The following is a 144,179-nucleotide window of genomic DNA, read 5'->3' on the forward strand; positions in this document are numbered from 1 at the left end:
ATGGGTCTAGTCCAAAAACCCAGTGTCAGGCAATACTGGAGTGGGGACGTCCTGTACCAGACCCCACTGTACAGTATGGTCATGACACGCTCCCGGTTTGAGGCCATCCGGAAATGTCTGCATTATTCCGATAATGCAGCATGTCCACCCCGAGGTGATCCTGCCTATGACCGGCTGTATAAGATACGGCCTGTCATCGATCACTTTGGGGCCACATTTCAGCAGGCCTACGTACCTGGAAGGGAGGTCGCGGTTGATGAGTCGCTCATTGCGTTCAAGGGGAGACTCAGTTTCCGCCAATATATTCCCACAAAGCGAGCGAGGTATGGCGTGAAGCTATACAAAATTTGTGAGAGTACCTCAGGGTACACTTACAAATTTCGTGTGTACGAGGGGCGAGATTCCCGTATTCAACCCCCAGAATGTCCCCCCACTCTGGGTGTTAGCGGGAAACTCGTGTGGGACCTTATGTACCCACTGCTGGATAATGGTTACCACTTGTACGTGGATAACTTTTATACCAGCATTCCCTTGTTCAGGTCCCTTGCCGCCAGATCTACGTTCGCTTGTGGGACCGTGCGGAAAAATCAGCGCGGCCTCCCTGCCTACCCCCTCCAGGTACCTATCCCCAGGGGTGAGACCCGTGCACTTACCAGTGGAAACCTGTTGCTGGTCAGGTATAAGGACAAGAGGGATGTCCTTATGCTGTCCACAATCCACGGTAACGGCACCACCCCAGTCCCTGTGCGAGGTACCGCGGCAACGGTCCTCAAGCCCGATTGTATCGTCGACTACAATCGGTATATGGGAGGAGTTGATCTCTCGGATCAAGTCCTCACGCCATATAACGCCATGCGCAAAACCCGGGCATGGTACAAAAAAGTTGCGGTCTACTTGGTGCAGGTTGCCATGTACAACTCTTTTGTACTATCCCGAAGCGCTGGCAGCACAGGGACATTCCTCCAATTCTATGAGGCAGTCCTCAAGGACCTGATCTTTTCGGACCGGGAAAGAGCAGGCCGGAGTACCTCGGGAACTGGAGGCGCCCGGATCGTCCCTGGCCAACACTTTCCAGGTGTGGTCCCCCATACTGGAAAGAAGGGACGAACCCAAAAAAAGTGCAGAGTGTGTCGCAGGAGGGGGATACGGAAGGACACCACCACTCAGTGCGACACGTGCCCCGATCATCCGGGCCTCTGCGTTATCGATTGCTTCAGGGAGTATCACACTTCCATGGAGTACTAAATTTTTATAATCCCCAACAGTTCACTAGAGAACATAAAACACTATGGCTCTCAGACTTTGGAGACACGAAAACTATTTTTCTTTCCCCCAAAAATATTAGTTTTAGTGCAGGCATCCTCAAACTGCGGCCCTCCAGATGTTGTAAAACTATAACTCCCAGCATGCCCAGACAACCTACAGCCATCAGCAGGGCATGGTGGGAATTGTAGTTTTACAACATCTGGAGGGCCGCAGTTTTAGGATGCCTGCTTAGTGTCTCCAAAGTCTGAGAGCCATACATATTGGGCATCGTCGCGTGCGTAAAAGTCGTCGCTATAAAAATAACTTTTGACCAAACGCCTCGGATGAACGGTGTTAAAAATATAAAATAAAAACGGTGCCAAAACACCTATTTTTGGGCAAAATTTCAATTTAAATCCATTTTGCCGGTAATAAAGCAAGGGTTAACAGCCAAACAAAACTAAATATTTATTGCCCCGATTCTGTCGTTTGCAGAAACACCCCATATGTGGTCGTAAATGGCTATATAGCCGCACGGCAGGGCATAGAACGAAGGGAACGCCATACGGTTTCTGGAAGGCAGATTTTGATGGACAGTTTTTTTTTTGACACCATGTCCCATTAGAAGCCCCCCCTGATGTAGCCCAGACTAGAAACTCCAAAAAAGTGACCCCATCTAAGAAACTACACCCCTCAAGGTATTCAAAAGTTACTTTACAAACTATGTTAACCCTTTAGGTGTTCCACAAAACTAAATAGCGAATGTAGAAACAATTTTAGATTTTAATTTTTTTGTTACATTGCCTCAAAAAAGAGTAATATAGAGCAACCAAATATCAAATTTACCCCAAAAATAGTCCCAAAACAACAACCACCTTATCCCGTAGTTTCCTAGATGGGGTCACTTTTATGGAGTTTCTACTCTAGGGGTGCATCAGGGGGCTTGAAAGGGTACATGGTGTAAATAAACCAGTCCAGCAAAATCTGCCTTCCAAAAACCATATGGCGTTCCCCTTCTTCTATGTCCTGCCGTTTAGCCAAATAGTAGTTTACCACCACATATGGGGTGTTTCTGCAAACTACAGAATCAGGGCAACCCATTTTGAGTGTTGTTTGGCAGTTAACCCTTGTTTTACTCCTAGAAAAAATTGATTATATTGGAAAAGTTTCCAAAAAATTGAAATTTCATAATTGTTTCTCCATCTGCCATTAACTCTTGTGGAACACCTAAAGGGTTAACAAAGTTTGTAAACCCAGTTTTGAATACCTTGAGGGGTGTACTTTCTTAGATGGAGTCACTTTTTTGAAATTTCTATTCTAGGGGTGCAACAGGGGGCTTCAAATGGGACATGGTATAAACAAAACCAGTCCTGCAAAATCTGCCTTCCAAAACCCATATGGTGTTCCCCTCCTTCTATGTGCTACCGTTCGGCCAAACAGTAGTTTACGACCACATATGGGGTGTTTTTGCAAACTACAGAATCAGGGCAACCCATTTTGAGTGTTGTTTGGCAGTTAACCCTTGTTTTACTCCTAGAAAAAATTGATTATATTGGAAAAGTTTCCAAAAAATTGAAATTTCATAATTGTTTCTCCATCTGCCATTAACTCTTGTGGAACACCTAAAGGGTTAACAAAGTTTGTAAACCCAGTTTTGAATACCTTGAGGGGTGTACTTTCTTAGATGGAGTCACTTTTTTGAAATTTCTATTCTAGGGGTGCAACAGGGGGCTTCAAATGGGACATGGTATAAACAAAACCAGTCCTGCAAAATCTGCCTTCCAAAACCCATATGGTGTTCCCCTCCTTCTATGTGCTACCGTTCGGCCAAACAGTAGTTTACGACCACATATGGGGTGTTTTTGCAAACTACAGAATCAGGGCAACCCATTTTGAGTGTTGTTTGGCAGTTAACCCTTGTTTTACTCCTAGAAAAAATTGATTATATTGGAAAATTTTCCAAAAAATTGAAATTTCATAATTGTTTCTCCATCTGCCATTAACTCTTGTGGAACACCTAAAGGGTTAACAAAGTTTGTAAACCCAGTTTTGAATACCTTGAGGGGTGTACTTTCTTAGATGGAGTCACTTTTTTGAAATTTCTATTCTAGGGGTGCAACAGGGGGCTTCAAATGGGACATGGTATAAACAAAACCAGTCCTGCAAAATCTGCCTTCCAAAACCCATATGGTGTTCCCCTCCTTCTATGTGCTACCGTTCGGCCAAACAGTAGTTTACGACCACATATGGGGTGTTTTTGCAAACTACAGAATCAGGGCAACCCATTTTGAGTGTTGTTTGGCAGTTAACCCTTGTTTTACTCCTAGAAAAAATTGATTATATTGGAAAAGTTTCCAAAAAATTGAAATTTCATAATTGTTTCTCCATCTGCCATTAACTCTTGTGGAACACCTAAAGGGTTAACAAAGTTTGTAAACCCAGTTTTGAATACCTTGAGGGGTGTACTTTCTTAGATGGAGTCACTTTTTTGAAATTTCTATTCTAGGGGTGCAACAGGGGGCTTCAAATGGGACATGGTATAAACAAAACCAGTCCTGCAAAATCTGCCTTCCAAAACCCATATGGTGTTCCCCTCCTTCTATGTGCTACCGTTCGGCCAAACAGTAGTTTACGACCACATATGGGGTGTTTTTGCAAACTACAGAATCAGGGCAACCCATTTTGAGTGTTGTTTGGCAGTTAACCCTTGTTTTACTCCTAGAAAAAATTGATTATATTGGAAAATTTTCCAAAAAATTGAAATTTCATAATTGTTTCTCCATCTGCCATTAACTCTTGTGGAACACCTAAAGGGTTAACAAAGTTTGTAAACCCAATTTTGAATACCTTGAGGGGTGTACTTTCTTAGATGGAGTCACTTTTTTGAAATTTCTATTCTAGGGGTGCAACAGGGGGCTTCAAATGGGACATGGTATAAACAAAACCAGTCCTGCAAAATCTGCCTTCCAAAACCCATATGGTGTTCCCCTCCTTCTATGTGCTACCGTTCGGCCAAACAGTAGTTTACGACCACATATGGGGTGTTTTTGCAAACTACAGAATCAGGGCAACCCATTTTGAGTGTTGTTTGGCAGTTAACCCTTATTTTACTCCTGGAAAAAATTTATTATATTGGAAAATTTTCCAAAAAATAGAAATTTCAAAATTGTTTCTCCATCTGCCATTAACTCTTGTGGAACACCTAAAGGGTTAATAAAGTTTGAAAAAACAGTTTTGAATACCTTGAGGGGTGTAGTTTCTAGAATGGGGTCATTTTTGGGAGGTTTCTATTATCTAAGCCTCACAATATGACTTCAAACCTGAACTGGTCCATAAAAAGTGGGATTTTGAAGATTTCTCAAAAATTTCAAAATTTGCTTCTAAACTTCTAAGCCTTGTAACATCCCCAAAAAATAAAATATCATTCCCAAAATGCTACAAACATGAAGTAGACATATGGGGAATGTAAAGTCATCACAATTTTTGGGGGTATTACTATGTATTACAGAAGTAGAGAAACTGAAACTTTGAAATTTGCTAATTTTTCAAAATTTTTGGTAAAAAATGTATTTTTTTATGCAAAAAAAATAACTTTTTTGACCCAATTTTAGCAGTGTCATGAAGTACAATATGTGACGAAAAAACAATCTCAGAACGGCCTGGGTAAGTCAAAGCGTTTGAAAGTTATGAGCACTTAAAGTGACACTGGTCAGATTTGCAAAAAATGGCCCGGTCCTTAAGGTGAAAATGAGCCCGGTCCTTAAGGGGTTAAGGTGCCCAAGGGGAGGTCCGTTAATACGGGGTGCCCGTCCACACCCCTCGCCATCCAGTGCCCAGCGCCGCCTTCCGTCTTCATCGCCGCCTTCCCTGTCTTCAGCGCCGCCTCTGCAATCCTCCCGTCCCTTTGCCAGATCCCGCGCCTGCGCACTAGGCTCGGCCTGATGCGCCGGTGCGGACTCCTGGCAGCGGCTTCATTGAGCGAAGTGCGCATGCGCCGGCGTGATGCGCACTTCGCTCAACCCTAATATGACCTGCAGATTGGCTGAGCTTAGTGCGCAGGCGCGGGATCTGACAGAGGGACTGGGAGGATTGTGGAGGCGGTGCTGAGCTGTAGAAGGCGGCGCTGAAGACAGGGAAGGTGGCGATGAAGACGGAAGGCGGCGCTGGGCACCGGACGGCGAGGGGTGCGGACGGGCACCCTGTATTAACGGACCTCCCCTTGGCACCTTAAGTAAGTGATTGGCAGGTTATAAAAACCTGTTTTTTGGACAAATAGAGCCTCAGTGACTTTTCATAAGGCCAGCTTAGGATTCTTCTTCTTAGTCCGGACATGAGGATATCTTTAGGTTATAGGGGTAAAATCTGATGACAGAATCCCTTTAAATATTTTATGCCTAGTGGCCAGTATGAAAAAGGTAGGATTTTTAGCATATTTGAAAAAATTACATGGATAATAAAAAAATAAAAAACAATCACCAAAAATAGGTTTAACATAAAAACTTGATTTAAACAATAGGTCATTTTCTGATAACACATTCCCTTTAAATACCTGATAGGTCTGGGCCTGACTTCTGGGACCCTCACCTAGAACAGTCAATGGTCAGACTATATAAAACAACCAGGACTTGCACAAGTGTGGATTTTCTATTTAAAACAGGAAACATCTTTATACATAACATAAAGTTGCTAAAGGTATGAGTGTAGCAGGTAATTCATTATTTTTTGGAATAATTTGTCATAGACTGTGAAACAAATATACTATTTAGCATATGGATGTCTACTTGTCAGGATATATTATTAGCATTTTCAGGCTCCTAATCTCCATACGTAATTTGCATGAAAATACCAGCATCTTCAGCACAAATAAGAATCAGGACCAAGAGATTCGCAGCTGCAAGCCAAGGATTTGTGAAGTATTCGTCACAAAGGACCCATTTAAAATGGCGAGATGCAGTTTGTAACCTCGAGCTTCCTTGCATTACCAGAATGAATAAGCACTGGTGTAAGTGTTAGCGAGCGCGGCAGGTTGTTGTATTAGGAAATAGGAATCTCCAGTTACTGAAGCGCCAGGCTCCTGCTAGCATTTCCTACTTTGGTGCATGAACATTTCAACATGGCAAACATTTACTTCCAAGTCGATATGATACCAATTTAGCTCCATGAAATTGCTGATATAGTTGGATTTATCAATTCCATGAGATGAACACATGTATTCTTTTATTTGCTGTCTTGTTATTAAGTAAATGAAAGCATTGTTGACTTCCAGAAATAAGTCACACTGCCTGATATGCTAACATCGTTGAAAGATTTCAGGACATTTTTGTCAAGCTAGCTGACAACTCGTTTGGCTTTCAGACTGAACAATATAATGTGAGCTACATTTGTCAAAGGCTGCCATCTACATCTACCCGCAAAATACAATTATAGAGTGCCTAAACAATAGTGCCATACAGTGCTAGAATAATTCTACCAGTTAGCAAATAATACCCTTTTTTTACTGTGGATTCTGGGATACAGGAATAAATAGGCTTAAACAATGGCTAAGTAAATAAATGAGTTACAGAAAAGCATACAAAGTAAAGAAACAATCATTTAGCTCAGGTCACATCTTGGTAGGCTTTCAATGTCTGCCAATGCCCAAGATGGTGGATAACAAAGAGATAAAGAAGCATTGTTCAAAATACATCTTATTTAGAGCTTACCCCCTGTGACATGTTCGGAGTATTTATATCCTTAGTGCCAACACTGGGATGGGCAAAGAATATTCCAGAAAACTGCTTGTGTGTGCAGTCCGCATGTTCGAAACTAATCAGATAAGAATGTGGTATAGTTTGGGCTCATGCACAGTGCATTGTGTATTGTGGCAACATCTGTACGGATTCCACAGACGGTTTCAGACCCATTCAACTTGAATAGAAAAAGGGGGTCAGTCAGCACATCCCAAAGCGCAGGGGCACGTTGCTATGGCTGAGAACAAGACTGTTAAACAAAACATGCAATGCAACAGCTCTCTGCAAACCAAATAAAGTACAAAATTGCATAATTGCAAATGCTATACTAGTAAGTTAGAGATGCTTGGCAAATCGTTTTGTACAAAATTATTTGAGCCCGTCTGCCACACGTCAAGGCGATCTCTAGTTAGACGGGTTCCTAACACTAAATTTTACCTGTTATGTGCCATGACGGCTACCATATAATTCAGAAAGTGCAGGTTCCACATGCATGCTGGATCCGCCTGAATTTCTGTCATTTTTGGTGCCAAAATGGCCTCCATTATATCCACGGAAAGCAGTTACCAGCATGCATGCCGGGCCCACTCCACACCACCCCTGGCGCCAAAAGGTCACCAGGGACTGCAATGAGAGTCCACACACTATGTCTCTCCTGGTGCCATATGGCTTCAGTGAGTGAGGGGGAGCAGGCCAAGCTATATACTAACACTAATTAAAATCAGCCAATGGGGCAGACGAGCTGGTCAGGAGTGCATGACTGAGGAGGCAGCCACACCTCCAGCACAAGCTGCAAAGAAAAAGGGGGTCAGTCAGCACATCCCAAAGCGCAGGGGTACGTTGCTATGGCTGAGAACAAGACTGTTAAACAAAACATGCAATGCAACAGCTCACTGCAAACCAAATAAAGTACAAAATTGCATCATAATTGCAAATGCTATACTAATAAGTTAGAGATGCTTGGCAAATCGTTTTGTACAAAATTATTTGAGCCCGTCTGCCACACGTCAAGGCAATCTCTAGTTAGACGGGTTCTTAACACTAAATTTTACCTGTTATGTGCCATGACTGCTACCATATAATTCAGAAAGTGCAGGTTCCATTCATTTTTGGTGCCAAGATGGCCTCCATTAGACCAGCTCGTCTGCCCCATCGGCTGATTTTAATTAGTGTTAGTATATAGCTTGGCCCGCTCCCCCTCACTCACTGAAGCCATCTGGCACCAGGAGAGAGATAGTGTGTGGACTCTCATTGCAGTCCCTGGTGACCTTTTGGCGCCAGGGGTGGTGTGGAGTGGGCCCGGCATGCATGCTGGTAACTGCTTTCCATGGATATAATGGAGGCCATCTTGGCACCAAAAATGACAGAAATTCAGGCGGATCCAGCATGCATGTGGAACCTGCACTTTCTGAATTGTATGGTAGCCGTCATGGCACATAACAGGTAAAATTTAGTGTTAGGAACCCGTCTAACTAGAGATCGCCTTGACGTGTGGCAGACGGGATCAAATAATTTTGTACAAAACGATTTGCCAAGCATCTCTAACTTATTAGTATAGCATTTGCAATTATGATGCAATTTTGTACTTTATTTGGTTTGCAGTGAGCTGTTGCATTGCATGTTTTGTTTAACATTCAACTTGAATAGGTCCGTGATCCGTCCGAAACCGCAAAAAAATAGAACATGTTTTTTTTTTTTTGCGGTGCAGAGGCACAGAGAGGAACCCCACTGAAGCACTCAGTAGTGCTTTTGTGGGGTTACATGCCTCCGTTCCGCACCGGACCTTCCACATTGTGGACCCATTCAAGTGATGCGGGGTGCACACAGCCAATGCCCGCTTATTACGGACCCGCTGTTTGCAGGCTGCAATACGGGCACACCTAGGCAATGACTGTGTGCACGAGCCCTTTAAATCATTGCTATGTACCATTTATAGTAACTGTTAACCGCTGTGCATAGTCTTAAAGTGAAAAAACCATTCCATTAATCCTTCCATACAAATACCTCCACACAGTGAATGAATGATGAAACCATATAGTGATCAAATGTTATTGCCACATGGTGGCCAAATAATATTTTCATTCAATGAATGTTACAGCAATGGTCTGTGGCCACTGTTGCTCTGCTTACCATTCCTGGAGACCTGGACCCACCTCCCTCTCTCTTCTACCTCATGACAGGTCCAGCCACGGGACTTGCTTGCTTGCCAGCAAGACCCTCCTCTGCCAGTGTGTGCGCACCCTAATCTTAACTAGACAATGGCTGGCAACCCTGGGTTATTTTAGGAAACGTCTGCTATGGGTAATTGCTTGAGCAATAGGTTTTCTATAGTGCTAGTATCCTGCAAAGATGTTTTTTCTGTTGTCTGCCTGTGTACCGAGTTTATACCCTTTTACTGCTTTGTGACCCTCCGTTTCCCGACATGAGCCTGACCTTAGTAATGACCTTTTTCTGCCTGTCTTAACCTCAGACCATTTACAGTATAGCTGTCACGGCCTTTGGTTTGCGCTGTGACACTGTTGCCACACTTGCGGTTGCTGTGAGAGCATGCGGTTGCAGTGTCTTGGCCTTCTGGGTGATTGCCATGACATGGTTGCCACGCATGCTGTTGCCGGTGGTAACGTGTGGTTTGGTATGCTTGTGTGTGCACTTCCCCTTTAAGTGGCTTCCTTTGTCTGTCTGGTGTTGGAAGGGTTAACACCCTTCCTAGTGTTTTGCGATCACTGGATTTATGTGGGTGTGGCTGCTTGGGCTATTTAGCCTCTGCTGGATGCCTGCTCAGGGTTCCTCCAGCCTTGGTGTATGCTGGTGGTTCACTGTTCCTGGCTTTTACCATCTGTCCAGTGAGGGCCACCCTTGTGGTCATTGATGTTATTATGGTGTCTCTTTCCCTTCTTATCTTTTGGTTTGCACGGGTTATGTTCAGGGTGTTGTAGGTCTTGTGTTGTGTTACATATGGCTGGTGATGTTTGGTGTCCAGCATGTTTGCTAGACATTTCCCTGTCTCATGTTTATTGCAGCTATGGGTGTCCTGGGTTCCTGTGTGATTGTAGTTTGTGCTGTGTGCTTAAATGTTGGTGTGGACAGCAGCACTTGTGCACGGGTTCCAGTCAGTCTGTCTGTGGCAGGTAAGTGTGTTATGGGTTTCGCTTACCTGCCAACTCCATATGCTGTATGTGTTCCCCCCTCCTTGCAGCCTGGCCTCAGATAGAGACTCCTGTTCCTCCATGACTGGGAGGAACAGGTAGTCTCTTCCCTGCTCCTTGGTGAGGGGTTACCAGGGCGACTCAGGGTCTCTAGGAATCCAGTGTATGAGCCGTCCTACCATCGGGGTCCACTCATATGGTGAGGAGTCAGGGAGAAGATTAGGGATGCTGTAGGAGGTGACCTGCTCCCTTATTACTCCTTTTGGCCAGGCTGATACTCTTTTACCCTTTGACACCGCACGGTGGGGGGTTTCCCCCACTCCCCACCGTGACAACACCAGTTAACCCTTCCAACACCAGACAGAGGAAGGAAGCCACTTAAAGGGGAAGTGCACACACAAGCATACCAACCCACACGTTACTATCGGCAACAGCATGCATGGCAACCATGTCATGGCAATCACCCAGAAGGCCGGGACACTGCCACCGCATGCTCTCACAGCAACACGTTGCCGCGGGCAACCGCAAGTGTGGCAACAGTGTCACAGCGCAAACCAAAGGCCGTGACAATAGCAAATGACCTGCCATGACCTCGGCCTGTCCCTGACTGCTATTTTGCCTAACAACCTTGGTATTCTGCACCGTTGTCTCTGACCCCTATACAGAGACTACTCCAGGAGGTAGTAGCCTGGTAGTTCTCCTGCAGCGAAGTCTATATCCTTGTTATAGGGGTTAAAGGGTGAAAAACAAGGGGCTGCTAGGATAATGCCACAGTGGTTCCACATTCACTGCCATAACAATGGTCAAATAATATTGTTGAACAGCAAATTACATAATTAGTGGCTGCAGCGCTTATCTGAGGACTTCAGCCACTTCAAACAACTGAAGAAAAGTCATCATTATTGGAAAAGTTTTTTTATTCACTTTGAGCAATCCGTACTTTGTAGTAATGCCCAGTCAAACCATTAGTATGTTTGTGTAATGTAGAGCAGGGCAGATCTTTGTAATCCCCGCATCCTATATGCAAGAAATGGGTATCATGAACCCCCTTCCTCTATTAACAGGGAGTTTCCTAACTAATTAAATGAAAATGGGTTTTCTAAACTGGAACCCCTTTAATACCACCTTTTTCCATGCAGGTGTAGTAGGTGAAAATGTGTCTTTCTCTTTCATAATCCTTTGGTTAATCCTTTGGTTGAAGCTAAAGGATGAACATCAGAATTTACAGCTCAAACAATGTCTATCCCACTTCTGATTATAAAAATAACTGACGAACAAATCAATTTTCAGCTAGAGCAGAGAACAGTTGAGCAATTACCTTTACTATAAAACAGCCATAAATCGTGCAGCATCCCCTTGGTAATACAAAGAGAGATGCAACATAATTTGTATCAGACAGGAATAATCCAAACACTTTGATTATATTTTCATCCTGAGGACAGAAGCTCCAGGTTGTCTGACAGTATCTATAAATATGAAATTGCATAGGATGCCTCTGCGGAATGTCAAAACATGCAACAAAAACCTAACGTCAGTAAACTTTAAAGGACTTTGTTTTCCTGGGACTTACATATTGATGATCTATCCTCAGGGTACGACCACACAGTGCAGTTGTGATGTGGCTGTGATACAGTTAGGAAACATATGCAGTCATTTAGCGCATGCATGATCTTATGTTTAGGGTACGTTATTTTGTCCGTGACTGTTGTTTGAACTAATACATCCTTGTCGCACTCTGCTGTAGTGCTGAAAGTAGGGTTCCCACCCCGTCATCAATGAATAAATGAACTTCAGCACAAAGATCTTGATGCAATTCACAGTGACTTTTATTTGTCAATGGCTGTAACAGTGACGTTTCGGCCTAACTGGCCTTCTTCAGACTACAGCAAATAAACAATAATAATGAAATTACATTTTAATTTTGCACAGTAGATATCATCTCTCCTGTGAAATGTACAATCTAGTAGTAAGACATAACACAAGATTTAAAGGGAGTTTGTCACCACATTCTAGCATGTTAGACCGTTAAAATAGGGTTATATGATCCACCCAGAACATAAAAACTGTACCTTTGTTGTAGAAAACGGACTTTTCTTTTTGCCGAAAATGAACTTATAAGATTATGTTCTGAGCCCTCTCAAGTGCCCAGGGCGGTCTCTCAATCCTCGGAGCCCCAGGCAGGCACCTCCTAAACGGCTCATAACCCCGCCCTCCGTGCGCCTCTGCCCGCCCGTTTACTCCCCTCCCCTGTCCTTTTCCACTGCTGCTGTGCGGTCCAAATCGTAGCGGGCGCATGCGCAGTAGGTATTGCAATGCCCTGCCAGGAGCGGGCATCGCATTGCGCATGCGCCCGCTACGATTTGGACCGCACAGCCGCAGTGGAAAAGGACAGGGGAGGGGAGTAAACGGGCTGGCAGAGGCGCACGGAGGGCGGGGTTATGAGCCGCTTAGGAGATGCCTGCCTGGGGCTCCGAGGATTGAGAGACCGCCCTGGGCACTTGAGAGGGCTCAGAACATAATCTTATAAGTTCATTTTCGGCAAAAAGAAAAGTCCGTTTTCTACCACAAAGGTACCGTTTTTGTGTTCTGGGTGGATCACATAACCCTATTTTAACGGTCTAACATGCTGAAATGTGGTGACAGACTCCCTTTAAACAATATAGGTAAATTAGATTATAATTAGAGCGCTCTGTACAGTATTAAAATGTATTGGCTCAGATAAGCCGAAGTTACCACTTGGAACCGAACTAGAGTTCGAGAAATGTTTTTTGTTTTTTTACAGTAGAAATGAATTTCTCACGAGACTTCGCAAAGTAATAACTTCGGCTCATCTGAGCCAATACATTCTAATACTGTACCGAGTGCTCGCTCCGTGCAGTATTCAAAGTATTATGCAAATCGACTTCGAATGTTTTATCCAAAGTTGATTCGCTCATCCCTAATTTTAATCAAAAAAGTATCAACGAAAGGCCATAATACAAAAATCTAATCATATAGGTAAATACAGGATAAATGTAGGATTTCTCTATATATCTTGTCAGGTACAGAAGGAGATATGTTGATAGAAATGTAGATCAATCCAATGCGAATAACAGAATTGAGAATGAGGCTGGCCGGTGGAACGCACAGTCATGAGGGCACATGCGCGCTCACACGGGAAGCAAGCACGGCCCGCATTTAAACCCTCGGACACCAGCTCACTTTAGCGCCTTCCTTATAGCGTGCAGCTACCCACGCTGTTATTCCACAGCGCTCGTTCTATACTCTACCTCCAAAGTGCTATTAGCTAAATTGTCTCTGATTATTTATGGGCCTGTTCCTGCTGACAATCCTGGTCATTACCTATTGATATACAGTCTATGCCTACATATATTAATACATTGAGTTTTCCTTAAAGAATAACTAAACCTTTGCTACAATTTTTAATATGATGTCCCTAATGCCCTAATAAAACTATTTGCAATATACTTTATTAATCAATTTCCATGACACTTTTACTTCCCTAAAGTGCACCATTCCCTGGTCTGTACACTGCTGACAGCTTAGTGGGGTACGGAGTACGGATCTTATAAATGGGGCCACAGCGCAGTAAGTACGGGCAGGAGTGCATATTGCTGCTCCTGCCGTGCTCCCCGGAGGATTACTAACTCCTGTCATAGCACATGGGTACCCTGCACCCATGTACTATGCCAGGATTAGCTGAGCAGAGCGGGCTCCTGCCTGTGCCTGCTCCGCTAAGCTAAGAGTGGACATGCAGTCCGCTCCCCTCTGTTAATCCTGGCATTGTACATGGGTACAGGGTACCCATGTGCTATGCCAGGAGTTAGTAATCCTCTCAGGGTCACAGCACTGTGGCCCCATTTATAAAATGTGTACTCCATACTCCGTACACCGCTGAGCTGTCAGCGTTGTACAGAAAACCGAGTTTTAAGCGCACAGTGAATGGTGCGCTTTAGGGAAGTAAAATTGTCATAAAAATAGAAAATTGATTAATAAAGTTTATTACAAATAATTTTATTAGGGACAACATATAAAAAATTGTATATCCATCAGACTGTTGAAGTATGGAAGACCAAGGGACCCCACTCCCCAAAGGGGATTTTGAGGCATATTTAGCCTCATTCTCAATTCTGTTATTCGCATTGGATTGATATACATTTCTATCAACATATCTCCTTATGTACCTGAAGAGATATATGAAAGATGCGTGGCACCAAAAATCATAATTTGCTGGAAAACAGCTGCCAGCAATAAGCAAAGTGAATGGGGGGGGGGGGTAATTGTCATAAGAATGATTGTTCGCCCACCTTTCACTTGTATTGGACTGTGTAAAAGGCTCCTTAAAGGAGTTTCATCAACTTGTTCAGTGCTTGTTATTGGCCTGGCACCGGCCCATGTAATAGTTTATTGCAAGGGGTGGCAAATTTGGCGGGTTCGGACTATCTGCTAATGTGTATGGTGGTCTCTTTATCTTGGAGGAGATAAGGATTGGGCGTGTTGGATTTTAACTGCCCGATCCTTTTGTTCTCAGGAGATAAGCCACTGCCAGAGGTGTCTGGAAGAGACTTCCTCTCCTCTCCCCATTCACTACATACACATTTTTGTCTGAGCATACATCTTTATGGGAAGATCAGGAGGGATAGCTCATCATTATGGCCACCACAGATATTGGGTTATTGTATTGTGAAAACATTTTAATTATAGGCTACAAAATGGAATTAAGATACAGGAAAACCTGGCAGCTTCAGGTTTACAATAATCTATCACTATTCGCCTTGGGATATAGGCTATCATTTTAGTGTATGTTGTATATTCTGAACCATGCAAGACAGCACCTGTTAGTACAGTAAATCGGCACAGCCCACCAAGCCACTCATGTCACTAGGATAATGCTCAGACATCTGTCACCGCTGACTCGTTTTACAAGTTGTTACACATGCTAGCATCCAATATAATTCTTTCCGAGTCATTACTTAAAAGTGAGCATGTTACTACAATACAGGCTCCTCTAATACTGGGGACCCCACCTCACAATGAATAGAACGATGTCTGTACCTGCCACTGTCCTGCTCATTTAGATGGGGAATAACAGAAAGAAGGTGTTACACTAGCTTGGAGATGAGGGGGGTTAGTAAATACCCTTTTTAGAAATACCGTAATTGTGAAAAAGACATGATATTGAACACGTTCCAACACAATTAGGCTAGGTTCACAACACTTTATATGCTAGATGTCCCCAAAGATGTCTATGGACCAGAGTATATCAAGAGTGTACTTTTGATATGTATATGGTTGGTATATATTGATATATATAGTATTGGAAAGAGCAGTTGTTATACTGGTGCATCTCTATAAACTAGAATATATCAAAAAGTAAATTTATTTCAGTAACTTGAAAAAGTGAAACTCATATCATATAGATACATTACACACAGAGTGATGTATTTTAAGTGTTTATTTCTTTAGATTTTGATGATTATGGTTTACAGCTAATGAAAACCCAAAAGTCAGTGTCTCCCAAAATTTGAATATTATACAGACCAATTAAAAAAATTATTTTTAATACATAAATGTTGGCCTACAGAAAGTATGCACAGTATATGCACTCAATACTTGGTCTGGGCTCCTTTCGCATGAATTACTGCATCGACACGGCGTGGCATGGGGGCGATCAGCCTGTGGCAATGCTGACGTGTTATGGAAGACCAGGTTACTTTGATAGCGGCCTTCAGCTCGTCTGCATTGTTGGGCCTGGTGCCTCTCATCTTTCTCTTGACAATACCCCATAGATTCTCTATGGGGTTGAGGTCAGGAGAGTTTTCTGGCCAATCAACACAGTGCAACCATGGTTATTAAACTAGGTATTGGTAATTTTGGCAGTGAGCGCCAAGTCCTGCTAGAAAATAAAATTAGCATCTCTGTGAAGCTTATCAGCAGAGGGAAGCATGAAGTGATCTAAAACGTCCTGGTAGATGGCTGTGCTGACTTTGGACTTGATATAACACAATGGACCAACACCAGCAGATGACGTGGCTCCCCAAGCCAGCACTGACTGTGGAAACTTCACACTAGAGCTCAAGCAACTTGGGGGTCATTTATTAAGACCAGCGTTTTAGGCTACTTTCACACTGCCGTTTCTGGGTCCGCCTGTGAGATCCATTTCAAGGCTCTCACAAGCGGCACAAAACGGATCAGTTCAGCCCCAATGCATTCTAAATGGATAAGGATCCATTCAGAATGCATCAGTTTGGCTCCGTTCAGCCTCCATTCCGCTCTGGAGGCGGACACCAAAACGCTGCTTGCAGCGTTTTGATGTCCGTCTGATGAAACTGAGCCAAACGGATCCGTCCTGACTTACAATGTAAGTCAATGGGGACGGATCCGTTTTTACTGACACACTATGGTGCAATTGAAAACGGATCCGCCTCCCATTGACTTTCAATATAAGTCAAAACGGATCCGTTTGCATTATCATGCAAACGAATGGTAATGCAAATGGATCCGTTTTGAACGGATACAAGCATTTGCATTATAGGTGCAGATCCGTCTGTGCAGATACCAGACGGATCCGCACCTAACGCAGGTGTGAAAGTAGCCTTAGACACCGTTCTTAATAAAGCCCCTGCTTTAGTGGTGGATTGACAAAGTTATGTAGATGTGTCGGCCCCTACATAACTTCGGCGCACCCAGCGCCGCTTCTAAATGTAAGCCAGTTTCCTAGCTGGCTTACATTTAGTAAAACTGAAAAACATGGCAGCACTGGGTAAAAATGACTGAAAATAGTAACAGAGGTGCAAGCCTAAAAGACTAGGACTATAGTCCAGTTAAACAAAACAAAAACAAAATCAGCAGCACTCTGATAAAATAAAAATAGCAAAAGATTTATTCACCCATGTGGACGCAACGTTTCGGCTCAAGCTTGGTTTGTGGGCCTCTCCACTCTTCCTCCAGACTCCGCAAAATGTACTTTCATTAGAAAATAGGATTTTGGACCACAGTCCAGTCCTTTTTACTAATTAGCCCAGGTAAGACGCCTCTGACATTGTGTCTGGGTCATGAGTGGCTTGACACAAGGAATACGACAGTTGTAGGCCATAACCTGGATACATATGTGTGTGGTGGCTTTTGAAGCACTCCAGCCGCAGTCCACTCCTTGTGAATCTCACCCAAATTCTTGAATGGCCTTTTCTTGACAATCCTTCTGAGGCTGTGGCTATCCCTGTTGCTTGTGCACCTTTTTCTACCACACTTTTTCCTTCCACTCAACTTTCCATTAACCTTTTCAGGACTGGTAAATTTTCAGTTTTTTCTTTTTCGTTTTTTTACTCCCAGTCTTCCTAAAGCCATAACTTTTGTATTTTTCCATTCACCTAGCCATATTAGAACTGTAGTGAGAAGCGGTAAAAAATTGCAAATGGGGTGAAACTTTTTACAGTGTTTCCTATGTAGTAAAACTTACCTGTTTCATTAATTCTCCAGGTCAGTATAATTACAACATTATTATCGAGCGCATACATTAGTCCCAGGTGCCTGCTGTTTAAAACAGCAGGCAGCCGGTGGCTATGGCGCCCACTGCACTTGCGATCGAGCGCCATCTTTAAACTCCCACCACCGACATAATTTTATGTTAGGGTGACGGAAAGGGGTTAATATGCTTTGGTACAGCACTCTGTGAACAGCCGGCTTGTGGAGGATGTCAATGGCTGTCTTCTGAACAACAGGGACCATTTAAAGGTTTAGGCTAGTTTCACACTAGTGCTATGTATCCAGCAGGCTGCATCGGCAAGGAACAGCCTGCTGGTTCTCTGCGTTCCTTTACTGCTGGAAGATTGAACGTCTCAATCCAGGCCCATTAACTATAAAGGGGACAGGCAGAGAATCAGCCGTAACATGCGCACAGCGTTTTTCTTCTGGCTGATTCTCGGCATATTTGCCGGGTTGTAGCTGTATCTCAGCCGGTCCTCATTATAGTTAATGGGGCCAGACAGCAGTTCAAGTTTGCAGAATAGCTTGCCGGATACATAGCACTAGAGTGACATTTTTCTGAGATACTAACAATTCAAATTCTCTGACATACTAACTTTTTGGGTTTCATTAGCTGTAAGCCATAATCATCAACATTAACAAAATAAATACTTGAAATAAAATCACTCTGCGTGCAATTACCATATATATAACTTTTTATATTATATCACTGAAATAAATTCACTTTTCAATGATATTCTAATTAGTTGAAATGCACTGGTATTGGCAAGTACTACACATACAACCCTGCACGTACTGTTTATCAGGGGTACTCTGCAAGAACTGTTTGTCGGGGCCACTCGGCAGGTACTGTTTGGCAGGAACACTCGGCAAGTACTGTTTATCAGGGGTACTCTGCAGATACTTTTTAACAGGAGACCCTTGCCAGCATTATTAGTTAAAGGTAATCTGTCATCAGAATTTGACCTATTGTTTAAATCAAGTTTTTATGTCAAACATTTTTTTAAAAAATTTTCCATGTCAATATCAATATTCAAAAATATCATAAAATCCTAGGGGGTCATTTATACAACTGGTGTAGAACTGGCTTAGTTGCCCATAACCACCAATCAGATCCCTCCTTTCATTTAAGACAGCTCCTCAGGAAAATGAAAGGAGGAATCTGATTGGTTGCTATAGGCAAATAAGTCAGTTCTACCTTACACCAGTTTGATAATTGACCCCCTAGTTTTTGCACTGGCTACCAGGCCTAAAAATAGGAGAGCAGTCACATGGGCCATAGACACAATAGACAGGAGAGAACCTCATTGACTTTTATGGGAGATTTTTCTAGACATGCTCTGTGACCTGCGTAGAAGTCAGGATGAACAAACTGTGGACATTTTTTTTTCTCCAAAAAATCATCAAAAATTCTAAAATGTTTAACATACAAAACATGATTTAAACAATAGGTCATTTTCTCATTACATATTTCCTTTAAGGTCATTCTGCAATGTACCTACAACTTATCTAATGATATGAAGTTCTTGATATTTCAGAGGAGCTCAGACAGGAGAAAAGGTGTTGGCACCAGGTCAGTCTGTAAATATAATTATTAATGTGATCGATATATGGGACTAGGGCTCCCAGCACTAGGCAAAATAATATTACTTTTCTCAATCAATGTATGGGGTGGGAGTGGGGGGACAGTGTATGGGGTGAGCCCCATTTCCACCCTTAGCGGATTTTCCCTTATGGTGTTGAGGAAGGGGTAAAAACAAAAAATCTCTAATGGCAATGCACTATACAGGGTGAGCTGCCATGGAAGATGACCACAGAATAATAATTATTGCAGAAGTAATGCTCCTAACATGGCTTTTTTTTAAGCCTTTTTTTTCTTCATTCTAATGAAATTCTAAGATACTGTTCTGTAATTGAACTACTGTAATAGTTGTATCAAGTTCCGACTATTGCAGACATTGTCCAAAACGACTGAAGCGTATTGTAATGATCAGATGCCCTACAAATAAAAGTGACCACACAGTGTACAGATACTACCATTTATTGACAAAAAAAGATGGTGTAACTCTCTGTAAAGTTGGTCTGGTTACCTGTAGCTTCACCACTTTGGTCAGAATAATCAAAAGCAATAAGGTCTACCCTGCCCTGTAGCATTGATTTCAGATGGTGATTATCCTCAGCGTGTAGAATGCAGTACAGACGGCACATTGACTTCAAGGTTGTCCAGCAGTCCTTATGGTATGGTGTCCCACTTTTCCATCATCCTGAGCTCAGGAGGAATCCTAGGAGATGAATTAAGACTGACATGGTGGGCAGCTGTCTCCAGGATGCATATTACAGGCCTCCAGCCATACAACCCTCCCTGGGAACAGACGTCACTGGGGCTGCTGCAAGGAGCCTCTCTGTGTTATCGGACAGGGACACATCATTTTGGTGACATTGTAACCAGGATCTTCACTGATGACGGTTGACTGTCTTTTCCAACCAGTTGGATCCTGTGGCACACATTAGAAATTACGTACAGACACTACTGGGATTGGTCAACCTTGGACTGCTACATAATTCTTTCCTTCATAAAGTTATTTAGTTGAGTTAGAAAAGAAGTGATTTAAAAAAAAAAAAGTGCTCAAACTGTAGATATGACACATGCAGATACAATCCATGTGTCTCATTGTGACAATGAAGATCCAGTGTAATCTGCAGGCAGCATCTTATAGGGCAGAAGGAGCTGAGCAGATCAATATATAGTATTTTGTGGGCAAAGATCCAGTAGAACTTGTAACTTATTGATGTTTCTGGGTAGAGTTGAGCGAACTTGCCTTTTGACATATTCCAGTTCAGGTTCGGGGTTTAAGTGAATCACATCATGGATTCTGTTCCTTTTGGCATGCCGGCATTGAATTACATTATGGATTCCGTGAGAACGGAATCCATTACGTAATTCAATCCTAGTCTAGCAGCTTTGTCCAGAATGTCAATTCGGGTTAGTAAACATACATCCAGCTCCAGCAATTCATATAACCCTTAAAATTAATAAACTTTAATTATATATCCTTAAAATAAATGGATTAATAGACACACAGAACAATAATCACTGAGGGTCAACTCAGATAATTCCACTATAAAGATATCCAGAAAGTGGGGAGAACTATCCCTATTAACTCACCCTGGTCTACTGCTCAGCCCAGGGATGACCCCTGATGGTGGGGACTCCCTGTTCTCGAACCTGGACTGATAAGATCCTACAACAGCCCTAACACAGTGGTAGGGGTTAAAAAGGTTCAATCCTCCCGCGGGATTAATAAGCGATTGACTTTCTATTGTTTTCTCTGAAATTAATAAAGGCAGTCGGTGCCCTGTCTCTGTCTGACATGGCCGGGCCCACTGTAAAATTTAGTATCCCCTAACTGGCCAGATGCGGGAAGCATCTTATAATAGAATTTTATTAAGATCAATGAATTTGACCATTTCATTGCTACGTGTGACACCCTCTATAATCTAAGGAAGGTGTCTGTGGACAGTATAAGACTATGGTTCTACTAATCACTGTACCTCATAACTTTATTTGAGGATCCCCCCCCATACACTATTTAGATTGGTCATTTCTGATCTAGATATCACCCTTATGTATATATTGCCCCTAGTGCTTTTCCTCCGCTTATAAAGGCGGTTATTTGTATTTTCAAATAAGGTTAGGTCAGGATATTCCATCTGGCCAAGTTTGTCAACTTGTACCTCTATTACCTAGACAAACTGTCCTTTCGATAAGATCATGTATCTGCGGTCCATTGCGTTCCACTTACTGGAAACACGTGACCGGAACTTTATAGTTGCCTGCTGTGGAATTATCTGAGTTGACCCTCAGTGATTATTGTTCTGTGTGTCTATTAATCCATTTATTTTAAGGATATATAATTAAAGTTTATTAATTTTAAGGGTTATATGAATTGCTGGAGCTGCCATTACGTAATTCACTTAAACCCTGAACCCGAACTCAAACCTGCCAAAAGGCAAGTTCGCTCAACTCTATGTCTGGACTTAAGAGTCCTACTCGGTTACTGACAACTTTCTCTGCATGCACACAGGGAAGGCTATCAACCACTGATAAGACTGCCCACTGGAATCTTAACTCCTTAGATACTGTTTTTTTCAATTTTGCGTTTTTGTTTTTCTTTCCCGGACTAACTTTTTTATTTTCCCATTTACATAACTCTATGAGGGCTTGTTTTTTGCAGTATAAATTGTCCTTTTTTTAATGCTACTATATAAATATAGTGGGTAACGGGAAAAAGAATTCCAAATGGGCTGAAATAAATAAAATAAACGCAATTATGCCACAGTTTTATGGGTTTTGTCTGTATTATACTCCAGAGCTGTTAGTGCTCCAGATAGATTCAGATAAATATTCAGAGGGGTCAGTGGTGTAATAATCTGCAGGATGTCACTATGTATCTGTCAGGAGGTAGGGAGGATGGAGCGATGTTCTGCAGATGTGTGTACAGGGCACAGCATTGCATTATGGACACTTCCAAATATTAAATGTTTTTAAAGATGTAGACATAAATACCAAATTCATTCAGTGAAGTCTCATGCGACTTAAAGGGGTTGTCTGGGTTCAGAGCTGAACCCGGACATACCCTTATTTTCACCCAGGCAGCACCCCTGATGTTGATCTGAGCATCACGTTGCCTTCCATGCAATCGGGTCCCCGTCACAGCAGCACGGGGACCCAAAGGCAGCTCCGATTCCCTCGAGGACATCGCATGTGCCGCGGTCAACGCTGACCGCAACACATCAAGGATTAATGCGCCGGCATCGGTGATTTCACCGATGCCAGCGCATGCAGCAGGGGTTAGGCTATCAGTGACTGCCAGACCTTAAGTCATGGACATCTGCGCCGTACATGTACGGCGCGAGTCCTCTACGGGTTAATGGAGTTGAGACTGACAAAATATAATCTGCTAGTGGTACTTAGTCAGTGATCACACAACCAATGCAACCTTTTATTTTGGGTCCTGCAGCAGGTTCTATGTTGAGACAGGGTCACATTATTAGGTGGCATCTCCCCTCGCAGTGATACAGGCTGCCATTTTGGCATGGTAATGGTCATACAGATACTGGAGATCATTCTGTGATATGTCATTCCAAGCTGTTCATATAAGGTGGCTGTTTGCTGCTGTGCATGGGAGATCCATCACCCTATCTAGTCCCAGACATTCTCAATAGGGTAGAGATCTGGCGATTGAGCTGGCCAGGGAATCTGCTGGATATTCTGAAGAGCACTTTGTGTAGTATGTGGGCAGGTGTTATCTTGTTGGAACACAGTGTCTCCTAATTGAGTCGAAGAACACAGTAGGACTGGTTCTATAATATCCTGGACATGCTGAACGCTGGTTAATGTTCCCTAGGATAGCAAATGGGAACAGGCATGGTAGCTAATGGCTCTCCACACCATGACATCTAGTGCTGGTTCTGTGTCTCCACGCTATGCATGATGGCTTGGTTGTTGGACTGGTTCCACAATGTCCTGGACATACTGAAGGCTGGTCAGTGTTCCCTCAAATATCAGACAGAAACAGGCATGGTAGCTAATGGAGCCTCACACCATGACATCTAGTGTTGGTCCTGTTTGTCTCTGATACTGCATGACAGCAGTCAGTGCTCTACAGCCCTCCTGTGAACTCTGATGTACTGTCATTAATTCAAGGCAGAATCTGATTTCAGCACTGAACACTACGGTCTCCATACAGTATTAGAATGTATGGGCTCCGGGCTGAAATAAGTTGTTCGCAAAATCGCACGTCACTGAATAACTTCGGTAGTTGTTTTTTTAACCCCTTAAGGACCTCTACTGTATATGTACATCATGGGAATCATCGTGTGCGAAATTGCCCATACAATTAAAATATTATAATATTAATGGCATATGGCAAATAGTGTAATGGTAAAAAAAAAATGAAAACAGCCAATTTACCATTTTTTGTCACTTCAACTACCCATAAATTTTAATTTATAAAAAAAGTTATCAAAAAGTCGCACACACTTTAAATTGGTGTCACTGAAAAGAACCGATCGTTCTGCAAAAAATTAGCCCTCACACAGACCCGCACACATAACTACAAAAAAGTTATAGGCTTTAGAATATAGTTAGAATTTTTTTTTTCTTCTCCCTCTCAAAAGATAAAAAAAAAATTCCCAGCATTAAAATGCAAGAACAATTATACAAGTGTGGTATCATTGTAACAGTACTGACCTGGACAATAAAGATAATAGGTCAATTTTACCACAGTGTGAAAAAATAAAAACCTTTATCAGAATTGCGTTTTTCCCAATTCTATCCCATTTGGAATTTTTTCTGTTTTCTATTACATGGTATGCATCCGTAAATGGTGCCATTAGAAAGTACAATTTGTCTCGCACAAAATAAGCCCTTATCAGGCTGTGTGAATGGAAAAATAAAAAAGTTAGAACTATGGAAAACCGGACAGGGAAAAAACAAAAACGCACTTTAAAACTTGAAACCGAACTCTGCTTCGGTTCCAACTAGTACCTCAGAACCAAAACCAAACTTTTAAAGGGGTATTCCACTTTAAAACATCAACTACCGAAGTTATTCAACAAAGTCACGTGCTGCTTCTTGAATAACTGGCTTGGGCTCATTGGAGCCCATACATTCTAATACTGTAAGGAGACGAATCTCCATACAGTATTATTCCGAAGGTCACTTTGCTCAACTCTACTGTTTGCCATTGATGGCCAAAAATGTGTGGGCAGAGAATTAGTAAATCAGAGAAACAATCCAAGGAGGAATACATCAGTAAATCAGAGAAGGCTCTCCTATGAGCCACTCTTCATAGCGCCTCTAAATGCTTGTGATCAGTACTGGATTCACTGTATGGTCTTTAGTGTAATATTTTAGTATAACCTTACTCTTACATATATTTGATTAAATAGATTGGGTGGAACCAAAAATATTTTAAATGCCCAAATTACAACACAAACTAAAGGCAAACAATCTGAACCTGAGGCAAATCATAACCAGGCGGTCGACAGAAGGGTGTCTGCACATTTCTGTAACCTATATTGAAAATGCTGATTATCTCGCTGTTCCAAATGCTGATAAGCACCAGTCTGTATAGACAGATACAGATGTGAGTACATCAGGGTTGTAAATACTGCCATCTAGTGACCATGTGTATTACCGACGTGTTACAGGAGATGAAGGGACTTTGTTGTCCATGACCACATTCCATGCAGTTTATAAAATGAAAAATAACCATCTGGCTCAGGGTATACGCACTGTTATATGCACCGTTAGCATGTACCCTTAGGCCCCTTTCACATGGGTGAGATTTCCACGCGGGTGCAATGCGTGAGGTGAACGCATTGCACCCACACTGAATGCAGACCCATTAATTTCTATGGGGCTGTGCACACGAGCGGTGATTTTCACGTATCGCAGCATGCTCCTCTTTGTGCGTATGTGGTGCGATTTTCACGCACGGTTGCTAGGTGACAATCAGGATGGGGACCCGATCATTATTATTTTCCCTTATAACATGGTTATAAGGGAAAATAATAGCATTCTGAATACATAATGCATGGTAAAAAATAGGGCTGGAGGGGTTAAGAAAAAAATAATATTTTAACTCACCTTAATCCACTTGTTTGCGCAGCCGGCATCTCTTCTGTCTTCATCTGTGAGGAAAAGGACCTTTGATGACGTCACTACACTCATCACATGATCCATCACCATGGTGATGGATCATGTGACGGACCATGTGATGAGCGTAGTGACATCTTCAAAAGGTCCTATTCCTCACAGAAAAAGACAGAAGAGATGCTGACTGCGCGAACAAGTGGATTAAGGCGAGTTAAATTTTTTTTTTTTTTTTTTTTTTTAACCCCTCCAGCCCTATTGTACTATGCATTCTGTAGTCAGAATGCTATTATTTTCCCTTATAACCATGTTATAAGGGAAAATAATACAATCTACACAACCTTGAACCCAAACTTCTGTGAAGAAGTTCGGGTCTGGGTACCACATTCAGTTTTTTATCACGCGCGTGCAAAACGCATTGCACCCGCGCGATAAAAACTGAACAGAACGCAATCGCAGTCAAAACTGACTGCAATTGTGTACCTACTCGCACGGGTTTGCCGCAATGCACCGGGACGCATCCGGACCTAATCCGTACATGCTCGTGTGAAAAAGGCCCTAAGGTTTAGAAGGGAAATGCTACATGACAATTACAAGAATTCAAACAAGTGTTCATTGAGAACAAAGAATTGCAGTGATTTTACCATGGCTCAAGGGTGATCAAATGTTACCAAGGAGCCCAAGCCTAATAACCGTCATGATCGTTATATGCAATGTTTTTCACCTCATGATTTAACCTTCATATATTATAGCACTACTGTCATCCGATACATGTATATACAATATAATGTATACCTAGGGTCAGGCAGGTCCAAGGCTGAATGCAGTCCAGCCTGGACACACTGGGGGTCATTTATCAAGGACCGCCACTTTACTTCGGTCTTTGACATCCCCTGCGCTGTCGGAGGATGCGCTCAATTTATATCCAGGTGCAGGCCTCATCATAAATTAAGCATCACTACTCCTGCCCCTGGGTGGAGTAGATTAATAATCAGTTACGCCTGGAAACTGGCACAAATGTTAGTGAATTTGCCAGGGCTTATGGCCACACCCCCTTCACTCCCCAGTGTTGAGGGCAGCCTAAATTTAGACGCATTTAAAAATTAGCAAAAAGGGAGTGTGCATCTTTTTTATGCCAAAAACGAGCATAGGGAGTCTCAATAAATGATCCCCACTGTGCCTAGATGTACCTTCTCTTAGTTTCACATAAGACAATGTGCTATGTATAGGTTTACCGGATTCAGAGATGTATACGAGAGCCATTCACCTTTGCAGAGTAGATGACTTGCTCCGAGCTTACCTTCATAAAACCCGGCTCATTTTTGACAATACTCTCTTCCCTTGCTCCCTCAGGGCCCCGTTGTTGGCCGATAGGCTTCTCCCGTCTCTTACAGCTATACCTAATCCTTTGATACGCTCTACACTAGGGGTGGTTCTTGGCCAACCAAGGGGTCCTGTCCCTCTTTTTAAAGAACATCATGGTCTTTGCTTCTATGGAGTTGAGAGATAGCAGCCCAGATCTCATTCCTTCCTCAACCAGTATATTGCACAAGAATGGATGTGGTATGTTCTGACCTTGATCTTCAGAGTAAAGCTTAATATATCTACTTCCAATACTCTGCTTCTACACTTTCTCAAAAAAGAAGCCCTCCATCTTACTAAGGCTCCTTTCACACTTGCGCTCGTCGGTCCGCTCGTGAGCTCCGTTTGAAGGAGCTCACGAGCGGACCCGAACGCCTCCGTCCAGCCCTGATGCAGTCTGAATGGAGCGGATCCGCTCAGACTGCATCAGTCTGGCGGCGTTCAGCCTCCGCTCCGCTCGCCTCCGCACGGACAGGCGGACAGCTGAACGCTGCTTGCAGCGTTCAGCTGTCCGCCTGGCCGTGCGGAGGCGAGCGGATCCGTTCAGACTTACAATGTAAGTCAATGGGAACGGATCCGCTTGAAGATGTCACCATATGGCTAAATCTTCAAGCGGATCCGTCCCCCATTGACTTTACATTGAAAGTCTGAACGGATCCGCTCAGGCTGCTTTCACACTTAGATTTTTTTCTAAGTTATTAATGCAGACGGATCCGTACTGAACGGAGCATCCGTCTGCATTAATATGATCGGATCCGTTCAGAACGGATCCGATCAAACGCTAGTGTGAAAGTAGCCTAAGGCTGCACACTATCAGACCACACTTTCTTGATTTGACAAAATGATAGTGTGCTCTCTATATCCGACCAAGGTCATATCTACAATCTCTAAGATACTTAGGACTTCCCCCTATGATGTCAAGCCAACTAGTGTAGGTCTGAGGGAGAAGGATTTGGAAAAGGAATTCTCCCCTTCCGATACCGACAAGTTTTCATCATTCCTCAAACTTTCTAGATGCATTCGCACCCAAGAAAGGAGATTTTTGTATAACTTACCAGTAAAAGCTCTTTTCGCTTTTCATTTGGGGACACCGGAACCGTGGGTATAGCCATGTCCTCTAGGAGGCGTTGACACTAGTAAAAGCGGTTAGCTTCTCCCCTGGCAGCTATACCCCCTCCAGCCTGGAGAGAGCTTCAGTTTGTGTACAAGCAGTAGGAGAAGCCAACCCAAAAAAAAAAAACAAAAAACAAAAAAAAAAAAACATGGGACAAAAAACCCATGACAAAAACCCAACGGGGTTCTAACCAGAACAGCCACAACTGTAGTTGAACAACAATACTAGGTGGGTGCTGTGTCCCCCAATGAAGAGCAAGAAAGAGATTTTACTGGTAAGTTATACAAAAATCTCCTTTTCTCGCCCATATTCATTGGGGGACACAGGAACCGTAGGACGTCCAAAAGCAGTCCACAGGGAGGGAAAAACCACAGCCCCATGGAAACAAGCGTCCCTGCAGGCATCTAGGAAACTGCCGCCTGCAAGACCATGCGGCCCAAAGCAACACTCCGCCGATGCATAAGTATGCACCTGGTAAAATTTTGTGAATGTATGTAAAGGAGGACCAAGTAGCGCTTTAGAATGGCGGTTTCAATGGCCACGCCGTCAAACGAAGAGACCTTAAATGCTGATGGAAGACCGGTCCCTGCGAAAGCAGGTCGTCTCTGAGCGGCATTGACCAAGGAACGTCTCCCAGAAGAACGAGGTCGGCATATCATGCACGACGGGGCCAATCTGGGGCTATCCACAGGATCGTCGGAAAGCCCTCCATCCTGATTTTCCGTAGAACCCTGGGCAGGAGGGGGAAGGGGGGAAAACACACAGAGGAGGGAGAACCCCTGCCAAGAGGAGATCAGGACGTCTACGCCGCAAGCTTCCGGATCTCTTGCATGGGAAAGTAAGATGGGAAGCTTCCGATCAAGGCCATCAAGTCCACGTCAGGGCAACCCCAACGGAGACAGATCGCCTCAAATACTTCCGGGTGAAGGGACCACTCACCCGGATCTATCGTGGTCCTGCTGAGGAAGTCAGCAGTCCAGTTCTCCACACCTGGGATGTAGATTGCTGAAATTGCCGGTACATGGGCCTCCACCCATTGTAAGATCTCGGCAGACTCCTGCATCACTGCGAGGCTGCATGTTCCCCCCTAGTGGTTGATGTACACCACAGCCGTGGCGGTGTCTGACTGGACTGTGACTGGGCAACCCTTCAGGAGGTGGATCCAGTGCCGGAGGGACAGAAGAATCGCCCTGAGTTCCAGGACATTGATCGGGAGCTAGGACTCCGACCGAGACCATGTGCCTTGGACTGTCTGGGAGGGAACACCCCTCCCCAACCCAGTAGACTGGCGTCGGTGGTAACAACCGTCCAGGAGACCAGAAGGAAGGACCTTCCTAGAACCGGAATAGTCAGCCACCAACAAAGGGATGACCGTACCTGAGGGGAGAGACAAATGAGATGGTCCAGGCTCTCTGAAGATTTGTCCCAGGAGGACAGGATCGCTCTCTGGAACGTGCGAGAGTGGAACTGGGCAAAGGGAATCGCCTCGAAACAGGGGACCATCTTCCCTAATGTCCTCATGCAGAGTCGAATGTATGGAAGTCTGCAGTCGAGAAGAATCCTCACGGAATGGTGCAAGGCCAGTCGCTTGTCCGGGGGAAGGCAAATCCGTGCCGCATCTGTGTCCAAAAGCATACCCAGGAAGACCAATTGTCTGGACGGCGTCAGATAACTTCTGCAGGTTGACCAACCACCCGAAACGAGCCAGGGCTTCCAGCATGATCTGAATGTTGTTTGATGCCGGAGCAAAGGAGGAGGCCTTGATGAGAATGTCGTCCAGGTAAGGCATAAGGAAGATGCCTCTGGAACGGAGCAGGGCGAAAAGAGGGGCCAGAATCTTTGTGAAGACCCGAGACGCAGTTGCCAGATCCAGGAGGAACTGAATGGCCTGGGAGAAGGCAGCTGCACGCTCGGGGTCCCGTGGAAGACGGGATTGAAAGAACCTGTCTGGGGGAAGAGACAGGAACTCGATCAGGTATCCCGAGGACACAATCTTGAGCGCCCAAGCGTCGGACACGTGGGCCCGCCAGATGTCCTGGAAGAGGAGGAGGCTACAGCTACAGGTGGGTCCACCTTAGGAGGGGATGTCCACGTGAAAACGCAGTCCGAAGGATATAGGACGTTCAGTTTTTTTGGGGCGGAAAAACGCATGTCTGGGTGATCCCAAGCCTGGGAAACCACTACCGAAAAATCTTTATGGCGAGGAAATACCTTTGAGGCCTGTTTCAGACGGAAGAAGGACACCCCCTGCTGGTCAATGTGTGTGTGGGGGGGGGGGGGGGGAATCATCCTGCATCCGGAAAGTGGCAGCAATGAGGCTATCCACAGTGGAGGCCAACTTAGAAGGCTGCTCCGCATCCAAATCCAAATACTCAACCTCACTGTCAGACTCCTCGTCTCCAGGAGAAGAAAAACCTGAATGAGTCCGTACACGTGGTGGAGAGGGAGATGAGTCAGAGGAAGAAACATGGTGTATTCTGGGACGCTTTTGTGAATGCCGTGCGCTGACGGAATCACCAGGGGGAAGTGACCTAGTGGAGGGGGTGTTGCCCAAGCCAGAAGCTCTGGAGGGCGCATCTGAGGGAGGCGCAGCCTGCGCCGTTGGCGGATTCTCAACCAAGCGACCCACTATAGATGGGGTGGATTGGGAGATTTGAGCAAGGTTTTCCACCGCCTGAGATAGCGTTTTGGCCCAGTCGGGTAACTCAGATGCCAGAGGGGGATCAGCGGTATGGGCTGAAGGGGGGGGGGGGGGGCAGCCTGCCTGAGCGTCTGACAAGCAGTGCAGACAGAATCCTGTTGCCCGCAAGGGAATTTAACCTGACATATAGAGCAGGCATAGTGAACAGCATAGTGAAAAAACGAAGATATCTGAGGCTGGAGGGATACAGTGACCTGAGGAGATGAGCAACAGCTCTTACCAGGACCAGGCCGACAGAGAAAGTCCGGAGAGAACTGGTTGAACGCAGAGGCGGGAAGAATAGGCCCTGCCCCCTCAGGTCCTGCATCCCTCCAGAGAGCCACTGCGATGCGCGCGCGTCCATTAACCCCTGCATTGCTGGAATCACCCCCCATTGTGACCCCCTGCTTGCTAGCAGGCATCTACTTATCTGTCCAGCCGCCATCTTCACCCTTCCTCTGGTCCAGCAGGGTCACCCCTTCAGCTACTGGCACTGGTAGAGGCAGGAAGCTGGAGGAGGGACTTGGACAGGTGACCCCTTGGCTGGTGGGATGCAGGGAGCGAGGCTGCCCTGGTCCACCTTGTCTTCTTGTGGGGGGAGGAGGCAGCGTAGTGAACCAACGCTGGCGTGCTCCCCCCGGGAGGTGAGGCGACTACTGTTTCCCACCTAAAAGAAGAGAAAATAAACTAAAATAAAGGAGCTTCCCTGCAAAGCATGGAGGTCTTGCCTCCTATTGACACTAGAAAAAACTGAAGCTCTCTCTCCAGGCTGGAGGGGGTATAGCTGCCAGGGGAGGGGCTAACAGCTTTTACTAGTGTCAACGCCTCCTAGAGGACATAGCTATAATCACATTTCCTGTGTCCCCCAATGAATATGGGTGAGAAAAACAGTTATAAAGTCCTGATGCGATGGTACCGTACTCCCGACAAGACCTTGTTTGGTTCCAACACATCAGATACCTGTTGGCGATAAAGAGGCACATTCTTTCATGTATGGTGGTCATGCCGGACAGAAATTTTTCAGCTGAGCAATCAAATAAATATGCCAAACTTTGTTCACCTGAAATTGCCCTACTGGCTTTTGTTATTAGAGGGGTGAATGCTCATAAAGCACCACTTTTTTTTTTTTCTTAACCGCACTTGCTGCCGCTAGGCTATTAGCCCCGACACTGCTGGAGATTGAGTTGAATCCCTGGATCCTCCTATCGGTTTCTTATTTAATTTGCCTATACCTCCCCATGACTATCAGTTTTCTTGTTTATCTGTAAATGTTCAGTCCGAGTTATTTACTATAACTGTATCCCTGACCTCATTGTCTGTAACCGACCAATGCCATATGTCTATGTAAGCGATCTGTCAATGAGTCTTCTGTTTTCTGACATGTGATATACCCTTGTTAGAAAAAAAAAGCTGGAACAAGAATAAATTTTTTATTTAATATAGTATTTTAATAATTATTGATAAAAGTGACAACACAGAAGAATCACAACTAAAATAATTCCCTTGGAAAATTGTTGTATAAAAAATAAAATAAAAAATACACATAAAAAAGGGAATCTGTCCAGCGACCTCCCTATCAAACGGTTTGCATAGACATATAGCTGTGGGTCACCTGATTAAAAGGCTGTTTTCCTTTTGTCAATCCAAGGCTCCGTTCCAGAGTTATCCTTTTTCTGAACAGGCTAATTAGGCCTTTGGTGCACCAAAGGCATCGCCACCCCGCACTGCTTTGTCACTGCACTGTCCATTCAAGCAGTCAGGGAGGTGCTGGTCACAAATGAGAGGAGCTGGGGTGCAACAGTGACACCTTCATTGCACCAAAGGCCTAATTTGCATATTAATAAAAAAAGATAACTCAAGAATGGAGCCTCAGATCATGAAAAGAGAAAACAGAGCTTTTATCAGGTGAACCACAGCTATGTGTCTATGCAATCCGTTGGGTAGGGGGATCTTTGGAGACAGATTCCCTTTAAACAGTAGAGTGCTTTTTTCAGAAGCATGCAGAATAGTCCCCAGCTCTGATGGAGTATGTTCACACAGGATGGGTCTACTTAGATTCTCCACAGCACAAACTTCTGCAGAATATGTGCTGTAATTCCAGATTTTGTTGCTGAATTCAAAGATTTCACTCTCTTTATTGCAAAGAGTGAGATCTGCCTCATAAACTGACATGCTGCAGATTTACAATCTACTCCATTCACATTGCAAATTTTTTCAGAAGCGCGTGGATTAGATTTGCTAAAATCTCAGCCATTTTGCTGGTACTGGAGGTGGCAGCACCTGCATTAGGCTCCGTTATGCTCAGTTAGGTCTCAGTTATCTGCAGAATCTGTCCTTTCAGTTGTCCTGCTCCTCAATGGAGCCGGAGAACGGAAAGGAGAAACTGTGATGTGAAAGGAGCCTTACTGTAGTTACAACTCAACCCACTGTTACATAAAAACAGATTTTACATTCACAGACCAACACAGATACAAAATATTCAACAATATAAAAATGTGCAAAAATCTTCTCCAAACTGTTAAAAAGACAATTCATCTGTTTAGACTATGACCGGTGATCTGAAGTTTAAAAGGGTATGGGCATAAGGTTATAGTTTCAGGAGGACCTGAGAGCAATTTTGGAAATCAACGTGGCTTACATGTCACAATTCCCACTGGTCCACTGATCATTTTCGATCGATCTCCCCGTTCCGTTCTGGCAGCCAACACTATTATTTGGTACAGTGGCGAGACCGACTCCCGATCCTCTACTCTGAATGCCTCCGAACACCATTGTTCTGTCCAAGCCTTCGCAGTTGTTGAGAGGAGCAGTTAGGTAGCTGGGCGATACAATGTGAAAGGTGGGCAATCTGTTAATAAGCGCTCGTGCATACGACCATGATCCAGGTGTCAGCCGCATTTCGTGGGCCAACCACGACTCCCCTGACCCGAATGGACTTCATCACATTAATTTATGATAGAGTTACTTCGTATCTGGTCCTGGGGCTATTGCAGTGTACTTGCATGAGGATGCTCTGCTGCTTCTCAAATATCTTTCTACTTGGTGATAAAAGTTTCTTGAATCAAGTGGTTTCCGCCTCTTACAGGGCAAAATTGAAAGACGGTCATTCTTTGTGTAAGAAAATGCTTGATATGTTTGGTCTGTAGAGGCATTCACATTAAGATGAATAATTTGACTTATCTCTTCACATAAAATAGATGAGTCTTTAGGGGATAAGATTGCTGAAGGCATCTCAAACTCATTCTGAGAGATTTCACAGATTGTAGAATTTGGAGATGTAAATGCCTTGTCCTCTGTGGGAGCCACAAGAACAGTTGACTCCGTCAGTGGTACTGGTGCTCTCCTACATTGTGGACTCACGTTACAATGGTCAGCATTGCTTTCCTCTTTTAAGTTAATCTTCTGCTTTACTGAGTGCAATGTCTCCAAGTTGTCACTGGACCCATTAAGGTCGGCAATACATTGTAAATTTTCAATGGGCTCAAACTCAACTCCTCGAGGAATTTGTGTCCTAGAAACTTTGAGCTTTAGCGTGCCATCTTGACTGGATACATTCTGACTTCTCATTAGTGATTTAACAGAATCTGGTATTTTTATGCGATGGTTTGCTTTCTCGGAACTCAAGTATCGATTGAATTGGGACATGAAATGAGATATGCATTGTTTTTTTTTAACGACTGGGATAATGGAAGAGGGTCTTAATCGAGAAACAAATTCGATAAGTTCGTCGTACGAAGAGTGGTCAGAATACGGAACCACGTGGATATCTTTGTGCCTGACCTTTATTTTCCGGCTGGTTGGAAGAATGGCTATGGTTGGATGATAAGAATTCCATTTCTCCATGTTACAGTAATTCACTTCAGACTGCTCCACTACACGAATCCTGCCATCCACGTTAGATGCTGAAAAAACATCTTCAGTTTCTAGAAGAGTGAGCAGTTCCAGTCTTTGGGGACTTACCACAATCCAAGACTGAAATGTTTTTGCCAAGTCCACCAACAGAGATTCTTTTCCTATACTGTACAGGCCTGCAATATTAAAAAAGCGCTAGGTAAGCTACAACAAAAGTTATAAATAATTAAAAATACATTTATTTGCTTCAATATTTTATGAAAAATCGCTCTTCGCTAGAAGGCAGAATGGAGAAGAGCCATGCTGCATATATAGCACTTCCTTACTAGGTGGACCTCCACAAGGGCCACCATACCCTTCATGTGGGTTGTTGTATAAACTGCTCTTTTCTTCCTCCATGTGAATTTCCTTAGGGATAAAAAATGATCATTACATACCGGTAATGTTGTTTTCCGGAGTCCATGACAGCACCAGGAGAGAGGGAGCCACCTCCCAGGACAGGAAACCCATAGGTATAAATCTTCAGACGCCCCTCCTCCTCCTCAGTGGTTTTTATAGACAAGACAAGAGACATCTTCAGTACATCCGGACCCGGACCAGCTCCATCTCATGGTTGCGGTCATTATCCGAGTTTAGTATTATATATATTTTTTTTTTTTTTTTTTTTTTTACTAGACACCCAGTGATGCAGGATCAAACACCAAAAAGAACAGAATGGAAAAGTAAGGTGGAAAGGAAACAGGGGGGGGGTTCTGGTGGAATTAAAGTGGTGCTGTCATGGACTCCGGAAAACAACATTACCAGTATGTAATGATCATTTATCCCTTCGTCCTATGACAACACCAGGAGATATCCCAGAGAGTGAAAAATTAGGGGGGGCCCACAACCTGAAGGACTTTGCGTGCAAAGGAAAGCATAGTCAACTGAACCAGGGATTCCCAACCTGGTACTTCCCCAGCATTAAGCTGCTTATCTTTTGCGATAAGACGAGTACAGGTACATTCAGCTTAGAATAACCGTTGACGCTAGGACAGGAAACCACTGAGGAGGAGGGCCATCTGAAGATTTATACCTGTGGATTTCCTGTCCTGGGAGGTGGATCCTCCTTTCCTGGTGCTGTCTTAGGACGAAGGGAATACAAAGCATTAATAGCATTTAGAGACAGCAGCTACCATGGGCCATACAATGGACAGGAGACAACCTCATTGATTTCCCTAGGAGAGTTTTCTAGGCATGCTTTGTGACCTGTGCAAGGGTCAAGAGGGAGTAGATAAGTTGTGACCATCACTAATTGTAAATGGTGGATCCTTTGTTTTAGATAGATAGGGTTACAATGACAGATATTGCCTATCTAACTCTGATAATGAGAGGACTGCTGAAAAGGGATAAGTGAAGAAGAAGTGGCACCTATTTACAGGATTAGTGGGCACTTTGAAAACTGCAGGATTGTCGGAGTTGTTTTTAAAGGGGTTCTCCAGGATTTACATATTATTGACCTATCCTCAGAACAGGTCATTAATATATGACTGCCAGGGTCTGACACCCAGCGATCAGCTGTTTGAAGAAGCCGAAGTGCTGCTGTGAGCGCCACAGTGTCGTACATTGTATAGCGGCTGTGCTTGGTATTTTACCATGTGACCAATGAACGTGGTGTTACATGGCCTAGGAAGAGGAATACGTGTTCACAGAACGCATCCGTCTCTGCGTACAGCTGATCTCATATTGATAACCTTTCAAGAGGATAAGTTGTCAACATGTAAATCCTGGAGAACCCCTTTAACCCCTTTAGGACACAGCCTTATTTCACCTTAAGGACCAGGCCATTTTTTTCAAATCTGACCAGTGTCACTTTAAGTGGTGATAACTTTAAAACGCTTTGACTTATCCAGGCCATTCTGAGATTGTTTCTTCGTCACATATTGTACTTTATGACACTGGTAAAATGAAGTAAAAAAAAATAGATTTTTATTTATAAAAAAAAATACCAAAAATGTTTAAAAAATTTCACATTTCCAAGTTTAAAATTTCTCTACTTCTATAATACATAGTAATACCTCCAAAAAAAGTTATTACTTTACATTCCCCATATGTCTACTTTATGTTTGGATCATTTTGGGAATGATATTTTATTTTTTGAGGATGTTACAAGGCTTAGAAGTTTAGAAGCAAATCTTCAAAATTTTCAAAAACCCAATTTTTAGGGACCAGTTCAGGTCTGAAGTCACTTTTCAAGGCTTACATAATAGAAACCACCTAAAAATTACCCTATTCTAGAAACTACACCCCTCAAGGTATTCAAAACTGATTTTACAAACGTTGTTAACCCTTTAGGTGTTCCACAAGAATTAATGGAAAATAGAGATACAATTTCAAGATTTTACTTTTTTGGAATATTTTCCATTTTAATAATTTTTTTCCAGTTACAAAGCAAGGGTTAACAGCCAAACAAAACTCAATATTTATGGCCCTGATTCTGTAGTTTACAGAAACACCCCATATGTGGTCGTAAACTACTGTACGGGCACACGGCAGGGCGCAGAAGGAAAGGAATGCCATATGGTTTTTGGAAGGCAGATTTTGCTGGACTGTTTTTTTTGACACCATATCCCATTTGAAGCCCCCCTGATGCACCCCTAGAGTAGAAACTCCAAAAAAGTGACCCCATTTTAGAAACCATGGGATAGGGTGGAAGTTTTGTTGGTACTAGTTTAGGGTACATATGATTTTTGGTTGCCCTACATTACACTTTTTGGCTACTTTCACACTAGCGTTCGTCGGTCCGCTCGTGAGCTCCGTTTGAAGGAGCTCACGAGCGGACCCGAACGCAGCCGTCCAGCCCTGATGCAGTCTGAATGGAGCGGATCCGCTCAGACTGCATCAGTCTGGCGGCGTTCAGCCTCCGCTCCGCTCGCCTCCGCACGGACAGCTGAACGCCTGGCCATGCGGAGGCGTGCGGATCCGTCCAGACTTACAATGTAAGTCAATGGGGACGGATCCGTTTGAAGATGCCACAATATGGCTCAATCTTCAGGCGGATCCGTCCCCCATTGACTTTACATTGAAAGTCTGGACGGATCCGTACGAGGCTATTTTCACACTTAGCTGTTATATGCTAAAAATAATGCAGACGGATCCGTTCTGAACGGAGCCTCCGTCTGCATTATTATGATCGGATCCGTTCAGAACGGATCCGATCGAACGCTAGTGTGAAAGTAGCCTTTGTGAGGCAAGGTAACAAAAATTAGCTGTTTTGGCACAGTTTTTTTTGTTGTTATTTACAACATTCATCCGACAGGTTAGATTATGTGGTATTTTTATAGACCAGGTTGTCACGGACACAGCGATACCTTATATGTATACTTTTGTTTATTTATGTAAGTTTTACACAATGATTTATTTTTTGAAACAAAAAAAAATAAAAAATCATGTTTTAGTGTTTCCATAGTCTGAGAGCCATAATTTTTTTCAGTTTTTGAGCGATTACCTTAGGTAGGGTATGATTTTTGTGGGATGAGATGATTCATGTGATATTTTTATTGAGCCGGTCGATACAGATGCGGCGATACCCAATATGTATACTTTTTTTTATTTATGTAAGTTTTACACAATAACAGCTTTTTTAAAACAAAAAAAAAATAATAATGATGTTTTAGTGTCTCCATATTCTGAGCCATAGATTTTTTTTAATTTTTTGGACGATTGTCTCAGGTAGGGGCTCATTTTTTGTGGGATGAGGTGACTGTTAGTACTATTTAGGTGGGCAAGCGCCTTTTTCATCGCTTGCTGTTGTACTTTTTGTGACAAAAAAAAAATTGTTTATTTAGCACAGTTTTTATTTTTTACGGTGTTCATCTGAGGGGTTAGGTCATGTGATATGTTTATAGAGCCGGTTGATACAGACGCGGCGATACCTAATATGTATACTCTCCCTCCCCCCTCCTATTTTTTACCAATTTTTTTTTTACTTTATTTGGGGAAAATTACGTTTTTGTTTATTTTTACTTGGAACTTTATTTTTTCGCTTTATTTTTTGTTCAACTTTTGGGGGTCTAATCCCTTTACAATGCATTCCAATACTTCTGGAATGATTCCGATGATTTGAGCAGGCACTGGGTTCTGATGACTGCCCGCCGGTGATCGAAACTATACATGAGGTACCGGTACGTCATGTGTCCTGAAGAGGTTAAATATGGTTAGGGACATGGAAAATTAATAAAAACTTGGGCCCTGATTAATCTAGATGTCCGTGTCATAAATTGCATGCCTCCACCAGCAGTCCATGCGCCAGAATGAAATCTACAGCAGCTTGGAGGTGCCGTAGATGTCACTCACTATTTATGCCACCTTCTGCTCTAAATAATGATGAATGTGCCAGTGTAAAAAATGGCGAGGGCGGTATAAAAATGACAGTGGCAACTAAAAAAAGGTCTGGGGTTTTGCAACTTTTCTGTTCAAAATAAAAGGTGGAATCTGATTGGTTGCTATGGGCAACTAAACCAGTTCTACTTTACACCAGTTTGATAAATGACCCCCTTAGAATCTAACTTAAAATCCCAAATCTTGAGCTAACAAAGTTTGACAATAATATACCATCCAGATAAATTACCCACAGGCGTAAGCAGCGAGGCTGAACAACTTACCAATCACTATGTTATGGTACGGGTGCTTTTCTATTAACTCCTCGATTTGCTCAGTTGCTTCTTGTCGAGAGGGTAAGCTCTGTTCAGGATCACAATTTGTGTTGTCCAAATACAGAACATCAACCTTTAGGTTTCTCAGTGGAGGACATGAGAGCATACAGGGGTCATATCGAAAATCACCTACAGTGAAAGAGAAGACGGTCACCTGAAGAACAAGCCAGCTGCTAAGCAATGTGCTACAAACCTCCAACTATTTGTAAAGAGATTTATATCAAGTTTTCCACATGTAGATGTTAAAGGGGCTGTGTCACTTCAGCAAGTAGCATTTATTATGTAGAGGAACTAAATACAAGCCCCTTACTAATGTATTGCGATTGTCCATATTGCTTCCTTTGCTGGCTGGATGCATTTTTCCATCACATTATACACTGCTCGTTTCCATGGTTACGGCCACCCTGCAATTCAGCATCAGTGGCCGTGCTCGCACACTATAGGAAAAAGCACTGGCCTATGTGCGCTCCTACAATCCAGATACCAGAGAGGCTGACACCATTTCCTATAGTGTGCGAGCACGACCCCCACTGCTGGATTGCAGGGTGGTTGTAACCATGGAAACGAGCGGTGTATAATGTGATGGAAAAATGAATTAAGCCAGCAAAGGCAATATGGAGAATCACAATACATTAGTATACATGATAAATGCTATTTGCTGAAGCGAGACAACTCTTTAAAATGACCCTCCAGGCGCTGCCTTACTAGGGGGCTCATGCACACAAATGTTGTTTTCCGGTCTGCAAAACATGGAAACCAGCCGCGTGCAGTCCGCCTTTTCCAGAACAGCCGGCCCCTAATAGAACAGTCCTATCCTTGTGTTATACGGACAGTAATAGGACATGATTTTTTATTTTTTTTTGCAGAGCGGCCATGGAATGCACACTCATTGGCCGCAAAAAAAATAAAAAGGAACAAACAGACAAAAAATACGTTTGTGTGCATGAGCCCTAAGGTTCATTTATTAGTTTCCTGTGACTTTTTTCCCTGATCACATAGAAGTCTGTACTCTACAAGGGAACGGCGACACGTGGTGTAAGCGATGCAGAGTAGGAGCAAATCTCATCCTTGCGCACATAAGCTAACAATGATAGACTTGTGTTTATACACAGCAACCAATCAGAAGAGGCAGAGCTACAGGAAGATGGAGGACGAAGCAGGAGCTGAACCAGTGATGGGAGAGGGGGTCTCAGACCAGTTCGGACTCCCTGTAGAAATCGTAGCTAAACTGTAGTCACTGATCACAACCTCCCTCCAATGGACACGAGCTAATAAGCTGCCCAAAACCAAGCACTGGTGCAAATAAATAGCAGGTAATCATTATTTATAGATATCGACTTGTATGTGACTTTCGAGCCGATGAGTGGACAATACCATATCCTGTCGATATGCCATAAATATCAAAAGGAATACTCCTGTAAAGGCGCATTAAAGAGTTATAGCATTGCAAAAATAGTCACAAATCCCCAATAACAACTGTGGTGGGAGTATGCACCCTTAATAGGTCATTTATCGTAGTGGTGTAAAGTAAAACTGGCTTAGTTGCCCATAGCAACCAGATTCCTCCTTTCATTTTCCAAAGGAGATGTCCAAAATGAAAGATGGAATGTGATTGGATGCTATGGGCAATTAAGCCAGTTCTACTTGACACCAGCTTGATAAATAACCTCCTTAGTTTCTATACGGCAAGTCATTTAACTAGGTAATAAAGAAAATCACTGGGACCCCAACCACCTGGTCTGCCACTAGGGTTGTTTCAGGTTTAGAATTTTCGATATCGAGGTCGATACCAGGCAAAAGTATCGATTGGGTACCAGGATTTGCCTTTTTTCGATACTAGGCTTGCTTTTGCGCAGTCTAGTATCAGAGAACAATGAGGGCACTGCTCTCAGCATGCTCCATGTTCTCCTCAGCAGCACAGGGGAGAAGGAAGCATTCTCTCCCTCCCCCCTGTGCCGCTGCCACCAATGAGGAGAGAGGGGCGGGCGCATTGCGCCACCAATTAAAGTAAATGTTAATTATATTATCATTGGTGGCGCAGTTCGCCCTCCCCACCAGTATTAAAATCATTGGTGGCGCAATTCACCCTCCCCACCAGTATTAAAATCATTGGTGGCGCAGTTCGCCCTCCCCACCAGTATTAAAATCATTGGTGGCGCAGTTCGCCCTCCCCACCAGTATTAAAATCATTGGTGGCAGTGGCCACAGGGTCCCCTCCCCATTGGTGGCAGTTCCGATCAGCGCCCCAGCAGTGTAATCCTGGGACTCCGATCGGTTACCATGGCAGCCAGGATGCTACTGAAGCCATGGTAATCTCCCTGCTGCTGTGTGTACTATGCACAGGGCAGCAGGGAGAGTGCAAGATCCTATTCACCCTAATATAGCTCTATCAGGGTGAATAGGACAAGGTATTAAACGATCCCAGGTTCTAGCCCCTAAGGGGGAAATAGTTATTAAATAAAAAGTAAAAAAAAAATAAAAAATCATCTAAATATTAAGTCTAAATCACCCCCTTTCCCAATTTTAGAAGAAATCGTTTTTATTGGCATTTTCTGTAACTTGGCAAGATGAGCCAAAATTTGCATTACTCCAAAGTATAACAATACGTGCCTACGCAGTAGGCTTGCTCATAATACAATAGTATACAAGTACAAATTGCATATCTGGTGAGGTCTGTAACACATAGACCATAACATTGAGGGGTAAGGGGGGGAGGAAAAGAAGGGAGGAAAGAAGGGGTTTGGGATGAGCCCTAACGTAGTCTACCCAGGTTCGAGAGACCTGTATCCACTAGGCGTACCTCACTGTCTTCCCTCTCAGTGCAGGAACGTCTTGGTTATTCAGGGGGAATAGTTGGAGTTATGGAACCATAGATCCCAAGTGAGAATCCTGGATTTAAGGGAGATAACCGTGGGAGGCAGTAAACTCTCATATCTACATGACTTGTTAATCTCCTGTATAACCTCTGCTATAGTCGGTGAAATGGATTGCTTCCAATAACGTGTAACAATCAGTTTAGCGCTAAGTAGGACGTGACCAACCAAGTTCCTACCATCCAAGGGGATGGTGTGTATGCCCAAGAACAAGAGAGCCAACTCAGGGCTAGGATCCACTGCCTGAGCTAGTACCCTAGAGATCAGGTCAAAAACACTGCGCCAGTAAGGGGTAATTACGGGGCATGCCCAAAGGATATGGAGTAGAGAACCTCTAGCACCGCATCCTCTCCAGCAATTGGGGGAGGACGAAGGATAGATTGTGTGTAGCCTCTGTGGGGTGAAATACCAGTGTAATAGGGTTTTCAACCCCGCTTCGTAGTGGGTAACGCATTTGAAATTAGAAACCAGAAATCCAATAGCTTGTGCCCAATCTTCACCAGGAAATGACTTCCCCAGTTCAGCTTCCCATTTTTGGATAGGCAAGGTTTTGGCAAAAGTGGCTTTGTCCCCTAGAACATCATATATATAGCGCGTGGTATGTTTTTTAAAAAGGAGCGGGAACTGGAATAATCTCAGGATGTCGGAATTTATTGAGGGTGGATTCTGCGTAATCTGCGCAATAAAGTGTCTAATTCTAAGGAAATTATAGAATTCAGTATGCGGCAATGCGAATAAACGGTGGATAGAAGCAAAGGGGAGAAGACATCCGTCTGACAAAATTTGCGATACAGAAGTAATCCCTTTTTCTCGCCAATTTGTCAAATTAATGTCAGGAATGGTTAATTCCAGTGTTCTCATAGTGGCGTGAGTTAAGAGGGTAGATGTCGTGTCTTTCTGAACAGTATGAATCGTGGACCATAGGTTACAAACATGCTGTACCGTGAGCAGATTCCTGCGCGACTGGGACGGGTTCCACAGTTGATGAATTAAGTAATCTTTCAAGGAAGCGTGCTTTATAGTGGATGATTCAATCTGAATCCAGGCCTTTGTATCATCAGGGATCCACCATTCCCGGCCAAAGGAAAGCGCTATCGCTCGAAAGTAGTCCCTAATATCAGGGAGGCCTAATCCGCCAGCGTGTTTTTTCTTAGAAAGTAATGCCCTCGCTACTCTGGGTTTGGTTGGACCCCATACGTATTTACCCAAGTTTAACTGTGCTTTCTTAAAAAATGTCATAGGGATCGGGATTGGGAGAGCTCTAAATATGTAAATAAACTTAGGAAGGGTCATCATTTGAAATGATGCCACTCTACCCACCCAGGACAATGCTTTCATAGAGAAGCTGTTGAGATCGCCCATCATGGTATCTAGGAGAGGAAGGTAGTTCCTACTGTACAGTAGAGAGCAAGGAGAGGTAATCTTTACTCCCAAATACGGGAGCTCTGACGTTTGCCAGTCCAAATCATGAGAGGATCTCAAGGAGGCCACCTCCGCTAGCGGCATATTAATAGGGAGAGCTTGAGATTTGGCATTGTTAATTTTATAATATGAAAGGGACCCATACTCTGCAATCATGGAAAGGGCAGCGTCTATTGAGTTGCTGGGGTCAGTCAACGTGAGAATAATGTCATCTGCGTATAGCGTAATTTTGTGGGACTTGTTACCTATTTCCATTCCAGCTATTAATGGTGAATTCCTAACAGATTGCGCCAAGGGTTCCAGTGCCAACACGAACAATAGAGGCGATAGGGGGCAACCCTGTCTGGATCCGTTAGTAATACTAAATGGATCTGACACCACTCCATTAACCCATACCTTCGCCGATGGAGAAGAATATAGGCTATGAATAGTCTGTAATATTGGTCCTGAGAATCCCATTCGACGGAGTGTAGAGAATGTGTGGTCCCAATGCAAGCGATCAAATGCTTTTTCTGCATCTAATGTGATCGCCAGCATTGGGAGGTTATGCAACTCTGCATAATTGAATAAGTCTACAATCCGTCTAGTGTTGTCAGACGCCTGCCGACCAGACACAAACCCCGTTTGGTCAGGGTGGATCAGGGAAGGGAGAAGAGGAGCTAATCTATTGGCGATCAACTTGGCAAAGATTTTTACGTCAGAATTAAGCAATGAAATTGGGCGGAAATTCTGGGGTACATCAGGCACTTTACCAGGCTTTGGGATAGTGACTATTAGGGCTTCTAGCATGTCCGAGGGAAAAGAGTGTCCATCCTGCACTAATTTAAACATCTCGTGCATGTAAGGAGCAAGGATATGCTGAAAGTGGCGGTAGTATTCATTAGAGAGTCCATCAGGACCCGGGGATTTACCCAGCTTGAGAGACATAACAACCTTTTGAATTTCCGTAAGTGAGAATGATGCATTAAGGGACTGCAATTGCGCCTGAGTGAGAGTAGGGAGAGCCGCTTGCGAGAGAAAATTCTCCACCAAGACAGAGTAATTGTCAGGAAGAGGAGTGCTATCTTTAAGATTATAAAGAGATTGATAATACAATTTAAATTGGTTGGCAATCTCGCGGGGGTCTATCAGTTTTGCTTTATTTATAGGGTGGATCAAGTGCGATATTTTAGACTTTGCCTGTTGGGTTTTTAGTTGTTGCGCCAAAAGCCTACCTGCTTTATTGCTCTGGGAGTAGTATTTGGAGCGGAGCCGTAGGAGTGATTTTTGGTAATTTTGGGAGAGTAGGCTACTAAGCCTATTACGCGCGTCCCGAAGCGCAGCAGAGCATTGAGAGGTAGGAGCGGGTTTATTTGTGGCCTCTAAGTTGGCAATGTATTCTAGGGCTTGGGTAATGTCTCGTTCTCTGAGCTTTCTCACAGTAGAATTAAGTTTAATCAACGATCCTCGCATGTATGCTTTGTGGGCCTGCCACAATATAAACTTGTTCGAAACCGAGCCGTCATTAAACTGAAAATACTCATTCAACTGCGTAGAGAGCTCCGACACATATTTTGGGTTGTTAAAGAGAAATGTATTATTTCTCCAGATAGGGGGTCTGGTCGATTGAAACTGCTCCTCAAGGGTAATGGTAATCGGGGCATGATCTGACCACTTAATAAGGCCTATGTCAGTGGAAATTGTATGAAGCAGAGCAGTGTGATCTACCATAAACATATCTATTCGCGAGTAGGACACATGTATTGGGGAGAAAAAGGTAAAATCTTTTTCGAGGCTATGTTGCGCTCTCCACACATCCGTAAGGCCCTCAGAATGCAAGAAGGAGGCAACCCCTGCATCTGGTCGCCTGGTAGGAGAAGAGGAGTCAATAGTGGGGTGTAAGACGGTGTTGAAATCTCCGCAGAGGATTACCTTCCCCTGTTTGAGTTTATTCACATTGCGCATAAGTTTACGTAAAAAAACCAACTGGTGAGAGTTAGGGGCGTATAAGTTAACTATAGTGTACGTAATGCTGTTAATAGAGCAAACTAGAATAACATAACGACCTTGCGGGTCTGTTCTAGACTTAATCAGGGTATAGGCAACAGTGTTTTTGACTGCGATCAGCGTACCTCTCTTCTTCTTGTCACAGTGTGAATGTAGGACCGCAGGAAACAGGCGGTGGTGTATTCTATCAGCGTCTGCTTTCAGTAAATGAGTCTCCTGTATACACAAAACATCAACGTTAGCCGTCAGAGCTTCCTTCCACATATAAGACCTCTTCTGAGGGCAGTTGAGGCCCTTAACATTGAGGGACATAATTTTGAGACCCATAATGTCAAAGGGAACAGCTAAGTAAGGGAATACAACGATATGCTTCAAGATCAATAAGGCAAAGTGTCAAGCACTAAGGCAATGGGGGGAAGAGGGGGGAGGAGAATGGCAGGGAGGAAAGGACAACAATCAAACAGACAAACAATTAAAGCGAAGTTAACCGCCTGAGACTTTGTAAGAATTGAACAGGACGGACACAACCGTCTAGGCAGAGAAAGGGCGAAAGTTCAATGCTAGAATTGAAATAAATCAAAAATTAAACTAAACGGTGACAGAGGACCTGCACCCAACATGGAAAGTCCTGTTCCAACGCCCAGATAAGGTAGCATAGAAGGAGTCACAGCATGATAGACAGAACAATGTACCACCACACCGGTAATTCCCAATTCCTGGCTGCCAGGCATAGGGGAGACACTCAGGGCATCAGCCTTCAGACGTGCGTGAGGTAGCAGGAACTACAGTAGCAATGTCTGCGTCCACATTACTGGAGGACAATGGGATCTGCCAGAGATGGAGTAGTCGCTTCCCTTCTTCCAGGGTCTTGATGGCGTGCGTCTGTCCGTTTCTGCGAATAAGGATTTTTAGTGGGTAACCCCATTTGTAAGGGAAGTCATTATCCCTGAGGGCACTAGTAATAGGTTGTAGTGCTCTGCGCCGGCTGAGAGTGATCATAGAGAGGTCCGTGAAGAGTTTGATCTTCTGATACGGAGTAGGTAGCGAAGGCGTATTCCGTGCTGCCATCATGAGTGCCTCTTTAGTATGAAAGAAATGGATACGCGCCAGAGTATCACGTGGAACATCAGGATCCAGGTGAGGGGGTTTAGGAAGTCTATGGGCCCTGTCAATGATCATATCAGGGATTGGGATCTGTGGTAATAGTGCCCTTATCAACCCTTTCAGGTAAGTTTGCAGTTCCTGGGGGGCAACATCCTCAGGAATACCCCTGAATTTCACATTATTTCGTCGGGAACGGTCTTCCAGATCCGCCATTTTCAACTTGACAGCTTCCAACTCATCAGCCATAGCATTGTGGGCATCAATAATAGCATTTTGTGACGCTGCAAATTCAGCCATTTTCACCTCCACATGCTGCACCTTGTCCTCAGTGGTCTGCAATCTGGCAGAGAGAGGGTTAATCAGTCCAGCTATGTCTGTCTGCAGGGAGGATTTCAGGGCTAGTAACATGGCTTTAAGAGAGTCCTCAGTAACAGGCTTATCTGAGGTGGGAAGCATTTGGAAGGGATCCAGGGGTGGAATATTGTGAGAGGTGTACTCACTCAGCTGTGGATGGCCTCCGGTACATCCGATATGCGGCCGGGTATGTTGTATGCTGGGCGGCTGTTCCCGCTGCGCCATAAGACGGGCGCCATCTTGGATCCCTTGCTGCGTCTGCCTTGGAGCTCTGGCCTCTTCTGGAGTCGGCGGGAGCGACGGAGGCGACACATGCAGCAGGTTAGTGCTGCCAGAAACGTCCGGTGGGGAGGGAGAGCGGGCTGTAAGCGCTGGCGACATCGCGCTGATAGGGGATCCCAGCGCTGCCTTGTCAGCTCCATCAGCGCCATCTTTGAATCGCCCCCATTCAAAATAGCTCTCCAAGTTTCCATCCTGCAGTTTCTGCAGGTTCTTTCTGGACTTCCCCATAGTGTCGGCGGGGGAGTAGTGCATCTGAGGGAGTCGGCAAATGCTGCTGTATGCTGGGTGAAGACGGGCTGGCAAGATTACAGTCGCTGAGGTGCAGGAGCTCCTCACTCAAGCAGCCATCTCCTTCGGCAGCCTAGCCACGCCCCCCCCTTTCCCAATTTTAAATATCAAATATATAAACAATAAATAAATATACATACATATCTCCACGTCTGAAAAGTCCAAACTATAAAAATCTATTTAGAAAAAATGTCCTATGCGGTGAGCGCCGTAACAGAAAAAAATAAAAATAAAAACTGCGCGATTAGACATTTTAGTCACCTTGTCCCCCCAAAAAATAGGATCAGACTGTTCTATTATGGGCCGGCCGTTCTATAAAATGCGGAATGCACGCGGCTTTTTTTTGCGTTTTATTTTTTTTGCGTGGTATCGAGTTTCGCAATACTTTTTTAAGGTATCGAAACAGAATCCAAATTTTGGTATCGAAACAACCCTTTCTGCCACAGATCGCTAGAATGGGGCTCCCAAGTCGTGGCAGTCTGAATAGGGCGGTGGTCGAGCAGGTGCCCTGTTCCTTCATATAGGAAGTCTTGTTGACGTCTATAGAATTGGCAGAACCAGTCGAGTACAGCATTGAATGCAGAATGGTGAATATTCATACCCCGCTGCTCCATTGAAACTCCCAACCCATGTTCCAGTGAATGGGGGATGTCTAGGGACCATACATACATCACCTATCCTGTCAATAGGAGATATATAGGAGATAAAATAACGCACCATATAGAAAGAAAGGCTGCATTCGCTTATTACAGCTATATTGTAGATTTCACTGTAAATATCAGGGTTCCATAAAGTATGAAAAAAGGGACTTTTTTTTCCACGAACAGCGCCCCTCCTGTTCATGGGTTGTGCCTGGTATTGCAGCCCATCCACATTCAAGTGAATAAGGCCGAGTTCATCCACCCACACACAATCCATGGACAGTTTTATTTCTAAAAGAATATGGGCCTGGGACATTTATATATCCACATACGCCGCATCTATTTATTGCTACGATATAATGCATCCTTTGTGAAATTAATTTTGCAATTTGAAAAAAGTTTTTAAGTTTAGGCTACTTTCACACTTTTGGCAGAGGATTCCGGAAGGAGGTTCCGTAGCCGGACTGCCTGCCGGGTCCGGCAATCCGGATGCAAACGGATGGCATTTGTCAGACGGATCTGTCTCTCCGGTGTCATCCAGAAAAAACGGATTCGGTATTTAATTTTTTTCACAGATTTAAAAGTCTTCGCATGCACGGATCCGGCAATGCGGCAAGTTTAATGCACTAATACATTTCAATGGAGATTAATGCCGGCAAGTGTTCAGGATTTTTGTCCAGAGAGAAAAATACAGCATGCTGCGATATGCAAAAAACATAAGAGGGGCTGTATTAGGATGAGTTTTTTTCCCGGTATTGAGCCCCTGTGACGGAACTCAATACCGGAAAAGAAAAACGCTAGCGTGAAAGTACCCTTAGCCAGAATTCAAGTGGTTAAAGGGAAGCTGTCATCAGGATTTAGCCCCCTCTAGCCGTTATGGTGACAGGTTTACAAGGATTTTCGTTGCATTCTTATACCAGTAAGGAGTCATGGAGGTGGAGCTGCTCTCTCAAGGAGTCAGGCTAGGTAGTCCCCCTGCCTTGATTGATGTCCCACAGACCAGTCACAAACCTCCTAAAGAGACATGCAGCATATCTGCAGTTGAGGAGAGTTCAGTACTTGAATGTGAACAAGCCAAATGCTGATTTAGGAGGTGTGTGATTGTGCACCCTGTCTGTGGGACATCAATCTAATGAAGGAGATTTGGTGGGGGTTGTTATCTGACTGCAACACAGTTCTTTTTTCCATTAGATAGAATTGACCAGAAGATTGAAAATCCTTAATGTAGCCCTATCACCGTAATAGATAACAGGTGGGTGATGGTTTGGAGGGGGGGGGGGGGGGCTGATGACAGGTTCCCTTTAAAGAAAACACCCTCATGAATTTACCTGTATGCAGAACAGTACCAAAATATCCCTCAAACAGGAACATGACAGAACCAGGGCAGTGGTTGGCATCTATTAGAGTCACAGCTACTGTTTCAATCCCACAGTCATCCAGAGGCAGCATGTGGCATACTCCAACTTCCAATGGATTGATCCATTTACTCTTTACCTAAGAGTGAAAACAGATTATTGGTGAGGCCTACAAATACAATTACATGTTCAGAGTATTCTACACCTTCCAGGGTAGAAGCATCCATACCTGGTAAATGTGCATGGTCTATGGGAGATATGGATATTTCAGAATCTCTCATACACGCAGCCTCAATCCGCATGTTAATCACTGCAGATTTCACCCCACTACATTAAGGGGTGGAATCAGTGGTGGACATCAGCAGAAGAAAATGACATGTGGTGGTTTGAAAAAAAAAAAACAACTATATATAAAAAATAAATATCTGTACCGTAGGCCAATTTCTATGTAAAAAAATGTTCCAGCAGCAAGTGGATGAGATTTGTTAAAATCTTATCCATGTGCCCGGTACTGTATTCCGCTGCAGATTCCATGTGGCCTTGGCGCAAGGGTTCCCCACTGTATGACCCTCTGTGGGCATCTTCGAAAGGCTGTTTTTTTTAGTGCCTGTGTCACAACTTAAAGGGGTTTTCTGAGACTTTCATACTGATGCCTAGTAGGGATGAAATATCTGAAGTCGATTCGCATAATACTGGGAATACTGTACGGAGCGAGCGCTCCGTACAGTATAAGAATGTATTGGCTCCTATGAGCAGAAGTCGCGAGACTTCGCACAATAACTTCATAATCAATTTCTACAGTAAAAAAAAACATTTCCCGAACTCTGGTTCAGTTCCAAGTGGTACCGGATGCTTCATTGAAAGTCGCTTCATTCAAAACTTTAGATTAATACTGTACAGAGTTTCGTCTCTGTACAGCATTAGAATGTATGGGCTCCGATGAGCCAAAGTTAGTTATTCACAAAGTTGCGCGTGACTTTGTTGAATAACTTCGGTAATTGATTTTTAAAGTGGAAAACCATTCTAAAACTTGAAACCAAACTCTGCTTTGGTTCCGAGGTACTAGTAGGAAACAAAAGTCGAGTTTGGTTTCAAGTTTTAGAATGGTTTTCCACTTTAAAAATCAATTACCGAAGTTATTCAACAAAGTCACGCGCAACTTTGTGAATAACTAACTTTGGCTCATCGGAGCCCATACATTCTAATTCGAATCTCTGTACAGGATTATTCCGAAGTTTTGAACAAAAGCGGCTTCGGATGAAGCATCCAAAGGTCGCTGCGCTAAACACTACTGATGACTTATCCTCAGGATAGGTCATCAGTATCTGATCAGTGGAGGCCCGACACCCGGGAACCCCACCGATCAGATGTTTGAGAAGGTAGCCTGTGAGCGCCACGGTTTTCGCTCAGCTTTTCCTAGGCCAGTGACGTCACGTGGCCTAGGAGCAGCTCAGCCCCATAGAAGTGAATGGGGCTGAGCGCAATACTAAGCACAGCCACCATACAATGTACAACGCTGTGCTTGGTGAGCTGTAAGATGGCAGCAGCGTTCTCAAAATAGGGGATTGGCGGAGGTTCCGGATGTTGTACTCTAACCGATCAGATACTGATGACCTATCCTGAGGATAGTAATAAAATATAAGTAGAAGCAGCACTATGCGGTCTTTCATCGATGTGTGTATTCAATGCAGCAGCCTCGCCGTTGGCCCTTGATCCAACAGGCCATATGATGAACAAAGAAATAAAGATGGCTCCGGCAGCATCTCACATCATCCAGTATTTTTATTGCGACCTCAAGACAAATACAACAGCAACGTTTCGGCTAAAATTCAGCCTTTGTCAAGCCTAATAACATCAACATCAATAGGTGTATATATACCCCACATAAAAGACACACCCCTTCAAATCACCAATCATTAAAACACTTCTATCCATGTATTCATTACCTTGCACCTGGCTGCAGACTTACTATAACCATGCTGTACATGCCGCGCACAGCTGCACTTACTAAACCGGATGTATCCATCGTATCCACGGCAACTGACGGCGCTCGTTCCTGTGGCCAATCGTCAATCTCCAGATGCGCACGACACCAGTAATCACGCGTCAGGTCCACAGACGTCATCCAAACGCGCACTTGCGAGACGGATGATCGCATCACGTGGGCGCTCACATGCGGTGTCAATACAGCGCAACGTTAGTGCCATGGTAACGTGGACGCATCCGCAGGAAATCTTCCTGTAGCTCGGGTAAGGTAAATCAACTAGCTAATAATCGCATGGGACAATTCCGATCCATCTCAATACCAATAATCGCATACTCAGCATGGCCATATAGTCTGCAAAAGATAACACAATACATCATATAACCCAACCCCGATTGTAGTAGGGAAGAAGGTACATAATTCAACACAAATAATGTGCATCTATATGATATATTATGGATGTATTCTATAAAACCACAGAGTTATAACATGTCAATGAATTAATGAATATCTGATTACCCCCATACATTAGGGGATAGATCCTCAAGGGTTATTTTTCACATATTAATAAAAACAAGATGTCCCGATACCTAGAGGACAAAAAAGTTTCTCACCCTAGTCAATGGAAGTGACATTAAATTCTATATTCAGGCCAAATGGTTGAAGAGACCTAAGAATATGAATCCATTGTAGTTCCTTTCTTCTCAGGATTCTCTTTCTGTCCCCACCCCGTCTCAAATATCCTACACTATCAATAGCACGAAATCTTAATTGATTTATAGAATGATTATGTTCAATAAAATGTTTTGCAACCGGTTTATCTAGTGCACCCTTTCTTATTGTACTTTTGTGTTTATTGATTCTCTCTCTCAATTCCATCGTGGTCTCCCCCACGTATATATATACGTATATATATATATATATATATAACTGCACGGGCACTGTATCATGTATACCACATACATGTGTAATGTCCTCTGATTTTAAACAGTTTGCCACTATATGGGTGCGCAAAACCGTCGCCTCTCATGATGCCACTACAGTTGCAGCATGAGAGGCAAGGGAAATTGCCACCCTTCAAAGGTGCCAACCTCTTCTGTCTCTCCATATCTTTGCCCCCTATATCTGCTTTTACAATTCTGTCTCGCAAATTAGGACTTCGTTTGTAGGCCATCATTGGGGGAACTGTGAATTCAATGACATTAGGCAATCCTTTCTGTAAGATCTGCCATTCTTGTCTAAGGATGGTAGCAATATTACCGCTATCACCCCCAAAGAAGGACACAAAGGGAATCCGAGGGGTATCATGCTTCTGGAGCTTCCTTATAAAGGTGGAACTACGTTCGGTGGACACAATTTTCTGTTTAGTGCGTTTAATCAATTTTTTAGGGTATCCTCTATTGCTGAACTTATTGCTCATTTCATCAACTCTATGTTCAAACTGAGTATCATCCGATACAATGTGCCGTGCCCTAGGTAATTGACTCCATGGTAGGGAGTTCACCATATTCTGAGGATGACTGCTGTCATACATCAATAAGGTATTTTTATCTGTGGGTTTTTGGAAGCGATCTGTTTTGATCTTTCCCTCCTGTACAAGAATTCGGACGTCAAGGAACTGCAGCTCACGCACCGAATGTGTCACAGTGAACTGCAGGTCCTGGACTCCAGAATTCAAGTGCACATGAAATTCATCAAGTTTTTATTAATATGTGAAAAATAACCCTTGAGGATCTATCCCCTAATGTATGGGGGTAATCAGATATTCATTAATTCATTGACATGTTATAACTCTGTGGTTTTATAGAATACATCCATAATATATCATATAGATGCACATTATTTGTGTTGAATTATGTACCTTCTTCCCTACTACAATCGGGGTTGGGTTATATGATGTATTGTGTTATCTTTTGCAGACTATATGGCCATGCTGAGTATGCGATTATTGGTATTGAGATGGATCGGAATTGTCCCATGCGATTATTAGCTAGTTGATTTACCTTACCCGAGCTACAGGAAGATTTCCTGCGGATGCGTTCACGTTACCATGGCACTAACGTTGCACTGTATTGACACCGCACGTGAGCGCCCACGTGATGCGATCATCCGACGCGCAAGTGCGCGTTTGGATGATGTCTGTGGACCTGACGCGTGATTACTGGTGTCATGCGCATCTGGAGATGGCCGATTGGCCACAGGAACGAGCGCCGTCAGTTGCCGTGGATACGATGGATACATCCGGTTTAGTAAGTGCAGCTGTGCGCGGCTGCGCACTTCACATGAGACAACGCCGACATGTACAGCATGGTTATAGTAAGTCTGCAGCCAGGTGCAAGGTAATGAATACATGGATAGAAGTGTTTTAATGATTGGTGATTTATATTGATGATTTGAAGGGGCGTGTCTTTTATGTGGGGTATATATACACCTATTGATGTTGATGTCATTAGGCTTGACAAAGGCTGAATTTCAGCCGAAACGTTGCTGTTGTATTTGTCTTGCGGTTGCACTAAAAATACTGGATGATGCGAGATGCTGCCGGAGCCATCTTTATTTCTTTGTCTATCCTGAGGATAGGTCATTAGTATCAAAATGTCGGAAAACCTTTTTAAAGGGAGTCTGTCAGCAGATTTACCCCTTTTTAACAGTTGCCATACCGCTGTAGCCGCAAAACAGATGATTAACACAGTACCTTTATATGCTTTGGTGGACTTTTAAATATGCCAAAAACGAACTTTGATGAGGGCTCGCAAGTGCCCAGGGCGGAGTCCACCGTGTTGGAGCCCAGGCAGCTCCGCCTCTTTGGCTCTTATCCCCGCCCAGCCTCCTCCTCTGCTCGCCTATCTGTTGTCTTTCCCCCTCAGCGAGATCCCGCGCCTATGCGATAACTTCCTTGGCCGGGGCATGCGCACCGCCATGCCCATTGCTGACACGGCATCGCAGTAGCTTATGCGCATGCCCCGGCCAAGGAAGTCATCGCGTCGGCGCGGGATCTCGCTGAGGGGGAGAGACAACAGATAGGCGAGCAGAGGAGGAGGCTGGGCGGGGATAAGAGCCGAAGAGGCAGAGCTGCCTGGGCTCCAACACGGTGGACTCCGCCCTGGGCACTTGCGAGCCCTCATCAAAGTTCGTTTTTGGCATATTTAAAAGTCCACCCAAGCATATAAAGGTACTGTGTTAATCATCTGTTTTGCGGCTACAGCGGTATGGCAACTGTTAAAAAGGGGTAAATCTGCTGACAGACTCCCTTTAAACATGTTACATCATGAGATGATCCTGGGACTCTAGGCTGATAATTCTTACACCAGCCGTTTGCAGTGAATGAGATAAAAAGATGTAATTACCCTGCAGCACTACAATGTGGACGGCGTGCAGGTAAACAATGAAGAGGATGCAGTGCTCGCACGAGCAATGTGGCCCCTTGCTGATCGGCTGGGGTTGACCCCCACCATCCTGAAATCGATGACCTACCCTGAGGACTGGAATGCCCCTTTAATTCTAGAACACGTCAATCCAATACCTGTAACTTATGTTTAAGGACCTTGGCTGTGACCGGTGAACAGTAGAGTGGATTTTTCCACGTGGAAGACAAACCCATCGTATGGTCACTATGCATGTGAGAGAGAAAAAAGAGCCGGATGTGACTGCATTTTCGGATCTGCCAGAAATCCACAGCGATGGGCGTGTTGGGAAGAAGCGTCCCATTCATTATCAGCCTCCAGGTAGCTAACAACGCTCTGGAACAGACAGACAATAGACATGTAATAGTCCTATTAATACCAAGCTATTCAGCGTCACCTGCACATTCCAACCCCAAATCCTTTTGATCTGAAAACCAATCATTTGTTTGACTTGACTGGTTACTACTGGCATTCTAAATAACCTCCCCAATTATGCCCGAGTCGTTATTTATCTTAAAGGTGTAATCCCAACTGGACAACTGATCAATATGCTCTATTATTATTATGGCACCATTCGAGCCGTGGCGCTGTACATATAAAAAAGGGTATACAGACATAATACAAACTAGTACAGAAGGAGCAAGGGCCCACAATCTACAGTGACAGTAAAGCTGGTCATACGGTGGTATGGCAGCAGCAGGGTCACTGGTTGTAGGCTGGAGACGATTGTGGAAGGAGAGGGAGAGTATGGAGGGGACAGGTTGTGGGTGGCTTTGTATGTCATAGTATGTGTTTTGGAGTAACGGGGGGGGGGGGGGGGGTGGATTAGTTGGGCAGTAGGTTAAGGATTGATGGGAGGATGTTGCAGTAGTCTAGGCGGGGGATTATGAGGGCATGTACAAGCATTTTTGCAGACTCCCGCTATTAGGATGTCACAGTGTGAGGGGAAATATATAAAGGATCCATTTCTGGCTTTAATTTAAAAAAAAAAGCTGAAAAAGGTGATATGTAGTGTTTAGCTAACTTGTGTTCAAAGTTTGGCGTCCAATGTTTGGGTTCGGCCTATCAAAGAATCCAGTTATAGATTCCGAATTCCATTATGGTCCGTGGTAGAGGATTACATAACCGGATTCTTCAATAACCCGAACTTTGGACGCCGAGCTTAAAACACAAGTTCGCTCAACACTAGTGATGTGCGTTTCCAGCCTATAAAGGATGGAGTACATATGGGAAGGACAGGGCATTACTTTACGATTATGGGGCTGGCCGCAGCTTGGATGGCGTTATTACTAGAGCAATGCTGCTCCACCTCAGATCTGTGTGGGTCCGGTGGTCAGACTCTCTCATTATAGTGTATGGCCAGCAGAACAAGCTACGCCGAGTTACAGAAACCGCACAGCTTACGGTGCTACCCAGTCTGCGTTGCTCCCATTCACTACAACGGGGGTTATGGGGAAAAAAATCCAGCACAAAGGTCTTGGATTTCTGGTGCAGAATTGCATTTAAAGGGAACCTGTCACCACATACCTTCCAATGAAACCTTCTCCCTGTATGGTGCTTCTCCGCTCATTCCAGTACAGTTTGTGCCCTCTATTCAGAGAAATGACACTTTGTATTCTATGTTAAGGAGCCCCTTGGTGCAGCGAGGGAGTGGCCATTGCACCCAGAGGCTCCGCTCCTTTTCCTGCCGGCCACACCCCCACCACTTTGACAGGGCAGGCATTGTAGATATAACTGTGCCTGCCCCTGAAATCTCACGGCAGTGCAGGGCTGATGATCAGGAGCAGTTATATCTACTGCCTGGCCCTGTTAACGTGGTGGGGACACGATTGGCACCAAGGGGCTCACCCTTGGGCGCATCCGTCGCCCATTATTTGAGCGTCAGCTTCAAAGTTCTGTAGTACATAATTGATGCATATGCAATATGTAAATCAGAGAGGTGTGAACTTACCCTTATGGTGAAAGCCACAGGAACAGTAAAGTCATGTGCCTTCATGCAGTCCTTGATGCCCCTATACTGCCAGCAACCAATCAGGTCTCGCCTTTCATGTTCCAACTCTCCAAACAGCTGCCATCTTATTGGTTACATGCACTTTGTGAATAAGTTTTGACACATGTCGCTAGTAATAAGATACCTGGGTACCATGCAGCCCGTATAATAACATACATCCTGCCGCCCTCAGACTGGGTGTGGAGAAGTTTCAAGCCATAGCTCTGCTCATAGCCCGCGCGAGAAATTCTTCACGCATGCGCAGTCCCACTCTGGGTCAATGTTAGCAGTGTTCTGCTGCTTCTGTCTTACCAACCCGGAAGTGTAACGACTATGCCGGTAGATTGCCCATCCTCGGTAAGAAGAACGTCTTTCTGCCGCTATTCCAACCCATTTCCGTGTTTCTTCCTTCCCCCCCTGTGAGGTTGAGGTGGGCAGGGCGGGGCTTACTGGGCGGCTGTTTCCGCCAAGTGTTAACTCTTTAAGGGACAATTTCTATACTGTGGATGTGGAATGGGTTCAGTTCTTTATGGCGGAAAGAACACCCGTTCTGTTCCACACGGGAAGCCAAACAGAAATGCGTAAAGTAGTACAAATTTATCGATGTGCTCATTTGGGGCAGATTTTTTTTTTAAAACTAGAGGAAAGTTTTATCTGCAGGTTTTAGTGCAATCGCATTAGAAGGCTCTGTTCACACGTAGCATTGAAATGACAGTGTAGAGATGTCAACTTGGGAGAGCCCTTGGGGTTGTGGCTAGAATGTATGGGTGCCTAGGAGAAACTTAGATCCCTTGTCCACCGTCCCAACACCCCTAAGGCACCTTGCACACGGGGCGTCACAGATTTTGCCCGGATGCGTTGCGGGAAACCTGCGCAAGTGCGCACGCAATTTCAGTCAGTTTTGTCTGCGATTGTGTTGTTCAGTTTTTTCTGCGCGAGTGCATAGCGTTTAAATGCGTTTTGCACGCGCGTGATAAAAAACTGACTGTGGTAGCCAGACCCGAACACAGACTTCTTCACTGAAGTTCGGGTTTGGGTCAGGTGTTCTGTAGATTTTATTATTTTCCCTTATAACATGGTTATAAAGGAAAATAATAGCATTCTTTAATACAGAATGCTAAGTAAAATGTCCATTAAGGGTTAAAAAATAATAAAAACATAACTCACCTCATCCACTTGATCGTGCAGCCGCTATCGTCTTCTTCCTGCAGGACCTGCGCTGACATCATCACGCTCACCACATGGTGACATCAGCGCAGGTCCTGCTGAATGAAGATAGAAGATCTATTTTGCAAGCAAGTTCAGTCAGTTTTGTCTGCGAGTGCAATGCGTTTTGATGTGTTTTTCGCGCACGTGATAAAAAACTGAAGGTTTACAAACAACATCTCTTAGCAACCATCAGTGAAAAACACATCACACCCGCACTTGCTTGCGGATGCAGTGCGTTTTTCACGCAGCCCTATTCACTTCTATGGGGCCAGGGCTGCGTGAAAAACGCAGAATATAGAACAAGCAACGTTTTTCACGCAATGCAGAACTGATGCGTGAAAAACAACGCTCATGTACGCAGACCCATTGAAATGAATAGGTCAGGATTCAGTGCGGGCGCTATGCGTTCACGTCACTCATTGCACCCTCGCGGAAAACTCGCTCGTGTGGAAGAGGCCTAATACTAACACACGGGACCACACAGAACCCCCTCAAAAAGAAAAAGCTCCACAGCCCCTGAAAATGCAGCACTTTCCTAAAGAGTTTTTTTTCTGTTCTGTGGTGAAAACACCTGATATGAAATCCGCATCAAGAATCCTCCTGGTGTTTTAGGATGCAGTTTTTGCTATGAAGCAATTTTTCACACGTCTTAGTTTTTTTATGCGGTTTTTCATCTTTCCCGTTTCATCGGAAACTCTGGACCTAAATTCTGAATCAAGAATGGACGTCATCCTCAGCGCTGTTTTTTTTTTAAAAAAAAGCTCCATATGACTTAAAAGGAACCTGTCATCAACTTTATGCGGACCTCACTGAGGGCAGAAATGCTGATGTCAGCGGTGTGTCACTCATGAGATAAATGTAAGTGGTTGCTGAGAACCAGCATCATAATCATTGCAGGCCTTGAGAAGAGTCACATCTACCTGAGAAGAGTCCAGGTTATCCATAATCTCCTGCTCTCTCACCATCTGCTGATGATTGGCAGTTCTCTCCTAGGGAGAAAGGGAGAAAACTAGGTAGAAGACTGTCAGTCATCAGCAGGTGGGCAGGAGATATGAATAACCAGGACTCTTCTCAGTTGGCCGTGACTCTTTTCCAGGCCTGGGCTGCAATGTTTGTGATGTTGGTTCTCGGCAACCACTTACTTTTAGCTGTTGTGTGACATACCGCTAAAATCAGCATTTCTGTCACTATTTTATACTGCCCTCCGTACAGTCAGCATAAAGTTGATGGCAGGTTCCCTTTAACAAGCACTGAATTCAATGGGGATGAATTGCAGGTGTTTTAGGTGCAGTTTTTGGATGTGGAATCTGCGAAAAAACCCAAACCATACCAAAGTACTACTTTTCAGCACCACCTGTCTCAGCGTCACTTTACCTAGAATTCCCAGGAGCCCATACACTGTGGGGCGCATTGACTTTTTAAGCCGGTCTTAGTTTTCTCCTCTGTGCTGCTGTCTCATTTATGACGAGGTGTGCACCCCGCTTAGACACGCCCAATGAAAAGGCCACTCCCACTTTGCCAGGATCGGTTGTTTGAGTATCTGCAGGTATAGTACTTCTTCAGGATACAGGGGTAGTGTTTAGATGTTTTTTTGGGGGTTAAATATTTTTCAGTTATATTTTTGTAACAAAAAAAAAGTGTGGCCAGGAAGTTAAAAAAAATAAAGAAAAAGCTTTGGTTTGCATCATCATCCTTTAACTCTTTCCTAACTGCCCAACGTAAATTTTCATCAGTGACCAGGCATTTAAAATTGGTGCATCTGTGCAAGTCCGTGCGTCTGGAGTAAAAACTACGCCAGCCAGGCTCTGGCGTAGTTTCCAGGTGCAAATCTAAGTAAATTTGCTGTGGCTGGAGTCCCAGCATCGGCTCCCCTCCTCCCCTGTCATGCCTAACTGGCGCAAAGACGTCCGTGTGCCATAAAATTGTGTCACACGGCCAGACAGAAAAGGGGACTTGCGACACTTTTTACACCTAAAAGTCCATTAGTAAATGTACTGTAGTGTATTCCTCATACACTCCAATGCTAATGCATAGACTATAATAGTCATGATGGATCCGTGAAATAGACAAAATAGAGCATGCATCCGTGCTAAAAACACGGACCCACAGGACCGTGCTAAAACATGGATGTGTGAATACACCCATTAAAATGAATGGGTACGTGTGCTGTCCATGGAGAACTCGTACAGCACATGTACGTAGAACACTGACTTGTCAATGAGCCCTTAGGGTCCAGTCACACGTCTGCAAAATGGGTACGCATCTGTTCCGCAATTTTGCAGAACAGGTGCGGACCCAATCATTTTCATTTACTTCCATGCTGCAAAAAAATGGAACATGTCCTATTCTTGTCCGCAATTGTGGACAAGAAAAGGCATTTTCGATGAAAGTGCCGGCGATGTGCGGTCCGCAAAATGCGGAACGCACATTTCCAGTGTCCATGTTTTGCGGATCCGCAATACACATACGGACGTGTGAATGGCCGCTTTCATACAGTCAGTGTTCGGTCAGTGATCTCCATCAGTGATTTTGAGCCAAAACCAGGTGCGGCTGTAAACACCGAACAGGCGCAGGTCTTTCCCTTAGGGCCGTTTCACACGAGCGGATGCCGTGCGTGGCATCCGCTCCGTGAAAGAGTGCCAAGACCCGCTGCAGACTGCAGAGGCACGGAGTATTAACATGACTGCTAATGCTCCGTGCCTCTCTGTGATCGCTTTACTACGAAATCACAGTGACAACTGTGATTTCGTAGTAAAGCGATCACAGAGAGGCACGGAGCATTAGCAGTCATGTTAATACTCCGTGCCTCTGCAGTCTGCAGCGGGTCTTGGCACTCTTTCACGGAGCGGATGCCACGCACGGCATCCGCTCGTGTGAAACGGCCCTTAGGCCTTATGTCTGTGGAGGCTCCGCTTCACTTACAATCACTGGAAATCACTGACCTAACATTGACCTTGTAAATGAGGCCCAAAGGCTCATGCACACGAGCAGGTGTGCTCCACGCCCGTATTGAATGGGTCTGCAATTCTAAAGATACGGAGTGGTGCAGAGCCATAGATCGGAAGCACTACGAAACGCTTCTGTGGGATTTCGGTCCTCACAAAAAATAGAACATGTCCTATTTTTTTGGACCATCTCTTGCTGATCGCGATCCCGCAAATGGCGTGCATACAGATGGTGCCTGTGCAAATAGCGGTTCGCAGCACGGGGTACACATGCTCGTGTGCATGATTCACCGCACCAGCTGTACGATATCTGTGCCCCTTTCCTATAAGACACATCCCTTAAAAGGGCCACACCCTATTTTTGCTATGACGGCAGCTCAGCTATCACCCTGTAAAGGGCTCCCCCAGGTTGACATCTGTGCTAACGCTTTTTATTTTTGTCAGTCTCTGACCTATTTGCACGCTTTAGCATTCAGATGATTCTCAGAGGGATTCCCGATGTATGCACATATCTGTTTCCTTATATTTGCATCCATTGCTCAAAGTGGACCTGTACTTAAAAATAAAACACTTTTGATGCCTCATAAAGATGGGAGGTTTTGAGTGATTGGAGTATGGGTGCTGAGACCCCCACCACCATTTGCTCCTTGTTGCTAGAGATTGGTTCATAGACTTTCTATTGAGCCCCTTTTCAGCGGTGAGGGGAGTGAGTGCTTCTATCTTATCTCAGGGGTCTCAGCACGCAGACCCCCACCAATCAAATCTTTTGATACATCTCTATGATATATCAAAAGTTTTTTTTAAAGCTCAAGTCCACTTTAAAACACATGGTTTGCATTTACAAAGATGAAGGTGGTTGAAATAGAAACATACTGAAGTTAAATGCAGCAGATGTGGTAGTGATCATTCACAAACTCAGGGGGAATTTATCCTTCCTGCTTTGCTTTTTGGGCATTTAGAGGTGGCAAAACAGTGACATTTTTTCACACCTTGCGCTGTCCGCAACCGTATGTCCGTTCCGTGGCCCTGCAAAAAAATGGAGCAGGTCCTACTCTTCCCCCGCAAAATGCCCGTGGTCCTATTGAGTTCAATGGGTCTGCAAAAAACAAACAAAAAACAAACTGATGCCTCACAGATGGTACCCGTGTGTCATCTGTTTTTTGCGGATCCGTCATTGTGAAATGTCACAGAATGCCAATGACAATTATGCATCCAGAAGTAAAATGGATGTTTTTGTGGCCATGCGGAACAAATGTGGAATAACTACCGGTGCACAACGAACAGAAAAACGGAATCACGGATCCGCAAAATACGTGTGCATGATGCCTAAGACTGGCAGAGCTACATATATTTGTCACCAAGTTAGTGACTTTGTTCCAGGACAGAGCACCTACAGCATCCTCCTGTACAACAACTGTGGCACAGCTTAGCCAGCAGCGTCTAGCGATCCCTCACCTCCTGCCGGGCTGATGACATTGATCGTTTTGAGAAAGAAGTCCATCTAGTAGTATATTCCATATTATTCTTCATACTATGTACGGGGAGAGGCCATGTACTGGCTAAATCACATCCAACCAGAAGGGGATGTCATTTTATTTGAGATAATTGACTTTTGACATGGTCAAAGAAATGGAATTGCATGCATCTTTCCTTAAAGGGGTTGTCCAGGTTCAGAGCTGATCCCAGACATACCCTTATTTTCACCCAGGCAGCCCTCCTGAGGCTAGCATCGGAGCATTTCATGCTCCGATGCGCTCCCTTGCCCTGCGCTAAATCGCGCAGGACACAGGCTCTTTTGTTTATCATAACACACTACTGGGCAGAAGCTTCCGCCCGGCAGTGTGTTCGGTGACGTCATCGGCTCTGATGGGCGGGCTTTAGCGCTGCCCTAGCTGATTTACTGGTTACGGCAGCACTAAAGCCCAACCATCAGTGCCGGTGACGTCACCAGGCTTCCTAACAGCCCCATGGAGAGCCCGGTACATCACTGCAACTCCTAAAAATGCCTTTGCCCTGCGTGATTTAGCAGGACCCTTACAGTTTTCATTATTCATTAATACATTTCATGTATTCTCCTGCCCTCTAGATCGTGGACCAGGACTGTGTTCACAATGCCATACCTGGGGTCTGAAGATGCTGTGAGGGAGCTGAAGAAAGCACTTTCTAATCCTCACATCCAAGGAGACAGATTGAGATACAGGAATGTCATCCACAAGGTGATCCGGTAAGAAGACGCCACTGCCTGTGACTTGTCGCTTATTGTACAGTTAGTGAATATTCAGGTTGATAAAAATGTTTGGACATTGGAGACATTTTTGGGTATTGAAGAGACAACGTGACTACATGCCTCAGGTTTTGACCTATTACTGAATTGATTTTAGGCATTAAGCATCTATATCCCCTGAATAATAACCCCCTTAAATTTAGAGGTCCCCCAATGCTTGAAGAAGCATAGCATTCCTCCCAAACATCTAGAAGCCGGCAAGACAGACACAGTCACCACACCACTCGCCTTGGCAGAAGTGTTGCTTCATTCAGGAAGACATTTTACTGTTCATATTGCAACAGAAATAAGAAGTTACAAGTTACGGTAACTTGTGGTTGAAGACTCTGTGGCTGGGAGCACAATGCCTTATACTTAAGGGCACTTTAGGGGAGATTTATCATCTCCCGGCCCCTAAAATTGGTGTTATAACTTTTTAAAATATTGTTGCATCTCCCAGTTTTACTCCACCCTTGCCACTTTTCTGAAAGGCGTGTGGTAATGGCAGGAGGGGGCATGACCAGCAGCCGGAAGGGATACTGCAGACTTTAGAGAGGGCCGTATACTTGAATTTGGGGCAAAGACCACTAAGATTTTAGAGGTGTAGACTGAACTCTCATCCTCGGAAGGTGAAACTGAGTCCGAGGGAGGAACCAATCCTGTTACACAATTCCCCATTTTTTCATCCTTTAGGGGTAGGACAAGAGGTAGAGGGAGTAGAAGTAGGAGACCCCGCTATAGAGGTGTTTTTTTAGGGACACCACCAACAACGGCCACCTATGCACTAAGGGACAGAAAGAATCAATAAGGGGTCCACAATTATACAAGGACAGGGAGACTGACGAATTATAAATCATCAATCTCTCTGATAGACCCCTCAACCTAGCGGAAATTCAGCTCCTTAAAAAAGCCTTTCATTTGTTCCCACATGTGCATTAGACCTCTTTGAATGGGTTAAAGATTTGTCCCTCTTTGTGAGGAAACTCAAGTGGTAAAAGTTTTTTGCCACACATGGGCAACAATGTGCAGAACTAGGGATTGATATCGATGCACTACCTGATGTACGCCTTCTGGCGGACTTGATGGAGGGGGGGGGGGGGGGGGGAATATGGGTTAAGGACAATTTTCAGGTCTCAGGCTCCCATCCACAAAAAATCCACCAATGGGGGATAATACCCAATGACGGATCAGTTAAGAGTAATGGAAGATCAGGGGATAGCTAAATCCAATCTATCCAGATCGAAGACTGAGGCACTTGTGCACCCTACTTTTGCCAACCTCTACCTGGGCTGGTGGGAACGGGAGGTTGTTTTCGCGGAAGAGAGTAATAAATGGGCTGGCTACATCAGTGAGGGAAAGACGCTCGCAGGCTGCCAGCTTCCTCACCGTGCCTGCGCCGAATGCTGAATGGCGCGAGATTTCACCAGAGCACAGGGCTGGCAGACAGATGCGAGCGCTGCCTGGCCCTGTCAATCAGGACTTGGAGGGAGGCGACAAAGGTGGGAGAACGGAGCCTCTAGAGGCTAATTAGCATATTATAAAAGTTACATTTCTGGCGTAACGGGGGCATAGATAACAGTAGGAATAGTCTAGTTAGGTTTAGCTGACATTAGCACATTAGAATATCTGAATAACAGACCTCTCTTTGCTCCATATATTGTCATTTTGCGTTTCCCTGTCTACCCATATTTCGAGTACTATGTGATGAATTTCGCTGATCTTCATAGTTCTGATACCATGGTCTACTTATTTTTAAACAACCGATATAATCACCAATGATGTTTGAGTGTTTTGACTCTCCTTAGGCTCCTTTGACACCTGCGTTCAGGTGTCCGCTCGTGAGCTCCGTTTGAAGGGGCTCACAAGTGGCCCTGAACGCAGCCGTCTGGCCCTAATGCATTCTCAGTGGAGGCGGATCCACTGAGAATGCATCCGCCTGCCAGCGCTCAGCCTCCGCTCCGCTCAGTGAGCGGACACCTGAACGCTGCAAGCAGCGTTCGGGTGTCCGCCTGGCCGTGCGGAGGCGAGCGGATCCGTTCCGACTTATAATGGAAGTCAATGGGGACGGATCCGCTTGAAGATGACACCATATGGCTCAATCTTCAAGCGGATCCGTCCCCCATTGACTTTCAATGTAAAGTCTGAACGGATCCGCTCAGGCTACTTTCACACTTAGAAAATTTTTCTAAGTTCTAATGCAGACGGATCCGTTCTGAACGGAGCCACCGTCTGCATTAATATGAGCGGATCCGTTCAGAACGGATCCGATCAAACGCAGGTGTAAAAGTAGCCTTACTATGAACACCTCAGATAGCGCCATCCACAGATCCCCTCCATAACAGCGCTATCCACATATCCCCCCATAACAGTGCCATCCACAGATCCCCCATAACAGTGCCATCCACAGATCCCCCATAACAGTGCCATCCACAGATCCCCCATAACAGTGCCATTCACAATTTTTTTTTAATATGGCCTTTGAACATAATTTTTCAAGTAAAATCATATAAACCCCTTTTTTTGTCATTATGGTGTTTTTTCCCGATTAATTGAGGAAATTATCGACAACTAATCGATTATTCAAATAATCGTTAGCTGCAGCCCTATTATTATTGCATTATACTTATTTTGAGCTAAAAACGATTTTTTACAATTGGTCTTTATTAACCATATGGAATCCTTTTTTGTGTACAGAGCTGACATGCTCTACTAGCTGCCTGTGGATTTTTTGTCTTTTCCGTCAATCTAGGGAGCAGAGGGGCTCCTTATCTCTGCTCTCTGACATCTCAGTCCCTATCTTACCAATAAGAATGTATCTTAAATAAATGTTTAGGACCTCTTAGTAGTTTAGAGATAAAGGTTATTAGATGACTGGCACAAAATGAAACTGAAAGTACCAGTCACAGGCCCATTCTGACGGCCGTAGTGCTTTGTGGATCCGCAAAGCACGGATACCGGCCATGTGTGTTCCGCAATTTGTGGACCGCACATGGCTGCAGCCATAATAGAAAATGCCTATTCTTGTCCGCACTCGTGTTCTATCTTTTCTGCGGAGCCGCCTTACGGAATAAACGATGCTTGTTGTCCGCATCTTTTGAGGGCCCATAGAAATGAATGGATCCGCAGACCTTCCGCAAAATTGCGGAACGGGTGCGGATCCGTTCACACGGCCATGTGAATGAGCCCTTAGAAAAACCATTAACCCTTTGTGACTGAACAGCTCAATATTTTTAATAAATGCCAATTGAAAATGTGATTTTTAGCCAAAAGTTAATTAAATGCAATCATAAAAAAATTTACTCCTAAAGGTGTACATAGCCTTTAAAGGGGTTCTAGGTCATCAATATTAAAAGCCCAGAGAACCCCTTTAAGTCTAGTGTATTCATGAGGGGAGCGCCCCCCTCCTCACAGGAACTGACATCCTTGCGGTGCATGCAGGCAGGTGGAGCATTCTGTATATATTGTAGTCCTAAACTATGTGCCCTATGGATTCTTTTATTATTTCCATTAGCCAAATGGCACAGTATTTTAGCCAAATGGCACAGTATTTTATAGATGTTTCCATTACACAGGGCAGCATGGACTGACAACAGATAGCTGGGTCACGGATTCAATGTAGTTTAGCTTGCAAGCAAATCTGTTGCCCCTAGATGGCGCTCACCAGTCAGCAGAAGTGGTTGTCTCGTCAGTGAGTGACTGTGGAACCTGATAACTGAAATGACATTTTATTGTCAGTAAGTAGATTTACTTCTATGGAAGGTGTAGGTTTTTAGTTTCCAGCCCCTCCCTTCAGGCTGCAGTACTGACAGCACACACTTCTTTCCTGCGTTATCTGTGTAGACTATACAGCCACAATGAATACGAGCCGTCAGAGAAATGTTATAATCGATTACAGTCTCCAGGACGGGATGGTGTGCCGCCCCCTCCCCATAAATCTCAGACTATTAGGGCCATGTGTCGGCTGCGTGTCCTGGACTGACTGCATCATAGTGGGTCTATTGTACTATACTCACAGACAAGTCGGGGGGATGTGGCCTACACGAGGACCGTGTTTCCCGGACCGAGCACTGTTGTGTGAATCAGCTATTACAGTCTCCAGAAAGTGATGGTGTAGAGCCCCGTACCCGAGAGACCAGGCCGTGACGGGGGAAAAGCATCCAGAGCCTTTTCTGTATGTTCTGTATAGTGCCGCCATCTAGGCTTGTTCTGCAAAGCTAAAAAGTATAGAAAAGGGGAAATGTCCGCCAGTGTGAAAGCTAGAAGAACTCAATATGTGGGAAGTCATAAATAAAAGTGTGATCAAGCTTACTGGTGCAAAGCAAGGGTGAATTGTCTTGTCTGGCTGAGGGAAGTCTCCATAGACCCCTGCTAATCTGCATGATTCATATGTTGGATTGCACTTATGAAACCGTGTGGTGTTCTTTCTTGAAGGCACATGACCCATGGACTTGATGTATCCAGCGTCTTTATGGAGATGGTTAAAGCCAGTGCTACTGTAGATATTGTGCAGAAGAAACTGGTTTACTTATACATGTGCACCTATGCCCCTCAAAAACCCGATTTGGCTCTATTAACAATCAACACTCTATGTAAGGACTGCTCGGACCCCAACCCTATGGTGAGAGGATTGGCCCTGCGGAGTATGTGCAACCTCAGGTCAGTACTATATGCAGATTAAATCAGTATAGTGTCTGCACTGGAAGTCGTGGGGTAGGAGTTTTTCTGTACACAGTCCAACTTGGAATGCCTGGTTCCCTGGGCTGCTGCTGTACAGTTAATATTATAAAAAAAACATTTTTTACGATTTTGATAATATTGCTGGTATTTGTTCTGGAACAGCTGTCATGTGACAGCTGCTTGATCTAAAGACCCCCAGAACAGATCTGACATCATCAGGGGTCTTGCCCCATTAACTTGGGTGCTGTGGCAGCTCCAGGTTTCTTTGCATGTTGAAAAAAATGAGTTTGAATGTGAAAGATGTATTTTTTCTCACATGCTAAGATTCTGGGGGTAGATTTACTAATCAAAATAGGCAAATTTTCTGCGAGAGAGATGAGTCGGAGACTTGTGGCCTCACCCTCCTGCCCATGACTGACAGGTTTCTCTCATGTTAGGCATGGGAAAGAAACCTGGCAGTAGGGTGGGGACACAAGTCTCATCAAACCCATCGTCTCGCTGGCACGCAGTGCAAAGTTCGCCTTGTCAGTACTGTAATAGCGCAGAAGTGACAGCCCACTGAAATCTGCAGATCTGTCACTGTGCTCTACTGCCCTCAGCGAGGTTAGCATAGTAAAGGTCACAGGTTCCCTTTAAAGAGGCACTGAATTTTTTATCCAGCATCAGCCACTGTGATACATTTGGCTCCTCTTTAGGATACTTTCACACTAGCGCCATTCTTTTCCGGCATTGAGTTCCGTCCTAGGGGCTCAATACCGGAAAAGAACTGATTAGTTTTATCCCCATGCATTCTGAATGGAGAGCAAATCCGTTCAGGATGCATAAGGATGACTTCAGGTCAGTCTTTTTGCCTTTTCAGGATAGAGATAATACCGCAGCTTGCTGCGGTTTTATCTCCGTCCAAAATTCCAGAACACTTGCCTGAATGCCGGATCCAGCATTTTTTCCCATTGAAATGCATTAATTCCGGATCCGGCCCCTAGTGTTCCAGCAGAACAGATCAGTTTTTGCGGTCTGCACATGCTCAGAACGCTAAAAAAAATATATATAAAAAAAAAATTCCGGATCCGTTTTTCCAGATGACACACGGGAGAGACGGATCCAGCATTTCAATGCATTTGTCAGACGGATCAGGATCCTGATCCATCTGACAAATGCCATCAGTTGGCATATGTTTTGACGGATCCGGCAGGCAGTTCCGGCGACAGAACTTCCTGCCGGAATCCTCTGCCGCAAGTGTGAGAGTACCCTTAGTCTGTCTAGTCTAAGTTTACACTGTCTGAATCATAGACAGGATCACCAGATCTACCTTAGAAGGAAAAGGTTTTGGGGGCTTTAGTAATATGCAGGAGTTAAATGAGTTGTTAAGTTCTTGTCACTTCAGCACTTGGATGCATCCTGTTCAGTGTGACAACTTCTGGAATACTGCTTTCATAAAGCAAAAATATTCATGTGCAGGGGACTCTGAAATTACTTACGGTAAATATTATCGGTACTTTTATTAAAATATAATCCCAAATACCTTTCATTAGTTCTACTGGCTCTATTTGTCTGGGGAGCAATCATCAGGCCGCCATCCTATCAATCACTGACAAGCAGAGCAGAGAGAAGGCTGAGGCAGCTCTTTAGCTCAGTGTTGTGAAGTAACTTGTCCTCCTGTGATTAGGACAGGTTTTGTGTGTACTAATATGACGGTGGCTATTTTATTTCTCCTGATGGTTCTCCCATGACAAAACGAGCCATATAACGAATGAAAGGTTTTTGGGAATAAACTTAACAAAGTAATATTTAAGTATTTTAATTTTCTTTATTCCCTGAGAACCCCTTTAAGCTGTAAAGGAGGAAGCATCAAAAATTCTACAACAGATATCTTACTGAAGTCCAAATATAAGCATTCTCATTCAGCGTCTACCCCACTAAACACATCAGAGAGATTTGTGTTGTATTTTGTGACTTCTTTTTTACCTTGTTTATTTGTCCTCACTCAGAATGCCAGGTATCCAGGAGTACATACAACAGCCTGTTCAGAATGGACTGCGAGACAAAGCATCCTATGTAAGGAGAGTGGCAGTCCTGGGATGTGCCAAAATGTATCGGCAACAATCGGATGTGGAAATTGGTACGGCATGAGTGTCGATTAATCAGTTCTTCATGCTCACAAAACAGGAAAACTTCCCTGACCAGAGTATTTTAAAGGGGTTGTCCAGGATTTTTTTTAATCTCCCCCCAATGATAATTGTGAAGAGATCTGCTCCTTGATGTACCATAGCTCCCAGGCCTTCTGCATCACACTACATTGTCCCTGCCTGTCATGTTCCACACATGGCCCCATTCACGTGGAACTTGATAGATCATCACTATCATCTTATTCATTCCTGTCTCTTACTGCTCACACTGCCTCTGCAAAGTCATTGTGACTTTCATCCTCTGGTTACCTCTCTGGACATACTGTATCTATCATTCCCAAGCTGGACTGTGCTTCTTAGTATATGTCCAGCAAAGAGGCCACAGAATAAAAGCCTGAGGGCTTACTTTGCAGAGGCAGTGTGTGCCATGAGAGACAGGAACAGAAACCTGATGACCTGTGAGCTTTATGTAATCAAGGAGCATGCCTACAGAGTCAAGGACCTGCCCCTACTTGCTCAAATCTGTCCGCTCGTACCATTGTGGGACACAGAAGACCATGGGTATAGCTGCTTCCACTAGGAGGCGACACTAAGCAAAAAAAAGTGTTAGCTCCTCCCCTCAGCTATACCCCTCCTGCAGACACAGAGCTAATCAGTTTTATCTTAGTGTCCGTAGGAAGTAGACCTCCCTGCTTTGTAGGTCTGCTGCTTTTTTCATTTTTCTCTTTTTCTTTCCTTTAGCTGGGCTGCTGGCAGTCTCCAAGCTGCCTGCGTTACCACCCAAGAGACGAGAGTCCAGGGGGTCCCCAAGCCCGCTGCTCGTTCCCGGTCTCCAGAAGGCAAGGAGGACCAGAGGTTCCTAAAGCCTCTGTATCCCGCCAGCTTTCGGGTCACCAGGTCCGGCCTCCGCTAAGTCCCCTCTGTTACCGCTGTAGCTACCCTCACCAAGGGGTAACACACCGAAGTTGGTGACCCGGCTGGAGCCAGGGGGGCAGAAAACGCCAGATGGGTGAGTATTCTCTCAGTCCCCAAAGCCCCATTCCTCCTCCCTCCCCCTTCTCAGGTTTTCCCATTTTGAATATTACCCTTGGAGGCCTGCTTACCTTCCCCTGAGGCCTCAGTTTCGGCAGGCGTCCCTCCCCCGGCGGGCGGGTATGGGGGGGGGGGGAGGTTAGACATCATGTAAGGCCACCTTCTGCTTATTCCCAGCGTTCCGGTCCATGTCTTCCGCCAGGGCTGCTGGTAATCGAGGCCCCAGCTTCTCTGCGGCCTACCCCCCCATCCAGCTACTGTGGCAGTTCCCTAGCTCCCGGCGGCTTATTGTCCGGCTGGGGTATGTCGCAGGTTTGCTCTCCTGCTCCCTCCCTGCGTTACTGCCCCAACCGGAAGTCCCCCTGTACGCGAGGCCCCGGCTCTGTGCCCTACATAGGCCTTATCTTCAAAACAGTTTTGGGGGCGGGTACTGTTCTATCAGAGCGCGAAATTTCCATTTCTTCCTTCCACCAGCAGCCAATAAGCTCCGCCCCCTGGGCTTAACCTTTTCCTTGCTTTCAATTCTACTGCGCTGGGCAAAATGCTTACTGTACTCGAGACAGCTGGGGGTTTAGATTTGATCTGTATGTAATTAAAAACTATATATATTATTAACCCTTGGAGCTATCTGGTCCTGTTCTGGACCTAGTTACCTCTACAGCTGGATGGTTGCACTACCGCTGGAAACATATGTCCGGTAGCGCTACTTTCCTTCCATAAGTGGCAGTTTTGCACTATCGCTGAATACCGCATTCCCTGTAGTTCCTTAGGCAAAGTCGTTTCACTACTACTGGATTCTGTAGGTCCTGTCACATTCCCCTCCTTCCTTAGGTGGAATATGTGCGCTTACTACTGGATGCTGTACAGCCTGTAGCATTACCCTCCTTCCATAGGTGGAGTAATTGCACTTGCGCTGGATACCGTACATCCTATAGCATTACCCTCCTTTCATAGGTGGAGTAATTTCACTTGCACCGGACACTGTACAGCCTGTAGCATTACCCTCCTTCCATAGGCGGAGTAATTGCACTTACACTGGATACCGTACAGCCTGTAGCATTACCCTCCTTCCATAGGTGGAGTAATTGCACTTGCATTGGACACTGTACAGCCTGTAGCATTACCCTCCTTCCATAGGTGGAGTAATTGCACTTGCGCTGGATACCGTACATCCTGTAGCATTACCCTCCTTTCATAGGTGGAGTAATTTCACTTGCACCGGACACTGTACAGCCTGTAGCATTACCCTCCTTCCATAGGCGGAGTAATTGCACTTGCATTAGACACTGTACAGCCTGTAGCATTACCCTCCTTCCATAGGCGGAGTAATTGCACTTACACTGGATACCGTACAGCCTGTAGCATTACCCTCCTTCCATAGGCGGAGTAATTGCACTTACACTGGACGCTGTACTGCCTGTAGCATTACCCTCCTTCCATAGGTGGAGTAATTGCACTTGCATTGGACACTGTACAGCCTGTAGCATTACCCTCCTTCCATAGGCGGAGTAATTGCCCTTGCACTGGATACCATTCAGCCTGTAGCATTACCCTCCTTCCATAGGCGGAGTAATTGCACTTACACTGGACGCTGTACTGCCTGTAGCATTACCCTCCTTCCATAGGCGGAGTAATTGCACTTACACTGGATACCGTACAGCCTGTAGCATTACCCTCCTTCCATAGGCGGAGTAATTGCACTTACACTGGACGCTGTACTGCCTGTAGCATTACCCTCCTTCCATAGGTGGAGTAATTGCACTTGCATTGGACACTGTACAGCCTGTAGCATTACCCTCCTTCCATAGGCGGAGTAATTGCCCTTGCACTGGATACCATTCAGCCTGTAGCATTACCCTCCTTCCATAGGCGGAGTAATTGCACTTACACTGGACGCTGTACTGCCTGTAGCATTACCCTCCTTCCATAGGCGGAGTCATTGCACTTGCACTGGATGCTGTACTGCCTGTGCTATTACCCTTCCTTCATAGGCGGAGTACATGCACTACCACTGGATGCTGTACTGCCTGTGCTATTACCCTTCCTTCATAGGCGGAGTACATGCACTACCACTGGATACTGTACAGCCCATAGCCTTGTCTTCCTTTCTGTAGGTATTTGCTCTGGTAGGCAGGGTAAGCGGTCGCAGTACTGAGGCAAGAACACGGTAGTAAAGCAAAAAGTTCAGTGTTTATTCACACGAAAGGAAAAAAGTAACACAAACACTTTGCAGAGTCCTGGTGTTAATTCACACTGCAGGAATTCCTTGTGCTATTTTACATAGCAAATGTCCACAGAACTCAAAAAACATGTCACCTGGCAATCCACAGCAGGCTTTAGGGCGCCTGGCTTCCAGCTGGCGGCTCTCATGCGGCTCCCAGAAACCCAGACTCCACTTTCACTTGGAAGAACATACCACACCTAGCTGAGCTGCTGGCTGGGCTTTTAAACCCCAGCCCAAAACCTGGCCTGGACGTGGGGAACAGCCAGCCACCCTGTTCTTTGGCTGTTCCCAATAAGAACCGGCCCGGATTGGCTTTACAGCCACACTAAGTAAAACAGTGTCAGCGAGCACTAGCTGCCGCTGACACACAAAATTTCCGGTTCTTATCTCACCGAGGCCAGGAACCTCGGTGACACGTACCTTCCGTCAATGACGGACCCCTGCGCCTTCCTACATTCCATAGACAGCGTAATGGCTCTACCACTGGATACTGTACAGCCTATCGCATTACCATCCTTCCATAGGCGGAGTAATTGCACTTCCACTGGGTACTGTACAGCGTGTAGCTTTACCCTTCTTCCATATGCAGGGTAATAGCACTTCCATTGGGTACCGTACAGTCCGTACCACTTTACCCCACCGTAATACTCCACCACTGGATTCTGTGCAACCTGTAGAATTACCCTCCTTCCGTAGGTGGGGTAATGACACTACCATTGGATACGGCACAGCCTGTAGCTTTACCCTCCTTCCATGGGCGGAGTACTTGCACTTCCATTGAGTTCCGCTCAGCCTGTAACATTACCCTCCTTTTTCAATTGATGGAGTGTTAGCACTTGCCTCTCGATTCTATTCATTCTATATTATCACTCTCTAGCGTTGTCCTCTTTCCATAGGCGGACTGTTTACACCACCACTGGATACCGGATGTCCTGTAGCATTACCCATAGTTGCACTATCACTGGATCCTATACTTCCGCTAGCATTCCTGTCCTTCCATAGTAGGAGTATTTGCACTTACTCCGGATACTGTACATTTTGTGGTATTACCCTCTTTCCATAGAGTAGTTGCACTACCCCTGGTTCCTATACAGACTATCGCATTACCCTCCTTCATTAGGCAAGATAACTGCATTTCCACCAGATACCATACGTCATGTTGCATTACCCTCTCTGCAGGTGGAGTAATTGCACTAGTACTGGTTATCATCTGTCTTTTCGGATTTCCGCCTTCTATAGGTGGATTTGCACCACAATTGCATACTGTAGATCTTGTAGCATTACCCTCCTTCCATTGGCGAAGTAGTTGCACAACTAGTAGTGCTTACACTACCAGTGGACCCGGTACATCTTGTCGGGTTCCCCTCTTTCCATCAGCGGAGTGATTCCCTACCTCTGGAAGCTGTCCATCCTATTGCATTTTCCGTCTTTCTTAGGTGGACTAATCGCTTTGACGTTGACTACCGCGACTACTCTCTTCCTTGTTGCATTGCATCCTGTTCCATGGATGGCCTATTGTTAGACTCGGTCCCTAAAGTCGTCTTATCCCCCGTCATAGGTAGTATTTTGGCTCTACTACTGGATACTGTGAGTACACCACACTATCCCCTTCCGCAGGTAGTCATTGTTTGGATTGGATTGGTGTCGGGCACCTACATGGCAGCCTCTGTCTTCCAGGTAGGACTGTAGCTGACAGGCTGTTGACTCAACACGCTAGGCGTCCATTCTCTGTCAGTAGGTGGAACGTCTGCACTGTTTGCCAGTTTCCTTCCTTCTCAAGTGGAGGATTGCACTAGCACCATTTTCTTTGTGACTACTGCTGTTTGGCCTCATTCTCAGGGAGAGCCTCTCCTCTGGCCCTAGAGACCATAGTTGGGCAGCCTTGAACTGGCCATAGATTTTATGGCTACTCCTGTTCCGAGGCTACTACTGTGTGACTCCGTCCCAGGGGGAGTATTTGTGTTTATCGTTTTTACCGTATCCCCTTTCTCCATGTGGAGTATCGGCCCTGGTGTTTTGTGTGGTATCTGCACACTATTCCTCTTTCTAGGGGTGGAACCTTCTCGCTTGTTGTAGCTGTGATTGTGCCTACATTTCCTTCTCACAGGTGGCATTGTGCTCCATGTTCTGCCATCACCGGGTGCGATACATCCTCCAGGCCTTATATGTATGGTGGCTGACAGGTACTCTTATTCCCTATAGTGCTGTCATCTGACCATACCATGACATTCTGCAGCTGGTGGGTTTGCTCACTACTCGTGGGTATTAGTGCGGTTTTCTGTGCATGGTATAACCTGCCGATTTATATGGCGCTGGCTTTGCGCCTTCTTCCCTTCACATGTAGTGCATTGCTTCTACAATCTTCTACGGTGACAGCATCAACGTTTCCTCCTTGTAGTTTTCGGTATGCACTTATTCAGTTTGCATATGTGAATTGTTTCCATAGCTCCCCTTCCTGGTTCTAGCGGTCGTACTGTCCTTGTTGTCACCCCTAAATGCTGGTTCCCTACTGAGCCGCATCAGCCTCCTCTACTTCTCCCCTTCCACAGGGCGAGTAGTTGCACTTTCACCAGATACTGTTTCTGCCTACTCGGCCAGTTTCCGTAGCCATTGAGTTCTCGTATGCCCCCTTTCTGCTGTAGAGTGCCTGCGTGGGTGGTATTGGTTCTGGTACTCATTTTTTTTCTGGGACTTGTGGCATTCGGTGTTCAAACTCCCTTCCTGGCGCAGTGTTTATGCCATCTCTGGTTCCTTTCGGTCCGTTTTGTGCGGTCCGTTTTTAGTCCTCAACAACCCCATTCTTTTCTTCTTTAGGCAGGGTTTCGCAGTGGCGGTCAACAGTGTTTCATGAGTTTACACAACCTTCATATTTTCATCCCTTTGGCCTAGGTGTTTTTTTTCTTTAGCTTCTGGTTAGGTCTGCCAGTTCAGGCAGCTTTCCATGGCGTATCTGAACGCTTCTCTCCTCTCTTGTTCTGGAATTTAAGGTCCTCCTCTACCTACCTCTACTTATCACATTGGCGTTCCCCTTGGGGAACATACTTGGGCAGCAAACCCCTTGGCTGTAGGTCTGAAGCGGAAGTTTTTACTTCCAGAGGACACTTTTTTCTGCCAGGTTACTCCCCTCCTTTTTTGTGGTTTGGTTCAGTTTTACTGCCTTGTTCCCATTGACTTTCTTTACTCCCTCAATAACTTTTTCTTGTGGGCCATTTTCATGCCTGTTGTCCAGGTTCTCTAGCCCTGCCTTGTTTGTCATGGTCCCGCTGGAGTGGTTTTCTCTTCTGGCAGCCTGTTATGGTTTTGGGGCCTTGCCTTCTGGCACCCCTACTTCGTCCCCTGAGGAAGGCAGCATTTTTGTCACATCTGCACTTCTCTGTCCCTTGATATTCAGATGTCATTTTTAGTTCATCTTCTTCCAATCAGTTTTCCACTTAGTGGTTCCCTTTTTTCTTCTCACACCATGTTGTGTCTGTTGATGGCTCTACTGTGTTTTTTTCCTGTGGTTCTGACCCATGGATATCACTTCCTCAGAAGTCTTCTGAATCCAGGCTAGGTCTCTCTCTCCTGTATCTTCTGCAGTCTCCTAAGCCGTGACTTATATTCCCTGGACTGTTCTTCTTCTGCCCAGCCGGAGCCTCTGCGTGTTCCGCCGCTCTCTGGCTGGCCTTCCTGGGAATGATTCTTCAGTGTTCCGGGCGTGTTCTCCCCTGCATTTTTGTGCGGGGCATTATGACCAGCCTTGGATTCGTTCTTTTCTTGTTCCCTCCCCATGTTACTACTCTTCAATGTCCCATGGTTTTCTGTCCCCAATGATACGAGCGAGAAAATAGGATTTTTTTGTGCTTACCTGTAAAATTATTTTCTCGCTGAGTTCATTGGGGGACACAGAACCCACCCCGTAAGTCAATTGCTGGCGCTCCTTGATGGGTCCCTCCGGTTCTTGATTTTGACCCATCTTCGCCTTTCATACTTTTAATTGTTTTCTGTTTGCTTCTCCTGGCTGCGCCTACTGCTTTTGTACAAACTAATTAGCTCAGTGTCTGCAGGAGGGATATAGCTGAGGGGAGGAGCTAACACTTTTTTTGCTTAGTGTCGCTTCCTAGTGGCAGCAGCTATACCCATGGTCTTCTGTGTCCCCCAATGAACTCAGCGAGAAAAGGATTTTACAGGTAAGCACAAAAAATACTATTATTTAAAATAACAACCAGCAGTGGAAATGAACAAACCAACTTATCATGAAGAGAGACCCCAGTAGCCAGCCTCTGTAAAGCCAGTGAAGCCCCTCATGTCCAGAAATGTCACAAGGTTAAAGGGGTTGTCTCATCATGGACAATGGGGGCATATTGCTAGGATATGCCCCCATTGTTTGATAGGTGCGGGTCCCACTGCTGTGACCCGCAGCTATATCGAGAACAAAGCCCCGCAAGGTGGAGGCTGGAGGACTCCGGTCCGGCCACTACTAAGCCGGCTCTCCATAGAAGTGAATGGGAGCGTACCACGCATGCGCGGCCCCCGCTCCCATTCATTTCTATGGGGCCAACGAAATAGCCGAGCTAGCGCTCAGCTATTTTCGCCGGCCCCATAGAAAATGAATGGAGGGCGGCTGCACATGCACAGTGCTCCCTCCTTCACTTGCGGGGCTCCGTTCTCGATATAGGTGCGGGTCCGGCGGTAAGACCCACACCTATAAGACAATAGGGGCGTATCCTAGCGATATGCCCCCATTGTCCATGATGAGACAACCCCTTTAAGCCTCATTCACACATCAGTGTTTTGGTCAGTGATTTCCATCAGTGATCATGAGCCAAAACCAGGATTAGAGCCTCCACAGACATAAGGTATAAGGGAAAGATCTGCTCCTGTTCTGTGTTTAGAGCCGCACCTGGTTTTGGCTTAAAATCACTGATGGAAATCACTGATCAACACACTGATGTGTGAATGAGGCATTAATGTAGTCTGATTCTTCATGTATCCGCCTCTATCCTGCTTCTTGCTAACCTACTCCTGACCACTGCGGAGGCATCTTGGTTAGTGCAGATCCTTACTAGTCACACAAACCTAGCTACATGTTCCTGGGGAGACTTTGGGGCTGCATTTTCTCCCAAGATTCACTGAGTAGGCAATAATATAAATGTGAGCATTGAAAATAGGAGGCGGAATGAGAGCATGCTCCACAAAGATCATCCCGCTGAGCTCACAACTTATTTGTCCACAAGCTTGTCAGGGAAAACAAGCGAATGAAGAAATTGCCCAGCCAGATTCTATTTCCAATTCTTCAGATACATATGTAGAAAGTGTGCACACGATTTAAACCTATTGTTCTCATAAAACACTTTCACTTTTGGAGTAATAAAGCACATCTATATATGCTAAACTGTGTGTAACCTTTTCTCAGATGGAGCTATTGTAAATGAATTATACAGTCTACTGCGAGACCCTGACCCTATTGTATTAGTCAACTGTTTACGGGCTCTTGAAGAAATGTTGAGAAGGGAAGGTGGAGTTGTTATCAACAAGCCCATTGCCCATCATCTGCTGAACAGGTAGATATTTCTTGCAGTTTTTAAATTATGCTGATAGAAAGTTGAGTTCATACTACTACTACTACTAACGAGGTCTGGAATACATTGACCAGTCTTTTAGCATTTCTAGTGGTGTAGTCTATTACTTATATGAAACTTGTCTCTGAAAAGGCACACACTGGGTTTCCCAGTGCAATGTGCTCCCTCTCCTCATCCAGACGGGGGCGGGCTGCTTTAACTGCTCATATCTCTGGTTTGGTACCAGCTAGAGATATGGGCTTTGTATTGGCTGAAAGCTGTCATTCCAGAATGACAGCAATATGTTCAGTACAGGGGAAGATATCACTGATTTGATTACTGTATCTTCTGGTATATTCTTGCCTGGAATGTCAGCTTTCAAACAAGACCAGTTGCATGTTTCTAGCTGCTACCATTCAGGAGATAGCAGCATCTAAAGCAGCCGTCCCCCTCCACTTTCTGCCCGAGCCCAGCTGGGGGCAGAGCAGTTAGCTACTTTTCCCACTGCCGGAGCTAGACTCGGGAAACAGTTAGGTGGTTAAATTCATTCATTTTGAGATTCTTTGTGCAGTTTTGAAATGCTGTGCTACCCACTATCTAGCTGTATCGTGTATCATATTGTTCATTCTTGATTTATGAATTTGTTTCTACATGTACTTAGTTTAGTTAGTAACTTTGCAAAATCTCTATACACATAAGAGACAAGTTGTTCCGACCCTGCGTCTGGACTAGCCGACTGTCTTTTGGGCATGTGGGTCCCTGACATATGATGGAGGTTGAGCATGTTGAAATTGAATGCCCTATCTTTGTTTTCCTCTCTTCATTGAAAACGCGTGCACACTCAGCCGAACTGAGCATGCATGTGTACATGGAGTCAGAACAAATGTGAAGGCATATAGGCAAAAAATATTAGAAGGGCTGTCCAGCTTTTGTGATTTTTTTTTTTAACAGACTCCAGTACCATTGTGTTCCTGTTGAAAATGCTGCTGAGTTCCTGCTCCCTGACTCCCTTCAGCGGTCTTCTCTTCAGGTTCCTGTCCTGTAAACTTCCTGACAGACGGGGACTTGTGCAGTGCTGCAGCCAATGACTGAAGTCAGTGGTAATATGCCCCCAAGCGGCATGTAACCCAACAGTGATGTGCTGCTTGGGGATACATCACCGCTGAGGCCTGTCAATGGCTGCAGTGACAGGTAGTAAAAGCCCACTGAAGGAAGCCAGAGAGCTGGCACAGGTGAGTATGGTTTTCCACAGGTATAACATGGTGCAGGGGCCTGTTAAAAAAGTCCCTGAAACTGGAACACTTTTAAAGGAATTTTCCAGGATATTTATATTATTGGCCTATGCTCAGGATAGGTCATCAACATGAGATTGGTGGGGGGCCTGACTCCCAGCACCCCTGCTGATCAGCTGTATGAAGAGACTACGGCACGTCTGAGGGCTTAGGCCTCTTCCTGGGCCACTAACGTCATGTTCATCGGTCACGTGGCCTGTGTGAAGCTCAGTCCCATTCAATAGGAAATACAGCCTTTATCCAATAGACTGCACTTGTAAGCTGTGAGGAGGACACGTCCTCCTCAAACATCTGATCGTGGGGGCGCCAATCTCATGTTACATTCTGAGGATAGGCCAACAATATTGAAATCCCACAAAACCCTTTTAAGGACAGATACGACTTTTATTCTTTTATTTATTTATTTTTTATGCACTTCTGGTTTTGACTTCCAAAATGGAAACTGTGGCAGCACCCTCAGCTTATTTCAGTAAACCAATGAGCAGCACAATTACTTATATCACAATGTTCCATTTACAGCACAATTCATTTTAGTTTTCTGTTTAGGATGGCTGATTTGGATCAGTGGGGACAAAGCGAAGTCTTATCATTCCTTCTGCGCTATAAACCACGGAGTGAAGAGGAGATATTTGATATACTTAACATCCTGGACAACTATTTGAAGAGCACTCACATCTGTGTGGTCATGGGAGCCTCCAAACTCTTCTTGGTTTTAGCTAAAGAGTTTCCTCATGTCCAGTCAGATGTCCTTGTCCGACTGAAAGGTCCACTACTTGCGGCCTGTACCTCTGAGAGTCGAGAGCTATGCTTTGCCGCATTGTGTCATGTCAGAGAGATCCTCCGTAGCCTGCCAGGACTTTTTAGCAACCATTACAAGATTTTTTTCTGTTCTTACAATGATCCTTATTACATCAAAAAACAGAAGATAGACATCCTGTGTGAACTGGTCAACGATGAAAATGTACACAGCATTTTAGAAGAACTTCGCGTCTGCTGCACAGATGTATCCACACAGCTTGCCCATACGGCGGTGTTTGCAATAGGTAATCATACTGGGAAGACATATGCTAAAAACATAGCTAGTTATAGGTTTCTACAAGTCATACACTGACAAAAATGGCTAACTAAAAGGGGTTCTGCAGTTTGTTTTAACTGATGATAGATCATCAACATCTGAACGGCGGGGGTACGACACCCGGGACCCCCACGGATCAGCTGTTTGAGAAGGCAGCAGCACTCCAGGAGTACCGCGGCCTTCTCACTGTTTACCGCTGGCCCAGTGACATCACGACTAGCATCAACTGGCCTGGGTGCGGCTAAGCTCCGTTCACTTGAATGGAGCTTAGCCCCGCCCAGGCCAGTTGATACTAGTTGTGACGTAACTGGGCCAGCGGTAAACAGTGAGAATGCCGCGGCGCTCCTGTAGCGCCGCTGCCCTCTCAAACAGCTAATCAGCAGGGGTCCCGAGTGTCGGACCCCCGCCGGTCAGATGCTGATGATCTATTCAGAGGATAGATCATCAGTTTAAACAAACTGCAGAACCCCTTTAAATGGGCCATGTGCTGCACGTGCGTTTCTTTTAATTTTTCCTATTCAGCGCCAAAATATAAGCCTGAATTCACACTGTGCAGTGTTTGTAAGAGGTGTCAATTGGGAGCATTTCCTGATGTATACCTCTGCTGGATGCATTTAACCCTTTCACTACCGAGCCAGGTCGATTTTTGCAAAAATCCCAGGTCGATTTTTGCAAATCTGACATGCGTCACTATATGTGCTAATAACTTTGGAACGCTTTTACTTATCCAAGCCATTCTGAGATTGTTTCTCGTGACACATTGTACTTCATATATAACGAGAGGTTTTGAGGGCACCGTCCTGCACCAGAGGTATCAGGGAACACAGTCCTGGCCTCCTCCGACCATCCAGGAAAACGGGGTGCGAAGATTAAGCAGAATATAATTGAAATCAAGATCAAAAAGATGCATCACACTCACCATCCATGTTCATGTTCACGCTTCTTTATTAGTGATAGCAGAGTTACATGCAGGGGCAGACTCACATGGAGTATAAGTTAACAGCTGTTAACTTATACTCCATGTGAGTCTGCCCCTGCATGTAACTCTGCTATCACTAATAAAGAAGCGTGAACATGAACATGGATGGTGAGTGTGATGCATCTTTTTGATCTTGATTTCAATTACATTTGTACTTCATGATAGCGATACATTTCAGTCGATATATTTCAGCTTTATTTATAAAATAATCCCAAATTTAGCAAAAATTAGGAAACATTCACAATTTTCTAAATTTTAATTTCTCTACTTTTTAAGACAGATAGTAATACCTCATAAAATAGTTATCAATCAACATTCCCCATATGTCTGCTTTATGTTGGCATCATTTTGTAAATGTCATTTTATGTTTTAGGACGTTAGAAGGCTTTGAATTTTAGAAGCAAGTTTTCAAATTTTTGCCAACATTTCCAAAACCATTTTTTTATGCACCAATTCAGTTATAAAGTGATTTTGAGGGGCTTACGTAATGGAAACCACCCATTAATTACCCAATTTTAGAAACTACACCCCTCAAATTATTCAAAACTAATGTTACAAACTTTGTTAACCCTTGAGGTGTTCCACAAGAAATTCAAAATTTCACAGATTTTTTTATGTTAATCATTTTTTTCTTGCAACACAGCAAGGGTTAACAGCAAAATAAACCTCAATATGCATTACTCTGATTCTGCAGTTTACAGAAATACCCCATATGTGGTGTTAAACTGCTTTATGGGCATGTAGCAGTGGTCAGAAGGAAAGCAAAGCCATATGGATTTTGGAGGCAGATTTTGCTATAATGGTTTTTAGGCCCCATTTTGTATTTGAAGAAACACTGATCTACCCCTACAGTGGAAACCTTCAAAAATGTACCCCATTTTGGAAACTACACCACTTAAAGAATATATTAGGGGGGTATTGAGCACTTTGACCCCCTAAGTGTTTTACGGAATTTGGAAACACTTGACTGTGAAAATGAAAAGTTTCATTTCTTCCAATAAAATATTGCTTTAGCCCCAAATGTATTATTTTCACAGGGGGTAACAAGAGAAAAAGCACCCCATAATTTGTGTCCCATTTTCCCCTGAATACGTCAACAGCCCATATGTGGTGGTAAACTGCTGTGGGGGCTCATGGCAGGATTCAGAATAGAAGGAGCACCATATGGCTTTTGCAGTACCGATTTTGATGGATTGGTTTATGGGTGCCATTGGTTTTCATTTTTTGAGGTGACGTTTTCATTGGTACCATTTTTGATCACTTGGTACTACACTTTTTGTAAGGCAAGGTGACCCAAAAATTGCTGTTTTGGCATCGTTTTCTTTATAGCATTCACCTAAAGGGCCATCTCACGTGATATTTTATAGAGCAGGTTGTTACGGATGCGGCGATACCCAATGTGTCTATTATTTTTTTTTTTTTATGTTTTACACAGTGAAAGCCTTTTTGAACAGAATAAAATCTTGTTTTTGTGTTGCCATTTTCTGAGAGCCATTATTTTTTTATATTTTGGGCGATTCTCTTTGGTAGGGGCTTCTTTTTTTGCGGGATGAGATGATGGTTTGATTGGTACCATTTTGCGGTACATAAGACTTTTTGTTCACTTGGTATTACACTTTTTGTGAGGCAGGGTGTCCAGAAAAAAGTTTTTTGGGCACAGTTTTTTATTTTAATTTTTTTTTGATGGCGTTCACCTGAAGGGGTGGATTATATGATATTTTTGTAGAGCCGGTCGATGCGGACACGGCAATACCTAATATTTCTACTTTTCTTCTTTTTTTTTTTCCCCTATTTTCTGCATTTTTTTTACTTTATTTTGGGAAAAAGATGCTTTTTTTTTTTTTACTTGAAACTTGCAATTTTTTTGAAAAACTTTATAAAATTTTTTTAACTTTTTTTTTTTTCCCACTCTGGGACTTCAACTTTTGGGGGTCTGATCCCCTGTACAATGCATAACAATACTACCGTATTGTAATGGATTCGCTGTAAGTGTATTACCAGTGTAATACATTTACAGCTTCCTGCCTGTGAGATCCAGGGGGCTGCATCTCACAGGCTGACAGGGAAGGCAGCCACAATGCCTAAGGAAGGCATCAGGTTGCCGTCCAAGCCTTCGGGTCCCCGTCACAGCAGCGCGGGGACCCGATGGGTGCTCCCTCCCTGCACGGACATCGCACATGCCGCGGTCAGCATGGACCGCGGCACATTTAGGGTAATGCGCCGGCATCAGTGTTTTCACCGATGCCGGCGCATAGAGCAGGGGTCCGGCTATCAGTCACTGCTGGACCCCTGCAGCTGATCGGGTGGGCGCTGCTCCCTCACCTGCCCGATCAGCGCGCAGTATTACTACGGCGCTGGTATTTAAGCCAGAGCAGCTTAAAGGGGTTGTCCAGGTTCAGAGCTGAACCTGGACATCCCTCCATTTTCACCCCGGCAGCCCCCCTGACATGAGCATCGGAGCAGTTCATGCTCCGATGCTCTCCTTTGCCCTGCGCTAAATCGCGCAGGGCAAAGGCATTTTTCTGAGTTCCGGTGACGTACCGGGGCTCTCTATGGGGCTGACAGGAACCCCGGTGACGTCACCGGCACTGATGGGCGGGATTTGGCTCTGCCCTAGCCAGTAAAACGGCTAGGGCAGAGCTAAAGCCCGCCCCTCAGAGCCGGTGACGTCACCGAACACACTGCTGGGCGGAAGTTACCGCCCGGCAGTGTGTTATTGTAAACACAAGAGCCTGTGCCCTGCGCGATCTAGCGCAGGGCATGGGAGCGCATCGGAGCATGAGATGCTCCGATGCCAGGCTCAGGGGGGCTGCCGGGGTGAAAATAAGGGTATGTCCGGGTTCAGCTCTGAACCCGGACAACCCCTTTAACGTCTGCCAAAAATGCATGCTGATGTTTACCAGTGTAAAAAAGGCCTACAGGACGCTCTTTTGGACTTCGTTATGTGAGTGGGGTCCTAGGAATTATGGGGGAGATTTATGAAACTGGTGTAGAGGAAAACTGTCTTAGTTGCCCATAGCAACCAATCAGATTCCATATTTCATTTTTCAGAGCTGCTTTGGAAATTGAAAGGTGAAATCTTATTGGTTGCTGTGGGCAACTAAGCCAGTTTTCCTTTACACCTGTTTTAACCACTTCAACCCCGCTAGCTAAAACCCCCTTCATGACCAGGCCACTTTTTACACTTCTGCACTACACTACTTTCACCGTTTATCGCTCGGTCATGCAACTTACCACCCAAATGAATTTTACCTCCTTTTCTTCTCACTAATAGAGCTTTCATTTGGTGGTATTTTATTGCTGCTGACATTTTAACTTTTTTTTGTTATTAATCGAAATTTAACGATTTTTTTGCAAAAAAATGAAATTTTTCACTTTCAGCTGTAAATTTTTGCAAAAAAAACGACATCCATATATAAATTTTTCGTTAAATTTATTGTTCTACATGTCTTTGATAAAAAAAAAAATGTTTGGGTAAAAGTTATAGCGTTTACAAACTGGTAAATGGTACAAAAATGTGAATTTCCGCTTTTTGAAGCAGCTCTGACTTTCTGAGCACCTGTCATGTTTCCTGAGGTTCCTCAATGCCCAGACAGTAGAAAAACCCCACAAATGACCCCATTTCGGAAAGTAGACACCCTAAGGTATTCGCTGATGGGCATAGTGAGTTCATAGAACTTTTTATTTTTTGTCACAAGTTAGCGGAAAATGATGATTTTTATCAAGTCTCATATTACACTAACTTGCGACAAAAAATAAAAGATTCTAGGAACTCGCCATGCCCCTCACGGAATACCTTGGGGTGTCTTCTTTCCAAAATGGGGTCACTTGTGGGGTAGTTATACTGCCCTGGCAATTTAGGGGCCCATATGTGTGAGAAGTACTTTGCAATCAAAATGTGTAAAAAATGGCCTGCGAAATCTGAAAGGTGCACTTTGGAATGTGTGCCCCTTTGCCCACCTTGGCTGCAAAAAAGTGTCACACATCTGGTATCGCCGTACTCGGGAGAAGTTGGGGAATGTGTTTTGGGGTGTCATTTTACATATACCCATGCTAGGTGAGAGTAATATCTTGGCAAAAGACAACTTTTCCCATTTTTTTTGTACAAAGTTGGCATTTGACCAAGATATTTTTCTCACCCAGCATGGGTATATGTAAAATGACACCCCAAAACACATTCCCCAACTTTTCCTGAGTACGGCGATACCACATGTGTCACACTTTTTTGCAGCCTAGATGCGCAAAGGTGCCCAAATTCCTTTTAGGAGGGCATTTTTAGACATTTGGATCCCAGACTTCTTCTCACACTTTCGGGCCCCTAAAAAGCCAGGGCAGTATAAATACCCCACATGTGACCCCACTTTGGAAAGAAGACACCCCAAGGTATTCAATGAGGGGCCTGGCGAGTTCATCGAATTTTTTTTTTTTGCATAATTTAGCGGAAATTGATTTTTTTTTTTGTTTTTTTCTCACAAAGTCTCACTTTCCGCTAACTTAGGACAAAAATTTCAATCTTTCATGGACTCAATATGCCCCTCACGGAATACCTTGGGGTGTCTTCTTTCCGAAATGGGGTCACATGTGGGGTATTTATACTGCCCTGGCTTTTTAGGGGCCCTAAAGCGTGAGAAGAAGTCTGGAATATAAATGTCTAAAAATGTTTACGCATTTGGATTCCGTTAGGGGTATGGTGAGTTCATGTGAGATTTTATTTTTTGACACAAGTTAGTGGAATATGAAACTTAGTAAGAAAAAAAATATGTATTTCCGCTAACTTCGGCCAAAAAAATGTCTGAATGGAGCCTTACAGGAAGGGTGATCAATGATAGGGGGGTGATCAATGACAGGGGGGTGATCACCCATATAGACTCCCTGATCACCCCCCTGTCATTGATCACCCCCCCGGTAAGGCTCCATTCAGACGTCCATATGATTTTTACGGATACATGGATCGGATCCGCAAAACACATGCGGACGTCTGAATGGAGCCTTACAGGGGGGTGATCAATGACAGGGGGTGATCAGGGAGTGTATATGGGTGATCACCCCCCTGTCATTGATCACCCCCCTGTAAGGCTCCATTCAGACGTCCGAATGATTTTTACGGATCCATGGATACATGGATCGGATCCGCAAAACACATGCGGACGTCTGAATGGAGCCTTACAGGGGGGTGATCAATGACAGGGGGTGATCAGGGAGTGTATATGGGTGATCACCCCTCTGTCATTGATCACCCCCCCTGTAAGGCTCCATTCAGACGTCCGCATGTGTTTCGCGGATCCGATCCATGGATCCGTAAAAATCATACGGACGTCTGAATGGAGCCTTACAGGGGGGTGATCAATGAAAGGGGGTGATCAGGGAATCTATATGGGTGATCACCCGCCTGTCATTGATCACCCCCCTGTCAGGCTCCATTCAGACGTCCGTATGTGTTTTGCGGATCCGATCCATGTATCCGTGGATCCGTAAAAATCATACGGACGTCTGAACGGAGCCTGACAGGGGGGTGATCAATGACAGGGGGGTGATCAGGGAGTTTATATGGGGTGATCAGGGGTTCATAAGGGGTTAATAAGTGATGGGGGGGTGTAGTGTAGTGTAGTGTTTGGTGCGACTTTACTGAGCTACCTGTGTCCTCTGGTGGTCGATCCAAACAAAAGGGACCACCAGAGGACCAGGTAGCAGGTATATTAGACGCTGTTATCAAAACAGCGTCTAATATACCTGTTAGGGGTTAAAAAAAATCACATCTCCAGCCTGCCAGCGAGCGATCGCCGCTGGCAGGCTGGAGATCCACTCGCTTACCTTCTGTTCCTGTGAGCGCGCGCGCCTGTGTGCGCTCGTTCACAGGAAATCTCGGCCCTCGCGAGATGACGCGTATATGCGTCGCTGAGCGCAGGGCTGCCACCTCTGGACCGCACATCTGAAATAGGCGGTCCGGAGGCGGTTAATAAATCTACCCTTAAAGGAGGTATGAACTATGAGTTTTCCTAATGCATACAGCAAACACAGTGTGAATTTCCTCTAGTCATTCTTTTAAATATTTCTCACCTTATCTAGGAAGTTTATTATCTCACTTCAGCAAAAATAATTTATCATGTACAGAAAGTTAATACAAAACACTTACTAATGTATTGTTATTATCCATATTGCCTCCTTTGCTGGCTGGATTCATTTTCCCATCACAATATACACGGCTTGTTTGCATGGTTACGACCACTCTGCAATCCATCAGTGGTGGTCGTTCTTGCACACTATATGAGAAAACACTAGCCTATACACACTACCACAGTCCCAGCCACCAGAGAGGATGGTACTTTTTTCTATAGTTTGCAAACATGACCACCACTGATGGATTGCAGGGTGGTCTGTAACCATTGAAACGAGCAGTGTATAATGTGATGGGAAAATGAATCCAGCCAGCAAAGGATACAACATGGACAATCACAATACATTAGTAAGTGGCTTGTATTAGCTTTCTCTACATCAGGGGTGCACAACGTTTCCTGGTTGGGGGCCACATTGCCAGACTGAACAAATGACGAGGGCCGAAATTAAAATTTAGACATGTATAAACAACTGAAATATTGCACTTATGGCATATTGAACACACATTATATACTATTAATGTCTAGCTACACTTCCAGGACTCCCATCTAATGGCAGAAATACATGAAAAATACATGTGAGCAGCCACCAGACATAGGCATACATGTCTGTTACCAGATGGTTGGGGGCCGCACAGAATGGTATCAAGGGCCGCATGTGGCCCCCGGGCCGCAGGTTGTGCACCTCTGCTCTACATGATACAGTCCTGATCAAAAGTTTAAGACCACTTGAAAAATGGCTAAAAATCATATTTAGCATGGCTGGATCTTAACAAGGTTCCAAGTAGAGCTTCAACATGCAACAAGAAGAAATGGGAGTGAGACAAATGATCAGGACTGTATATGCCACTTGCTGAAGTGACACCTGTTTCTTTTATTTTCATTTTATATAGAAAAAAAACGATATGTCTATATGTAATATTATATAGTATATCAGAGATTGAATCACAGAGATATTGTCCGTATAGTTATACATATCTGCATATCCCTGGTCATAGTGATGAAACTATTAAAGGGAATGTGTCATAAGAAAATGACCTATTGTTTAAATCAAGTTTTATGTTAAACATATTTTTAAAGATTTTTTCTTGCTGTTATTTTTATTTTCTGTGTCAACATCTCTATTTAAAAAAGCCTAAAATCCTGCATTTTTCACACTGGCCAATAAGCCTAATAATAGGCGGCACTTCTTGGTCTGTACAGATCACTTTTCTGAAGTGATCTCATTATCCGTACGGGCAGGATTACAATGGCAGATATCACCTGTATATAGATAACACAGGATCCACTATTCACAATAGGTGATATCACAGCTTATCTACTCCCTCCTGACCTCTGCACAGGTCACAGAGCATGTCTATAAATCAACGAGTCTATGCTGTGTCTATGACCCATGGTGGCTGCTGTAAAACATATCTCTAAATACTATTAAGAACAGCTCAGGCAAGATGGCCGCCCCCATAAATCGATTGTAATTCTACAATCAGAAGCTAAAAACTAATTAGAATAGCATGAAATGTGTTAATATCTGGTTTTAACTGGGAGATAAAATTATAGCTAGCACATTCCCTTTAATTGTTGCTTTTAGAGTACCTTGCAGAACATTGCACAGGAGAAATAAGGTTTATATTACAACAGTGAATTTTTTCTGATTTTTATTTCTAAAAAGGTTTGTCTCCCCTCTTTTGACTTGTTGACATCAGTGTTGTGGGGGGGATGTGCTAAACATAATGAATGACAGGTCTTTTATCCAATGTTAAAAAAATATAGAAAACTCCTTTCCATCATGTTTCCATTATTTGTCATGTGTAAAAAAAAAAAAAAAAGAGCAGCAAACATCACTTTTTCTCATGTAAAATATAATGGAAACCTGACGTAAAAGACACCGGGAGCTGATTCTGAAAATGACTTATTCATGTAAATGGGAATTAAACCGAGCCATTTTTTTCCCATTTTCTGTTCTTCTGACAGAACAGAAATAAGGAAATGTTGATGGCGCCTCTAAAATACTCCTCTGATTCTTTTTAGGCCGCATTGCAAGAATGTACAGTGAGAAATGTGTGAAAATCTTAGCTGGGTTGCTTGAGTACAAACAGGAACATATTACTTCAGGTAAGTTTCTCCTTTGTTGCCTAGTGAATAAGAAGCTTGTTTGTGGCATTTACCTAGATGCCCAGGGAAACAGGTTTTGCTGTCTAACTGAATTATTTGAAGAAAAAGATAATCTTCAGATTTCTCCCAAACTGTCAGTTATAGGGTCCATTCACACGTCCTCCGTAGTGCATTGCGGATCCGCAAATTGCCGATCCGCAATAAACCCGGCCGGCACCCCCATAGAACTGCCTATTTTTGTCCGCCATAGCGGACAAGAATAGGACATGTTCTATTTGCTGTCCGCATCCATTCCTACCCCATAGAGAGTGAATATTTCCGCACCCGTTCCGCAATTTGTGGACGTGTGAATGGAGCCTAAATCCCTGGATTGATGACCCATCTCTCATTAGACTGGGTTCACATCTGTTGTAGGATCAGAAGTACAAATCTATTGGCAGCAGTGGATCTCCCATGGGCACAAAACCGAAAGGAGCCTGTTGGGTTTCAGTCATGGTTTCCTCCATTTCATCAGGAAATACAACACAACATACTCTACTGTTTTTCGACGGAGTTAGAATCAGAGCCTCCAGCATAGATGAGAACACTGCCTTATCTAGTATATAACTTTATAATATTGCCAGTCACCAGTTGTATACTGCGCTGAGGGCAGCATAGGCTGGCGACAGAGACCCTGATGAAAATGCTGTAATTTTGCTAAAATTGATTAGGTCCAGTGCAATCGAGGGATGGCGCCTGCTAAGAACAGTGCAAGGGCTGAGGAATTGTCATATTTATTGTGTCCCCCTGCCCCACAGATGGCTGGCAGCTCTCTTCCTATACTGTTGTGGGGTTTCACTCTGGCAGATAGAGTAAGCGGGCGCAGTACAGAGGCAAAATACAAGTTCTTAACTCAAAACGTCAGTGTTTATTCACACTTGAGGAAATTGCACAAAACAGCACGTAACTTTGCAGTCTTGGTGTTAGTTCACACACAATGGAATGTTCATATAACGCAAGTCACCTTGCTGGCAGTTCTGCCTCCAGTAGTCCACAGCAGGCTTTAAGGGGCCATGTTTCCCCAGCATGCGGCTCTCAGCCCTCCAGCACAGCACAAAGCCTCAGATCCCCAAAACAGAGACATCTCTGCTGAGTCCAGCTGCCTATTTAAGGACAGCCAGGTGCTGCCGAAACCCAGACCGGCACTTAAACACCGGTCCGGTATTTGACCTCTCCTGGCTGGAAACCATCCCAGCTGCACATGCTAGGAGGAAAATACCTGCCTTGCCAGACACAACCCCTCACCGTGTCACACTGTATATAGTAAAAAAGCTACCAATCAATGGAAAACCAGGAGCTCGTGAATATGAGGAATCCGAGCCCCTTTAATGTCTTGATCAGACTCCAGTTCTTGGCTCACATTCGAGATCCTCAGCAGTGGTTTTAGCAAACAGCTAGGTCAATTCAAGTAAGTGACCCAATGTTTTCATCAGGAACTGTGTCACTAGTTGGGGGTGCTATCTTGGTGACCAATTCCCTTTAACAAAGGCATCCAGGCCTCTTAGAAAACGTTTCATCAAATTAAAGTGTTCCTCCAGTAACAATTCTGTCTGACACCAGCAATGGAGAGACACTAGTACACAGTGCAAATGTTCAGAAGCATCCATATGACGCCCAGAGAGTATTGCGCTGAGTCAATCATTTGTCACTCAGAGAATATTGTACTGGGGGCCTTGATATATTTCACTTACCATTAACATGTCCTTTTTCTGACCTAAATAATTGCAATTTTAATATTAGTTTTTTTGCCTAGTAGCTCTGGAGCCTCTTTAGCGCTGCAGAAATCATTTTTCACCTTACATCACACTGCAGCACCCATAACACCAGCTATAGGATTTACACTTGTGGCAATAGAATAGGAACACTTTTAACCTCTTTCTGGGCTGGCCTGACTGTACTGTATACATCATGGCCATGTCCTCTTCCCCTAAGTGGCACATTCCTTGGGACACCTCGTCAATGTATCACTGATTGTGCCAACACTACTTATATAATCACTACTTATATAATCACACATTATATATATATATATATATATATACACAGCCAGGTCCATAAATATTGGGACATCGACACAATTGTAACATTTTTGGCTCTATACACCACCACAATGGATTTGAAATGAAACAAACAAGATGTGCTTTAACTGCAGACTGTCCGCTTTAATGCGAAGGTATTTACATCCAAATCAGGAGAACGGTGTAGGAATTACAACAGTTTGCATATGTGCCTCCCACCTGTTAAGGGACCAAAAGTAATGGGACAATTGGCTTCTCGGCTGTTCCATGGCCAGGTGTGTGTTATTCCCTCATTATCCCAATTACAATGAGCAGATAAAAGGTCCAGAGTTCATTTCAAGTGTGCTATTTGCATTTGGAATCTGTTGCTGTCAACTCCCAAGATGAGATCCAAAGAGCTGTCACTATCAGTGAAGCAAGCCATCATTAGGCTGAAAAAGCATTAGGTGTGGCCGAAACAATTGTTTGGATCATTCTTAAAAAGAAGGAACGCACCGGTGAGCTCAGCAACACCAAAAGACCCAGAAGACCACGGAAAACAACTGTAGCGGATGACCGAAGAATTCTTTCCCTGGTGAAGAAAACACCCTTTTGGCCAGATCATTAACACTCTCCAGGAGGTAGGTGTATGTGTGTCAAAGTCAACAATCAAGAGAAGACTTCACCAGAGTGAATACAGAGGGTTCTCCAGATGATGTAAACCATTGGTGAGCCTCAAAAACAGGAAGGCCAGATTAGAGTTTGCCGAATGACATCTAAGAAAGCCTTCACAGTTCTAGAACAACATCCTATGGACAGATGAGTCCAAGATCAACTTGTACCAGAGTGATGGGAAGAGAAGAGTTTGGAGAAGGAAAGGAACTGCTCATGATTCTAAGCATACCACCTCATCAGTGAAGCATGGTGGTGGTAGTGTCTTGGCGTGGGTATGTATGGCTGCCAATGGAACTGGTTCTTTTGTATTTATTGATGATGTGACTGCTGACAAAAGCAGCAGGATGAATTCTGAAGTGTTTCGGGCAATATTATCTGCTCATATTCAGCCAAATGCTTCAGAACTCATTGGACGGCGCTTCACAGTGCAGATGGACAATGACCCAAAGGATACTGCAAAAGCAACCAAAGAGTTTTTTAAAGGAAAGTAGTGGAATGTTATGCAATGGCCAAGTCAATCACCTGACCTGAATCCGATTGAGCATGCATTTCACTTGCTGAAGACAAAACTGAAGGGAAAATGCCCCAAGAACAAGCAGGAACTGAAGACAGTTGCAGTAGAGACCTGGCAGAGCATCACCAGGGATGAAACCCAGCGTCTGGTGATGTCTATGCTTTCCAGACTTCAGGCTGTAATTGACTGCAAAGGATTTGCAACCAAGTATTAAAAAGTTTGATTTATGATTATTATTCTGTCCTATTACTTTTGGTTCCTTAACAAGTGGGAGGCACACATGCAAACCTGTTGTAATTCTACACCTTTCACCTAATTTGGATGTAAATACCCTCAAATTAAAGCGGACAGTCTGCAGTTAAAGCACATCTTGTTTGTTTCATTTCAAATCCATTGTGGTGGTGTATAGAGCCAAACATGTTAGAACTGTGTCGATGTCCCAATATTTATGGACTTGAGTATGTGTGTGTATATATATATATATATATATATATATATATTGTGCAGTACCTTGTCACTAGGGGATGCTACATGTAAATGTACCCTGTATATACCTATCCACAAATATCCACATACATCAATGTCACAAGCAAGCTGGACTAACAGCTCAGCTTCCAGATGGGGAAACGAGAGGAAACAAATGTGCAACAAAAAGATAAGGCCATACATAGTGACTTATTTTTAACTCCTTAACCACCAGGCCTGTTTTCTAGAAAAAATTAACTGAAGGCTCCTAGCATGCATTGAATGAAAAGATTGTGCTCCATTGGGCACATGCCACCGCTGAATGCAGCTGCCCATGTGACCATGTACTTGCGCCGGCCAGAAGGAAACAAGCCAGAGCTTGGAAGAACAGGCGCCAGTGGGCAGAGCCAGAGAAGGAAAGTATGAATCTCTCAATAGGCGATGCAGGCTAGGAGCCTTCAGTTAATAGTTGAATATTCCTGGAAAACCCCTGTAAGGCTCCATTCACACGTCCGTATAATGGGTCCGCGGAACGGGTTCAGACCCATTCATTCTCTATGGGGACGGAATGGATGCGGAGAGCACACTATGTGCTCTCTGCATCCAAATTTCCGGAGCGCTCCCCCTATCTTCCGATCCGCGGCTCCGGAAAAAAATAGAACATGTCTTATTCTTGTCCGCAATCGCATTTCTATGGGGGTGCCGCCCGGTGTATTGCGGATCCCCAATTTGCAATGCACTACGGACGTCTAAATGGAACCTAAAAGCCAGTCATGTGTCTTTTCATCATCGCATTCCAAGATCCATTAACTTTTTTATTTTCTGGTTGATGTAGCAGTTTTAGGGCTTGTTTTTTGTGTGATGAGCTGTATGTTTCAGTGGCACCATGTTAATATGATCACAATGATACCAATTATGCATTTTTTTTATGCTTTATTACTTTTGCACAATGAAAGCATTTTTGTGTGGCCATATTCTGAGACATATAACTTTTTATAGTTTTCTTTCAACGGAGGAGCTGTGTGATTTCTTGCTTTTGCAGGATGTGTTGAGGTCTTCATTGGTACCATTCTGGGGTACATACAACTTTATGAACACATTTTATTCCTTTTTTTGGGAGGTGGGCTTAACAAACAAAGCAGATTCACCATGCTGGTCAATTAATATGATAATGTAAAAGTTAGGGTCATAAAAGGGGTTGGCCCATCTCAGCCATTGATGGTATATTGCCATCAGCGTCAGATAGGTGCAGGCCCCACCTCTGGGACCTGCTCCTATCTTCAGAACGGAGCGCCCAAAGAGCAGGAAAGGATGTGCACGGCTGTTTTCAGAACTCCCATAGTGGTGAATGGAGGGTAGTGGCACATGCCATCTGCCTGTTCTGGAGATATGCCATCAATGTCTGAGATGGGCATACCCCTTTGAGGACGTAGCAATTAGGTGTATTTTATATTTTTTGTTAAAAGAAGGTTGTCTCACTTCAGCAAATGGCATTTATCATGTAGACCAATACAAGGCACTAATGTATTGTGATTGACCATATTGCCTCCTTTGCAGGCTGGATTTATTTTTCCATTACATTATACACTGCTTGTTTCCATGATTACCACCCTGCGATCCAGCAATGGTGGCCGTGCTTGTGTATAATGTGATGGAAAAATGAATCCAGACAGCAAAGGAGGCAACATGGCCAATCGCAATACATTAGTAAGTGCCTTGTATTAACTTTTCTACATGATAAATGCCATCCGCTTAAGTGACACAACCCCTTTAAGTATTTTATGATTTTATTTTTTGCATTTCTTTTAGACCCACTAGGGCAGGCATTCTCAAATTGCGGCCCTCCAGCTGTTGTAAAACTACAACTCCCAGCATGCCCGAACAGCCTACAGGTATCAGCCTACAGCAGGGCATTGTGGGAGTTGTAGTTTTACAACAGCTGGGGGTCCCTAGTTTGAGGATGCCTGCCCTAGGGGATCCATTGATCACTCATATACTAGGCTGCAATACTTCTGTATTGCGGGTAATAAGACCTGTTAGCTCCTGTGTCCACACAATCAGAATGATGTATAGGTATGGTATTCTGTGGCCAGTGTAAACAAAATGGCCGCCCCCAATCATCTGGGAATACATTTTAGGAAGAGTTAAAGATGTGGTTCACACTGAGGTTATGTTAAATGTTAGAATTCATTGTTTCTTCTTTTCAGCTGTCATACAGACTTTTCGGGACCTTGTTTGGCTCTGCCCACAGTGCACAGCTTCAGTATGCCAGGCAGTTCCTGGTTGTGAAGAGAACATCCAGGATAATGAGGTGAGAGATTCATCATTATACAGTAATCATCTTCTTTTTGGTTTCTGTGCATATGAAGATTTATCATACAACATGACCGCCTCCTTCCTGTCCTTAGGGAAAGCAGGCATTGATATGGCTCCTTGGGATGCATGGAGAACTCATTCCAAATGCACCCTATATCTTAGAGGACTATGCTGATAGTGTTAAAACTGAGATCTCTCCAACGGTGAAGATGGAGCTCCTCACTGCTCTTCTGCGACTCTTCCTCTCTCGGCCAGCTGAGTGTCAGGACATGCTAGGACGTCTAATTTACTACTGTATAGGTAATTACTCTCATGTCCCTGTTTATATTGCTGCTGTGGACCTACCTGCTGTTTTCACCCACGCATATTATTTCATAGAGTGAATAATCAGCATTTAGTACTTAAGGCATATATGAGGAACTGAAATAATAAGGGGTTTTCAGCTGAAAATTAAATATTTGTAAAGCTGCTGAGACAGCTGTGCAAGAAAAAGAGTCATACTCACCTCATGGATCCCACACCACTTCCATTCCAACTGTGCCTGGTTCCCTGATGCTCCCTACTTCGATGCATCAACATGGGTATGTGACCACTGCAACCAATTACTAGTCTTAACTTTGATACCTGCGGGTATGGAACAAGACCACTGAGGTCAGTGATTGTTTGCGGTAGTCAGAACAATTTGACAAAGACTAGAAGGTTCACAGGAATGGCAGGGATTTACCACATGAGTATAAGTTATTTTGTTTTACCACACTTTTTTTAAAATAAATTATGGACAACCCCATTTTTTTTTTTTTTTTTATGAATAGTCAGAAATGTACCATTTAGAACCTGATAACATTACAGTTCATAGACAGTACAGTCATTATTGAATTAATGATGTCTTCACAGAAGAAGAGACTAACATGGCTGTACGGGATCGAGGCCTCTTCTACTATAGACTTCTATCCTCTGGAATTAATGAGGTGAAGAAAGTGCTCAGTGGTCCGAAGTCTGACTCATCACTGGGAGTCCTAGTTGACAGGACAGAACAACCAGTTAATAGCTGGGTACCCTTTTTTAACACATTAGCTCCTTTATACGATAAGAAGCTTTGGGAGTCGATTACAGCCAACTCAGACAGACGTGAGCTACCCATTGCGAGCAACCCAGCTACCAGATCTCTTGTAGAAGGTAAGTGTGTCTGGGTTTTGTGTAGTTACCTAAACATTGTAGCATGCCCCGGATAGAAGTATTTTCTTACCTATGGAATACAGTTGTTGGGCTAAATATCTCCTGGTCATGATAGTAGTCTTGAACCCGGTAAGTTTCTCAACATTCCTGGGTTTTCATTTTACAACAGATTTTCACACACCATTGGATTGTGAAACGTCTCAAGAGCCTCCTGCTGCAATCAAATTGGTCAGCGATATTGCAATGACCCCAGAGCTGTTTGAGGAAAAATGGATTTCACTGACCACAGTCCGTCGGTGGGATATTGGATGGAAGGAAGACATTGAACCTGATCTCCTACAGCCTTCTCTTCACGTGTTGAACATTTACACCATTGCCAAAAGCAAAACCGGCACACAGCCATGGAAGTCATATTTATATGCACAAGACAGCAAAGAAAACGTATTTTTTGTCGAATTAATGTTGTGTACGGATTCGTATTCCCTAAAAACTACCGTGAAACAGGACAGGGAAAACGAGATTGCACTTAATGACTTTGTATCACTATTACAACGTGCGGTTTCTGCAGTGCAGGAACTGTCCAGGTGAAAGTATCATTAATGCTGGAGAAGTACCTGAAGCCTCATGAGTAGTGTATTATTATTATATGGTGGCCTTATCCTGTCCTGTATGAATGATGACATGCCAATGAATGTACTTACAATGTATGTGAAGATATGTAACACAGTGAACAGAGCCACGGGTACTGTATGCTTTACTACAACTCAGCCCACTGTGATGGATCACACCTTCCTATTAAAGGGAGTCTGTCACCAGTGACCTTCCGATGAAACTGTTTTCGTAGACTCATAGCTGTGGTTCATCTGATTAAAACGCAGTTTTTCTTTAGTATATCTGAGGCTCCGTTCCAGAGTGAAGCGCTACAGCGACGTCCTCCTTGCACCAAATGTGTAATTTGCATATTAAGAAAAAGTATTATTAATAATAAATAATGATGTTTTTTTCTTTATATGCAAATTAGACATTTGGCGCAAAGAGGCCTCGTTCACATTTCAGTTTTTCACTGACGTGTGCTGTCCGCGTTTTGCGTTCCCATTGATTTAAATGTGTCTGTTCACATTTCAGTATTTTTTTTTAGTGACTGTGGGTCAGTAAAAAAAATCATGGGGACATGCACTACTTTGATCCGAGATTTAGACCAATGGAAGTCTATGGGTCCGTGAAAATCACTGACACGCATCCGAGTTGTGTCTGTTTTTCACTGAAGACTAATAAGAGATTTTTTGGAAATTAATTTTCAGCTGAGCAACGTCACTGAATTATGAATGACACATGGATGGTAAAAACGGACACACAGACAAACCACGGATCCTTCACGGATGAAACGAGTACGCTTTTTTTTATGGATGTCACACTGACACGGAAATGTGAACGAGGCATGAGGCCTCACTGTTTCTCTTGTTGCACCCAAATTCCACTCTTTTTTTTCTCGTTATTCCCATCCTTAGAAAGAAAAAGAAAAAAAGGGGCCATTATAAAGGCGCCACAGCCCCAGTAAAGCGCTGATTGTGAGTAAGGGCGAAAATAGTAATAAAACTGGTAACAAATAAAAATGCACTGAAAGAAAATAGTGAGAGTCGACTTACTTCACTGAGGAGGAGTTAAAAGGGATAAAGCTCAAGACATCGATGACAAAGGTTACTTCTGGCGATTTCCTTTAATAATCATCACAGGTGGGCTCAATGCGTTTCGGGGTACATAAAACACCCCTTCTTCAGGAGCAGTCAGATAAAAATAAAGCTATACACATTCGATCCCACCTGTGATGATTATTAAAGGAAATCACCAGAAGTAACCTTTGGGTACTGCCGTGCTTTTCCCTGATATCACTACAAGCGATCCTGGCGGGGGAGGCAGAGTCATCGGGTGTCTTGAGCTTTATCCCTTTGACCTCCTCCTCATTGAAGTAAGTCGACTCTCACTATTTACTGTCAATGCATTTTTATTTGTTACCAATTTTATCAGTTTTATTACTATTTTCTTCCTTACTCACAATCAACGCTCTACTGGGGCTGCGGTGCCTTTATGGTAGCCCCTTTTTTCTTTATCTTCCTATGCTACTATTGAGTAGCTTCTCTACTCTTTGAGCCACCACCGTCAGCCTCTCCTGTTAACACACTTGACCACATTGTTCTACCTCTCCACCCTCTCTAGACCACTCCCCCCTCTGGCGCCCTGCTATTCCAAAGGGCTCTTTGCACTAACGCTCTTTTTTCCTTTTTCTTTCCCCATATCCCCATCCTTGCCAGTAACAGGCCATGTCAATCAAAGCAGTGGGGGAAGAGGTACCATAGAAAGAAGTGGAACTTGGGTGCACCGATAGCAATGGTGGCAGCCTCATTGCACGAAAGGCCTAATTTGCATATTGAGAAAAAGTAGCATACAACCCCTATTACCTATTTTCAGTCTTATGTACCATTTAGTGATGCAAAAAGTAATGTTCGTGCTTCTATTAGCAAACCTAATACATATAAAAGATTGCTCTATGATTGGGGCTTTGTTTATTAAAGGGCTGCCATGCCTAATTCGAATTCCTGGAAGTTCCTGTTTACACCACGACTTCTACAGGCTTCTGTGTGCAGCAGTAGGGTTAGAAACAGGCAAGCTGGCCGTCCTGCAGGCTATGTACCCATGTAGATTCTGCATAGCACAATGCCTGTGAACCGGGTTGGGGGCCCACCTCTTGGACACTTGATTATCTCAGGAATGGAGCCCCATCTCACATCCACTGCAAACAGAGAGGCCAGTTTCAGAACTCAGAACATGTGTGGCCACCTCTCCTTTCAAAGGAGATGTTCTCAAGCTAGGTGTGGGATGCACCTCTGGGCAGTTATTGGGCACATATGACACCCCCTGAGGGTACCCCATAGCTGTCCAGATGGGAATACCCCTTTTAGGCTTCTGTGTCTTTCGATGGTTAAACCCAGGGTTTTTTGGTAAGCGACTATAGCAGGACTTGACAACCGCCCTGTATACAGCAGAAGTCATGCGCAAAATTGCTTTTCAGCAAAATAGAAACTTTAATGCAAACAGAATGTATTATTTGCATTAAGGGAAGTTATCTGTGTCATACATTTTATGTGAAAAGGGGAAGTCAGTTTTCACGTTTCTGTCTGCTTTCTTTGCTTCATTTCTTTGTGTGAGTATAACATAAGGAAGGAACCCCTTTCTGCCGTGTGCACGGAGAAGAGACGGTGTATCAAGGTACCGTACGCACTGTATGTATGACATGGGGCAGGAATTAGCTTTTTTTACGTGTCTGTATTTCACAGCAACTATGATGTATATTTCCATTTACACTGAGAACTGTCCCCATATTCTTTGTTAGGCTACTTTCACACTCGCATTTGGTGTGGATCCATCATGGATCTGCACAAATGCATCCGTTCAGATAATAAAACCGCATCCATCCGTTCAGAACGGATTTGTTTGTATTATCTGTAACATAGCCAAGACGGATCTGTCTTGTACACCATTAAAAGTCAATGGGGGACGGATCCGTTTTCTATTGTGCCATATTGTGTCAGTAAAAACGGATCCGTCCCCATTGACTTACATTGTGTGTCAGAACAGATCAGTTTGGTTCAGTTTCATCAGACAGACACCAAAACGCTGCAGGCAGCGTTTTGGTGTCAGTCTCCAAAGCGGAATGGAGACAAACTGATGCATTCTGAGCGGATCCTTATCCATTCAGAATGCAATATGGCAAAACTAATCCGTTTTGGACCGCTTGTGAGATATCACAAACGGAAACCAAAACACCAGTGTGAAAGTAGACTTACTGATACTAACACCCACTCAATCCCCAAGATCTACGCGTTTCGAACAATGTAGTTCTTAGTCATGATCATGAGATCATGACTAAGAACACCATTGTTCGAAACGCGTAGATCTTGGGGATCAAGTGGGTGTTAGTATCACTGTTTGCTGGGTCCACCTGAATCTTGGTGATGAATAAAGACCGGGAATTTTCATTACGTCTGTTCTGGTGCTGGAGCATTCTTTTTACTTTGTGCTGACAGCTCACTCCACTTTCACATATGGCTAAAGTCAGTTTTAGCCAAGTCAGATTTATGATCGACCCTTTAAAACTGTAATAAATGTGGTTTGACGGTAGCAGTTTATCCGTCAGTAAGAAGCTTTACAAAAGTCGCACATCTTTACGAAAAAGTCGCACATTTTTATGAAAAAGTTGCATGTTCTTTTAAAAAGTCTCATAAGATAAGCATGGTCCTCACTGGAGTGAAATTGCGACTTTTTTGCGACTTTTTAAATAGTCCCAATAGTAAATCTGTCTAGAGATTCATTTACATAAGAAAACACGCCCACTTTCAGAAAACCGGCGAGCATAGTGCAGAGCAGAAAAAATTGTGCGCAGTTTGGGACTTTTTCACTCCATTATTCTGACCTGAGCTAATGATAAATCTGGCCCACTGTGTTTTTCACTGATGGTTGCTAGGAGATGTAGATTGTTATTCTTAGTTTTTTTTCACGCCCGTGAAAAACGCATCAAAAACTGATTGCACCCTCGAGGGACAAAAAAAAAAACCTGAACACAATCTGACAAAACTGACTGTACTTATGTGCAAAACCATCAGTTTTCTCCTGAACAGACCCTGAGAGAATCCGTCACGCTCGTGTGAAAGAGGCCCTAGGATTGCCGCACTATTTGTCTCCCACCACCTCCGTCACTATCTGTGTGATCGCGTGACAAAGCATCCGGTTCTGTAGAAATAGTAAAAGTAGTAAAAGAAATGTTCTTTGGAGAAGAGAAGAAAGTGATTCAGAGCCATGTTATTTACCAGGTCTAAGCTCTAACATAAGGACATCCCACCATGGGTTCAGATGCGGCAGATACTGTCCACAGTCGGACCTAGCAAGCAGATTTCTCTCATCTCAATAAAGTACAGGGAATCACCTTTCCCAGCAAAAAATACTGGCCCGGTTTACATAGGAAGAAAGGGACTGTGGTTTGGGGGACGTGCCCTTAGGGGCCTGGCTCAGCACAGGTGTTGACACACAATGGTTTCTTCATACTTAAACATCTGTGCCTTTTCTAATATTTTTTTTTCCAATCATTTTTAAAATAAAATGAATTTTTACTGTGTTTTCTCCATTTTACATTATACTGTATGCCCCCACACAGTATAATACCCATTTATGTGATCTCACACAGTATAATGCCCCCACAGAGCATAATGTCCGTGTCTGTACCCCCACATAGTATAACGTCCCTTTCTGTACCCCCACACTGTGTAACGTCCCTTTCTGTACCCCCACACTGTGTAACGTCCCTTTCTGTACCCCCACACTGTGTAACGTCCCTTTCTGTACCCCCACACAGTGTAACGTCCCTTTCTGTACCCCCACACAGTGTAACGTCCCTTTCTGTACCCCCACACAGTGTAACGTCCCTTTCTGTACCCCCACACTGTGTAACGTCCCTTTCTGTACCCCCACACTGTGTAACGTCCCTTTCTGTACCCCCACACTGTGTAACGTCCCTTTCTGTACCCCCACACTGTGTAACGTCCCTTTCTGTACCCCCACACAGTATAACGTCCCTTTCTGTACCCCCATACTGTATAGTACACAGTAATGTCCCTTTATGTGCCTCCCACATAGTAGAATGCTCCATTATCTGTCCCCATGCAATATGATGCCCCCACAAAGTATGATACCGCATTAAAGGGGTTAGCCCATCTCAGGCACTGATGGCTCCTAACTTTAGAACAGGGCCCCCAAAGTAAAGAAGAACAAACCGCACATGCACAATGTCTTCTCCATTCACTTCTATGAGGTTTCTAAAATCCCATTGCAGTGAATGTAGGGTGGTCGCGCTTGTGTGGTGCAGTTTGTTTCACTTCAGGGGCCCAATAAGGAGATAAGACCGGGTCCCAGAGGTGGGGCTCACACCTATCTGACATCAATGGTATATCCTAGCAATATGCCACCAATGTCTGAGATGTAAATGCCCCCACGTGCATTATAATGCCCCCCTTTGTGCTCCCACAAATTATGATGTTCCTTTATGTGCCCTCTGCACAGTATGATGCCTCCATATATGCTCTCTGCACAGTATAATGCCCCATTATGTGCTGTCTGCACAGTATAATACCGCATTATGTGCCCTCTGCACAGTATAATACTGCATTATGTACTCTCTGCACAGTATAATACCGCATTATGTACTCTCTGCACAGTATAATACCGCATTATGTGCCCTCTGCACGGTATAATACCACATTATGTGCCTTCTGCACGGTATAATGCCTCCATATGTGCCCTCTGCACAGTATAATGCCTCCATATGTGCTCTCTGCACAGTATAATACCCCATTATGTGCCGTCTGCACAGTATAATACCGCATTATGTGCCCTCTGCACAGTATAATGCCTCCATATGTGCTCTCTGCACAGTATAATGCCCCATTATAAGCTGTCTGCACAGTATAATACCGCATTATGTGCCCTCTGCACAGTATAATACCGCATTATGTACTCTCTGCACAGTATAATACCGCATTATGTGCCCTCTGCACGGTATAATACCACATTATGTGCCCTCTGCACGGTATAATGCCTCCATATGTGCTCTCTGCACAGTATAATACCCCATTATGTGCCGTCTGCACAGTATAATACCCCATTATGTGCCGTCTGCACAGTATAATACTGCATTATGTGCTCTCTGCACAGTATGCCTCCATATGTGCTCTCTGCACAGTATAATGCCTCCATATGTGCCCTCTGCACAGTATAATGCCTCCATATGTGCCCTCTGCACAGTATAATACCGCATTATGTGCTCTCTGCACAGTATAATGCCTCCATATGTGCTCTCTGCACAGTACAATGCCTCCATATGTGCTCTCTGCACAGTATAATGCCTCCACATGTGCTCTCTGCACAGTATAATGCCTCCATATGTGCTCTCTGCACAGTACAATGCCTCCATATGTGCTCTCTGCACAGTATAATGCCTCCATATGTGCTCTCTGCACAGTACAATGCCTCCATATGTGCTCTCTGCACAGTATAATGCCTCCACATGTGCTCTCTGCACAGTATGCCTCCATATGTGCTCTCTGCACAGTATGCCTCCATATGTGCTCTCTGCACAGTATGCCTCCATATGTGCTCTCTGCACAGTATGCCTCCATATGTGCTCTCTGCACAGTATAATGCCTCCATATGTGCCCTCTGCACAGTATAATACCGCATTATGTGCTCTCTGCACAGTATGCCTCCATATGTGCTCTCTGCACAGTATAATGCCTCCACATGTGCTCTCTGCACAGTATAATGCCTCCATATGTGCCCTCTGCACAGTATAATACCGCATTATGTGCTCTCTGCACAGTATGCCTCCATATGTGCTCTCTGCACAGTATGCCTCCATATGTGCTCTCTGCACAGTATAATGCCTCCATATGTGCCCTCTGCACAGTATAATACCGCATTATGTGCTCTCTGCACAGTATGCCTCCATATGTGCTCTCTGCACAGTATAATGCCTCCACATGTGCCCTCTGCACAGTATAATACCGCATTATGTGCCTCCAAAATGAATACTGCCCTAGCCCACGTTCCCACAACACTAAATACGATGGTGAAGCAGGGAGCTGTCAGCTCCCTGTCCCGCCATTCATCTTGCCACTGAGGGTTTAGCTCAGGAATATGTGATGTAATGACGTCATCGCAACTGTTGTTCTGGCAGACCGGAACAGATCTCCAAATACAGCTGTGCTCTGGTCTGTCCAACGATTGAACCGTCAGTCACATGCTCCCTGCTCCACCATTGTATGCAACTGTATCTGCATCCTGAGGACTCAGATGGAATTGAAGTAGATGCTACTGGAATTTATATTGCCATTAATATATAAACTTTATTTTATTTTATTTTTTATGTTTTTTTTTTAAAAAGGTTACTTGTACAAGTTGGAATAGTACAAAATTGACTACATGAGTACAATGGACATGAATTACAGTGATCTAATGTGTATGATCACATATTAAATTAATATTAAATATATATATATTATATAATTATTATAATTATATAAATATTATATAATATATGATCATGTATAATTATATTATATAATTATTATAATAATTATATAAATATTATATAATATATGATCACATATAATATTAAAACTTTTACATATTTTTATTCCCATGTACCAGTGTGATACTTATCTGGTGATGACCTTCATATTCAGCTCACAGACCAATGGTGCGTGGCTTGAGGTGCTCCAGGAGCAGAAAAAGATATGGCTCCAAAACGATTGTGTTTCTTGTGTTTCTTCCATTTTCTAATAATTGCACGAACAATTGTTGCCTTCTGACCAAGCTGCTTGCCTATTATCTTGTAGCCCATCCTAGCCTTGTGCAGGTGCCTGGTGTCCTTAGACAGCTCTTTGATCTAGGCCACAGTGGACAGGTTGGAGGGTGATTGATTGAGTGTGTGGGGACAGGTGTCTTTTATACAGGTAATGAGTTCAAACAGGTGCAGTTAATACAGGTAATGAGTAGGAGGGCTTCTTAGAGCCAGAATTCATGCCAGTTGGTAAGTGATCAAATACTTATTCCATGCAATAAAATGCAAATTGATTATTTAAAAATCATACAACGCGATTTATTTTTTTATTCTGTCTCTCACAGTTGAAGTGTACCTTCAACTGTAGAGACCTCTCCATTCTTTGTAGGTGGGAAAACTTGCAAAACTGCCAGTGTATCAAATACTTATTTTGCCTACTGTAGTGAATGGGGCCGGACGACCTTTATAAACTTCTGGCAATGCCGGAATGCCGACGCATCCTGCCGGATTGCCGCTGCTAGTTTGCAACTAGACTTACTATAATGTAACAGAACAAACTAAAACAAAAGGGTAGAAGGGAGGGCGAGTCATTACCAGTATCCACAGGCACTTCTAAACTAAGCCTATCTGCAGTGTAGCGAACATTGAAATCCGGAAGTTCAGTGATGGGAGAATTTTTTATACATTATAATAATTGCGGTGGCAATCCAGCAGGCTGTTCGTGCAGGTAACAGCTCTGTATTCCGGCATGTCCATAGGTCTGTTTGCACCATTTTCTATATAATGGTGACCGGGCAGAGATCTGGCCACATTCTGGCAAATGTGCCGAGAATTGGATGGAAGAAAACTGCTGCGTGCAGCAGATCATACGCTACCGTTAGTATAAAGAGCAATGGGGACAGAGGACAGCCCTGTTGGGTCCCATTTGGAATGGTGAAGGAAGGGGTAAAGGTCCCATTCACCATCACTTTGTGTGATTGTTATACACTGTCATAATAGCGTCTACAAACTGCAAAGGGAAATCAAATTTATGCAATGCTTAAGTCATAAATGCCCAATCGATGCAATCAAATGCATTAGTGCCAAAAAGGACTAAGGGTATACAGTGTTGATGAGCATGTTGTATAAGAAGGAGTAAATGGGTTGTGTTCATCCTTCCTTCCCTGCCAACCACAAAGCCCATCTGTTCCATGTTGATAAGATGAGGAAGGAAAGTCTTGAGCCTCATAGCAATCATTTTTGCATTCAGCAATGAAATGGGCCTATAGCTGGCACAGGAGGAGGGATCCTTTCCCTCTTTCGGTGTAATAGTAATCAAGGCTGTCAACATCTGAGGGGTTCAGTGGCTGTTGATTAAGGCAGCATTGCATACGGTCGAAAATGTGGGTAGTAGTAGGGATGAAAACGCGCTGTGATAAAATGAAGACAGGCCATCTGGACCTGGGCTGTTATGGGGGCTGCTAGATTTAAAACCGGTCTCTAGTTTCTGCGGGAAAAACAAGCGAAGAAAGGTCGAAGCTTGCTCTGGGGTAGGCAGTTGAAGTGTGTCCAGCCAGGCATCAACATCCCCGCTCCTCACTTCTATATCTTGAGCCCCAGAAAGGCTGAGTAAGTTATGAAGGGAGTGATTGTACTCACTAAAGCGTGCCGCTATTTCACATCAAAACCTCGGAAGAGGGACTTTTTATTGAATGTACGTAAGAATGGGAAAATCTTTTGTGACAAACTTCAAAGCTTTGTCTCCGTGAGCATAATGATACTGGGAAGAAGGATAAAGCTTAGCTGTACGGGTATTTAATATATTTTCAATGTCTGATCGTAAATGAGACAATCTAAAATGTCCAGGTAGAGATGTCTCTTATAGAGTAATTCTAGATCTTAAATCTGTTTTTGAAGATCTAATATGTTGGCCTCTGTTCTTTTTGAGATGTGTAGCATACATAGCCTTATGGTTCTTCCAGATCAGACCCAGGGACAAAGAGGGAAGATCATTATAAAAGAAGCAGTCCCCAAGTTTATCTAGAATTGTTTTGACATGGTCTGGATTACTCAGCAAAGTCTTATTTAGCGTCCATTTGTAAAGCGGCTTAGGATGGGATGTGAGGTTAAACTTCAAAAATACAGGTCAGATCATATAGGAGTAGACTATCTATGGGCTCTTGGGAGCATTGTGACAGCAATCATGGGGGAACAAATAGGTAATCTAACCATTGATATGAACAGTGAGCTACTAAGTAAAAGGTATAATCTCGTGTCCAAATATCCGTGAGGCCCATATTTGTCAGAGTGGTTTTAATTTGCCATAGGGCTAAACATAATAGGAAAGAATATCCCATGGAGGTATCTAGTTGAGGATTTAAAGGGAACCTGTCATCAATTTTATGCTGAACTCACAGTGGACAGCATAAAGTAGTGACAGGTGCGCTGATTTCAGTGGTGTGTCACTCATGAGCTAAAAGTAAGTGGTTGCCGAGAACCAGCATCTTAATCATTGCTTCCCAGGCCTTGAAAAGAGTCACATCTACCTGAGAAGAGTCCTGGTTATTCATAATCTCCTGCTCTCCCCGCCCATCTGCTGATGATTGACAGTTCTCTCCTTACTCTTCTCCCTAGAAGAGAACTGCCAATCATCAGCAGATGGTTGGGGAGAGAAGGAGATTATGAATAACCATGACTCTTCTCAGGTAGATGTGACTCTTTTCAAGGCCTGGGCTGCAATGATTATGATGCTGGTTCTCGGCAACCACTTTCTTTTAGCTCATGAGTGACACACCAGCTGAAATCAGCGCGTCTGTCACTACTTTAGGGTGGTCTGAGTGAGGTCAGCATAAAGTTGATGACAGGTTCCCTTTAAGTTATTCCAATTGCGTATTGCTATAATTAGAGATGAGTGAATTTTAAAAAATTCGATTCACCGGTTTGCCGAATCTTTTAGAAAAAATTCTGTTAGATCTGAATTTATTCGCAGCGAATCGCGTAAAAAAAAAAAAGTTGATTTTATGGCTGCAGAGAGCTTTTATAATGGTGTAAAACACTGTGCCTTGCAGTAAGGCCGCATGCACACGACCGTGGTGTGTTTTGCGGTCCGCAAATCGCGGATCCGCAAAACACGGGTGGCGTCCGTGCGCGTTCCACAATTTGCGGAACGGCACGGACAGCCTTTACATATAACTGCCTATTCTTGTCCGCAAAGCGCGGACAAGAATAGGACATGTTATATTTTTTTGGGGCGGGGCAATGGAACGGAGTGCTGTCCGCATTTTTGCGGGCCCATTGAAGTGAATGGCTCGGATGCGGACCAAAACAACGGCCGTGTGCATGAGGCCTAACACGCATAGGGAGTCTGCTTTGGTAGGGAAATTATACTGTGAGTTCGTATGACATGCAGATGACAGGCGTCACTCTTAGAATCACTGCACACTTCACTTACGGCCGGTGTACTCAGTGGAGCGTACCAGGGTCAGAGCCTCCACTGAAGTGTCTCCCACCTCAACCTGGCACATGTGGTTCAGAGACTCCGGAGCACCCACTGCACACAGTTTCCTGGCATATAACGATTGACGGAAGCCATAGTTCGTGTCCATGGGTTCCCCCTGACGTGGAAAGTTCGCTCGAACATGGCCTGGCTCCCGACACCGCCAGCAGATTATTGGAGCGGGGTCCACAGGGGTTACATCCCGGGCGGTTTTGGTGGGCACTGGTTGCTGGGTCCAGGGTGGAGAGTTACAGGATCTGACTGCCCCCTCCCAACAGAACCCCCCTGTAAGTTCCGGGTAGCCTCATAGTGATCCACCAGGTCGACCATCTCCAGCGCATTACCTGGAAAGACCTGGCCAATGCATTGCTGGAGAGAGGGGGTGGCAGAGCCCTCCAGAACCTGCCTGCTAACAACCGGTCCAACATAGCAGTGGGGCTCAACACATCAGGTTGTAGCCACTTTTGCAATAGGTTAAGCAGGTCATAATACTGGGGTCTCACGGGCTCCGCTGGGTTGAACCCCCACTGATGCACCCGCTGAGCCCGGACCAGCACATTCACCCCCAATCTTGCCAAAATCTCCCCCTTTACCTTTGGGTAGTCGGCCGCTTGATCGTACGGCAAGTCGAAAAACACCCGCTGGGACTCTGAAGTCAGAAAAGGAGCGACAACCTCAGCCCACTGGGCTTGGGGCAGCTTTTCGCTGGTGGCCACTTTTTCATACATCGCCAGGTAGGTCTCGACGTCGTCTGCAGGGGTCATTTTAGGGATCGCTGTACGTACTGCTTTCCGGGCATCGTGTACGCTTGGGGTTGCTCCTGCTGTCTACAAAGCCAGAAACTGGTTGGTCTCCTGCTGCTGCTTATTAGCCTCGCGTTGCTGCAGGTTAGCCTCCACGAGGGCCTTCATAACAGCCTCCATTTCGTCACGTGACACCGGTTTGAATCTAGCCGGTTTGATAAATGACATACAACCGTGTACAAACCAAAAATATTTCAGAGTTCACACCAGCCTCACTGCGCTTGCCCGCTCCAAGTCACCAATTAATGTAAGGATAAGGGTAAGAGGACGCAATACAGAGGCAAGAACACGGTTGATAAACAAAAGTCAGTGTTTATTCACACAAAAAAAGGCTGGAAAAAACACAATACTAGGCAGGGCCCTGGTGTTAATTCACACTGCAGGAATCCTTATATTCAGGCCTCATGCACACGACCGTTGTGTGCATCCGTGGCCGTTGTGCCGTTTTCCTTTTTTTTTTTCGCGGACCCATTGACTTTCAATGGGTCCGTGGAAAAATCGGAAAATGCACTGTTTTGCAGCCGAGGCCGTGATCCGTGTATCCTGTCCGTCAAAAAAATATGACCTGTCCTATTTTTTTGACGGACAACGGTTCACGGACCCATTCAAGTCAATGGGTCCGTGAAAGAACACGGATGCACACAAGATTGGCATCCGTGTCCGTGATCCGTGGCCGTAGGTTGCTTTCATACAGACGGATCTGAAGATCCGTCTGCATAAAAGCTTTTTCAGATCTAAGTTTTCACTTTGTGAAAACTCATATCCGACAGTATATTCTAACACAGAAGCGTTCCCATGGTGATGGGGACGCTTCTAGTTAGAATACACTACAAACTAACTGTGTACAAGACTGCCCCCTGCTGCCTGGCAGCACCCGATCTCTTACAGGGGGCCGTGATCAGCACAATTAACCCCTTCAGGTGCGGCACCTGAAGGGGTTAATTGTACTATCATATCCCCCTGTAAGAGCTCAGGGCTGCCAGGCAGCAGGGGGCAGACCCCCCCCCCCCCAGTTTGAATATCATTGGTGGCCAGTGCGGCCCCCCCTCCCTCCCTCTATTGTAATAATAGCTTGGTGGTCAGTGTGCGCCCCCCATCGGGCCCCCCCCCTTCCTCCCTCTATTGTAATAAATCGTTGGTGGCACAGTGTGCGCCCCCCGTCGGCCCCCCCTCCCTCTATAGCAGTAACAACATTGGTGGCCAGTGTGCGGCCTCCCATCTCCCCCCCCCCCCATAATTGGTGGCAGCGGAGTTCCAATCGGAGTCCCAGTTTAATCGCTGGGGCTCCGATCGGTAACCACGGCAACCAGGACGCTACTGCAGTCCTGGTTGCCATGGTTACTTAGCAATAGTACAATAGTCGAAGATTCATAGTTACCTGCTTGCTGCTGCGATGTTCGTGTCCGGCCGGGAGCTCCACCTACTGGTAAGTGACAGGTCTGTGCGGCGCATTGCTAAAGAACTGTCACTTACCAGTAGGAGGAGCTCCCGGCCGGTCACACACATCGCAGCAGCAAGCAGGTAAGTATGAATCTTCTACTATTGTACTATTGCTAAGTAACCATGGCAACCAGGGCTGCAGTAGCTTCCTGGTTGCCATGGTTACCGATCGGAGCCCCAGCAATTAAACTGGGACTCTGATCGGAACTACGCTGCCACCAATGATCGGGGGGGGGGGGGGGGGAGATGGGAGGCTGCCACCAATGTTGTTACTGCTATAGAGGGAGGGGGGCCGATGGGGGGCGCACACTGTGCCACCAACGATTTATTACAATAGAGGGAGGGGGGGGGGCGCACACTGTGCCACCAACGATTTATTACAATAGAGGGAGGAAGGGGGGGCCCGATGGGGGGCGCACACTGTGCCACCAACGATTTATTACAATAGAGGGAGGGAGGGGGGGGGGCGATGGGTGGCGCACACTGTGCCACCAACGATTTGGTCTGCCCCCTGCTGCCTGGCAGCCCTGATCTCTTACAGGGGGATATGATAGTACAATTAACCCCTTCAGGTGCGGCACCTGAGGAGTTAATTGTGCTGATCACGGCCCCCTGTAAGAGATCGGGTGCTGCCAGGCAGCAGGGGGCAGTCATGTACACAGTTTTTCAGTATAGTCTAACCTGAAGCGTCCCCATCACCATGGGAACGCCTCTGTGTTAGAATATACTGTCGGATCTGAGTTTCACGATGTAGCTCATATCCGACAGTATATTCTAACATAGAGGCGTTCCCATGGTGATGGGGGCGCTTCAAGTTATGCTCGGGTGCCCGCCTGGCCGTGCGGAGGCAAGCGGATCCGTCCAGACTTACAATGTAAGTCAATGGGGACGGATCCGTTTGAAGATGACACACTGTGGCTCAATTTTCAAACGGATCCGTTCCCCATTGACTTTCAATGTAAAGTCTGGACGGATCCGTCTGAGGCTACTTTCACGCTTAGAAATGTTTTAACAATATAATGCAGACGGATCCGCTCTGAACGGAGCCACCATCTGCATTATATGAACGCAAGTGTGAAAGTAAAGGGACTCCTGACTTTACATTGAAAGTCAATGGGGACGGATCCGTTTGCAATTGCACCATATTATGTCAATGTCAAACGGATCCGTCCCCATTGACTTGCATTGTAATTCAGGACGGATCCGTTTAGCTCCGCACGGCCAGGCGGACACCAAAACGACTTTTTTTTCATGTCCGTGGATCCTCCAAAAATCAAGGAAGACCCACGGACGAAAAAACGGTCACGGATCACGGACCTACGGACCCCGTTTTTGCGGACCGTGAAAATAAACTGTTGTGTGCATGAGGCCTGATTCACAAAGCAAAAGTCCACAGAACTCAAAGAAACACGTCACCTGGCAGTCCATAACAGGCTTTAGGGCACCTGGCTTCCAGCTGGCTGCTCTCATGCAGCTCTCAGCCTTGTAGTATGGTAGAATTCCTCAGCTCCCAAAACACAGAGCTCCATTATCACCTGGAGGTTCATTCCACACCCGTCCTGGCCTGGACATGGGGAACAGCCACCCACCCTGCTCTTTGGCTGCTCCCAATAAGAACCGGCCCGGATTGGCTTTTCAGCCACACTAAGAAAAAACTGGGTCAGCGAGCACTAGCTGCGGCTGACACACAAAATAACTGGTTCCTATCTCACCGAGGCCAGGAACCTCAGTGACACGTACCTTCCGCCAATGACGAACCCTTGCGTCTCCCTACAATATATACAGTACAGACCAAAAGTTTGGACACACCTTCTTATTCAAAGAGTTTTCTTTATTTTCATGACTATGAAAATCGTAGATTCACACTGAAGGCATCAAAACTATGAATTAACACATGTGGAATTATATACATAACAATAAAGTGTGAAACAACTGAAAATATGTCATATTCTAGGTTCTCCAAAGGGCTTCTGTCACCCCACTAAAGTCATTATTTTTTTTTGGGGGCTAGTTACATTCCTTATAGTGTGATATATGAAAATATAATGGTGTTACTTACTTTCATTCAGCCGTTTCTTATAAAAACGAAGTTTTATAATATGTAAATCAGGTCTCGTCTACTTGTTGGTAGCCGCCGCAAAAAACCGCCCCCTCATCGTGTTGATTGACAGGGCCAGCCGCGATCTCCTCCTCCGGCCGGCCCTGTCAGCATTTTAAAAATCGCGCGCCTCTGTTCATTCGGCGCAGGCGCTCTGAGATGAGGAGGCTCGTCTCCTCAGAACTCCCTCAGTGCGCCTGCGCCGATGACATCACCGAAAGAGAAGACGTCATTGGCGCAGGCGCCCAGGGATCTCCCTGCACTTTTGTTATACCTGGGTGCCGCTCCGTTCTCCCGGTATAGCCTCCGGTATCTTCATATGTTAGGCTCCACTCAGTGGAACTTGCCGGTGTCTCCTTCTCCCATGCTGTAGCGCTGGCCAATCGTAGCGCTCAGCTCATAGCCTGAGAGGCTTTTTTTTCTCTCAGGCTATGAGCTGAGCGCTGCAATTGGCCAGCGCTACAGCATGGGAGAATGAGACGCCGGCATGGCGGAATAAGGCGCCCAGGTATAACAGTAAGTGCAGGGAGATCCCTGGGCGCCGCTCTACACGTCTGTATAGTTAGTTTAGATGTTTTATTCTAGTGAAAGGTCCTCTTTAATATGCCTGTAACCACTTAGTCCTCTGCAGAGCTCACTCAAACATGTGTGTCTAGCTCCACTGCCAGACTCTGCCCCAAATGTACCCCCTTTTAAAGCCCTCCATTCTGCAAACACAGTGGCTTGTGGGACAGTGCGCAATAAACAGAGTAGGATTCCCACAACCAAGTGGCGTGAAGTGGAAGGACAGGGATGATGTATATATGCTCATCACCGTGCTTGCAGACACTACAGTAGCAGTTAGGGCGAGGGGGGCTACAGCAGACAAGCACAAACTGGTCTGTGTTTCAGACTACAACAAATTCATGGGAAGTCTAGACCTCTCGGATCAGGCTTTTCAACTCTACCTTGTGAAGCGAAAAAACAGTGTCTGGAATAAAAAGGTAGCAATCTACCTCATTCAGATTGCTACCTATAATGGTTTTGTTTTATTTTAAAACACTCAGCTTCCTCGAGCAGATAGTGGAGAGTCTCCTGTTTTAGGGCTCATACAAAGAGCTGGCCTCAATATGCGTGTACCGGCCATGTGCACCCCGCATCACGGATGCAGACCCATTCACTTGAATGGATGAGATGTATTCCTATATCCCTATGCGACAGACATCCATCATTCATTCACACATCTCACACGCTGGGAGACCAGGCAGTTTGCACAATATGTATTGAGCTGGACAATGATGGCGACCCTGCTGGTTGTGGATCTTGCCCTATACTTCAACCTGTCTAAAAATTGTAGATTGTCACTACCCCACCTGATATTAACAGTATATAGTTTAGGGCAAGATCCACAACCAGCAGGGTCGCAATCATTGTCCAGCTCAATACATATTGTGCAAACTGCCTGGTCTCCCAGCGTGTGAGATGTGTGAATGAATGATGGATGTCTGTCGCATAGGGATCTAGGAATACATCTCATCTATTTACAATAGAAACTCCTATACCTAGGAGCTATAGGGACACCAAACAATTCACCATTGAAAACACACCTGCTAACCTGCGGTGATACATGGCCACAGAGTATCCATGAGGTAAACCACCTCTTAAATAGAATGTAGAGCGACCAGCGGCCCAAAAAAGACATAAATTAACTGACTTAGCCCGTAACTGCTACCTGATATTTTTTAATTACCTTGTAGTATTGGTTTCTCTGAGTATTTTCGTTTAAAAAAATAATAATAAAGGTTAAAGTTTTAACATATAGATAGGACCCCTAAAAGGAGTTTTTGGTCAGGTGACCGTTGTTTGATTTTTGTTACAATATCCTGAGGGCCCTATAGGGACATAAATACAGGGCCGTCTTTAATATTGATTGAACCCTGGGCAAAAATTTACTTGGGCCCCCTGGGTCCCGCCTTCCCACACCTTAGCAGGCAATCACACCCTCCACTACAACACACACACACACAAAATCCACACATCTGGTAGAGTACAGTGAATGACTGTAAATACTTCCAGTTCTGAAGACTCCAGCGGCTCAGGATCAGTGCTCTAGGCAGCTGGGCTCAGGCTGGAAGTGGGCACCGCTCTGCAGGAAGAAGACCAGGGCTCGGCTCACCCTAGTGTTACAGTGCACCCCAGCACCCCACAGTATGCAGTATAGCACCTTATAGTATACAGAACCACACAGTATGCAGTATAGCACCCCACACTATACAGTACCCCACAGTATATAGTAGAGCAGTATAGCAGCCCACAGTATACAACACCTTACAGTATAGCACCTCACTGTATACAGCACCCCAAACTACACAATACAGCCCCCCACACTATACAGTACAGCAGTATAGCACCCCACAGTATATATATAAATATTTAGAGAGGGCTCACCTGTATAGTCAAGAGTGGAAATGGGTGCACCTACCGAGAGGATTCACCCAATCCTCTAAAAGTAATAATAGGATCAAAAAGGAAAAATGGTAGGGCACACCAATATTCAGTACTACACGGATAGTTAATATACCAATATTTTATTTTATTTTCTTAGTGATATACACTGTTGAATAAACATACATAAAAAATTATACTTTTAAAATAATAAGATAGTAAAAACTATTAAATACAATAAAACACAATATGCATACAAATCTATAATTCTATGTATATAAATATTTGCAATAGATTTGCTGGTATTTGCCCCGAAATTAGTTGGATGGTAGTTAATGTCCTTCCAAGTGGGTTATTTAACCCAATCAGTGCCCCAGTAGATGGGTGTGGGGAATGAGTCCGCTGTTTAAATAGAGTCTTTTTGAATAGTCACTTGTATTGTTACAGCTGTTGCGACTCAATAGTCGCTGCGCATATGTAAGTGCTACACTGTTGCTGCCTGTTAATAGAAAAGGAGCCGAAGCTATTGTACTCACAGTTTGTAGTGTAGTAATATCGGCTTTTACTGCGTCACAGGTGGCGTCCCACGTGTGGTAAGCAATTGTTATACAGGTTACAGCATGTAAAGGTGATGCGGCTTCGGGATCTTCAGTGTTCTTATATGGCCGTACTGTGTTGGAGGTCATTCAATGATGTATTCCTTCTGCATTTGAGCAGATATTTTGCAGGAGTGGACTTAGCCACAAGGCCGACTCTCCCAATACACAGGTTTCCGGCTTATCTTTGCTTTTTCAAGATAGAGAAAATCACCGATCCCTTGCTTCTTTATTTTCCTTTAGCGCTTTCAGTCCTCCGGTGTTGTACTCTGTTCCATAGGATAATTACCAAACGCGTTTCGGAGTTAACTGCGACTCCTTCTTCAGTGGCTAAACTATCCATGGAAATGACTAACTTTTATACACCTAAAGCAGGTGCGGATTAAATCAATTAACTTTGAATCGGAAGTGACGTGCATTCTTTCTCAAGTCAGGAGAGCAAATATATCGCTTACAAGTTCAATATAAAACAGATAAAAATAAATTAAATATATAATGTATGTATATCACTTTCAAACTACAAGTTATAGTAGTATATGTTTAAAAGGTTCCCATATATTTATATATATACGCGCATGTGTATGTGGCCGCAACATATTCATAGAATAGAATCTATTTAGTTATTCTACATCTACTAATCTGTTTCGTACTGTTCATTTCGTACTGTTCATTTATACTAGTGGGAATAAATATACAATAAAAGGACATTGGATATTACCAAATACCGCACGATGTTTATGCGGTTAATGTTATAATTTTTTATGTGTTGCGGTTTCATTGCGTTTTTATTTTAATTCAATATTATTTCGATATCAAACCTTCTCAAGCTTATATTGACATTTCAATTTAATATAAAATCACTTGAATGTGAAACAAATATATAGAGCAAATATATTATGTTAAAAGACATATATTATGTATAAAATGTAAAACGTTGCTATGTCCATAAAAATACATATAAAATCATATATATAAAATAGTTGTATATATCACTAAGGGTAAATAGGACAGATAGATATTCCATTTATTTAATATTAATTTTAATTTATTGTGGATTTATTTAAACGGGGAGGAGCTTCAGACTTTGAGGACGATGAGGAGGGAGTCCATCACCGGGGGGAAGACCCGGAGGCCTAAATACTCACGGGTCTCTCCCCGGTCAAGGACCCCCCCCCCCCCCCTTGAAATATAGCTATAAAAATCCATATATTTAAATTTCAGTGTTTAATCCTGCTGGTAATAAAGTATTGAAGTCAAAGATGAATCGTGATTCAGTCCTTGACATTTTTTTTATATGATCTCCACCCCTCCAGTCTGCTTCTACTTTTTCAAGAGCCGAAAAAACAAGTCCCCCTAGGATCTTGGTTGTGTTTAAGTTTAAAATGGTTTGACAAAGTATGTTTTACATAACCTTTTTTTATGTTAGAAATATGTTCCGCTATACGGACCTTTAATTGTCTCTTTGTTCTTCCCACATATTGTCTCTTACAAGGACATTGTATAACATAAATAACACTGTTGGTATTGCATGTAAGGAAATCTTTGATTGTATGTTGGTGATTATTTGTTGTAGATTTTACTACCGATGTTTTTTTAGGGAACATAGTATTTTTACACCCCTTACATTTTCCACATCGAAAAAAACCTGTAGTATTCGTCCATTTTTGTATGGACAAATCTACTTTGTTTTTGTTGGTTTTTGGGATAGTTGGCGCTACCATAAGTGCTAAATTTGGTGCTTTGGTAAAAATAACTTGTGGAAATTCTGGAATTAATTGGCCTATTATTTTGTCTTTATTTAAAAAGTGCCAGTGTTTATTTAATATATATTTCACTTTTTTATGTTGAGTATTAAATGGGACAATTATTCTTATATATGTAGATTGTCACTACCCCACCTGATATTAACAGTATATAGTTTAGGGCAAGATCCACAACCAGCAGGGTCGCAATCATTGTCCAGCTCAATACATATTGTGCAAGCTGCCTGGTCTCCCAGCGTGTGAGATGTGTGAATGAATGATGGATGTCTGTCGCATAGGGATCTAGGAATACATCTCATCTATTTACAATAGAAACTCCTATACCTAGGAGCTATAGGGACACCAAACAATTCACCATTGAAAACACACCTGCTAACCTGCGGTGATACATGGCCACAGAGTATCCATGAGGTAAACCACCTCTTAAATAGAATGTAGAGCGACCAGCGGCCCAAAAAAGACATAAATTAACTGACTTAGCCCGTAACTGCTACCTGATATTTTTAAATTACCTTGTAGTATTGGTTTCTCTGAGTATTTTCGTTTTAAAAGAAAATAATAAAGGTTAACGTTTTAACATATAGATAGGACCCCTAAAAGGAGGTTTTGGTCAGGTGACCGTTGTTTGATTTTTGTTACAATATCCTGAGGGCCCTATAGGGACATAAATACAGGGCCGTCTTTAATATTGATTGAACCCTGGGCAAAAATTTACTTGGGCCCCCTGGGTCCCGCCTTCCCACACCTTAGCAGGCAATCACGCCCTCCACTACAACACACACACACAAAATCCACACATCTGGTAGAGTACAGTGAATGACTGTAAATACTTCCAGTTCTGAAGACTCCAGTGGCTCAGGATCAGTGCTCTGGGCAGCTGGGCTCAGGCTGGAAGTGGGCACCGCTCTGCAGGAAGAAGACCAGGGCTCGGCTCACCCTAGTGTTACAGTGCACCCCAGTACCCCACAGTATGCAGTATAGCACCCTATAGTATACAGAACCACACAGTATGCAGTATAGCACCCCACACTATACAGTACCCCACAGTATATAGTAGAGCAGTATAGCAGCCCACAGTATACAGCACCCCACAGTATAGCACCTCACTGTATACAGCACCCCAAACTACACGATACAGCCTCCCACACTATACAGTACAGCAGTATAGCACCCCACAGTATATAGTAGAACAGTATAGCAGCCCACAGTATACAACACCTCACAATATAGCACCTCACCGTATACAGCACCCCAAACTATACACGATACAGCCCCCCACACTATACAGTACAGCAGTATAGCACTCCACACTATACAGCACCCACAGTATACAGACCCCCACAGTATACAGTATAGCACTCCACAATATACAGCCCCCCCCACACTATACAGGCCCCCACACTATACAGGCCTCCCACAGTATACAGGCCCCCACAGTATACAGGCCCCCACACAGTATACAGCCCCCCACACAGTATACAGCCCCTACAGTATACAGCCCCCCACACTATACAGGCCCCCCCACAGTATACAGGCCCCCAAACAGTATACAGCCCCCCACACAGTATACAGCCCACCACACAGTATACAGCCCCCCCCCACAGTATACAGGCCCCCACAGTATACAGGCCCCCCACAGTATACAGTCCCACACAGTATACAGGCCCCCCACAGTATACAGCCCCCACAGTATACAGGCCCCCACACAGTATACAGCACCCCACTATACAGTAGTTTACAGTATATTAACATAACAGCCCCTGTCACCTTTTTCTGATGTAATCTTCACACAAAAAAGCTCCATAGTTCTGCAACACTCCTGGTAGGGCCTGTGATGACCTCATAGTCATGTGACCAGTAATATTTCTAGGTTACTGGTCACATGGTGATGATGTCATCTAAGGTCCTAGATCACAGCTCTAACACAGTACGATGCCTAGCAGTGGATAGCAGGGCTCGAGAGGCAGCTGCCTTGGGCCCCCCAGGAGCAACTGGGCCCGGGGCAGCTGCCCTTTTTGCCCCTTGGTAAAGACGGCCCTGCATAAATCTGGTTCGACGGCTACTTTCACACTTGCGGCAGTGTGATCCGGCGGGCAGTTCTGTTGTCGGAACTGCCTGCCGGATACGCCGATCTGAATGTGACTGAAAGCATTTGTGAGACAGATCCGGATGCAGATCAGGCTCAGAAATGCATTGCAACAAACGGTTCCGCATGCGGATGCGCAGACCAGAAGGACGGAACTCAGTGCCGTAAAATAAAAACGCAAGTGTGAAAGTACCCTAACACTCACCCTGGGTTCACACCTGAGCGTTTCTGAGACGCGCGTTTTACGCGCGTATTTGTCGCGCGTTTTTTGCAATAGTAAACGCGCGTTTGACTCGCGTTTGTGTGATTGACTGCAGTGTTGTCCAATGAGTCTATGGGCCAAAACCCGCGACAAACGCCCCCAAAAAAGCTCAAGAACTTTTTTATGTGTCGGGCGTTTTACAGCGCGTTCAAACGCGCTGTAAAACGCTCAAGTGTGAACCAGGGCCATGGGGAAGCAATGGTTTTCACGTGTTGAGCGTTTTACAGCGGGTTTGAACGTGCTCCCCAGCACCCGCGTTGCGTCTGATGCCAGCACAGCCGCCGCCGCTGCCTCTCGTGTAGAGCAGATCGAAACATCCGGCAACCAATAGCGGGCCGCGACAGGAATAAGCCTCCCTAACGTCTCCCGTGATAATAGTCAATGGTGTCACACTGCAGCATGCTGCGACTGCGATGCGACAGTCGCACAAAAATCCAACCTGTCGTGTCGCAGTCACAGCATGTCGCAGTGTGACACCATTGACTATGGTTATTAAAAGTGTCAAGCGACTTTTCAGCGACGACAAGTTGCATGACAAAGGTCGCCATGTAGCCCTAGCCTAAAATCCAGCAATGTTTAATGCTCTGGGCTGATGTGTAGCTTATTCTTCTGGGCCCGGTCTTTGACCTGTATTTTATTGCCCACCCATGGTGGGGTATAAACACATTTTCATTTTCTGGGGACACATTAGCAGGGTAGGGACCACATTCTCCCTCCTGCACAGACTGCTTATCATTGCTGCGGGTGGACTAGTCAATCAAAGTAACTTCACTACCAGAAACTGTTACCAGTAATCATGTAGGGGAAAACTCTGAAAAACCCCTTCAATCTCAGTTGTGAACTTAGAAATACAGTATGTCTGTCACTACTTCCCTCTAACTGCCTCCATGTCATATGGATACTTTGGATTATCAGTGTCAGCAATTGAAAAGCAGAACTTTATATGAGAGGGGGTGTCATTTCCCCTTTGCTATAAAATTTGAAGCTCTAGAATGAGGTTTTTATGTCTCCTTAAAGGAGAACTTCTAGAAACAATAGAAGGAAGAAATAAATACTCTGCACTAGAGACGAGCGAACCAGTTGAGATTGTTTCAGGTCCGGATAGGTTAATTTTTTTTTAAAGTTAATTTTAGATCCGAATCGGTTAGGGGCGACCCAAAGTTGCTCCAATTGCCCTGAAAGTTGGTATATAGCCTCCTCTAGCCTCCTAGGACTGTTTATTTTTTATACATTTTTTTTCCCCTCCCCAAGCTCTTGGAACGCAATGACAGCAGTAGTAAATGATGTCTGATTGACACTGACACACATAGCTATGGGTAAATGCACATTTGATGGTTTAAAAACACACAGCGCAGGCACATTTAAACACACAAAGTGAGATTAAGAAAAAGTGTGTTTGGGGAACGTGATGGTTGGCAAGTGGCATAAGTGGCATGATGCAGGCCGCAGACTGACAACAAAAGTAGTAGGATGGGGCACCGCCAGGTCTATTCTTCCGGAATCTGCTTGAGCTGTGAGAAAATGTCAGTATTGATGCATGTAGAGGACATGTGTTATTTCCCCCAGGTTCAGAGCGGCCAGGATGTTGCACCTATTGTCGCTAACCACCTTGCCCAGTTGGAGTCAGTGGGGTGACAACCATCAGAATGGTATGCCCAGCCCAATTTTTTCTATGTAATTACTGTATACTGTATATGCCATACGGAAAAACGGAACAACGGAATGGAAACGGAAACACAACGGAAACAAAAAAACGGAACAACGGATCCGTGAAAGACGGACCGCAAAACACTGAAATAGACATACGGTAGTGTGAAAGAGGCCTTACTCTGCACTCATAAACTATGCGTCTGGTGTATTCTGTTATCGCTGTTACTAGCCAAAATGCACAATATTTTTATGCCATTTTGGCTCATAGGAGCAGAGCCTGTCTGCATACTATGCTGCGCTTACACAGGGCAGCATCAACTGATGACATATCTGCTTAAGACCTCATGCACATTACTGTAACTGTTTGCGGTCTGCAAATCACAGATCCACAAAATACATATTGGGTCCATGTGACATCCGCATTTTTTTTGCATGCCCATGGTCTGCATTTTGCTGACAAATTATTTTTGTGGGAAGGACATACGGATGCAGCGTGTGCTTTCCGCATCCGTATGTCTATTCCGCAAAAAGGTAGAACATGTCCTATACTTAGCAAAATGTGGACCACGAACCGATTGAATGCCCTATTTCTCTATGTATGCCACTACTGAAGGCCCATTGACGGTGTAGGCCCCAGGGAATGTGCTTTCTGTCCTTCCTGTAATTCAGTCCAACCTTAGACCTAGTTCACACTTCAGTGATTTTGATCAGTGATTGTAAGCCAAAACCGGAAGTGGAGCCTTCACAGAGATAAAGTATAATGGAAAAAAAGCCACCTGCTTTCAGCTCACAATCACCAATGAAAACCACTGAAGTGTGAACTAGGCCTTAGGGCTCATGTATTTTGCAGAACGGAACGTCCGCCCTATAGTAGAAAAGTCCTGCATTTCTGGATATCATTCAAGTCACCCGTATTCTTCTTCCTGTCATGAGTACAGGTACACAATACACAATACAAGACAGTTTTATGACATTTCAGAGTAAGCCAAAACCGGAAGTGGAGCCTACACAGTGTAAGGTAAAATGGAAAAATTACCATCTGCTTTCAGCTCACTATCACCAATGAAAATCACTGAAGTGTGAACTAGGCCTTAGGGCTCATGTATTTTGCAGAATGGAACGTCCGCCCCTAATAGAAAAGTCCTATACTTGTCCGTAATGCGGACAAGAATAGGACCTGTTCTATATTTTTGCAGATGCAATGGGTGTGCTATCCGCATCTTTTGCAGCCCAATTGAAGTGAATGGGTCCTCGTCCGACCAACAAAAAATGTGAATGGGATGCGGAAAAAAAAATACGTTTGTGTGCGTGAGCCCTTAAGGTCCCTTTACATAGGACGATAAAGCTGCAGATTGTCGGGAAGGAAGAGTGTAGTGTCCCACTAGGTAGGGGTGGGCACTACACAGGGGTCAATTGGTGTGCGCGTTACTCCTACTCACAAGGAACAGAAATGTCATGTTTAATTGTGCATTTAATGTATGTTTTAATGTGTTGTTATATGCAATGTACCCCTGTATGATGCAACAGCAGGCCTAGTTGGGTGTAGTTAGACATCCCAGACACTAGAGGGAGATAGGGAGCCCCTAGTATAAATGTCCAGGCCTAGACAGGAAGTGTTAGTGCAGAGTCAGGAGTCTGAGAAGACAGAGGCTAGAAAGCCTTCTCCTGACATGCAGCTGGATAGCCCTGGCTGCTGGTGATGTCCAGGAGGCTAGTGAGAAGCCCCAGCCTGCCTGAGAACAAGAGAGCCTTAGTTAGCTCTGAAGACACCCCAGTTGCAGGACCCAACCTCCTGGGAGAAACCCACAGTCATCTACTTTACAAGAGAGGGCGATCCAGGGTAAGCTAAGTAACCCTGATGGGCAGATGAAACTAGAAAGTGCAGCAAGAATGTAATACCTGAGGAAGATAGTAACCAAGGATTTAAGCCACCCTTTAGGCATCCGGGCCTTGGGATATAAAGCCAGAGCAGGAGTTCTAGGAAGGACAGTGTACATTGATTCTGAGGAAAGGTACAACCTGCTGCTGAGTGCTTGTGAAGTTTACCCTCTGCGTATCTTGCATAACTATTGCCTGCCATTCTGTGAATAAGCCTACTTGTGGAACTGTGATTGAAAGACTGTACTACTACCTGCTGTACAAAGTTGGACTGTTCAGTAAAATTACGTTTGGTTCACTATTCTACTTGTGCACCTCCATCATTCCAACTACCAACCGGCGTGCCACCGTCCAAAGGCACTGGCGTCACGAATACAACAGGGACCTTTCCCCAGGCATTCAAAATACCCATAACATCCAGGGCACCTCATCCACCATCAGGCCTGGTCCCTATATACAGAGTGTGCCCCAGAGGAACCGTGTCTACCTCTCCTTCACTGCCACGCGCCTGCCCAGGGTTCTCCAATACAGTGAGTACCCTCGATTGCCCATAACCGTGACCTCACTTCGTCTATACCCTGCAGGTCTGGCGTGTTGCAAGAGTTCCTTCCTGACAATCATCTGCTCGCTGGTGGAGGAGACTGCTGTGGTCTCCTCCACTGTATTAGGAGGAGCGATTGCTAATGCCATTGCTTGTCCCCATACTGACTAGCCCCTTCTGCTGCGGGCAAACGATAATTTTTGTGGCCGCACAAATTATCTATTACCTGGTAATCGGCGGTACATTTACACCACCAGATAATTGCTATCGAGTGCTTTTATGAATGCTCGGTAACGATTATCTGGGGGATTCTATTCCTTTATTGTAGTTCAAAAGAATTGTATATCTTGTGATACTGCATACTGCTTGTGGATTTGCAGCTTTATTGTACTATTTTTAAAGCTGCAGATCCACAAGAAGAGATAACAAGACAACCACAATCAGGAAACTTAACACAAAAAAAATTATTTTTTGCATCAAGCAAAATAGTAGCAGAAGAGACATGTTTGAAGCATTTCACAATACCATTGTAAAATAGGAGTGGTTGTTGCCAGAATGTCATCACATTTTCAGTTGACAAACTGTCTTATACTGCTTAATTCTCCATTTTACATTTCTGCTTTTCAGATCTCGGAGCATGACGCTAAAAGATGTCAGGAGGACAGTGCAGTAATGGTGAGTGTTTGGAACATGTGCCTGTTAGAATGGTGGGATTGTAGGTGGTTGGGGTTGTCACATATGCCTTAAATCTCATGCACACGACCTTGCCGTTTTTTGCGGTCCGCAAACCGCTGATCCGCAAAAAACAGAAGCCGCCCGTGTTCTTTCCGCAATTTGCTGAACGGATCGGCGGCCCAATGTAGACATGCCTATTCTTGTCCGCATCATGGACAAGAATACGACGTGCTATATTTTTTTTCTGGGGCCACGGAACAAAGGATGCGGACGGCACACATCTTTTGCGGCCCCATTGAAGTGAACTACAACCACAACTACGGTCGTGTGCATGAGGCCTTATTTTGAAGTTTAACTCATTTCATCAGTTGGTCCATTGCTGCTATGTATCATTAGTAGTCGAGAAGTTTAGTGGTAGTGACATTTCTGAAACTCTTTAAAATGATGCCAGTTACGATGTTGTCACATCACACGTCTGTTTACATTGATTATACAGTATCCCAATGGATTTTACATAGTCCTGTTAAATAAACTCGAGTTATCAGTTGTATTCAATACAGAAATTCTAAAGCTATACAAAAAGTGAAGGTCATTTGTGTCGGCTGTAGAGGACAGATGAAGCAGTTGTATTACAGTTTGCTGAATATATTTGTTGGTTGGTTGCTACCTATACTACCTTTTTATTATATGGTGGTTGTTTATAGTTTGCTCCTATTCCTTCCATATATGTGGCTTGCTTTCTGGTAATTATCACACAACCATAAGGGTACGACCACATGTTTTGCGGACAAGACTTCGCATTTAAAGGGTAACTGTCATATTTTTATTTATTTGCTAGTTTATTAGAGCCAGGCATGTATACCGGAGTTAGCCTGTCAATGATTGTTAAAAGATCCGTAATTACCTTATAATAACAGCTTTCATTAATGTCCTTTGTCCCTTTCCGCTGCTCCCTTAAAGGAAAGTTGCTATGGCTCATCTGTCTCCGGCTAGGAAGACGGAGGGGCGGTCCTTCACACTGCATGCCTGCATTAGGCTTCAGAGTGAGGAGGTGTGTCTCTCAGTAATCCAATCTGATTGGCTGGCAGGAATTAGGCATTAGCCAGTGTTGTCAGCCGCATATCATTGTGATGCACCTTTCGCAGTGATTTATGTATTTTTGTATTTGCATCCACACATTGGTCCATCTTGTGTAGGATGCCATTATGGTGCATGTGGTCCACTGCCGACATCCTCCATTGTATGCATTTTTGCTGGGGATTGTCGTTAGCAACGGATCACATGCGGAAGAATTGCTCCCCCGGTTATAAACACACCACAGTGTTTGGGGTTTTTGAGCATTTCCTCCTGTTTAGGCCACTTTATTTCAGTTATTTTACATTGAGACTAGTGCTTACCATTTTTGCAATTCTTTGGTGTTTATCAAGTGGTCAAAAAAAGCTAATTTGGTGTATATGAGGGGGATATTTTTGAAATATGGGGCAATAGAACAAAGGTGTAGGAGGGATAAAATAGATGATTTATTAAAACAGATTAGGACGTTGTAAATCTCCATCAATATTAACCACACAGCAGCTTAGGGGAATTAGAGATAAATTACAAAATATATTAATGTATAAACATGATTTTATATTACAGAGAGCAAACTTAAATTATTATTTGAATGATAATAAGGCAGGAGCAACTTTAGCACATAAGTTAAAAGGATATAGAAGTAAGTCACAAATTAGATGCCATCGAGATGAGAATAACAAAGGAATTGTAAACATATTGCGGAAATATTCAGTAACTTTTATGCTAGCTTATATAATGTAGATAAATCATTAGATATAAAACAACCAAAAGCGGAAGTAATCACAAGTTTTTTTGGCACAATTTCATTACCAAAAATATCTCCAAGAGAATTAGCAAATCTATCAGTATCCTTTACAAATGCTGAGATAATACAAGCAGTTAAGTCCTTAACCCCTTCAACCCCGGGCCTGTTTTCACCTTCCTGCCCAGGCCATTTTTTGAAAATCTGACATGTGTCACTTTATGTGAGGATAACTTTAAAACGCTTTTACTTATACAGGCCATTCTGAGATTGTTTTCTCGTCACATATTGTACTTCATGACAGTGGTAAAAATAGGCAAAATCCAATTTTTATTCATAAAAAATACCAAATTTGCCAAAAATGTTGAAAAATTAGCAAATTTCTGAATTTGAATTTCTCTACTTTGATAATAGATAGTAATACCTTCAAAAATAGTAATTCGTTTACATTCCCCATATGTCTACTTCATGTTTGGATCATTTTGAAAATGACATTTTATTTTTGGGGGACATTAAAAGGCTTAAAAGTTTGGAAGCAAACTCCAAAACGTCACTTTGTGAGGCTTACATAATAGAAACCACCCAAAAATGACCCCATTTTAGAAACTAAACCCCTCAAGGTATACAAAACTGATTTTACAAACTTTGTTAACCCTTTAGGTATTCCACAAGAATTGATGGAAAATGGAGATGAAATTTCAGAATTTAACTTTTTTGGCAGATTTTACATTTAAATATTTTTTTTCCAGTAGCAAAGCAAGGGTTAACAGCCAAATAAAACTCAATATTTATTACCCTGATTCTGCGGTTTACAGATAAAAAAAAAACACATGTGATCGTAAACTGCTGTACGGGCACACGGCAGGGTGCAGAAGGAAAGGAACGCCATATGGTTTTTGGAAGGCAAATTTAGCTGAACTGGTTTTTAGATGCCATCTCCCATTTGAAGCCCTCCTGATGCACCCCTACAGTAGAAACTCAAAAAAGTGACCACATTTCGGAAACTACAGGATAAGGTGCCAGTTTTATTGGTACTATTTTGGGGTACATATGATTTTTTATTGCTCTATATTAAGTTTTTTGTGAGGCAAGGTAACAAAAAAATTAATGTTTTGGCACCGTTTTTATTTTTTCAGCGTTTACCTGAGGGATTAGGTCATGTGTGTTTATAGACCAGATTGTTACGCACGTCACATTACCTAATATGTCTACTTTTTCTTATTTATTTAAGTTTTACACAATAATAGCATTTTTGAAACCGAAATAATGATATTTTAGTGTCTCCATAGTCTGAGAGCCATAGCTTTTTTTATTTTTTGACCGATTCTCTCAGGTAGGGGCTAATGTTTTGCGGGATGAGGTGTTGGTCTGATTGGTAATATTTTGGGGGGCATACGCCATTTTGATTACTTGCTGTTGCAATTTTAGTGATGTAATGTGACCCAAAAATTTTTTTTTACACAGTTTTTTTTTTTACGGTGTTCATCTGAGTGGTTAGGTCATGTAATATTTTTATAAAGCTGTTTGTTACGGACGTGGCGATACCTAATATGTATACTTTTTTTTATTTTTTTCACTTTAGCACAATAATAGAAGTTTTTAAGCAAAAAATAATCATATTTTAGTGTCTCCATAATCTGAGAGCCATAGCTTTTTTTTACTTTTTGACCGATTCTATTAGGTAGGGTCTCTTTTGTTGTGGGATGAGGTGAGGGTCTGATTGGTACTATTTTGGAGGGCATACGCCTTTTTGATTACTTGCTGTTGCAATTTTTGTGATGTAATGTGACAAAAAATTCTTTTTTTTTTACACAGATTGGATTGTATGCAGATTACATTATATTAGCAATAACACAGCCAGAGTTATCTCTTTTTAAGGTTCAAAATATAATGTAGGAAAGTGCAGGGGCCTCCTATTATAAGATTAATATTAGTAAGTCACAAGTGTTGAACTTAAATGTTCCATTAAATATTCAAATATACTTACAGCAACATCTCCAATACCAAGGTGAACTATCTGGGCATATTACCAGCAAAATACAGAGACTTACATTGTTCCATTTATGAACCATTGATTGAAGAGGTCAAGAAGCAGCTTTTATCTTTTCACAAATTTCCTCTTTCCTGGATGGGACAAGTGGCTACAGTAAAAATGTTCACTCTTCCCATCTTATATAGGTAGAGAGGCAGTGTCAAAATCTACTATGAACTACCATGGGAGACCTGATCCTTGTAGTCCAGAAAGAAAACATAAAAACTGGAAATAAAATCAATGTCCCAGAATTTTTTGTATAACAAAATTACAAGATTATAAGGCCCCTTTCACACGGGCGAGTATTCCGCGCAGGTGCAATGCGTGAGGTAAATGCATTGCACCCGCACTGAATCCGAACCCATTCAATTCTTTGGGGCTGTGCACATGAGCCTTAGTTTTCACGCATCAATTGTGTGTTGCATGAAAATCGCAGCATGTTCTATAGTCTGCGTTTTCCATAGAAGTGAATAGGGCTGCGTGAAAATCGCAAGCATCCGCAAGCAAGTGCGGATGTGGTGCGATTTTCACGCATGGTTGCTAGGAGACGATCGGGATGGAGACTCTATCATTATTATTTTCCCTTATAACATGGTTATAAGGGAAAATAATAGCATTTTTAATACAGAATGCTTAGAACAATAGGGCTGGAGGGGTTAAAAAAATAATAATAATTTAACTCACCTTAATCCACTTGCTCGTTCAGCTCGGCTTCTCTTTTGTCTTCATTTTTGCTGTGCACAGGAAAAGGACCTTTGATGATGTCACTTCGCTCATCACATGGTCCATCACACGATCCATCACCATGGTAATGGATCAAGTGATGGACCATGTGATAAGTGCAGTGATGTCATCAAAGGTCCTATTCCTCAAAGAAGAAGACAGAAGAGAAGCTGGGCTGCGCGAGCAAGTGGATTAAGGTGAGTTAAATTTTATTTTTTATTTTTTTAACCCTTCCAGCCCTATTGTACTAAGCATTCTGTATTAAGAATGCTATTATTTTCCCTTATAACCATGTTATAAGGGAAAATAATACAGTCTACACAACACCGAACCCAAACCCAAACTTCTGTGAAGAAGTTCGGGTTTGGGTACCAAACATGCCGATTTTTCACGCGCATGCAAAACGCATTAACAATGTTTTGCACTTGCGCGGAAAAGTTGCGCATTTTCCCACAACGCATCCGGACCTTATCCGGACACACTCGTCTGCAAGGGGCCTAAGAGTTCTCATGCAGTTTTCATGCATGAGCTGCCACTGGATAACATCAAAGTTACACAGGTGAGTACTCTTGTCTGCCTGCATCATCAAAAAATCGTTCACAGCCTTCCTCTGCTCATATAGTCGTTCCAACATGTTGAGGTTGGAGTTCCAGCATGTGGAAATGTCACATATGAAGCGATGTTGGGGAACACTATATTGCCTTTGCAGCTCAAAGAGGGCATGTTTTGCAGTGTAAGAGTGGCTGAAGTGAATGCAAAGTTTCCTGGCCATTTTCAAGATGTCTTGCAGTTGGGTGGAAGACATCAGGAACCACTTTACAACCAGAATAAAAACGTGCACCATGCGGCACCAACACAATGTTCATCCCATTATTGGTGACTATGATTCCGATCTTCAGTTGGCGAGGAGACAGTCAGGATTAAATTTCTTGGGTGATGATGCTGAGCAGTTACTCCCAGTGTGATTCTATTTTCTAGGCTGGCCAGGTGCAGAACAGCGTGACACCACCATGCTCTGTATCGGTGGTATGCTGGAAGACCACTCCGAATTGTGCCTACAATGGAGGCTGAGGACAAGGTTGAGGATGAGGCAGAGGAGGACATTGGAAGAGGAATCACAGCTTGAGAACATGGAGGCGGCATTGCCGTCACCTGGCCAAGTTGCTGGTGTGCCTGCGCAGAAACCACATTTAGCCGGTGGGCCGTAAAGGACAGATATTATTCTTGACCATAGTTACAGCTCCACACCCTCGGCCCTGCCATGAACTGTACCAGACACCGACAGGCTCAAGGACTGGCCCACCTTCTGTTCAACATACCTGTGCAGGGCTGGTACAACCTTTTTGGAGAAATAATGATGGCTTGGGACCCTCCACCTTGGCTCAACACAAGCCATTAGTTTTCTGAAAGGTGCAAGGAGTCAACCACATGAAAAGGGAGGGACTGTAGTACCAGCAACTCACCCAGAAGCACCTTCAGCTTCTGCACTGTTCAGTGAGTGCACGCATAATGTTGTCTTTTTGCAATCGCCTCCCTGATCAGTTGCTAGCGAAATGAGTGACTAGGACGAGGATGAGGAGCATCAGGACTAGTAGATGATTGGATGGAAACACAGCTCCCTTCTGCTGAGGTGGTAGAGCCTTGACTGCTGGAAAAGGATTGCGGGCCGTTAGGAGATGCCTCAGGATGCGCCACGGTTTTCCCAAGCCACTTTATGGTGATGCGCCATGTGTTGATGCAGGGCTGTGGTGTGAACATTGGCACCCTGGCCATGCTTTACCTTCTGCCCACAGATTCTACCCGTGGCCATGTTGACATCTTCCGGTGACTTGAAAAATTCCCATACCGTCGAAAATGCCATTTTACCCCAACCACTGAGTTTTGACTGCCTGCTGCTACCTCTTTGAACCCGTGCACTGCTAGTTATTTTCAGACGGGTAGGCCACCGAGTAGCAGATGGTCTACCCCTGGCACATTTGGCTCCAGATTTCACAGTGCTGCCTCCTGCTGACTCGCACCCAAACTTGCGCCCTACTGGCTCAGGCGCTGTCTCACGCAAACTACCACTCTTATCTCCTAATGATGATGAAGCCCCCTCTTCAGCCTGCTCCCATGTGCAATCGGCTACATCATCATCCACTACTGTCTGCACTTCACTGATGTCAACCTCACCAGTCTCATGGCCGGGTGCCTGACCGCTCACAACACCTGCTCCCACTCGACTCTCATTGTTGCTACTTGCCCGCCTACAGGAGAAAGCAGCGGATCTCTCTTCCAAATCTTGGTTGGGCAGTAGCTGCTGACCGTCCTCATTAAGCTCATCCTTGCTGAAAAGCAGAGCTGGCAGGATACAATGCTTCCCGAGCAGTATTAGCAGAAAAAGAAAGAGGCAGGTTCACGACAGGTGAGGGCGCAGAGCTTGTTCCTGGGCCATACCAACTAAGCGTGGTATCAAGATGATGTTGAACATCGAGTCAACCATTCAAGGATAGAGGGATCGCTGGTCAAAACTGCTGGATGAGACTGGGAGCTCTGAACTGTTGCTGCGACTGCTACTACCACCCCCCCCCCCCTTTTTCTGCTGCTACTTCTGCCAGCTCCAGAAACACTCCCTTGGAAGGCCCTGGCACCTTTCTGTTGGACATACTTGCTGTAACAGCAACTGTAAGTCTAAAATAGCAGTAGTATTAGACTGCTTTTTAACTCCAATTAGAGAATCAAGGTGTAATGGAATTACTTATCTATAAGGTGGGAAAACATAAACTGTAAAAATAGAGCGCTATTTCACCCCAATTACAGAATCAAGGCCTAATGGATTTACCTATGTATAAAACAATGTAAACCCCCCTAAAAGCAGCAGTATTAGACCTCTATTTCACCCCAATTGCTGAATCAAGGCCTAATGGAATTACTTATGTATAAAACAATGTGAACACTCCAAAAGCAGCAGTATTAGACCGCTATTTGACCCCAATTACAGAATAAAGGCCTAATGGGATTACTTATGTATAAACAAAGTGAACACCACAAAAGCAGCAGTATTAGACCACTATTTCACCCCAATTACAGAATCAAGGCCTAATGGAATTATGTATAAAACAATGTGCACACCCCAAAAGCAGCAGTATTAGACCGCTATTTGACCCCAATTACAGAATGAAGGCCTAATGGAATTACTTGTGTATAAAACAATGTGAACACCTGTAAAACAGTAGTATTAGACCTCTATTTCACCCCAATTACAGAATCAAGGCCTAATGGAATTAGTTATGTCGCGCCCATTATAGTCTATAGGTTTGTGAAAGCCACGGATGCAACACAGATGCCATCTAATTTTCATCCGTGTTTTACGGATCATTAGGAAGAGATGCTTAGAAAATTATTTTTCAGCTGAGCAGGGTCAGTGAAACAGATGGTATACGGACAGCAAAAAAGTGACACACACGGATTCTTCACGAACAGCTTCATGGATGCGTCACTGACCACCTTTGAGCATGGACACGGACGAGTGAAGGAGGCTTTAGACTGCTAATTCACCCCAATTACAGATTCAAGGCCTTGTGGAATAACGTATGTATAAAACAAGGTGGAAAACAAAATAACTGAAAAAATAGAGCGCTATTTCATCCCAATTAAAGAATCAATGCCTATTGGAATTACTTATCTATAACACAAGGTGTAAAACCAAATAACTGAAAAAATACTGAGCTTTTCCAACCCAATTAAGGACTCAAGGCGTTATAGAATGACTTATCTATAAAACAATGTGGACACCCTAAAAGCAGGAGTATTAGACAGCTTTTTAACACCAATTAGAGAATCAAGGCGTTATAGAATTATACTGACGCACAGTAACTGTTTGGCCCCTTTCACACGAGCGAGTATTCCGCGCGGATGCGATGCGTGAGTTGAATGCATTGCACCCGCACTGAATCCTGACCCATTCATTTCTATAGGGCTGTGCACAAGAGCAGTGATTTTCACGCATCACTTGTGCGTTGCGTGAAAATCGCAGCATGCTCCTCTTTGTGCGTTTTTCACGTAGCGCAGGCCCCATAGAAATGAATGGGGTTGCGTGAAAATCGCAAGCATCCGCAAGCAAGTACGGAAGCGGTGCGATTTTCACGCACGGTTGCTAGGAGATGATCGGGATGGAGACCCGATTATTATTATTTTCCCTTATAATATGGTTATAAGGAGAAATAATAGCATTCTGAATACAGAATGCATAGTACAAGAGAGATGAGCGAATTTTTTTTTTAACCCCTCCAGCGCTATTGTACTATGCATTCTGTATTCAGAATGCTATTATTTTCCCTTATAACCATGTTATAAGGGAAAATAATACAATCTACAGAACACCGATCCTAAGCCTGAACTTCTGTGAAGAAGTTCGGGTTTGGGTACCAAACATGCCGATTTTTCTCCCGCGCGTGCAAAACACATTACAATGTTTTGCACTCGCGCTGAAAAATCGTGCATTTTCCCGCAACGCACCCGCACCTTTTCCCCGCAACGCTCGTGTGAAAGAGGCCTTTCACTACCACATCGGGCTAACTATGCATGTTTCTGCAATGCACAGTGATGTACATTGAGATAGACTCTCCCTGCAGACCGGGAAATAGCTTATTTATAATGTGCTTTGTGACTAATTAATTCGGATTGAATTACATGTTTGGAAAAAATGAAAGTGAAGCATCTGAATCAAATTTTTGAAATCTTCGCTCATCTCTACTTATGTCCATGAGTAATTTTAGTGTTTTCTTTTTAATAAATTAGCAAACATTTTCAGTTTTCACTGTCTCATTATGGGATATTGAGTGCAGATTGATGGGGGAGCACTTGAATGAGATTGCAACATTTTTTGCAGCATTTTAAAAAATCTGGCATACACCTACTCACCTAGCTAACCACTTAGCGTACATAGTGTACATCAAAATTAGCAACTTTTTACAGCAGAGAAAGCCTAATCTGTTTCCCCCATTGCCTCAACATTATGAGCTCAGGCATGACTATAACATTTTTTATTAACTAGTAGTGTTGATCACGAATATTCAAAATGCAAATTTTTATCTTGAATATAGGCACTTCGAGAATTTGCGAATATTTAGAATATAGTGATATATATTCGTACTTTCGAATATTCAAGATTTTTTTTTTATCAGTACACATGATTCCTCCCTGCTTCTAGCTTCTGGGCCAATGAGAAGGTTGCAATATCTTTGACTTTAGGAGTAGTGTTGATTGCGAATTTTCGTAATGCGAATTTTCGTGATGAGAATCAATGAGATCGTGAAAACTCAGATCCGATGGTATATTTTAACCCCCAGGCATTCCCATGGTGATGGGGACTGTTGTCGGAGAGGAGTATGCCAAAGTGGAACAACTGTACAGATACAAAAAAAAATTACGAATATTCTAAAAAATTAATATATTAGATATAGTGCTATATATTTGTTTTTCGAATATTCGTAATTTTCTAAACCAAGAATATATAGCAATATAGCGAATATTTGAAAAAAAAAGAATATAGAGCAATTTAGCTAATATAGCGCTATAATCTTCTTTGTCTAATAGTTGTCATTTTTTTCTCATCTGAAGTTCAGATTGGAAAAAAATTACAACTATTAAAAAAAGGAATATAGCACTATATTAGCTAAATAGTTCTACATTAGTTTTTTTTTTCGAATATTCTATATATTGCTATATAGCCTTGTTTTTGAATATTACGAATATTCGAAAAACTAATATATAGCACTATATTGAATATAGTTTTTTAGAATATTCGTTTTTTTTCCCATCTGAAGTCATGATTCCTCCATGCTTAATTAACTGGGAATATACCATCGGATCTGAGTTTTCACGATCTCATTGATTCTCATTATGAAAATTCGCATCATGAAAATTCGCATTATGAAAATTTGCAATCAATACTACTCCTAACGAATATTAGAATTTGCAAATTTTCTACGAATATTTTACGAAACATTCGCGAATTCGAATATGACACCTACCGCTCATCACTATTGACTAGAAAGATGATTCGACTTTTATTATTTAAAGGGCTTCTGTCACCCCACTAAAGTGATTTTTTTTTTTGGGCTAGTGAAATTAGTTATATTGCGATATATCACAATATAATTGTGTTACATACTTTGATCCAGCAGTTTCTGCAAAAAACGAAGTTTTATAATATGTAAATTCGGTCTCTAACAGCAAGTAGGGCGGCTACTTGCTGCTAGCTGCTGCAGAAATCCGCCCCCTCGTCGTGTTGATTGACAGGGCCAGACGGGATCTCCTCCTCCGGCCAGCCCTGTCGGCATTTCAAAAATCGCGCGCCTCTGTTGATTCGGCGCAGGCGCTCTGAGATGAGGAGGCTCGTCTCCTCAGCACTCCCTCAGTGCGCCTGCGCCAATGACATCACCGAAATAGAAGACGTCATCGGCGCAGGCGCACTGAGGGAGTGCTGAGGAGACGAGCCTCCTCATCTCAGAGCGCCTGCGCCGAATCAACAGAGGCGCGCGATTTTTGAAATGCCGACAGGGCTGGCCGGAGGAGGAGATCCCGTCTGGCCCTGTCAATCAACACGACGAGGGGGCGGATTTCTGCAGCAGCTACCAGCAAGTAGCCGCCCTACTTGCTGTTAGAGACCGAATTTACATATTATAAAACTTCGTTTTTTGCAGAAACTGCTGGATCAAAGTATGTAACACAATTATATTGTGATATATCGCAATATAACTAATTTCACTAGCCCAAAAAAAAAAATCACTTTAGTGGGGTGACAGAAGCCCTTTAACTGTAAATTAAGTTACATTATATATGTTTTAAAACTGGTTTATCCTTTTTATACTTTTTAGGGTGTATGGTCCACTATGTCGTGACAGGTGCTGTGGTAATACTCTGGTTGGTAGCAACGGTGGCATTTTGGTATCTAAAATTGAGGAAAGCTCATGGTAAGTCCATATAATCTGAAAAGTATTGGGTATGAAAAAACTACATATAAAGAGAATTTAGAAGTTTGCTTAATCTTTGCTGTATTAAAATAGTAATATTGTTGCTTCTTATTGTGTGTTCTTTTAAGAAACTGAAAAATTTATAGGAATACTTATTGGGGCAAATTTATCATCAGAAATGCCGTATGATGTGCACCCAAAAATTGCACAATTATGCCACTTGCTGCACCTTTGAGGGAATTTTGTAATGGCTAAGAAATTATATGTAAAGTAGGCATGGTGAAAAATTGCATCAAATTAGCTCTGGAACTGCATCAGTCTTGAAAATTTTATCATACATGCACTCTAGCCATGAACTGGCATAAGAAGAAGTTTAGTTATGTTGCAATAAAGTTGATGAAGTTTGCACACTGTAAATCATTCCTACGGCACTATTTATACAGTATATATACCTGTTGCTTCTGGCTGTTCTCAGAAGTAACATAACAGTTAATGGAGGAAGCCATGCATGCGCAGCATCCACTTCATTCATAGTGGGGCCCCATTCTTTAAAAAGGAGTGGGTCCCTGAGGTGGGACCTACACCTATCAGACATTTACAATGTGCCTTATTGACATGTATAAAAGATAGATGGGACAACAACTTTAAATGATTCTCCACTATTTTCTTCAAAGTACAGTAGCTCAAGAGTGGAAATACTGCTTGTTGACACATTACTACAATTATATAAAAGGTGCATACCGAAGTATGTGAATCCTTCAGAATTTTCTGGATACATTTGACTTAAAACTACACCAAAGTTTTACAAAAAGTAGATAAAGATAACCAAATCAAACAGATGAGTCAAAAATATTAGACCGGGGCATTTATTTATTGAGGAAAATGATCCAATATGCAAATCATATTGGAGGATTTTTAGCGCACTCCTCAATACAAAACAGGTTCAACTGTTAGGTTGCTAAAGAGGTTGGCCACTTTCTAGTTATTGTTGACCAATGTGTTTGTGAGATGATTTTATGGCACTTACTCATACAGCTTTTGTTGAAATTCTGCACCATTATATTTCATAAAGTATGCCCCTTGTTTACAAAGTTTTTATTGCTGTCCACACAGAGGTCCTGATGGCCGCTGATAGACCAGGCAAATCACTTTTGTGATGTCTCTGTTCAAATACACTGCACCTATTACACTAAATTCCCAAGAGAACAAGTAGAGTTGACAGGTGCAGTGTATTTTTTTTTATATATATATATTTTTAAAACACATATGTTTAGTATCACTTACATACATCAAAAAACAATTATGGAACTCACATTATAGTTCATAATAAAATATCAAATGTATTTTATACACATATATATACATATATTTTATGTATATGTATATTTGCCCACTCTTCTTTGCAAAAACACTCCAAATCAGTCAGATTGCGAGGGCATCTCCTGTGCACAGCCCTCTTCAGATCACCCCACAGATTTCCAATCGGATTCAGGTCTGGGCTCTGGCTGGGCCATTCCAAAACTTTAATCTTCTTCTGGTGAAGCCATTCCTTTGTTGATTTGGATGTATGCTTTGGGTCGTCGTCATGCTGAAAGATGAAGTTCCTCTTCATGTTCGGCTTTCTAGCAGAAGCCTGAAGGTTTTGTGCCAATATTGACTGGTATTTGGAACTGTTCATAATTCCCTCTAGCTTAACTAAGGCCCCAGTTCCAGCTGAATAAAAACAGCCCCAAAGAATGATGCTGCCACCATCATGCTTCACTGTGGGTATGGTGTTCTTTTGGTGATGTGCAGTGTTGTTTTTGCGCCAAACATATCTTTTGGAATTATGGCCAAAAAGATCAACCTTAGTTTCATCAGACCATAAGACCTTTTCCCACATGCTTTCGGGAGACTTCGTTTTTGCAAAATGTAAGCTGGCTTGGATGTTTTTCTTCGTAAGAAAAGGCTTTCGTCTTGCCACTCTACCCCATAGCCCAGACATATGAAGAATACGGGAGATTGTTGTTACATGTACCACACAGCCAATACTTGCCAGATATGCCTGCAGCTCATTTAATGTTAGTGTAGGCCTCTTGGTAGCCTCCCAGACCAGTTTTCTTATCGTCTTTTCATCAATTTTGGAGGTTCATCCAGTTCTTGGTAATGTCACTGTTGTGACATTTTTTCTCCACTTGATGATGACTGTCTTCACTGTGTTCCATGGTATATCTAATGCCTTAGAAATTCTTATGTACCCTTCTCCTGACTGATACATTTTAACAATGAGATCCCTCTGATGCTTTGGAAGTGCTCTGTGGACCATGGCTTTTGCTGTGGGATGCGACTAAGAAAATTTCAGGAAAGACCAACTAGAGCAGCTGAACTTTATTTGGGGTTAATCAGAGGCACTTTAAATGATAGCAGGTATATGCTGATTCCTATTTAACACGATTTTGAATGTGATTGATTAATTCTGAACACAGCTACATCCCCAGTTATAAGAGAGTGTGCACACTTATGCAACCACATTATTTTATTTATTTATTTTTTCCTTCCCTCCACCTAAAAGATTTCAGTTTGTTTTTCAAATTAGTGGTACAGTTTATAGGTCACATTAGGTGGAAAAAGTTCTGAAATGATTTATCTTTGTCTAATTTTTTTACATCACAGAAACCTGACATTTTAACAGGGGGGGTGCAGACTTTTTTATATCCACCGTGTGTGTGTATATATATATATATATATATGTGTATTGTGACCCAGCGAGGGGTTTTGTTTGGGAAACTGGTATTTTCCTCCCAACATGTGCTGCTGGACTGATTGGCGGCCAGGTGGGGTCAAACATCAAACTGGATCTCAGGTGCCTGTCCAGGGTTTGGCAACACCTAGCTGCCTTTAAAAGGAAGCTGGGCTCAGCAGCTGAATTTCTGTACTTGGATCTGAGGCTTGTGCTGGGCTTGGAAGGCTGAGACCCTTGTGAGGGGAAACAGGCTGCAGAAAGCCTGTTCATGGACTTTTTGAGGCAGAACTGCCAGCAGGGTGTGAACCACAAGGTGACTTTTTGTGTTTATTATGATTTTTATGTTTGTGAACTTGCCAAGAGTGTGAATAAACACTGAACTGTTTGATTTAAGAACTGGTTTGTGCCTCTATACTGCATCCGCTTATCCTGCCTACCTGAGTGAATCCCCACAATTGGTGGAGGTTGTCGGTAGCGCAGTGAGGCTGGCGTGAAAGCCAAAATATTTAGGTTTTTTTCCGGGCGCGGTTGTATGTCTTACATCAAACCAACGAGGTTACAACCCGTGTCCCTAGACAAAATGGAAGCTGTCGTGAAAGCCCTCGTGGAGGCTAAACTGCAGCAGAGAGAGGCTAATAAGCAGCAACAAGAATCAAACCAGCTGCTGTTACAACATGTGATGACTTTACAGGCAGCAGGAGCATCCCAGAGTGTCCACGATGCCCGGAAAGCAGTCCATGCGGCAACCCCAAGATGACCCCCTTGGATGATGTTGAAACCTATCTGGTGGTGTTCGAAAAGGTGGCCGTGAGGGAGAAGCTACCCCGAGATCAATGAGCTGAGGTCGTCGCTCCGTTCCTGCCATCCGGACCCAAGCAGGTGTATTTCGACTTACCTAATGATCAAGCGGACGATTACCCGACAGTAAAGAGTGAGATTCTGGCAAGACTGGAGGTGAATGTGTTGGTCCGGGCCCAGCGGGTGCATCAGTGGGAGTTTAACCCGGCTGAACCCGCGAGACCTCAGTATTATTATCTATTACACCTGTTGCAAATATGGCTGCAGCCTGATGTGCAGAGTTCCACTGCTATGCTGGACCATCTGTTGGCTGATGTATTCTGGAGGGCTTTGCCATACCCTCTTCAGAACTGGATCGGCCAGGTGTCTCCTGGTAATGCCCTTGAGATGGTGGAACTGGTGGAATGCTATGAGGCTACCAGGAATTTACAGGGGGGTTATTTTTGGAGGGGGGCAGTCAAACCCCGGAAATCTCCACCCCAGGCCCGGTGACTTGTGCCAACAAAACCCACCCGGGATGTACCACCTACGGACCCAGTTCCAATAGTCTGCTAGCGGTGACAGAAGCCTGGCCACGTAAGGGCTGACTGTCCCCGTTGAGGTGAGCTCATGGACACTAAATATGGCTACCGCCACTCATTATTTGCCAGGAGTCTTTGTGCCTCCGGTACCTCAGAGACTATAGACAACAACTACTTGTGCCAGGGAATCTGGTGTCCCTGGTAAGGGTCACACTGGTATGGCCCTCTGAGTATACTGGCCAGAAAGTCAGGGTAATGTGTATTCATGGAGACTTAAAAGACTACACCACTGCTTTGGTTTCTCTATCCACGGTTACCGGCAAGTGGTCCGACGAGGTGTCCGTCTCCACCAATCTACACTACGAACTTATAATTAGGAGAGACTTCCCGGGCTTCCCGGAACTGTGGCCTGCTATGAGAGTGACTGATACCCATGAGACAGGGGAAACCCTAAGAGAGTGGCCCCACTCAGGGGGGAGACCAGAACCCCTGGAACCTGAGACCAAAGGGCCAGCGGTAGGGGTGACCGCTATTTCTGTGGAAAAGGGGGAGACAACCACGCTAAGTGTAATGGTGGGAGACGTGGAGGACTTGCCGCTGGGTCCTGAATTGGCAGACCTAAATATCTCCAGAGATAATTTTGGTACTGCCCAACGTCGGGACCCAACCCTATCCCACGCCTGGGAAAATGTGTTAATAGTAGATCGTGATGGTTCCTCAGGATATGTTGTATCGGGTAAACCAACTACAGGGTGAGCCTATTGAACAGTTGGTGTTCCCCAAGGCATATTGCAAGCTTGTGTTAGATGTAGCCCACCAGCACGTACTCAGAGGTCACCTGGGGCTGCAGAAAACTCAGGATTGTATTCTAAGGCAGTTTTACTGGCCCAGCATATTCAGAAAGGTGGAAGATTTTTGTAAATCTTGCCAGACCTGACAGATAACTAGCCCCCAGCCACATTTCCATAGTCCCCTAGTACCTCTCCCGACTATCGAGGTATCGTTTGGATTTCATAGGCCCAGTACCGAAGTCCCCCAGAGGGCATCAACACATCTTAGTGATTCTAGACTACACCACTCGGTACCCAGAGGCAGTGCCCCCTAAAGAATTTCTGACCGACCAAGGGACCCCATTTTATGTCCAAGGTAATGAGGGAACTCTGTAAGTTGCTGCACATAAAACAACTACGGACGTCTGTTTACCATCTGCAAACGGACGGTCTGGTTGAACGGTTTAACCAAACATAAAAAAATATGTTGAAAAAGGTACTGTCTAAAGATGGGAAGGACTGGGACCTCCTTCTGCCCTATCTCATGTTCGCAGTGCGAGAGGTACCCCAGGCCTCTACTGGGCTCTCGCCCTTCGAACTGCTATATGGCAGACACACTCGCGGTCTCTTGGACAAGGCCATAGAGGCGTGGGAACAACAACCCAATTCGCATAAAAGTGTAATTGAGTTTGTTACTCATATGCAAGATTGGATAGAGACAGTATTGCCTCTTGTTAGGGAGCATATGGAGGCAGCGCAGCGAGCCCAGAGTCAGGTATATAATCGTCAGGCTCGGCTCCGGATCTTTAACCCGGATGATCAGGTTTTGGTTCTGGTGCCGACCGTGGACAGTAAGTTCCTGGCAAGGTGGCAGGGGCCCTACGAGGTACTCGAGAAAATTGGAGATGCAAACTACAAGGTACATCAGCCAGGGCGGCGAAAGCCAAAGCAGGTTTGCCATGTGAATTTACTCAAACCATGGAAAGATAGTGAAACCTGTACAGAAGACAGCCCGTGGCCGGGTTTTCTAGGAGAAGAGGTCCCGGCCCCTCTGGCTGCCACAGTAAAAATTGCTGACAGCCTCTCCTCTAAAAAGCCTCAGGAGGCCAGGTAGTTTGTTAGTCGGAACACGGATGCACTTCCATAATCCAACATGACATTGTCACTGAGCTTCAGGCAAAAGTCCGGTTAAAACCATACCGTGTACCCAAAGCTCGGTGACAAGCCATCTCGGAGGAGGTGCAGCTAATGTTGCAGCTAGGGGTCATTCATGAGTCAAAAAGTGAGTGGGCCAGTCCTATACCCAAGTCGGACGGGACGTTGCGGTTTTGTAACTACTTTCGTAAAGTTAACAATATTTCTAAGTTCGACACGTATCCCATGCCCCGGGTGGATGAGCTAGTCTAGAAGTTAGGACAAGCACAGTACTTTTCCTTTTTGGGCCTCACAATAGGGTACTGGCAGGTGCCCTTAACAGAGGCTGCCAAAGAGAAAACTGCCTTCATCACACCTGAGGGGCTGTATCACTATAAGGTGTTACCCTTTAGTCTGCATGGTGCCCCCGCCACTTTTCATTGACTTATGGACATTGTGATTCTTCCACATGGTCGGCATGCTTCGGCTTACCTGGATGATATTCTCATCCACAGTACCGACTGGAAAAGTCACTGTCACAACGAGGTGTGTGAGGGAACACCACACCAAACACAAGAAGGGGTGGAAGGTATCTGGCCTTGAAGCTATGGAGAAGAAAAGGTCACGAATCCTAACCCTAGCCCTGACTGCTAACTGAATGAACGGACCTCAGTGGTAGGACCGTTCATTCACTGAAACCTAAAGCCTGACTTACCCTCTAATGCCCTGAGGTAGTGATAGGGCCCAAAGACGACCCGTTCCTTAAGCAGAAGGAACAGGGGTCTTGACTCAGACCAGATACCAGAAGGCAGGAGAAACAACACAAAACAAATACAAAGAAATGAGACACTTAACTCCTGAAGTAGAAGAAAGAGCAGGAACACCAGAGGAGACAACACACACCAGCTCTTCCACTTCCACTTGCAAATGAAGCTATACAACGCAAGGAGTGAAGGGAGTATCTAGACTTAAACAGTAATGACCACTATGCTGCACCTGACAAGAGGTGTGGTCATTACCATCAACAAAAAGTGAAATTAAAAAAGGCTGGGGGCGTGGCCGGATGCCGGGAGGAGAGGTCGCATAGTGCCAGAGCTCCGGTTGTGGAACTCCGACAGCGGCACAAAGCAGCTATATTTCTAAGATTTTGGAGATACTTACCTACCCCAGAACGGACCTTGCTCCAGTACTCCTTCCGATGATGACCAGAGGAA

The 144,179-nt window shown here is 44.2% G+C and overlaps 2 protein-coding genes across 4 annotated transcripts; one reads left to right on the forward strand and one right to left on the reverse strand.

The window, feature by feature from the left end:
* Positions 1 to 31,837: 31,837 nt before the first annotated feature.
* DCLRE1B (DNA cross-link repair 1B) lies at positions 31,838 to 67,402 on the reverse strand. Of its 2 annotated transcripts, XM_044283474.1 has the most exons (6): positions 67,374 to 67,402; positions 67,078 to 67,278; positions 54,777 to 54,993; positions 49,243 to 49,408; positions 38,914 to 39,093; positions 31,838 to 34,449 (listed from the first exon to the last, which is right to left on the reverse strand). In XM_044283474.1, exons 2-6 carry the CDS (start codon positions 67,257 to 67,259, stop codon positions 33,383 to 33,385), a joined length of 1,812 nt encoding a protein of 603 aa, XP_044139409.1. In that variant the 5' UTR covers positions 67,260 to 67,278; positions 67,374 to 67,402; the 3' UTR covers positions 31,838 to 33,382. The 2 variants fall into 2 exon arrangements, with proteins under 2 accessions (XP_044139409.1, XP_044139410.1); XM_044283475.1 differs by lacking the exons at positions 67,078 to 67,278; positions 67,374 to 67,402 and adding an exon at positions 56,609 to 56,747.
* On the forward strand, positions 56,944 to 98,485 carry AP4B1 (adaptor related protein complex 4 subunit beta 1). 2 transcript variants are annotated; one of them, XM_044283472.1, is made up of 11 exons: positions 56,944 to 57,004; positions 62,888 to 63,025; positions 67,496 to 67,720; positions 69,730 to 69,860; positions 78,519 to 78,666; positions 80,502 to 80,998; positions 90,151 to 90,234; positions 96,132 to 96,235; positions 96,333 to 96,540; positions 97,135 to 97,416; positions 97,586 to 98,485. In XM_044283472.1, exons 2-11 carry the CDS (start codon positions 62,913 to 62,915, stop codon positions 98,002 to 98,004), a joined length of 2,211 nt encoding a protein of 736 aa, XP_044139407.1. In that variant the 5' UTR covers positions 56,944 to 57,004; positions 62,888 to 62,912; the 3' UTR covers positions 98,005 to 98,485. The 2 variants fall into 2 exon arrangements, with proteins under 2 accessions (XP_044139407.1, XP_044139408.1); XM_044283473.1 differs by lacking the exon at positions 56,944 to 57,004 and adding an exon at positions 59,111 to 59,402.
* The last annotated feature ends 45,694 nt before the right edge of the window (positions 98,486 to 144,179 follow it).

Source organism: Bufo gargarizans, chromosome 3, assembly GCF_014858855.1.
Source record: "Bufo gargarizans isolate SCDJY-AF-19 chromosome 3, ASM1485885v1, whole genome shotgun sequence".
Classification (NCBI taxonomy): domain Eukaryota; kingdom Metazoa; phylum Chordata; class Amphibia; order Anura; family Bufonidae; genus Bufo; species Bufo gargarizans.

Coding starts and splice junctions, on each gene's coding strand:
- DCLRE1B (XM_044283474.1), bottom strand. CDS start 67,259: ATGGCGGCACTATACAGAACATACAGAAAAGGCTCTGGATGCTTTTCC. Junction 54,994..67,077: donor CACATCCCCCCGACTTGTCT/GTGAGTATAGTA, acceptor TGTCTGTTCCAG/AGCGTTGTTAGCTACCTGGA. Junction 49,409..54,776: donor TCCTTAAACATAAGTTACAG/GTATTGGATTGA, acceptor TTTCACTCTTAG/GTAAAGAGTAAATGGATCAA.
- AP4B1 (XM_044283472.1), top strand. CDS start 62,913: ATGCCATACCTGGGGTCTGAAGATGCTGTGAGGGAGCTGAAGAAAGCA. Junction 69,861..78,518: donor ACAATCGGATGTGGAAATTG/GTACGGCATGAG, acceptor ACCTTTTCTCAG/ATGGAGCTATTGTAAATGAA. Junction 78,667..80,501: donor GCCCATCATCTGCTGAACAG/GTAGATATTTCT, acceptor TTTTCTGTTTAG/GATGGCTGATTTGGATCAGT.